Raw genomic sequence first — 144,179 nt, 5'->3', positions numbered from 1 at the left:
TTTAGATTAGACAATTATAAGGTTAAGAGAAAATAAGCTTAAAGATTCATTCAATGGGCTTATTCAAAGTATTTTGGCCAAGTTAGATTTTAAGGAGACTACATATTCAACAAGTGATGTTCAGACTTGGTCAATTTAACATATGTATAAGAGAGGTCTGATCCATCTATTTCATGGGCTAATTAACTTTGGCATCTATAGACTTATTTGTTTTTATGTGTTGCATGAATTCCAAGTTATAGGAGGATTCCTTATTGTGTGTGGAAACATAGGAGACCAATAATTATTTTCTTGTTTGTTTTGGATTCCAAAGGAAGGCATCATGGTCTATTCGGCCAAGGGTCCTTTTTAAGCAAAGATTTTACTTAATATGTATTTAATTAATTACTAGAGTGCGGCAACATAGTAATAATTCTCAGAATTATTATTTATATTATTTTGCATGTTTGGGCCTTATTTTAATTTGAGTTAAAGTTAGCCTATTATTTTTTTCCAAGTATAAATATTATTTTGTAAGACATTATTTTTTTAAGAAGTTAAATACAATATTGTTGCATATTGTATGTGTTTTTATGAGAGGATTATCTTGTTTTGGTTCTTCATTGAACTACTCTAATTTATTGAAGAATTAACCAAGTTTTGTGGTGTCTTTCATACTTATCGTTCATATCTCTTCATAGGTGTTGGGTGAGGGTTTGATTTCTATAGTGTTGGTACCTCAGTACAAGTTATCATTGTGTCAAGTTTAATCACAAGCCTGAATTTAGATTTTTTAGGAATGGTCGATTTGAGTGTGAATTTTTATATTCACAAGGTTCGCAACATCCACCCTTTCCCCCACTCTTTATAGAGAGTTACTTGTTTGTATATCCATGCTATGCTATGAGGGATCCAAATTTTCTTAAACATAAAAAGTTTTTCTAGATCTCATGAAAATCTTTGGCATTGTCATTAAAACTGAAAATATAGTCGGTTTGAAGTTTTTTTCATAAATATAAATTTTTCTATCAACATATTTCTTATTTATCTTAGCCAAAATGATTTTTTTTTTACTAAAAGCATTGTTTAATTTTTCTTTTTTAATTATGATTGTTAAAGCAAGTTAAAAAAAAAATCAAAATAGTATGTTCATATTTTGTGATTGTAAACTAAATAATCATAAATATGATAAAATCAATTCAAAATCTATTTAAACATTTTAATAATAAGCAACAGATTTCAATTGAGTTTTCATAAATAATTTATTATTAGTATTATTATTTTCAAATCAAATGCATAATAATTGAAAAAAATATTATTTAAAAATTCAAATAAAAATTTATAATAATATTTAAAAATCATGTTAAAACTGAAGAGGAAGTGAATCTAGTAAAAGTTTTTAAGAGTATAAGAGAAAAAAAACAAAAAAAAAAAGGCAAAAGAGGACTAGGCCGGCACGCACGCCCAACCCTAATTTTCATGACTTCAATCTCTTAATTCCTTGTCCTCTAGGCTACAACTTTGATTTACTGTAAAATAATTAAAAAATATATTAAAATTATTTGCAATTTATATAAATACTAAAACACTATAAAAAACCTCAATTGTTTTAGTGTTGTAGGTTTATATATATATATACAAGCCCACGCCCACGCTAACACAGAAACACACATCGATGATTTAAAAAATAGTAGTAGGAAATTAGCAATAAAAAAGAGAAAAAAGAAAAGGAAGAAGAAGAAGCTAGTTTCATATCTTTAATTAGGAAGAAAGGACAAGATAAGAATTCTAGTTGAGTTAAGAACATGACTAGAGTAGGTCAAGCTTGACGCGGCTACTAAATTTCCAGACTTTCTTCCCCAAACGGAGGTCAAACCTAGCAACATAACCTTTTAAGCTTGACCGAGCGAGTATCAAATTGTGGGCTATATTGAAATTTAAGGAGATCGGGACAGAGAATAGAAATCCTGCTCGAACGGAGGATTTTGAATGGCTAATCGACTTTAAAGATAGGTGAGTGGGTCTTCGAGAGCACAAGGTCTGCTATTAGGTGGCCATACTTCATAATTAATTCGATCTCCAAGATTGGTTGACATGTTCTTCAAAGAAATGTCACCAAGGACCATCTTGATTTAGCATATCATCGAAAGAAAGTTCCAAACACCTCTTGCTTCAGCATGCTCTCTTGTACTTTTCCAATCTGACTTGCAAGCACGAAGCTTCGACAAATAAAATGACTAGAAAAAGCACTTAGATCGGATCAACTCTCTCTCTTTTTTATGCATAAAAAAATACACAACTGGTGTCAGTGTTTTTTAGAGCAACGAAAATCATGATTGTGAATTCTAAACTTGAATTGTATATTTAATAAAATTTAGCCAGGTTCCTATGAGTCAATAAATGTCAGTATTATTATAATGCTATTTTTTTAATTAAATATATTTAAGAGATAGATATAGATTACTCATTCATAAGAAGCCATACAAGTTTTTGTTTTAATTTATTTATATATCATTATTTTTTTTATATAAAAAGAGCAATAATTTAAATTTTATTGAAATAAAATAATTTACTAGTATAACTCCTCTTTCTTTTATTAATATCTATTACCTCAATAAAAAAATATAATTTTTTTTGTTGTTCTATGCATTCATTTAATAAAAATAAAAAAAAACAATCACCACTAACATTAAAAAAAAAATGAAATAGATTAATACCCTAATCCCTATAACCTAGCTAGGACTCTCTCCCCTCCCCAGAAAAAAATCTACTAAAAACTCACTGTTTCTCATTCAAACAGTGTAGTGTTGTTGAACTGTCTCAATGTCAAGTCCCTTGAGTTTCACCAATGATTCCACATGACCCTTGAGTGTGTGAAGCTCCCTCAGCCTGGAACAAAAACAGACCTCGAGTGGAATTAATAAATACAGATATAGATAGGAAAGAAATTGTTAATGGTGAAAATCTAAAGCTTCGGAGATTATTACAGAGCGACCTCAGCGCGCATCTTCGCCTATTCAGCAATATCAGATTACTCTCTGTAGTTGCTCTTATCATGGAAGAGTTCCGAGCCTTCAGGAGGATGCATTCCATGAATGGTGCCTGACTAACAATACTCACTTGTAGCTGTAGGTATACAGCTGATGCATGCTGGTAATGGTTGTTCCTGATTGACCTAACACCAAATTTACCCTGCAAATATTGACAGTGTGCTATCAATATTTGTACTACAGAATACGACAAACTGGCAGAAGGAATAAACATTGCAGGTTCTTATAAGTGATGGGTTACAAAATTCAAGATAATTAACAACAAGATTGATGTATTTGATAATTAATTAATTTTTTAATTTAAATAATTTGATTTATTTTTTTTAGTCACGGTATCTGATAATTTAATATGAAAACTCTTGAAAGGTAGTAGCTAATAGCAAGTGGTGCTGGTAAGCTAAGGTGACCGATATTTATGGTAGCAGCAGGTGGTGCCTGATAAGTCGGGTTATCGGTAGCTATGGTAGTAATAGGTGGTGTCTGGTAAGTCAAGTAACTGGTAGCTGGTACCTGTAAAATATCTCCTTTAATGGATGTGGAGATTTTTTGATGGTAAAGTTAGTAACTTTGTAAAGAGAAAAAATGTAATAATATTTTAGAGAGATATGGTCTGAAAATATGAATGATGAAAATGTTGAGAATGAAGAGATTGTGAACATTTGACTTGAAGAATTTATGGTATATTTATAGCTCATGAATTTTGTTATTTTACAAAGAAAGAGCTGGAGTGTAATTTTATTTTTGTAATATTTTAAGTTGTATTTTACTCAAAATAATACGTATTAGATAAATATTAAATATTAAAGAACTCACATGATGTCCTAAAAAAATTCTCTGATGAGTGCTTGGCTCGGGGTGTATACCCAAGCCTATGGAGTATTTTTGGACCTGTTTGGATTTTTTTTTTATCTATTTTATTTGTATCCGTCAATGTGATTTACAAAATATAAATGTGCTAGTTGTAAGGTTTATTGTAATTCTTACAGAGAAGAAGTCAGAACTGTGAACATTCCAGAAGAATACAACAGTCATTAAAGCTAAGTAGGTGCCTAGATTGACACCAGTAGCAAAGATCTCCTTATGCTTCCAGGAATCAGGAAGTGGAGATGGTTTCACTCTGTCTTTGGAAATAGTCATGATTGTCCCATCATTAAGTATGGCAATGATCAAAACCATGAAAGGAGAAAAGTCAAATTTCCAAATTAGAGCAAGGATCAGAAAACCCAGCACAATACGGATGGTTATAGACACTGCATAGATGGTGTAATTCTTCATTCTCTGGAAAATGGCTCTGCTTGTTAACACAGAACTCACTATCACGCTCAATCCTGGCTCTGCCAGGACAATGTCAGATGCACCACGGGCTACATCAGTACCCTTGGCCGCTGCAATTCCGATGTCTGCCTTCTTCAGAGCAGGCGCGTCCTTTACTCCTTCTCCAGTCATCCCGCAAACATGCTTCCTAGCTTCCAGCCTCTTCACAATCTCATACTTATGCTCTGAATATTTGTTCATTAATTAAATTCATTGATATGTTGTTTATGCATAAAATGTAAAAAACTAGTATTATTTTCTTCTTCAGGGAGAAAAGGCAAGATGAAAAATTAAATCCATGTAATGGATGCTCATAAAGGATTTAATTTGTAAGAGATCTAGTTTTTTTGTTTATTAAAAGAAAATAAACTTGGATGCTTCGATAACGAGGGAAGCATCAAGATGCATGTAAACAACATTAATCACATTGAAAGAGTAGAATTTAGTCCGATTACCAGGGAAGACACCAGCAAAGCCATCAGCCTTTTCAATAAGCTTATCAACGGGAAAAATAATAAAAAAAAGAAATCTAGGGAGTGAAAATGGAGAACAGAGATGACAGAGGACCAAAACAGAGATGACAGAGGACCAAAAAATATGGAGGACCATATGAGGAAAAAATAAATAAATGGAAAACCAAGTTGGGATTGGAAAATTCAGAAGGATCTTAATTCCATAAAGAAAAATAAAAATCGCTAATTAAATATGGAACAAAATAAAATCTTCCCTAAAATCTTTGTCAATGGCGGATGACACTGCCCAGGTAAGAAAGAAGAGGAGGAGGAGGAGCTATCCCATCGATTCACGCGCCTCCTCCCTTCACCGGTGTGTGAAACCACGTGACATATACCCGTAACCCCTACCAACCCAAATTCTAGCAGCGTCCAGTCGACTTCCAACAACTCCCAAAGGTCCTTTCTAACCTTTAATGCATTGAATTATTTATTTTCACTGGTTTTTAGTTATGTTGGGTAGATGCGAGAATTATTTATTTGGCTTGAATTTTTTTTTATATTGTCCTTTTGAATTGGGTTGAATTTTGATTTGGCTGGTTTGAATTTTGGATTGGTTGGATTGATGTTTAAATTATTTATATTGATTGATTTTTGGATATTGTATTTTTGAATTGCAATGAATTTGGGTTTTGTTGGATTGATGTATGAATTTGTTATTTTTTATGTGTTTAAGTAAATCGATTGATTGATAATTTTTGCAATTTAAAATTGACTTACCATTGTAAATCCTAATAGGTGTTATTCCTCGAAGTTGTATTAATTGTAAATGTTTTAAAAGTTCTAAATATTAGTATCATATTTTTTTTTATTCTCATCATTTATCATATTTTACGATGTCATCATCGCTTAAAGTTGGACTATGAGATAAAATCCTATTTAGATTTCTCTTTGGATATCATACTAAGAGTAATTGAATTTGTATCATAAATATTAACGGGATGTATATTTGTATATGACTTTTTTTCCCATGAATTTTTATTTGTCTCATAACTTAAAATTGATCTATGAATTATAAATCTTAATTAGGTTTTTCTTTGGAAATCTTATTAAAAATAAGAGAGCTGAATTTTTGTTTGAATATTGATATTCCATTAATTTGTATGGTTTGGATTTCTTTTGTAACTTAAAAATCAGCATGAAAATTATAAATCACAATAAGATTATTCCTTGAATATCGCATTAAGGGTAGATCAGTCGTGCAGGTGAACCAGTTTGTATTGTTGACAAATTTAGCCTGGATCCCATGATCCAACATATGCCCATTATGTGTAAGTGGAGGTTTTCAGGTTTATTTGGGACATCACACAAGAAATTAGATCAAAGCTTAATAAGCCATAACCATCATCTCGAGTCCAACACCCATATTTGAAAGGTAAGGATTGTGTTTTGTTGTTAGGTTTAGGATCCAAATCATTGTCTTAGAATTTAAAAGTTACGATAATTAAAAACGGTTTATCTATTTGGTAGAAAAAGGGTGTTAAAGGTTTGTTCTTTAATTTCATCACAAAGACCCATCCAACTTGAGTTGTCTACATATGGTAAGAGGCTTTATCTTCATTTTATTTCATTGTTAGTAATTGAAATCGAAGTTGAAATGGATATCTCTTGGATGTTGTACTTTTTAGAAATGTTATGTATTAGTCTTAACTGATGATGAAAACATTAGTTTGATTGAGTTCTTATTCACTTTGTTCTAGGAATTATACAATTATGAGGCAATTTGGTGTAGTGGAGGCTACCCATGAATCTCAAATCTATGGATGGCTGGCCATGGTGGTGGTTAGTGAGCCAAAAGCTCATGCCACCATAGTTTTTAATTAGGGCATGATGTGATGTTAATTTTATGGCATGATGATGAATTGTATGTAGAATTTCAAATTGATTTGTGATGTGTTAAACCATGATTGATGTGTTATGGATGAATTGTGTATGTATTTTCTTCGTGTAAAGGATGGTTTGGTTTAAATGCACACTATGTGTTTGATAAATTATGAGAATAATTGTATATTGATTTATGATGAGTTAAAACATGGTTGTTATGTTTTAGAGAGGTTGTGTATGTATAATTTTTTATGTAAGGGATGATTTAGTTTAAATGCACACTAGATGTTGGATGAATCGTGTGAAGGAAAATAAACCTATTAAATGAAAGCTTGTCCATCTTGATGATGATTGACTAAATGTCATAAAAGGACCCATGCATTAGCTACTAAACCTTCAATCATGGATTAACAAGAAATGATGTGGGATATTGATTTACTTAAGAGTATAATAAATATACAAAAGTAGCATGTTATTATATTGTATTACAAAAATGGGTGATGATAAGATTGGTCATTAAATTGTATTATGAAAATGGGTGACAATACGATTCGTCATTTAATTGTATCATGAAAGTGGGTGATAATATGTTTGAGTAGAAGTGATAAATGAACCAAAGAAAAATTGGGTACTAATTTGGGATAATCTTTTGAAAATTCAGAGAGGACTTCAGAAGTGAAACTCTTAGTAAGAGGAGCACACTCAACAAAAGCTATAAGTATGTGTTCATCACCTTACTTCTTTTTACTTAAAAAGTGTTTTGCATAATTATTTGGTGTGTGAATGACGCATGATATGGTGATGCTTAAGTTATGTGAAATTAAGTCATTCGTAGTGGAAAAGGCTATGATAGGAAATTAAGCTGACCGTAATGGTGAGGGCTCTATGATTTGAAAACTAAGTTGGCAGCAATGAAAGGGACTATGATGAGAAATTAAGTCATCCGTAATGGCAGAGGCTATGATAGTAAATTAAACCGGCCGTAATGGCAGGGGATTTGATGTGAAATTGAGTTGACCACAATGATGGAGGTAAAAGAACATCTTAAAGCATAAGTTATGATTATTGAAATGGATGAATGGATATATAGTTGATGGAATATTAATTTATACATGAAAGTGGTAGAATAATAAATGTAATAAAAGAAGGGAAGGCTTATTACTTTGTGAGGAGGATTAAATAAATTGAAAATATAGCATAGTTTAAATATGCTAGTGAAAGGACCATTAATGTTGTGTTTAATCCTAGATTGTGGTAAAGTTATTAGTTTATACTTATATGCTTAATATATATTCTATATTTCTATGTGTTTTATAGGTACATCTCATCCATCACCTTAACCTTGATAACATACTCCATATTTTCTTAATTGTTCTATTTTAGATAGAATTTTGTAAAATTAATCAATGTTATGTTAATAATTCATTATATGTACTTAAGCTAATAATACCACATGGATCGTAAGAACAACCAAAATAAAAGATGTCTTTTTTTTTAGAATGTTTGAATATGTTCAACGAAATGTTGTGATTTTGCTATTTTATATGAATATTGTGAATAATCATGCTTTTTGATGGATGATGATCCTGAAGCCACCTTTGTGTTGATAATTTGTGACTTGAGCTTGTTTGGGTAGGGTTTCCATATAGGAAAAACTCTTCTGAAATTAAAAAAAAATAAAAAATAAAATTACAATCTATTTTGCTATAATAATTACACTTGAAAGATAAAATTGCTTTATAAAATTCTAGTCCGTTACATTTTTTGTTTTGTTGATTTTTTTTATAGGTGTTTTTAGGGTGTTTTAAGGTTGTTTGGTGATTTGGGATAGTTTATATGATTTTCTATGAACTAGGGATATTTTTTGGTTTTCTATTTTTCAAAGCACAATGTAATGACCCAATCTCTCTTAGAATTAAAACTCTCAAAGCATGACTACAGGGGCTTTTCATAATTATTGTTTGGGCTTAGAGGTAATGTGGTAATTTGATAAAAAAAATAATAATAAAAAAGCCTTTTGGAGGCGTGTACGGCTGGCTACAGTGATAAAAACCACTGTTTCACCATTATATTCAATTTGACTTGATGTCCTCTTCCTTCTTACATTATACATGCATTGTGATTCCATCGAGTTTGGTGGCTATTCAATTTACTTTTTTCCCTTTATTTATCTCTTCTCCACCTCGATTTGTGTGTCACCCTTAAAATATCACAGTAGCCCTACAATTTCTTTTCCTTTCAGATTTAGTCATTGTTTTTTATTGCAATTAAAAAAAAAACAATCTCAAATTGGAAAATATTTCAATTTCATCATCCTTTAATTTTTCAATTCTTAGATTTGGTTCCCATTTTTTTTTATTTGAGATAATTTGTAAAATTGATTTTTTTTACCGACTTCATCCTCATACATTTTATTTATAATTTTTTTCCTTAACAAGTTTTTTATATTGATTTTTTATCCTCAAATATTAAATTAGTTGAGAATTGAACTTGATTTAATCCGAGTCTGAGATTTCACGGGTTATGATTATAAAAAATTAATCTGGATTTATGAGATTTATTGGGTCTCCTTTGTTTTTGCATGTTATGAAATTAAAGTTTTCCTTTTTATATATAATTAAATTAATAGAATTTATTAAATTTAGTAGACTCAATCACGTGAGTCTCAAGTTTCTTTTATTTCTTTGGAAATCCTAGTGTTACCTTTACTTTATTCTTCATGATTCTAAAAAAAAAGTTACCCTAGCGCTCAGTATTTTGCCATTGTTTTTTTTATCTAAATCTTAAAAAACAAATCTACTGCTTAGCACAGATAAAAACAACTAGTGGCTTGTAAGTTGCATACATAACTTTTCAAATAACTTTTCGTGTTAAAATATAAGTTAATAATATTTTTTTAAAAAAAAAAATTATTTTTGACATCAGCACATCAAAACGATCCAAAACATATAAACTATATTAAATTTTAATAAAAAATTTTTTTTAAATTTTTTAAAAACACAGGTTAAATCTATTCCCAAACGCTTGAAGAACAAAAATTAGCGAATTCCTTTTAGTCATATATCGAGTAATTGAATCAACGACGTGACATTTTCATCATAGTACAATGCTGGTACCAATAGCTTTCTGGTGAAAGTACCCATTCAATTTTTTCGATCTTTCGAGGCAGTATCATTTATAGCTTGCAGACCAAGTTAGCAAGCATTTACAATCATTAGACTAGTCAAGGTTCGGCCTATTTAAGCTGTGAACTCTAATCTTATTTAAACCTAGATTAAGAAAAAAAAAATGAATTTTTTTTAATATATTAAATGAATTTTTTTTTGAAATAATGTCTCTAGATGTAAATTATAAAAAGAAAAATATAAAGTGTAGTATAGTTATATTGAAAAACTAAAAAATAATTCATGTGTAGACTACATAAAAAAAATGAAGTATAAAATATTTATCTCAGATCAAAGACTTAAGAAATAATTTATGTGAATGTTGGCTATATATATAATTATCTCATATCAAAAAATTAAAAAACAATTCATATGGATATAAACTATATATTCTTATCTCACATCGAAAAATTAAGAAATAATTCATGTGGATGTAGGCTATAAAAACATATGTGAGCCTAAGTATCAACAAATTAATTTTATATTTTTTTGACTTATTAAAAAATGTAAAACAAAAAAAATTGGGTCTCACCTGGGTTATGATGGGTGGTTTCAGGTTGACCCAGCGGATCACCCTGATTTGATTGAGTCAATTGCAAACCTGAGTTTTGTAACTTGTAACCCAGCCAAGGACTTGGGTCACTCGGGTCGAGTCAAGTTTCATGACTATGATTGTGATAACTTTTTGTATTTACAGTTTTAAAAAAATATGTTTAAGAAATTTTTTTTAGGTGCTATTTATACAAAAAGTAAGTTTAAAAAGATATGTTTTTTTATTAAAAATACTACGAGATGAATTTTTGCATGTAAAATAAATAAAAAACAGGTTTGTGTAAATAAAAAATATATATGTCATTTTAGCTTCTAAAAAACTAAAATTCAAAATACAATTATATGTGGAGCCAAATACAAAAAGTAGAATATATTTTGTTAACCAAATAATTATTCTATGTGATTGGGTAAAATTATTAAATTTAATGAGATATATGATCAAAGTATTTTTTTAATAATCCAAGTTACTGGTTTGAATAACCAAAAAGAGAATATCACACAATCTCCTAATACATTAGCTGGGGGGTATTTTTCAATTTCTACTTTCATTGTCCTTCTAAACTGACTTTTATTTTATTTTTTACTTTTTACTTTTTACTTTTTACTTTTTTCTTATTCCGATTGAATGCCTTTTGATTTAAAAACCTGAGGCTTGTCCCACCTCATTCATTATTAACTAATACTCTAAAATGTGTGTGAAGAATAATGTAGCTTTTCCCACGTTTTTTTTTGGTTATTTTGTTTTTTTTTTTCATTCCCTGCATGTTTTTTTTTTTCGTTTTTTTGTTTTTTTTTTGTTTTTTTGTTTTTTCCCCACGCGGAAATTAATTAAACTATCTGTCTGGGAATTTATTCCCCACAACTGGTTTTTTTGTTTTTTCCCAAAATTAACTTCTTTTTTTTAATTTTTTTTATTTTTGTGGTTTTTTTTCAAAATTATCTTTGTTGATTTTATTTTTTTACTATTGAACTGACTGAGAATTTAGCTTTATAGTTTTTTTCTTTGAAACATTGACGATTGCTACAGTGTTTCCCCACATAGTTTTTGTTTTGCTACAGTGTTTCCCACATATTTTTTTTCCTAAAATTATCTTTGTCGAATTTATTTTTTTAATATTGAGATGGTTAAGAATTTAGCTTTGTAGTTTTTTTCTTTAAAAAATTATGGATTGCTACAGTGTTTCCCCACATGATTTTTATGTTTTTCTATGATTTGTTTTCAAAATTATCTTTGTCGATTTTATTTTTTTAATATTGAACTGGTTGAGAATTACATTGTGGATTGCAACAGTCATTTCCCACATGGTTTTTTTTGTTATGATTTTTTTCAAAATTATCTTTGTCAATTATTGAGCTGGTTGAGAATTACAACTGTATATTTCATCGCAAAACACTATAGATTGCTACAGTGTTTTCCTACATGATTTTTTTTTCTTTCAGTTTTTTTTTTTATGTTTTTGTTCTAAAATTATCTTTGTAATTTGTTTCTTTAAAACATTGTAGATTGTAACAATCTTTCTTCATATAATTTTTTTTTTTTTTATGTTTTTTCATAAGTCCACACAACGCACAGACATGCCACAAGCCCGCGGCAGCGCGCGGGCATGACATCTAGTTCATATATAAACACTGAAAGTGGTGTTATGATGTTTTTCCCATTTTCTTTTATTTTGAAATTTTAACTTCTATTTTTTTTATTCTTCCGATTGAATGCTTTTTTTTTTTCCTTTCAATCTTACCCTTTAATATTTTATTAATTTTAAATTAGTTGTCATAATTTATTTCAGTTTGTTTTTTATAAGCTTATCATAGTCTCAAACAAAAGTCATGACATTTATTCGATGTTTAATTTTGCAAGCGTCTATTTTTGTTATCATATCTATAATAAAAAATAGTTTTTTTTAAAAAATATATAAAAACTTAGTGGAGTCCATGATTCGGGTTACGGGTTTAACAAGTTAAGTTGTGAAACTCAGATCGATCCAATATGTCACTATCTCAATATATATATAAAAAGAATCATGTCATCTTGTTTTTTTAAGTTAAACCATGCTTTTACTAATCATCTAGGTTGTCCTTGAACTCGTTAAGTTAGTTGGGTCATGTAGGAGCAACTCCCATGCGAGTTGATTTTAAACTCGGGCTAGACAATAAGTTGGGTTAAGAGGTTTGAAGGTTAACCTACTGGGTTGAGTTTAATAACAATATCAAATAGTTCCTTTAAAAAAACAAAATTCCATCTTCCATTCTTTCTCTTTCATTGAATCCTTTGTTGTTATTTTTTTAAAAATTTCATTCTTCAATATTTGTTTGATTTTAGATTGATATTCATAATTTGTTTCATTATACTTTCTATGAAGTTATTACAGTCTCAAACAAATATCTTGATATTTGATTAGTACTGAATTTTGCAAGTATTTATTTTTGTTATTATATCATCATGTAAAAAATAGTTTAAAAAATACAAAGTTGTTAAACCCAATAGAATACATGATCAGAATCACAGGTTTGACCACGAAACCTAGTCAATTTGATATATTATTGTCTTAATATTAAAAAATGTTATTTTGAATTATTTACTATGAAATGCATTTTCATTGGGTTTAAGAATTTAGTATATATGCTACATTTTCCCCGACAAAACACTACCAACAATTATCACTGAAATGCATTTTCATTGGGTTTGGTTCCTGATGGCAGTTTAATTTAGTCCAAGGTTTTCTTACTTTCTTCTCGCTACCTTTGTCATTTAAATATTGATTTTTTGTCTTTTGCACTTGTACATAACAATTGTTAAATATTCCCTTCATTCTCTTCTTATGATCATCATTGCAACTAATCATAATAATTTTGTCATGTATAGCAATGATAGCATTATTGAAATGACAAAATGGAAAAGAATATAGTACCTTGTTGCAAGGGACCAAATTGATATGTTAGGGGACAGTAATGATAGCATTATTTGGTTTTATCTGGCTAAATTTTCCAAAGCTCCTGGATAGTGGCAGTGACCTCAGGCTGACTAGTTATTTCCTCTATTTGCAGGGGATAGTGAACTGGGTGGTCGATCTCCTTCAGGTTGCAGAGATGATTCAGATTCTAGCAAGTGGATGAGAGCACAGGTTGAGCCTACCTTACAAATATTTCTCAAGGTAACAAAATGATGCATGGAAGAGTTAATATGTAATCCCTCAAGGTAAGCTAGTCTTCAAACTTTAATTTTTGCAGCTCCTGCGGGATGTCAAATTCAACGTTGGGGCATAGGGTGTTAAGAAATCTAAAGAACACAAGCACAAACTTTATAGAATCAGTGGCTCAGTGCAGCCAGGAGAGGCTCTTGCTTCTCAGAGGAAGGACGAAACCTAACGGTGGAACCATCATTTAATTTATAATGAACAAAAATATAACAATTCCCTAAAGAGGAGGTACATTAATTTGGCATACTGTTTGCGATTCTTTTGTACCTGCCTTAATTAAAAGGATTTAAACGTTAAAGTAACACTAAAAAATAATCACTTGATGAAGTTTTACACTTTAACTAATAATTCAAGAAATATAATCCATCTGAAATTTTAACACTTAAATATTGACAATAAGAGATTCATAAAATTCAATAACGATAAAATTTATTGCAAAAAATATATATTTATAATCATGGAATTATTCCCAAGTATCATCTTTTTTATTATAGCTTACTAGTTATAAGCGTACAAGTAACATATAGATTCTTTTTTGTCTTCAAATTACCTACATTCATCCATTTCTTATTTTTTTATTTTAAGAATCTTGCATCATATATATAAACTTTTTTTATCGTCTAATTATTTACATTGATTGTGTCAAAGAACCATCTCAATTCAATAACTTAAATTGTTAGATAAGATTATATGATATAATTTATATTATTTTCTAATAGATTACTGCTCACATTTTATCTTCACTACAATTGAACTTCTCACGTAACCTTTTATCCATACAAATATGAATAGCCCAATATTATATAAGTCTAGACTTCTACCAAGTTTGATTTCATAATCAAGTTTGGTCCATTCTTCCTCTCCCAACTTCATCTTTTTCTTAATTAATTTTTATGTATAACACATACACTATGAAAAAAGATAGAGTGAAATGGCGTTGAAAGTTTATTTCTATAATAAAATGGGTGAAACAGGATTGGTTTTGTGAAGCAGGATGGTGTTGCATTAATCACCCACCTTACAGTTAAGAAAACTCTAACTTATGCTGGATCACTTCGTCTTCCCAATGAGTTAACCAGGCAACAAAAGAAAGAAAGGGTTGTAGATGTTATTCATGAGCTAGGCCTTGAAACATGATTTCCTGGTGGATCACTACCTTTTATGCCTTAAATTGACGATCGACTTGTACCTCTGTTGCTATCAGTGTTATAAATTTTTTTTTAGTGATCTGAATAAAAATCTTAATATTAATTTAGATTAATTGTTTATTTAGTTCAACTACAAGGTAAAGCATATAAATTGATGTAGATGGGTTTGAAATTTTTTAAGATTCTAATTAGTTAGATGAAGATCTTTTATCAATGGATTATGCCAAAAACTCAGCAAACTCTTTTATGGGCATGTGGGATAGAATTAAATCCAGAAGGAAGCCTGATTATTCCAGACTAATAATTTAATATAAAATAACTATAATTTTCAATTGGATTATTAGATCGAGCTTAAATTTTATCGGATTATTTTACATGCCTAGTTTTATAAGAGACTTAGCTTGAAGTAACTAGCCAAGTTTCAAAACACCCTCAAATTAGGCCATGAAAATGTTGTTTGAGATAATTTTGTTATTATCCCTTAATTTTTTCAGATTTTATATTAATTTTGGATTTTTTTTCTCTTTTTTTTTAGGATTTTGATTTTTTTACCTTTTAGAGGTTGAATTCTTACCTATTTAAGAAGTTGTATACCTCTTATAATAGAGATAGAATATATTAGAATTATATTTTAAAATAAAACCACAAGTCAATGTTCTTAATGTGGAAACCTTATTTGGTCAAAACCTTGTCTTTCTTGCTTGCTGTTTTTCTTTATTTTTGCTTCCTTCTGCATCATATATACTATACACATAGGATCATAGTAATAAAAAAATCATGCTTGAATGACATTGTATAAATTTAAACTAGGTTATTTATTAGCACTTACTTGTTGAAGTATTAGAATCTGATTTGGATGATGATCATTTGATTTCAAGGATCACGTTTCTATCCTTAAGGTTTTATTTCTCATCTCTTGGTGTTAATGAAATGGTTGTAATCAATGCCCTAGGGTTCCAACAATATTACCTTATTTGGTTCCACTACCAAACAAGGCCAACAAACTTTAGAAAATACTAGTTTCTTGACCTGCGTTACGTAGTTGCTAGATATTTTCTTAACATTTAAAAAATTATAAAAATATTAGGAAGTAAGAAATTCAATACATGTTGGTTGAAACACTTTTTAAATACTTAATTGGTGACACGTTTGACAAAATATTTTTTTTAAAAAAATATTGACATCTCGACACATCAGGTTGACCCGGACCAACCATGGTTAACTTGCGAAACCCATGATATAAGATATTAGATAGTGATAAAACTATGGAACCCATAATGAAACAAATTAGATGGTCCAATTATAATGGATCATATATTAAAGGCTGAAAGAGAATAAAAACATATAATTTAAAAAAACATAAAAAAGGGTGACTCTAGTAAAACTACATCTATGGCTGACATAACAATGGGGCTGGGATAAATTTTAAGAAGAAGAAAAATGATAAGGCGAAGCTAGGATAATATTCCAAAATAACATGAAAGAAGTAAAAGAAAAGTTCGGTTAATTTAATAGTATAAAAAAGGCAGCCCTAATTTAACAACATGAAAAACAATGAAAACCTAGGTGAATCTCATAAATTTGAGTTAATATTATAAAATTATAACCCATGAAATCTCATATCCGAGCTTAATGAAGAAGGTCAATTTCTAACAAATTTAATAGTGAAGGATAAAATTGAAAAAAAATCAATCTAAAAACTCGTCATAGCATAAAATTAGCAATTAAAAGAATAATGATCTAACCTGATAGGAAAAAAAATTAAAGGATGAAATCAAAAAAATAAATCTATTTTATAAATCACTTAAAATAAAAAATAGCAATCAAGAGAATAGGAACCAAATCTGAAAGATAAAAAACAATAAAGAATGATAAAATTTGAAATACTTTTCAAATTAAAATAATTTTTTCAAATTTAAAACATGTAATTAAGAGAAGCAGGACTAAATTGGAAGAGGAAAAAAAATTGAAGGGCTGATGTGATTTTTTCAAGAAACTGTGCGCAAATCGAGGTAAAAAAAGAGAAAAAAAAAGGGAAAAAGAAAAGCAAATATGCGCCAAACCGGACCAAACCACCATACATGCTCTAGCTAGGAAGGAAAAAGACACTAAGACAAATCAAATAATATAGTGGAATCACGACTAAGACTACCACAATTAGTCGCACTTGTCATTCAAAGATTGCGGAGCGACTAACGCGTGCTTTGCATGTGTCAAAAGATTTTTTCTTATTTTATTTTATTTTTAAAAATAATAAAATGCTCCTAGGACTAAATAATAATAATAATAATAAACTATTATGAAATTAGTACCAAGCCCCTAAAGTCAATGTTAAAATATTTGGATGGTAAGGGTAATAGAGTAATTTTATTCATTGTGGAACGAAATTTCTATAAAGCCTCAAGACCAAAGGTTCTAATTTTTAAATTTTTAAGGTTAATACAATAATTTTATTGTTATTAAAAAAATGGAAAAGACAGTGTTTCAGCCAAGCAAATAAAGAATGCCATATTAACCTTACAAAAATATCATTTTACCACTCAAGGTCAACTCATCTAATTTTTCAGTCAAGGGAAAAATCATAATTTTAGTACTAAAATCCACAATAATCTAAGATGTATCTACATAGTTTCGCAAACAGAAGAACATAAAACATTCTGATTTTGATCGATTAGAAAAAATGGCTAAGGCCATGAATATGTATTGAAATTTAGATCTAAAAAATGCCTGGGAAGCTAATGTTTTTCCCACGGGGTTTAGGTACTATTAATAATTCAAAATATCTCAATAATATATCAAAAATTAAGCTCTAGAGTAGAGTAGAGAGAGAGAGAGAGAGAGCTCTTAAAAATAAGAAGGTAATATGAGAAATTGAGGTGAAGAAGACTAAAAATGTCTATAAAACACTCTTTCTTGTGTCCTTTTTTATATTCAATTTTGGAACCAAAGCTTATGTAGAATTAATTCTGATAATTCCCGCCATTTATCATTCTTAATTACATACCATAAAATAAAATTAACATGATAATTTTTGGCTTTAAAATCTAATTTTATTCGATTTAATAAAAAATTGTTGAAGTTAAGGAAGAAGATTGTTCAAACTCTTTATTCATGAGTTGAAAATAAATGGGTTGGTAAAAATAATTATTTATGGGTTAAAGAATTATTTTAAAACAACCCCAAACTCAAGTCTAAAATAAGATGGTAAAAAGCAAACCTAGGCCTTGGCTTAGAGCCCAAAACCAGTTGTTGTTTAAGGATTAAAACAACTATAACATTTAAAAGGAGGATGAATTAGGTATATACTAATATTGACAAATAATACCCATGTAAAAAGAGATAAGAGAGAGAATCTGCAAACTCGTTTTTAATATGGTTCAACAAGCTTATATTCACACCTCAAGTAAAAAAAATGTACTTAAGTATTATATTCCTTTACTAATCAAAGTTCAAGAGTACAATAGCCACTTGATGAACCCACATCAAGATTTTTACACCACTTGATGAATTCATACAAATATTTTTCACCATTTGATGAATCCACCCCGAGATTCTTCACTACTTGAAGATAATCTCTCTTAAAGATTTTTTTCACAACTTGATGAATCCATACCAAGATTTTTCCCATTTGAAGATATGTTATTTTTAAGATTTTTTCATTTGAAGATATACCCTCATCAATATTTTTTTTTTAGTGAAATTACATCACCAATACTAAGAGTTTTACCTATCTCTTAAAAGCTTACAAGAGTAATTTTGTTATCATAATTATCTCTTTTGGTAGAGTGAATAATACAATCGATAGTTTTAATATCTTTATATCTTATAAGATAGCTCTTATAGGATTTGAAGGTGTTTAAGTGTAGTGAGAATGAGATTGAATACTCTTGTTCTATATTATAAAGGTTTAATAGCACAAATTAGAGTATAATCAAAGATTGATGATTTTGAACTGTATTTACTCTTAGAATAACTTGTATATGATAAATGTTTGGATTTCTTTTTTAATTTTATGGTTAAACAAGCTATGTATATGTTTCTAGCAAAAACTAGTCGTTTATAGTCGTTACAGCCCCACTAACAACTTAAACGAATGACTAGTTCAGATTGGTCAAGCCAATCGGTCGATCATAATTTCTGTTGAATTCTCAGGTGTTCATCATTGATAAATAAGCGATCAACTGATTTATTTGGTCACACCAAAAAGTCAACCGATTCATGTAGAATTCTAGTTTTGACAGATTAACTAATGTGAATTCTTAGAATTTATCATATGATTTATTAATCATTTAAATGTATGCATAGTGAGGTATGTGAGTTCATTTTAATTGTGCTATCGAGTAGGATATAAAGATTTACATGAGCACTAAAATGAATACTTAATCTAAATCTTCATTTTTGCTTCATTCTTGGACTTCTTTATACTTATTGATATGTTCTTTAAATAAACATGTTTAAAACTTATTTTCAACAAAAACATATTATTAATTCGTTTTTTATTTTATTGTTATCATCAAAATATATAAAATATAAATATTTGATGTAAAGATCAACACCAGTGCCCATGCCAAAGCCGAGTGAGCACATGGCTTAAGACTAAACTTATTGTGTTTAGGCTCATCTATGACTTTTTGACTTTATGAATATATATGAAAATCTTATATATATTTTTTTGAAGTGAGATAGAGTTTTTTGAGTTTTACAAAAGATAAAAACTAGGTTTTTTGGTATAAAGTTTTTATTAACCTATCATTTATTTTAATTTTATTAATATTTTATATTAAAGAACTTTAATAGAAGAATAAATTACAAATTAGCTTGTTAAACTGTGAGGGATTATTATCTCATTGTTGCCGTAAATTATCAAATCGTAACTTGTAATATTTGTATGCAGAAGGTGCCATCATTCATGCCATGGAATTGCTACATGCATCTTGCTGAACTATCATATATATATATATATATATATATATATATATATATATATATATATATATATATGCTGAAGATATAATACAACTATCCTCAGATGGATTTGAATATGAGATATTTTCATTCACAAAATCTCAACCTTAAATAACGATAAAATTGTTTTTAGTTTATATGCAATGTATACACAAGTAAACGATAATATTAAATTAAACAAAAGAGCTGCCAATAAATAAAGTTTGTGACTTAAGAAAATTAATCTCACTTTATATGACACGTACAGACTTCAAATATATAATAAAAACATTCCATCCTACAACCTTGATATGTAAATCATGTCCTTGGAAATTATTACAACATATCCTTGGCTGGAGGGCATCTTTTATTCAAGCACCAAACTTATATATTGTTACAGTAGATAGACCTTTGAAATTATCATTTACTAGTTAATTATATCCTCCACGACCAGTTGGATCCTCATTATAGCCTCCACGGCCATTAGGATTCTCGTTGTAGCCTCCTCGACCATTAGGATTCTCGTTGTAGCCTCCTCGACCGGTGGTTTCAGCTAGGAGAGCCCTTCGTCCTAAGATGAGAAATGGGAAAATAGTAAACATAACAAGAAGAATAATAATAGAAAACAAGAATACATGTTGACCAGTAACATTTCCTTTTGTTTTTCATTAGTTGTAATGAATTGTAGCTAATGGAATTGAAGTTACGAGGCAACCAAGTTATTAATTAACAACTACTTGCAAATGAATATGCTCGACATGGAATGGAATTGAAGTTGAGAAGTAAATTCATGAAAGAATCTATGAGGATCCTATTGTGCTAGTAACTAGAAAATTAATGACCCTTTCGACAAAATAAAATGCACAGGAGATTCTATACAAACCAAGTGTAAGTGCTGCAGCTCCATCGTAATTTAGCGTAGCATTTGCCACCTCAGAAGACATGAGCAACAAAGTTGCAACAAGAAGTGTCATCACCGTGACAGGCATGGGCCTAGAGAAGGCTGATTTTGCCATGCTAAATTTACACTACACGCAAAAAGGTTTATGATAGATTGTGAGTACAAGGAAATGCAGAGCAATTTTCGCAATGTGGAGCTTCAGTTGGGATTGAGTATTTATAATGGAAAGTTGAGAAAATGTTAGCATCGTTGAATAATATGTAGAACCCCATTATCATTTTAATATTGCAAACTCTGGTTAATTGAGATGGACACGAAAGAGGACACTTGACGCCGGTCAATTTGATTCTCCAAGGTGCTACTTAATAATACAAGTAAAATAAATTAAGATAAAAAGAAATCACTCTTATCGCCGTATACTATCAAATTGATTCTCAAGGTTACCTTCTAGATCACTTTTATGTCGTCATGTTTGATAATATGATAATTGATATTTTCTAAAGTGTTTTTCACTTAAAAATATATTAAAATAATATTTTTTTTATTTTTTTAAATTATTTTTAACATTAACACATCAAAATGATATGAAAATACTAAAAACATATTAATTTTAAATAAAAAAATAAAATAAATTCAAATTAAAAAACAAAACATTTTTAAAACATAAAAATAAATAAAACCTATGAATTGATTCTCGTTTTCTTGCAAGAACCTCAAGGTTCAAGCTTATTTTGACTCAGCAAGCACATTTACAGTCAGCATTTAAGCGAGAGTATAACCATTTTAATTTCTTCCACTTTTTAAACGCAAAAATAAATAAAACCTATGAATTGAAGCGGTCAAAGGTGGAGTTCTTGTTTTCTTGCAAGAACCTCAAGGCTCAAGCTTATTTTGACTCAGCAAGCACATTTACAGTCAGCATTTAAGCGAGAGTATAACCATTTTAATTTCTTCCCTTTTTTTTAATACAGGTTTAGGTAATCTGTCATTTTCTCCCTTTCTTCTTTGCCCCATTTCGTGTCTATATTCCAGCTTTGGCTCGTTGTTCATTAAGTGGGAGTAAAAAATAAAGGGAAAACCCATCCATGTCCAAATAAGAAAATGCTCCATATACCAACCTTTTACCTCCAAGTGTTTTGTTGATAAATTAGTAACATTTGGTTATTGGTTAATATTAGATGTTTGTGGTAATCTTACGAACCAGGAAAATCTTTCATGGTCATGACAAAAATATTACACCTTTAACATCATGTGATGAGATCGGCTTATATGATTACCATCTTTTCTAAACCTCTCCCAAAGATTAATATGCATAAACCACTCCAAACTTAGTAAAAGGATGTTGTTAGTGTTAGATACCGAATGGTTTACCAAGAATTTCTTGGAATTAAGCTATCAGACCCCCAGAAGAATTATAATAAGCAACTGGGTCTGGCTCCGAGATGTTTATGATGTCGTGAGGATCCAGGAACTGTAAACACCCAATAATTAGGATCTTTATCACGATGGCATACAAATTAATTGATCTCTCTCTCCCGTAAAACTTACACGAGATAAAAATCCAATTTGAGAAAGAGGTAGTTCTTTTTCTGGGTTCATCTGAAGGGCCATGGGCCTCAGGCTATGATCCCAGTCCACATTTTCAGAGTTTAATTTACCATTTTTCTTGCTCTTTCCCCCATCTTGTTTGAATGTTTTGTCAAATACTAATGCGATTACATGTTAGAGCGACAAAACTGCTAATCTCATCCGTCCACGAACTGTAGCAACTATTTGCGGTTTATGGAAACAAATCTTTGGACAAAACTTCCATATTTCCCGATTTCAAGAGCAACCAGTTTCCACTACTAATTTCATATGACGCCGTGTACGAAATCATGGGTCCCAATAAACCGTCATAAACCGGGACCTATACACCGTATATTATGTCAAGCGACACCATGCCACGCCCATGTCTTTTATTTTCCTAGACCTTGTTATTTGGCAACACGCTGGACATGAGGTTTATAGTGCTATACAGCCACACATTGAACATTCTGGGATAAATAACAAAAACCAGAAGAAAATGAGTCGTGGAAGCTTGCTGAAAGTCAATTTATTAACCCTCCTATAAATTATTTCTGCAACTTTCTTATGGATAACATGAAAGTGATGCAAAACCTCCCACGTGATTTGAATTATGATCTCTCGATATCAGACCCTACGGGGGATAGTTGATAGTTGCCCATAACCGATTGATGGATATTCCTTTGATTTGTTTCTGCAACTAGTGATGACGTTTTCTTGTTGTTGTGGGTAATTTTGGAGGAAAACGGAATACGGTAAGGGGTGCTCGCGTCCACATAGTTTAGGCTTTGTTTTAATGCAAGTGCAAAAAATATCGTCGGGGTGTGTGTCGGTACTGAATCGCTGTCGAGGGAGAAATGAGACATTATTGTTCAGAAAATGACCTCTCGGTAAAGCTAAAACCACATACATTGTAGCACGAGTTTTTTTATTCGAAGAATGGTGTTGATAGAAGTCTATACATGGTGGGAGAAGTAGGCGTAGGTCTCGAACAGTATGGTAAAGAGAGAAGACCTCCTACTCTCTCCCCCTTCGTTTTCATCATGATACTCAATAAATACATGTGTAGCTGTTTATGTTTTCTTTGTCCAGTTAGCTGAATTCAATAAATGAAGAATTTCTCTTCCTTTTATTAACACCTCCCACAGTTATGAGCAAATTCAATTAGATATTTGCTCATAACATGCATGTAACCCACGCTTGCCGATTTTTTTTTTCCTTTAAAATTAATTTTAAGCATGGAAAGCTCATCAATCACATAGTAATGTAAAAAAATTCTGAGAGAATCTAAGAATTTATTTATAATTAGAATAAATAATGAAAAACAGAAGTATGTTAACTAGATATTTTTTAACTGTTTGGATTTTACAACTCAAAACCTGTGTAGAATCCTTTTTAATTTTTTTTTTTAATTTGAAGATAATAGCACATTTTCTTCATCGATCTAGTCCATTGAAAATAATTCAATTTCTCTAGATATTGGATTTAAATAAAAAGTTAGTGAAAAAAATATACCTTCTGATAATATTTATCAGGTTAATCTCAAAGATTTTAGTATTGAATCTTCTGGAACTAAGTAATACTAATTGTTAAAAAAAAACCTCTATAATATTAAAGAGAAATTTATGAACACTCAAACTTCTTGACTAATTACAAAAGCTTTTATATATATATATATATATATATATATATATATATATATATATATATATATATATATATATATATATATAAAAGGTCAAAGGGTAAGTTAATACTATTTATTCCATTCATGTTTCATTGCGGGTCAGATAATTTTTTAACAAAAAAAATATGCAAACTTTTAAAATGTGTTTTTTTAATCTAATTTTAAATAAAAAAATCTATGCATATATTTAATTAAATACATCGAGAACTATTTGTACTAATAAATATAAAAAATAAAGTGTTAACACGTCTATTTAACTCGTCTCGCTGTAGGTTGAATAATGTTTTTTTAACATGAAAGAATTAATGTGTAGGTGTTATTAACGCATTTTATGATATCGAGTAAAAAGTATATATAACCATTTAAAAATTGATGCTTATATATAATAAAATATAGTAAAGATCATATATGTTAATAAAAATATGTAAGATCTCAAGCTAATTTTTAACATAGTATAAGAATAGAACAATGTTGTAATTGCTACAATGAAACATCATTTCCGTCGTCTTTGTATAATAATTTTTCAAAAAAAAAGTGTAAAGAAAAAATATAACAAAAATAACAAAAAAATATGGATAAAAACAAAAAAGAATGGTATAAATAGGTTATGTATAAAGTGATAAATATTCAAAGTGTAACAAATAAAAAATAATATTTTTTTCCAATAAAAAAGTGTAAAGAAAAAAAAACTAAGAAAATATTAAAAAAATAAAGATAAGAAAATACAATGATGATAAATAAACCAAGTGTATATAAATGCCAAGTATAAAGAGAGAAATATATATATAAAAAAAACTAATAATTATAGTTTTATCACCTCTATGGTAAAACTAATTGGTAAAACTTATAATTATACAATTTTTACAAGAAAATTTCATTTCTTTTTAGTACATATATAATATCAATCAAGAGTAGCTCAATTGATAACCAAGCAACCATACGCAAGATTTTATTTTGTATCCATAAAACTGCTCGTGTCTCCTCAAAATTCCAATCGAAATTAAGCATAAAAAAAAAAAGGTTCAATTCTCCCTCGCAATTCTGCAACTAGCTCGTTCCATGAATGATCATGCATTGTACCTGATTGCTTGTTCTTAGTGTTAAGACTTCGGAAACCCAAGAGATGCATTGACCACGAAATTGAGGGATTTATGAACGAAGATCGAGGATTGACGTGTGGCAATCATCACCCGCAACCTGAGATCTAGACCATGATTATCGATTAATTTGGTTGTTTTCTTACGTTAAGGAAAGTAATAAAGTAGAAACCCTAACCATGGAATTGTTAGGGAGGAAGGCATGCCACGTTACAGTATTATGCACGTAGGCAACAAACATGGCCTAGCTAGAGGGAATGGGGATGTTTTCACCTTTTGTTCGTGACCTGTGGATTGTATCTATATATTTTTTGAATTGTGAGTAACATTATTTATATTTATAATTAATGCGACAAGTGATTTTCAATTTATGTGACTAATTAAACTGGTTAGATGATCAGTAACCAATATGAAGTGTTGGCTATATAAAAAAAAATAAAAAAATTGTGCATATGAGGTTGAAGCGTTGGTTACCTTTTTGAAATGTTGGCTACGTGTATAAAGGTGAAAATGATTTTTATTTTAGAAAAGAACACGTTATAAATAAAATAAAATAAATAAATAAAAATATATTAGTCGAAATAATAATAAAAAAATAAGATAACAATAAAAAAATATATCAATATATTTACTAACAGTGATTGAAATTAATTAAAAAATAGTTGTTAACTTAAATTCATTAAATTAGTTTTTTAAATATTAACTAAAGGTGTATTTGTTAAGAAAAAAAATATTTTCTTCTAATTTTTTAATTGAGTCATTTTCCATTTTCTAATATGTTAAAAAATTCATAAAAAAATAAAACAATTATTTTTTATTGTAAAGTTATGGTAATTAGATGAGAAAAATGATAATGTTAGTGATAGTGATGAAAATGTTGATGGTGAGTGTTAAGGAGTTATTATAAAATTAAATTATTAATGAGGCATCCTTTAATAGTTTAATTTTTTAAGTTAAGATGATTTTTTAATATGATATTAGAGTTTAGACACCAAATAGTCAAGAATTCAAATTTTTTTTAATTAAAATTATAATTCCAACACAAGATAGTGTTGACCCGTGTAAATTTTAGATTTAAAGAGTTTTAACTTGAGAGAATGTATTAAAGAATTAATATAAAATTATTAATAAGATTTCATCTAACAGCTTAAATTATAGATTAAGATGATTTTTTAATAATGAGAGTAGCGGAGCAGTGGTAGTGACAGGAAAGAAACAATAATATTAGTAATTATGATAATAATATTGATGGTGAAAATAATGAGGTATGCAATATATCAGTGATGAAAATATAAAAAAAATATAATTGTTCAAACCCAATATAAATTTATAAAATTAAAAAACTAATACTTTGATTAAGTTTAATTGCGTTTTGCAAATTTGTGATCCAATTAATCAATTTTCTTTAGATTAGAAAACACTATTTCATAAACAATTAATAAGAGGACAAAATATGGACCATCATCATATAAATTTAATAAAGATATCAAGCTATATATAAATTATGTATTTAAAACAAAATAACACATTATGTGACAAAATCTAATTATTATTTTTTTTTATCATAATCCAATTCATACTCTTAAAGTAGAGTTTCTATGATCATCTAACCCAGAGGAAGAAAAAGACAACGACAAGTTATAAGATGCTTTGACTTATCAACCTCAATCACCATGAAGAAATGCCACGTGAAGCAATAGAACCCACACTAGTACAGGTATGAACACCCAGCCTTTCTTAGCCCAAACGGCTCGCAACCGACCTCGTTTATATCAATCAAAATCATGCTACAAGCCCCATATTTCTAGTCCCCACACACATGCCCTTGCACTAACTATCACACAAAATCACACCAGTACACTTCCTGTTCTATCACCCCAGATCTCTCGTTTTTCTCTCCGTATCTCTCCTCAAACAAAAGAAGTGATATATAGCACTGCCTGCGAACATGTACTCTGCAACTGACCAAATGATGTTTCAATGCCCTCCTAGGCCATTGCCAAAGGAGAAGAAATGGAAATCCAAAGTCGAAGCTGCTCCAAATTGCCCTCGTTGTGCTTCTCCCAACACGAAATTCTGCTACTACAATAACTATAGCTTGTCACAGCCTAGGTATTTTTGCAAGGGTTGCAGAAGGTACTGGACTAAAGGAGGGTCAATAAGAAATGTTCCCGTAGGTGGTGGTTGTCGCAAGTATCGCAGAGCCAAGTCCTCTAAGGTCTCCCAGAATGAACGTGCTGCGGTTTCGGTGAATTATTCTAGGACTAACGAGACGACATTAGCTTGTTCCACGAATAAGGACTCAATGGCTCAACAAGGTGGAGCTAATGGGTCTGATATTGATCTAGCTGTTGTTTTCGCTAAGTTCTTGAATCAAGACTTGAGTTATGAGCCCGATTTTACTGGTGAAGAATTGCTTAATGAGGGCGGTGATCAGATGGTGGATGTATCGAATTCTTCAAATCCATCTGACAGCTTCCAAAATGATTCAATGATGGAAAGCCTGAAGCGGTCTGATCTGATCCAAGAATCCAATTTACTTGAGGGGCAATCTCAGGTGCTTGTAGGAGAGAAGCAACGACTTGAAGAAGAGAGAATTCAAGAACTCATAGAAAGTCAAGACCTGAATGCATTTGGGTTGCAAGATTTATTGAGCGATGAAATTGTACAAGATGCTTTGTGGTCTGATGATGCAACCTTGCCTAATTTTCCTAATTGGCAGCCCATGCTACAATTGCAAGATTTTGATTCATTTTCAGTGGATGATCGACTAAAGATTTCATCCAATTTTATCAGTGATAATAGTTGGAGTTCTTTGGATCTCTCGGGATTTGAGGTTTTTTCAAGACCTTGATATATACTTTATTATATTTGAACTTTTTTATTAGTTTTTATGTGATGATTTATTCACATGTTTTTCTCTTTCTTAAAGAATCATAATTGTTGTGTTGTTGGAAATTTGTTTAAAAAACATGATTAATTGAAATATTTAAGGTTAAATTAAGACTAGTGTCCATTCATTTTTTGAGTTAAAACTTTATTAAAATTTAATCTCTAATATTTATTCTTTAGCATGAAATATTAACATGATTTAAAAAAATTATAGATGAATAAGAAATTGATCTCAAAGAATCTTTTGTTGGCATGTTTTGGTGAAACTCAAAACTTTTTAAAAAACTTTATCCTATATTAGAAAGAAATAAAAATTTCTCAGTGTTTATAAAGTGGGTAGTTAAAAAGTTAAAACTAGACTCAAATATCACATAAGCTTAATTTTAAAAGAGAGAGAGGTCTTGGGCAAAATGGACTTTGGATTTAAATTCATACACGCGAGTCGGCTTGAGCTAGGCTTGGGTATGGATTTATTGTAAAATGATATTTTAGGCTATGAAATATTATTTTTTGCTAACTAAAATTTAAACTTAGACTTGGTCCATGAAAAATTATTTTTTTTCATCTTATTATTTATCCATTTCAACCTATGAATGTTAGCAGTCTTTTCTAGAAGCTTTTAATTTAAGTATAGTTATTTTTATTAATAGTATCCATGCTAAGACTTTATTTTTGTATCAATTACAAGTTTGAATAGATGCTTAATATGCATGCTAATATTCTTTTAATATATTTATGTTGTGAGCATGTTTGACATGAGTTTTTATTTTATTTTTAGATTCAAAATTGTATGCACTCTAGGCTTTCTTTGAATATTTTTTATGTAAATAAATTAAATAACATTACTTACTAGTCTACTATATTTATAACTTTTGAGAAACAAGTGTTACATAACATACCTATAAGAATGAAAGATCATGGCATAAACATCATTATAGATGGACTACGTGAATAAAATTAAATAAAATATACTATCCATGCCTTGTTTTCTCTTTGTTATTGATTTGGTTATAATAGATGACAAAAAGAATAACCATTGATGGGGAAAAAGAAATAGGCCAACTAAACCTAGGAATAAGAAAGGAAAAAAAGAGAAATAAAGGAGAGAGAGAAATGAAGGGTTTAACCAAGCCCAATAAAAAAATAGATAAGTGAAAAGAAAGAAAAAAAAAGTGAAAGAAGAAGGGCCCAACCAAATCCAAGAAGAATAAGAGAGGGGGGAAGAGAGAGAGAGAGAGAGAGAGAGAGAGAGAGAGGGCCCAACCCAGCCCAATGAGAAGGAGAGAAGGAGAAGAAGGAAAAAAAAAAGGAGGAGAGGAGAGAGAAGGGAGGCCTAACCTAGCTCAACAAAGTTCAGCATATTCGAGCCTAAAAAGAAAGAGACAGAAGAGAGAAGAAAAAAGAAAGAAGGAGAAGAGAGAACAGAAGGGTCCAATTAAGACCAAGAAGAATGAGAGAAAATAATAAGATTTTAACCGATCCTAACAAGGCTCGACCTAATCGATCCCAAAGGGTAAAAAAGAATAAAAAAAAAGAAAAAAAAAAGAGGAAAAAAAGGAAAGAATGTGTAGAAATTAATGGAGAGAAGGAAAGGAAAAAAGAAAAGAAAAGAAAAAACAGGTTACTATAACATCACTAGAGCTACTCTACCAAAACATCCTAGACCACGAAGAGCACCTTGCTGATAAAAATCCAATGACACCATGGAAAACCATCATCAAAGGTTAGAAGGACTTGCATGTATCACCTAAAGGAGCAAGCTTAAACACACTTCAATATGAGGTTTACATATGTTAGACACACTTCCTTTTTATTTTCTATTTCAATCATTGATTCTTTAAGAACTTTTTATTCCAGTCCTCAACTCAACCCAACGTAGCCCAATAAAGGAGAGGAGAAGAAAAGGAAGATTAAAATTTCCCAAATAGGCTTAACAACACCCACCAAGAAAAGTGAGGGAGAAAATGAAAAAAAAAAAGAGAAAGAGAGAGAAAGGTGGCCAACCCAAATCAGCAAACATACTATTCTTTTTGTGTTGTTAAATCTCATATTAGACTTGACACGAGGGTTAAGGAACTCTCAGTATATTGCCACCGTCCTAATTTCTCTGCTCTATAAGTTATTAGTGTGAGCACACACCTGAATTCCATGTTTTACAAGTTATCAGTGAGGCGTCTGTTTAAATGTCTTGTTTCATAGAGTGGGACTCTATGTGAAAAATTCATTTCATAGGTTATATACGGTGATGATCATAATAATGCAATTATTTTTCATGACTACTCTTACAAGTAAGATACACAATATGTCTATAACCCTACTCTCTATAAAAAAGATACATGAGATTTAAAGGTATATAAATACCAAAGACCACTATATATGGAAGAACAATAGATAAATACATACATAGACCACAACATACATTCTTGTATTTTTTTTTTCAATTTCTATATATTATTTTTCTCTTATGCTTTACTAACTTAGACATTGAAGGGTTCCTTGTTCTGCAAAGAGAACTTATTTTGCAGGAAAATGTATATTATCAACCCAAGCCCAATTAAAAAAAAAAGTCTTCAAAGTTCATTTAACAACCATGAAAAGACCTAAATTCATTTAAAGTTTTTCTTACTTTGTCAAGTAGTTATCTCCTTAATGGCAATTTTTAAATGCAAGTTAAAGAAATAAAGCATTTTCCAATTAAACTAATAATGGGTCATATCTAGAGGAATCATTTATACGTGGCTTACAGAGAATTATATATATTATAAAGTAATTACTTATTAAGTGGAGTGGGAGTAATAACTAGTACAAGAAAAACTAAAAAGTGTGGAAAAAAAATTGTGCACTCACACTCAAAACACTATGGCTTGCAATAATATTTTCTTTGTTTTTTATCCTTATGTGTTTTTCTAGTCCTATCACCAAACTTTTTTTATATATAATTATATCCTTCTATATTGTGTTGGTTGAGAATTAAGCTTCATAATATATTTTGATTTTTTTGTTATGGGATTCTCAATGCTTTAAAAAGACATCCTAACATTATGTTAAAGCTTGATATGGTAAAATAGAGTTTAATTTTATTGCTTATAAAAATTAATACTTAGGGAACTAAATTGACATTGAAGAAAAAATGAAGGCTATTTTTTTAATTTTTTGTCTCTTTAGTTTGAAACTTTTATATTTTGGTCCAAAATTTTATTTTGTTCACATTTCAATACCAAATTTAAGAGATTAGATAAAAAGTCACTAGCAAAAGAGAAATGAGAGGGAGAGTTGTTGGTAGTCTGTCTTTCGACAACCAGCAAAACTAAACGTTGTGTTAATGAGTTTTATTTGACAATAAGAATTCCATCAAGATGTTTCGACCTCTTATATTGCAGAAAAGATGAATCGGGACTGGAGAATGTTTTGTCTTTCAAGTTTATTTTTTATTTTTTGATCTATTAAAGATTGTTTTGATATTAGATATGAGTTTATTGAGGTTTATTAAAAAAAATTTAATTTTCAAGTTTAAAATTAAAGAGGTTGAAAATGGTTTTTTGTATGCAAAGACATGGAGCCCAATGGATGAAGAAAAATCAGAGGATGCATGTCGTCTACCTATTTGAGAATTAGAAAGAGCTTCTGAGCTGTGGCATCCACCTAGATGCCAAAGCAGTTGCAGTATTCTCGTCATCCTTGCTTTGCTCTAGTCAGTAACATTAATCTTGAAACGAGTACCAGGCCCCATTGCCTTCATTAACTTGCGAAGGAATTGCATGGCGTTCTGTACATGGTCAATATTGTATACGTTCTGCTAACATTCAGGGATATTGTGATATACTTGCATTAAATTTGTACAATCAAGCTTGGACGAGAGTATACATTTCAGCTATGAGGTCAAGATCTTAGTACAATATTTTCACATAAAAAGGAAACAAACAATTAATTGGAGAAAAGATGGAGCTGAAAGCTACAAACCTGTTCTCCAATAACTGGAGTTCGAAAATTGAGGTCCTGAAAATTGCAGTCATGTGAGAGAACATCCTCCAATAATTGTACTTCGCTTCTCGGATTGAAGGCAAGGAATAACTTTCGGATAAGGATGCCAATATCATTAGCAGCGATATCCGATGATAAACCAGGAGCATCATAACTGCACCACACTAATTTCCTTTGGTCCTTTTTGTTCTTTGCTGCAACATTTAGTTGCCTTTGTGTTGCTAATGATAGTTGAGGAAAGGTGGACTTGGGGATAGGAGAATGGACATTAATGTTGACTACTGGGTTGTTCAAATACCTTCGCACTGACATTATTTGGTTGGACTAATGGCAATTTGTGATTGAGGTTTTTTCTCAAACTCATGCAGGCAGGCTCCTAGACAATAAGGACTCATTGATGCCATGGCTCAGTGTAAGAGTGGAAATATCATTTTTACTTAATCGTTTGATGGAGGGTCTAGGCATCCAGCAAGCAGAATTTCAAGACTTTTAGTGAGGCAAAGGAGCCGATATTCCTTTGTTTTTGGCGTGAGAAAATAGGTGTGAAAGCTAATGCAAATGGAGAGAGTCAAGACTAGCATGTATGATCATGTGTACTTCTTGGGCTCGTTTGGTCATGAGTATGTGTGATGGGGCAGGTCTGACTGGCCCAATGACGGAGGTGGAGCTTAAATTTAGACATGAGACGAAATTAAAATTGCTTTTTATATATCATCTTCCACATGCATTTCAAACATTATAAGTGTAGTTACTCTGCCTTGTTCTATATACCAAAAGCAATTACTCAACCTCATGCATGTGTATTGGGGGACTAGATGTTGGTCAGAATCTCTTATTACAACTTGTGAAACCACATTTTGACTTGGCCAATGTTGCATCCATTAGGCGATTTTACCTTTGACAAATACCAAATATGCTTACGCAAAGCTTCCGGCAACAAGGAACGACTACAATTTCAACCAAACTATGCATTCGATTTCGAATAGGTGATTTTTTTAGATGATTCTCTGTTGATAGATCAATAGATAGAGTATAAATATTGTTAAATTTAACTAAACTTTATATATATATATATATAGTAATCTAATTTTGACTTTTTAAAAAAATATTTTTCCAAAAAATTCTAAAACATGTGAAAAACATCAAAAATTCCAAAAACAAAATAGTATTTTCAGACATTCACACACAATTTTTCAATTTTAAATTTATTTTCTTTTTAATGTCTTTAAAAAAAAATCAAAATTCAAATAAATATGTTTTCAATGCATTCGCATCCATTTCGTATTTCGTGAATACTTTTCTTATCAAATTAATATTTATGTTGTTTTTAAAAAATATCAAAATAAAAAAAAGGGTGAAAAAAGTCTTAGGCCATAAATAAAGGAGAAGAAAAAAGAGAGATGAGGGCTGAAAATTTGGAGAGAGAAAAAACCTTGCCACCACACTTTATGTCTCCAACCAAAAAACCCTAACTTCATATTTCCTACCAAAAACCCTAGCCACCATAAGATTTTGGGAGAAAGTGAGCTCAAATTTAACAAAGAAACCACACAAAAAAAACCCTAGCATTTTCTCTTCCACCAATAACCCAAAACCAAACCAAGAAACCTAACCACCCCTCCACCTCCTTCACTGAATTCCGATCACCCACACCACTATTCCAACAACCAAAATCTTCCCCATAACATCCATGGCAGCATCGAAACTCGTGGTAGCCATAAATCCAAGAGAAAACACCAAAAAAAAAACTACTAGTAGAAAAGACAACAAGCCAACTGAAAACTTTCCAACCATGGATCTCTCTCTCTGAAGGGAGATGAACAACACCTCCACTACCAGGAGAACTATAAGGAAGTGGTGCAGCGTGCGGATATAGCCACTCTCCCCTCCAGTAAGCTCAACAATGCCTTGCAAGGTAGACTGTCTAGAAAAAAAACTGTATCGATGACAAAAAAAGATGAACTTGGAACGACTGAATATCTCTCAACGGATGGAGGTGATGTACACCTCCACCACCATTGCAAAAAAGACTAAGTGGTTCTTTTTGTGGACTAGGCCATTCTCGTCCACTACCTACAGTTTAGCCAAATTAAGTGATGCAATCTGAGCCGCCACAACCAAATTTTCTAGCACTATTTTATAACTTTCACCTACTATTTCAGCCTCTTCTAGTCCGTCTCGTCCACTCTAGAAGGTTAATTTTAAACCCTAAATATATTATGAATGATTATTGTGGTTTGTATTGATTTGGATGAATATTGTGATAAAAGTTTTGTGTTTGACCAATGTTGAGATTGATTGTGTATGTTTGTAGACATTTGAATTTTTGCATGTTCAATTTCTCAACATGATGTGTTTTATGATGATATTTTGAGATTGATTCATCTATATGAAATTAATTTTGTGTTGGAATAATCTTAGGTTTGTGATTTTATTTTAGGGATAAAATTTTAGAAGTAACATATATTTTCAAACTCTTGAGTTTTGGTCGTGATTTTATTATCCATGGGTTAACATAGGATAGGTAACCCCTTAATGGTATTTATCCTTAGAATTTGACCCAAAAATAATAATGAAATTATATAAAATATATATTTTCTATACTAAATTTTGGTTGTAGTTTTATTGTCCATGGATAGTCACAGGATAAATAACCCTTTAATGGGATTTATCCTAAGAAGTTGACCCAAAAGTGATACTACGCGACACACTAAATTTTAATTATGGTTTTATTATTCATGGATCAACATAGGATAAATGACCCCTTAGTGTGATTTATCCTTAGAAGTTGACTTAAAAGCGATAATAAAATCATTTTGAAAAATATATTTTCTATATATAAATTTTGATCATAATTTTATTATCCATGGACTAACATATGATAAATAACCCCTTAATGAGATTTATCACTAAAAGTTTACCTAAAAGCAATAATAAAATCATTTCAAAAAATATATTTTCAATACATAAATTTTGGTTGTAATTTTATTATCCATTGACCAACATGGGATAGATAACCCTTTAATTGGATTTATACTTAGAAGTTGACCTAAAAGTGATAATAAAAATATTTTTAAAAAAATATTTTTCAAGGCACATTAGACATTTTTTTTCGTTAAAAACAAACAACAATGCAGCTTATTTTAGATAGGATGTATAAGGTGATGCTTATTTTTTCTATTACATAATCAGCTCCTTATCCAAAACCTTTGAAAGATCACTCAAGGTTCTTAATTACCATAAAATTAGTTGGAAACTCCTTTTCCATTTTTACCCCTTCTCACACCAATAACTCGTCTCGGTGTTAGGTGGCGACAATATAAATACATATAGAACATTTATATTTCTTTTAAAATACAATATAATATATGCATATCTTATTATTCACACACACACACACACACACACACATATACACACCTTAAATATTTATATTACTACTTCATTTTATGTTAAATAATAAATAATACTAAAATAAATATGGACGTTTAGATAATATATAAATATCTAAGTTTTGTACTTGTTGGATAATAAATAAGGTATGGATACAATAAAACCCAATATGTGGATATACATTGTTATCCTTGTATACAAAGGGCTTTTGTTTCTGTAAATATTGAAAATAATAAATTTGTTTTTTCTAATAGATTCACTTGGGCTTTTATTATACTATTGTTGGAAAAAATCTATAAGGTGGCCTATATTATACTAAATTTTGTTGATTGGAAGGAAAATATTCATTTTGCATTGGGGTGTGTGGATTTGAATTTGGCCTTACATATAGATGAACCACTCATAGGAAATGCTTAGGAAAAGACTAATTATGAGTGGTGGGAGTGATCTAATCACTTAACTTTAATGATCATAAAATCTTGCATAAGTAAGAGTATTAGGGGTTTCATCTCTCAATGTTCCAAGACAAAAGATTTCCTGAAGGTCATAAAGGAACAATTTGATTATTGTGATAAGACATTAAAAACTTAATAAAGAGGCTTTCAAAGATGTTATTTGACTATGATACGAATGTTCACGAACACATTATGAAAACTAGGGACATTATTGCTCAATTGAAGTCTTTAGAGCTTGAGATTTCCATGTCATTTTTCATTCATTTCATCTTGAACTCTCCCACCGTGGAATAAGGTTCATTTAAGATTTCTTATAACATACATATGAAAAACTGGTCAAATAATGAATTATTTACCATATGTGTTCAATAAGAAAGGAGATTGAAACATGAGAAACTTAAAAGTGCTTATTTGGTTTCTTAAGAAAATGTCAAGAATGGTAAAATGACCTTTAATGTGAATAAGCATAATAATATGCTAATAAAGCAACACGGTAAAAATAACTAACATTTCTTCTACAAGAAATATGGACATGTTAAGAAAGATTGCTCTAAGTATGAAATGGCTCATAAAGAAAAGTAAATTCATCTCTTTAGTATGGATTGATTCTAGTTCTATAATTTATATTGTTAATACCATACAGAGCTTTCTGTGTCTAATAAAGCCGAAGGGAAATGAAGGAGGCATCTGTTCAAGAAATCAAATAAGCTACAAAGTTAAAGTTGTGAGGACTTTTAGTTTAGTTTTAAAATTTAGACTTGCTTTGAATTTGAAAATTTTCTTCTATGTTCCATTATTTTCTAAAACTTTTATTTTAGTTTCTAGACTCTATAATGATGGATATGGATTTTTATATAATGGAAACATTTTTAGCATTTTAAAAAATAAATTTTCTATTAGTGGTGGAGCATTAATTAATGGTTTATATAAAATTGATCTAGACCCTTCTTTTGAGCTTAACTATTTATCAATGCATGCTTATTATGGTATTAAAAAGAGCAAGATTGATGAGAATTTGTTTATATTACGACATAAGAGATTAGCTTACATCTCCATTGAAAGAATTAAAAGAATAGCGAATGATAAAGTTTTAAACGCTCTTGATTTTACTAATTTTTGTACTTATGTAGATTGCCTAAAGGCAAAGCAAACTAACAAGACCACTAAAAAGGCCTCAAAGAGCTTAGAAATTTTAGAAATCATACATGTTGACATATGTGGACCATTAACACTCCATGCTTAAATGGTCAAAGATATTTTATCATATTTATTGATGACCATTCTAGATTAATATGTCTTTATCTTTTATTTGATAAGGCTGAAGCATTTGATGCTTTTAAGACTTATAAGGCTGAGGTAGAGAAACAAAAGGAAAAGACCATAAAAATTGTAAAATCAGATAGAAGTGAAGAGTATTATGGTGCGTACACAGAAAAAGGATAAATGCTAGGTCTATTTGCAAAGTTTTTTTTTTTTAAGAAAATGATATTATTGCATAATATACAATGTTTGGCACACCATAACAAAATCATGTGGCCAAAAAAAAAAATCGTACACTTAGACATGGTAAGGAGTATGATTAGTAATTTTAATGTACCATTATCATTATGGTGTAAAGCACTAATGACTGTTATGTATATTTTAAATAGGGTTTCATAAAAAGCTACGTATAAAAAACCTTATGAATTATAGAATGGATGAAGGTTTAGTTTAAATCATACACATTTATGGGGTAGTCTTGTTGAGGTAAAGATTTATAATCCTCAACTAAAGAAATTCAATCCAACAAAAACCAAAGGATAGTTCATTGGTTATGCAGTGAACTCTAAAGGATATAAGTTTTATTTTCTTTCTTATAGTATAAGAATAATAGAGGCAATAAATGTGAAATTCCCTGAGGATCTCATTTTTAGTGGGAGTGATTTTCCTAGAAATATAGAATTTGAGGAAACACAAGATTCAATTAAGTTACATAAATATAAAAGACAACTGGTTATTTTTCAAGAAAATCATTTAGATGATTTTGAACAACAACCAATTTAAGGGCAATCAGTTCAAGAGAAACTAGTTCTTGATGAAGTAAGCTCACATGAGAAAATTAAATTAAAGATATCTTCAAGAACAAGGAGACCAATAATTTTTAATGACTATATTGTGTACCTTCAAGAGTTTAACTTTGATGTTGGACCTAAAGATGATCTAAATTTGTTTCATAGCTATAAATAGAGAAAATTCTTTTTTTAGTATAATATCATGAAAAACAAAATGGAGTCTACGTCTAAAATTCAAGTTTGGGACATCATCCAATTACCATAAGGATCCAAAGTCATTGGTTATAAGAGATGCTCCTGGTAATATCGAATAATATAAAGCTAGACTTGTAGCTAAGGATTATACTAAAAAGAGAGGGATATACTACCATGAAACCTTCTCTCCAATTCTTAAGAATGATTTATTTAGAATAATAATGGCATTAGTAGCTCATTTTGATTTTGAGCTACATCGTATGAATGTTAAAACAACATTTTTAAATAAAAATTTGGATGAAGAGGTATATATGAATTAGCTCGAAGGTTTTTAAGATGATACAAATAGCCACTTATTTTATATATATATATATATGTGTGTGTGTGTGTGTGTGTGTGAACTAAAACATACCTCTCGACAGTGGTATATTAAATTTCATAATGTTATAGTCTTATACAATTTTATTAAAAACATTATTGATCAATGTATATACCTTAAGGTTAAGGGGAACAAATATATCTTTCTTATCCTATATGTAGATGATATTTTACTTACAAGTAATGACTTGGGTTTGCTACATGAGACAAACAATTTCTTTCTCAAAACTTTGATATGAAGGATTTGGGTGAAGCCTTTTATGTCATTGGTACAAAGATTAAAAAAAAACAGGTCTCAAAGGATATTAGAATTGTCTTAAAAAGCCTATATTGAATTTTTTTTTTTGAAAGATTCAGAATGTCAAATCGTGCACCTTCAGTAGCACTCATTGTCAAAGGGGATAAATTCAATCAGAATCATTGCCTACAAAATGCATTGGAAAATGAGCAAATGAGAAACATGTTGTATATATATGCAGTTGACAGTTTGATGTATGCACAAGTTCGTATAAAACCTGACTTGGCATTTGCTGTAAGAATGATGTGAAGGTTCCTAAGCAATCCTAAAATGGACTATTGAAAAGTTGCTAAGAAAGTTATTAGGTACCTCCAAGAAACCAATAATTACAAGTTAACTTACAAGAGATTAACTTTTTTTTAGTTAATTATCTAAATATTTTTTTATGTTATCCTTAGAGATTAAAGAGATGTTTTATACATATAAAGTATTATTTTATATATTTTTGGGATATATAAAGTTAGACCCGAATGATTTATTGGAAGTTCATTCATAAAGTTTTTTTTGCTCATTAAATGCTTATTTTGAGGATATAATAAATTGTAATACACGGAAGGAAGTACTTGATTATAAAATGTGACCACTATGATTTATATATTGTATTTTTTTTTATTTAAGAGTGAGTGTTTCCACTTGCTAGATTTTTTGAACTCTATAAATATATTATCACTTTTTAGGTGATGTCAAGTGAAAGAATGATGGAAAATATTTTTAAGGTGGCCCATATGTCATGTATATTTTTTAAATTAAGTGTCAATTATGGCTTAGAGCCCATTGGACTTTAGTATTGTGATTCCAGCATTTTACCAAGAGAAATATTATTTCCTCATTTTAAACAAAACAATTCTAAAAAAAATATAAATGTTTTAAAATAAGATCTGAAATAATTAATATATTATATATACAATGAGATTTCTTGAATATATTATGGTTGATATTTCTACTTTTCCTTTCTTTAAATATCGCTGATATATATACAAGGCTAACATTTCTGTTACATGCCCTGATAATTGTGGATTGAGGGAGGATAGAGATTTTAGTTTCTAGATGAATTCTGAATTAATTTGGTGTTTGATATTAGTCTAAAATTATAAGAGGATAAGGATTTTAGTTTTTAGGTTTTCATGGTTGTACTTGACGGTGTCAAGGGTTATGGTTTGGTTAAGATTGTGTTTATGGATGAATTGTTGTAGAGGGAATTGATGAAGAGTGTGACTTAGATTGGATTTTTTATGGTTTCCATGGTGGAGAAAACTGTGATTATTAGTTGTGTGTTGTTAAAGGTTTTTTTGATACTAAAAAAAAGATGGTTTATGTGTTTATCAGGTAGTCATAAGGTTTATAGGTTTTTAATTGGTTGATAAGTAGATTTTTCTGGTCTTATATGACTAGTTTTCTAGGCATATTTTAGACAATGTTTTGCTTGCCTAATATTTGATAACTTTGAATTAGATTTTGGTGTGAGTTTAGAAAAATTGGTAATGGTGATTGAAAGCTAGTTTAACTTACAAAGGTTGTTGCCTAATCTTTGATATCACTAGTGTAAGTGATATTGCAGTATAGTTTTGTGATTGCTGGCTATAGTTTTTATGATCTCTTTTAGGTTTAATCACGTGATTAATTAATAAACAAAAAGCTATGAAAAAAAAATATACATTAAACCATAAAGACTTAGCTATTTTATCTCTAAACAAATTGAATTAAACCATTACTAAGAATTTACAGCAACAAACCCAGGATTGAATGAACTTGTAGAATAACATGAATAAGAAATTGATAGTGGCTTGAGAGAGATTAAATAAAATCATGAATTTGATATTAATTTGAAATAACCCATAGACCTGTAAATCCTATAATTATTAGAAACAAGAAATTGATAGTGACTTGATGAAATCATGGTTTTGACATTAACTTGAAATAATCTCACGATCCTACAAATACTACAACTAGTATGAATAAGAAATTGATAGTAACTTTGAAACAGATTGCAAACAAAACTAAAAAAGAAATGCAATTAAAATCATTATAGAAAATTTGCAGCATCAAAACTATGATTTAATAAACTTCATACACCCACAAATCATATAGTTAGCATGAATCAGAATTTGATAATTGAATGAACTCTTGGACTTCCTAACATATAACTTACATGAACTAGTAACTTTAGATAGATTGCCAACAAGATTCAAACCATAAATTCAACTAAACTTGGGATGAACATATCAAGGATTCAATTTCAATGAGGATTCTACATCTTTTAGATTCAAAACTTATAGTATGACCTTATTCATTTCATAGAAACCTAACAGTAACATGAACTACTATAATCATAAAAAATAAAGGGTCATGATAATGCCTTCATAAGAAATTTCAAAGCATCATTATAATAACAAAACATGTGATATAATCATAATATGATCTTGGTAGAACTAGATCATACATGAAATTAGATGTCATGATAATCTTTGATTTTTTTCACCATTGATAACCTCTAGAACAAGCCTTTTCTCCTTATTTTTCCACAATCCATCTAAACTTTTTTTTTACCAAATAAGTTTCTCTTCTGTTACTTTTCTCTTTATATTTCTTCTTAGAATTTTCTCTCTATGTTTGTGTGTCTCTTTCTAAAAAGAGAAAGGGTATTTATAGGTGAGAATTCGAGGGTTGTTGGGGTGATGAGCTAGGATGGAAAAGCTTAAAATCTAGGATTGAAAAGGGACTAAATTTATAGGATTAGGGTTGACTATAAGCATGTATTTGGCTCAGATCTTGGTATCAACTCAAAAGATAAAAACAAGATTTTTTTATATCTTAATCATAACCAATATGTTAGTGAAATAAAATCACATGTTTTTATGTTATTAGAAGATCAATCATGATCTGAAATTGAAGTTGAAGATCGAAGTTCATGTTAAGATCATAGGATTCAAATATATTTCTAAAAAAAAGAACGATAATTTAACGACGTGTCATTCCATTTAAAGTGGAATGACATGTCGGTTTGGGTTCTCTATGACGCGTCATTTCATTTAAAGCGGAATAACATGTTGTTTAAAGCGGAATAACATGTTGTTTACAACTGCAATCACGATTATATGATTACCAAAATAATGTTATTTCAGAAATGTTAGAAGTCAATTTATTCTCTCAATTTAGGCATTATTTTAGTTTTAATCATTGGTTCTATATACTTTCAATTTAGCACAATTTGACCTTTTTCTTCATGTTTTCTTTCAATTAAGCGCTCAACTAATCCACTTTTAAATTCTATATTTGGTCGCTTTTTACAGTTTGGTTTTAGTTTTCAAAATTGTGTGTTTTTGACCAATTTGACTCCCAATTTTGATTTCTTCTTCAATTAAGCTTCTAATTGAGTTTTTTTATTTGGCCATTTGTTTCAAATTAATCTTTAGTTCTTTAATTTTTCAAATCTTAGCAAATTAAGCTCTTTTCTTCAATTTCTCTTCAACCGAGTCCGTAATTGCAATCCAAACTATTCCGGGATCTTTTTTACAAACTTCCTAACTTAATTGACTTGTGAAACTCAATTATTTTTCTAATTTTTCCTAGCTGTATATTTGTTCCTCACTTTTTATATTTATATTTATATTATTTATTTATTGGATGATTTTCTAACTATTTATAACTTAGCTTGGTGCACAATATTAAAAATGATGAAAAATAATAAAATAATTAAAAATTAACTGAATTTATTGGAAAAACATTTCTTATTTGAAAATTACCAAAAAGGGTGACCCGCGGCCCAATGAAGTGCGAGCAAACTATCGAAGTATATCCTATAACTATTATTTTTTTATTTTATTTTCAAAAACATTCTTCTATATTGACAACAAATAAAGTATATTAGAAATATGTTTTAAGAACATGGTTAATAAATATATTTGAAGTCAAATTAAAAGTGAGATCCACTTACTTTTCAAGTTGAGATTTTATTAGAAATTATTCCTCAGCAAAAATACTTTAACATGGAACATTAATTTGTTTGAGAAAATTATAGATGAACAAGAAATTGTTCTCAATCAACCATTGGTTAACATGTTTTTTAGACCTAAGTACTCCCAGTCCTATATTGAATAATTACAATATTTTCTTGTAAGTTATATAGTGGAAAGTTGAAGAGTTAAAATTAGACTCTAGGTCATCGATATAGCATGATTTGCAGAGATTGTGGTTTCTGAGTGGTTATATAGGGATTTACCCTAAATATCTATGTTAATTGCCTAACAAATATTTTCATAGACCAGTGGAACAAGTCTAGACCCAAAGAAAGGCTTGGTTACACTAGACTAGGATAATGGCTTAAAATAGCGATACTAAGATATTCAATTGTTGGATCAGACTTAGATTTTTACAAGAGATTATAAAAAAAAACAATTTTTCTATGGAAACCCATAAAGTTGGTTATTGGACCATTAAATCTCTTGAAATTAGGCTTAAAAGTTGTTGTTTGGGTCAATTTTGCTAGATTTATTGTTTGTTTTTTTATTTTATATTATTTCCTTTATGTTTTAGGATTTTGATTTTGATTTCTTGTTTAGGTTGATTTTTCTAGCCTATAAAAGGCATTCTAAACCTCTTTAAGAGGTAGAATTGGTCATATTAATATTTAAGAAATAAAATAAAGTTTTTCATATTCTTTGAGTTTTAATCTTATTTCAGTCTATCTTCTATCTTTTTATACTTGTCATTATCTTGTTGTGCTTCATCTACATTAGTCACCTAAGCTTTAGAAAATAGAAGCCCCAAGCTAACTGAGCTTTGGGTTTAAGCCACACACACTTTCTTGGAATGGCATGAGGCTTGGATCTAAGTTTGAGTTTACATTAAAATAATTTTAATGGGAAAATATGTATTTTTAAAAAGCAAGAATTAATTCTGATAATTAACATAATTAATTTTGCTTGCATAACCTCTTTTATCTTATCTTCCTATGTTTTTTCAACTTATTTGCCTATAGTTTTACTTAGTTTTTGCACTTTTTCGCTTTTGTTTAGGTTCTTATACTTCATTAAGAGATATTGAGTCAAATTATTCTATTGGTTCTTAAACTTTTAAAGAAGATGCATTCTTTAAAGTTAATTGTTAAAATTTTAGGAGGTTATTTTTAATAAGATTGTTTGCACCAAACGACGAGTATTTTAATCTTAAATATAAAGGGTTTAATCATTGACAATTTATTATAATACACTTGTTTTAATTCAATATTTTATGTTTTAAATATATTGATATGTTTTGTATGGGTTAAAAAATTTATTTTAATATATTTTTTATTAAAAAATACTCTTAAAATTTTTTATGAATTACAATACCAAACATGCATCCACAAAGAATAAATAAAAATTATAGTTTGAGTGGCAATTCTTTTAATTAGAGGGTCAATTAATGTCACGGTCTCACTCATTAAAGTTTGCTATTAAGGTGTGCAAGTTGAATGTGATCATATTATAATTATTGATTGTCTCATCATAATTATGTGATTATGGTGTAAATATGTGGAAACATACCATAATATGGAATTTATGAAATTATCTCTTTTTTGGGCCACAGGTTGCTAACTACAGAAATTGCATTCTTACTCTCCTTAGTGCCTTTTACATATGTGTCAAGTCTTTGTCTGCTCGACAATGACATTGTCCCCTTGAACACTAGAGTAGTAGTGGCCGTGTTAGACTTACATGGAATATTTTATAGATTGTATTGTTTATTTTAAATTTAATTTTTTAAATTAATATATATGGTAATAATTAAAAGTATGATAATTAAATTAGATTGTATGCATGTTTATGAATTTGAAGTAAAATACTTAATCTTGTAATTGAATTCAAAATAATTTTCAAATAAGCACATTGTAAATATTTTAAATTTTGATTGAATTAAACAAGTTACTAACATGTAAAATGGAGGGTGAAACATTATATCCAAGATTAAAGAACATTTGTCAGCACAAAAGCATTAAAACTATATATTAAAGTTAAAATTATACATATACTAAAAGAAAATAATGTTTTCCTAATTGTAAATTTTTCTAAGTTTTTATTTTAATGGATATTGTTGCGATGACAAACCTATAATTGTTTTTTTGGTTTTTTTTTATAAAAATGTTTTGCTTAGATTTTTTTTTACTTAATATATTTATCACTTTACACTTAGTTTATTTATCACCTTTTTTTTTTGTTTTTATTTTCGTTATTTTGTAATTGTTTTTAGTTTTTCCTTTCCTTTTTTTATATTGTTTTTTGAAAAAAAAAATATTTTTTTATTTTTTATATTTGGAATATTTATTACTCTACACTTGACCTATTTATACCATTTTTTTTTTGTTATCTTCATTCTTTCGTTTGTTTTTGTAATTGTTTTTTTTTCTTTACACTTTTTTTTTTTTAAATCTATACAAAGACTAAAAGAAAATAGTATTTCAATATAACAATTGCAATATTGTCCCATTTTCTACTATAAAATAAATTAACTTGAAATCTTACACGTTTTTATTAATGTATAAGATCTTCAATTCATTATATTATATGTAACTATTAACGTTTTGATTCACGGTTGTTTTTTTTACTCGGTGTTAAATTAAAAACACGTTGATAACACCTGCATATTTATTATTTTACGTTAGAAAAAAAAATATTTGACCCACAACAAAGTGAGTCGAATAGATGCGTTAATTAATACTTTTTTTTTGTAATTATTAGCACAATTAGTTCTTAATTTATTAATTAAATGCATGTATAGGATTTTCAATTTATAATTAGGATTTATTTTGTAAAAAATATTAAAAAAACTTATATATTCATTTGTTTTGCCAAAAAATCAATTATACAACCTGCGGTTCGGGTTAAATTACTAGTTAAAAACTAATTAACGAACGAGGGAGGAATAAAGTTGCCAATATTGTACTAACAAAGGAGGGTACAAAAAAAAAAGGAGGACATTAAAGTTGTGTTACTTTTTCATTGTTTCCATGAGTAGGTTCATGCATGGAGGAGACATAGGTTCTCTCTATACGAGGCAAGGATCTTTCCTATTATCTCTTTGGAGAAAGATCATTTGCTAGCATGATAGAGAAACACCTTTTCTTTTCTTTTCTTTTCTTTCAATCCCATACAAACTGATTAGGAGAGCTTACCTCGATTATATTTCAGAGCAGGTTGTGGTGTCCACCTCCTTTTTGGTGCTTGTCCTTTTCAAACTCTGGATTGTAGGGCATCTTAACTCAAAAGGATGAACAATCATTGTATGGTATTAGACATTTATCCTGCACGTAAAAAGAAATATTAACAGACATCACAACGTAACAATTCTTTTTGAAATATGAACCTCATCCCATGGCCTACGTCTGGATCATAATCGGTCCCGATGCATTAACATTTTGGTTCGTGCAAGCAAGATGATCTGCCGCGCTACTGTTATGCAGTCTTAATCATAAAAAAATGTCATATTTAACTTATAGGTTATTTTCACAATAATTTCTGACAGAAACTTGAGAGAATATGAGTGCATATATAATACAATAACATCATTTTCACTACTGAAATTTATATGTTTAGCATGTTTCGATAGAGATTTCTTTTTTAGCGTCTTCTTGTCATATAGCTAGCTAGCTAGAATCATGGAACCAAATTACCACAATCTTACAAAAGAAAACATGAACAGTCTCAAATCCAATCTTGTTCCCAAGTTTTTCACACATTTCACTGCTAATTGGTGTTTCAGATTTCAATCTATGAAAGCGTTTGCATATCAATGGACATCCATTTAAACTCAAAAACTTACAGCAGTAGTATCACATCAATACTAAATATACTGCAGCATGACAAGTAAATCTGTCAACGTTACCATCGGTTTGGCCCGAGAAACAGCACACAAACTCATATGCACATCAGAAAGAAGGGTCACATAATAAAATTTTGAAGGAAGACAAGTATCAAAGCCCAAAAAATCTCTATATGCAAGCTAGAATTGTACTGTATCGGTACCCATCTAGCTACTCCAATACAAAATTACAAACAAGTGGAGTTATCCACAGAACAGTAGAGGATTTCTAGTCTGCAGATAGTAGTCTATTACGTCAGTAAATGTGGAATAAAGTAGGGGCATTTCAATATTCGACTGTCATAAAAGAACACAAACAGAAATTTGAGAGACTGGTGTGCTATAATTAAATGAGATAGCACAGTAGTAGAGAGAACCGACCGCATGATGTCAAGCAATGCTATCACAATTTTTCTCTTGTTTCTCAACATCTCTATCTTTCCAGCCATCTCTGCCTTGAACCAAGAAGGCCACTCTCTGCTTTCATGGCTTTCAACCTTTAACTCTTCTTTTTCATCTACTTTCTTCTCAACATGGGATCCAAGCCACCAAAATCCATGCAAATGGGATTATGTAAGATGTTCTAGCAATGGTTTTGTCTCAGAAATAATAATCACCTCCATCAACCTTCCTACCGGCTTCCCTACCCAGCTTCTCTCCTTTAACCATCTCACAACCCTCGTCCTTTCAAATGGAAATCTTACTGGAGAAATTCCTCGGTCGATAGGAAACCTGTCCTCACTGAGCACCTTAGATCTCAGTTTCAATTCTTTGACTGGAAACATCCCAGCAGAAATTGGCAGACTATCTCAATTGCAGTTACTTGCACTAAATACAAATTCATTGCATGGTGAGATTCCAAAAGAAATAGGAAATTGTTCAAGGCTTAGACAGCTGGAACTCTTTGACAACCAGCTCTCCGGAAAGATTCCTGCAGAAATAGGACAGTTGTTAGCTTTGGAGACCTTTCGTGCGGGCGGTAACCCAGGAATTTATGGACAAATTCCAATGCAGATATCCAACTGCAAAGGACTACTCTTTTTGGGTCTTGCAGATACTGGGATTTCAGGAGAGATTCCAAGTAGTTTAGGGGAATTGAAGCATCTTGAGACTCTTTCGGTCTACACAGCTAATCTTACAGGCAGCATTCCAGCAGAAATTGGCAACTGCTCAGCGTTAGAGCATCTTTATCTGTACGAAAACCAACTTTCAGGCAGAGTTCCTGATGAATTGGCTTCGTTGACAAATCTCAAGAAGTTGTTGTTATGGCAGAACAATCTAACTGGGAGCATTCCAGATGCTCTAGGCAATTGTTTGTCTTTAGAAGTAATTGATCTCTCGATGAATTTTCTAAGTGGTCAGATTCCTGGGTCTCTTGCCAATTTGGTTGCATTGGAGGAGCTTCTTTTATCAGAGAATTACCTTTCAGGAGAAATCCCGCCTTTTGTTGGCAACTATTTTGGCCTGAAGCAGCTTGAGCTGGATAACAACAGATTCACCGGTGAGATTCCACCAGCCATCGGGCAACTGAAGGAGCTTTCGCTGTTTTTTGCATGGCAGAACCAGCTCCATGGAAGCATACCTGCTGAACTAGCCAGATGTGAGAAACTTCAAGCATTGGATCTTTCGCACAATTTCCTTACTGGTTCAATTCCACCCTCTCTGTTCCATCTCAAGAACTTAACTCAATTACTGCTGATATCAAATGGATTTTCAGGTGAAATTCCTCCAGATATTGGTAATTGCATTGGTTTGATCCGTTTACGGTTAGGATCAAACTACTTTTCTGGTCAAATTCCCTCGGAAATAGGTCTCTTACATAGCTTGAGCTTCCTTGAATTGTCAGATAATCAATTTACTGGAGAAATCCCTGCAGAGATTGGCAACTGCACTCAACTAGAAATGGTTGATTTGCACAACAATAGGCTCCATGGAACCATTCCCACATCTGTCGAGTTTCTTGTTAGTCTAAACGTTTTAGACCTTTCCAAGAACTCTATAGCAGGCTCAGTACCTGAGAACTTGGGTATGCTTACATCCTTGAACAAATTGGTAATTAACGAAAACTACATTACTGGTTCTATTCCGAAGTCCCTTGGCCTGTGTAGGGATCTGCAGTTGTTAGATATGAGCAGCAACAGGCTCACTGGTTCAATCCCAGATGAGATAGGTCGATTGCAAGGACTAGACATCCTCTTGAATTTGAGTAGGAATTCTCTAACGGGCCCTATTCCTGAAAGCTTCGCAAGTCTTTCGAAACTTTCCAACCTGGATCTTTCGTACAACATGCTCACAGGAACACTGACAGTGCTAGGCAGTCTTGACAATCTTGTTTCTCTCAATGTCTCGTACAACAACTTTTCAGGGCTGCTTCCTGATACCAAGTTCTTCCATGATCTCCCTGCCTCTGTATATGCTGGCAATCAAGAGCTCTGCATTAACAGAAACAAGTGTCACATGGATGGAAGTCACCATGGCAAGAACACCAAAAACCTAGTCGCGTGCACTCTTCTCAGTGTAACTGTTACCTTGTTGATTGTGCTTCTTGGGGGACTTCTGTTTATCAGAACCCGTGGAGCTTCTTTTGGAAGGAAAGATGAAGACATCTTGGAGTGGGATTTCACCCCATTTCAAAAGCTTAACTTCTCGGTAAATGATATTTTGACAAAGCTCTCAGATTCAAACATTGTTGGGAAAGGTGTTTCAGGCATTGTTTATCGTGTCGAGACTCCAATGAAACAGGTCATTGCAGTGAAAAGGTTGTGGCCGCTGAAGAATGGGGAAGTTCCAGAAAGAGACCTGTTTTCTGCCGAGGTTAGAGCTCTTGGATCAATAAGGCATAAAAATATAGTGAGGCTTCTTGGATGCTGTAACAATGGAAAAACCAGGTTGCTCTTATTTGACTACATCAGCAATGGGAGTTTGGCTGAATTGCTCCATGAGAAGAATGTATTCTTGGATTGGGATACAAGATACAACATAATACTGGGGGCAGCTCATGGCTTGGCTTATCTTCATCATGATTGTATTCCTCCAATCGTACATCGTGACATCAAGGCTAATAACATCTTGATTGGACCTCAGTTTGAAGCTTTTCTTGCAGATTTCGGGCTGGCAAAGCTCGTTGATTCTGCAGAATGTTCAAGAGTTTCTAATACAGTTGCAGGTTCTTATGGGTACATTGCCCCAGGTAAGTAGAACAAGCACTTGCAGATTTTAGTAATTTAGTTGATTGACATTTTCAACATTTCTTCACAGAACAATTCAAACACCGCTAGTAACATCTGAAACCTTCATATTATTTTTTTCCTAAACAAAGAAAAACTAACGATTTCGTTAGAAGAATTCTTGAATCAATTTGGAAAATGGTTTTCTTTTGAACTGTGAAAATATAATTGGGACCATCCACTCGGCTCATATTTGCTAGGGCTCATATGTTAAATCAGTTCTGAATTTGCACTGCATTCAATAACTCTGACCGCTAGTTGATTTCAAGTCCCAAACATAACCATCCCTCAATATTACAATGCAGAATATGGATACAGTTTCAGAATAACAGAGAAAAGTGATGTGTACAGCTATGGTGTAGTGCTCCTAGAGGTCTTAACAGGGAAAGAACCTACTGATAACCGGATCCCTGAAGGTGTCCACATTGTCACATGGGTTAGCAAGGCACTTCGAGAAAGAAGAACAGAATTGACATCAATTATAGATCCACAACTACTTTTGCGATCAGGTACACAACTCCAAGAAATGCTTCAGGTGATTGGGGTGGCCCTCCTGTGTGTGAACCCTTCCCCAGAAGAACGGCCCACCATGAAAGATGTAATAGCAATGCTGAAGGAGATTAAACATGAAAATGAATATTCAGAGAAACCAAAATATCGTGGCAAGGAAGCAGCTACCAATCCAAAAGCAGCAGTTCACTCTTCTAGTTTCTCTAGATCATCTGAACCTCTAATTAGATCACCTTCCTAAATCCTTACTTCTATAAAATCTTGCATTTAGTTCATTGATTATTTTTCGAAAAAAACAAAATAATTTGTATAGATTGATATATGGAATAGCACCAGGGCTACAGATCCTGTTTCTTTTACCTTGTTTAAGTTTGGGTTCGGACCTTCGGTCAACTAGTGGGTGCAATCCTCGTTCTTATCGTTCTCTCTCTAAAGCAAATACAAGGCAATGAGTTAGTTTACAGTGCAGAGGATAATGTTTCCCATTTTGGCAGCTCTGCTGCCATCCTGTAGTTAAAAATGAAAGAAAAAATGACACTGATACATCCTTTCAAGAAGCTAAAAAATTTCAGACAGGCATTTCATATTCAAACATCTATTCTTTATTCCACTTTCCTCCCAGTCGGAACATTCGAAACTGCTAAGATATGCATATGCCCCACCACCAAGGAAACCAAAATGCCAAGAGGGTAGTGGCCTAGATTCCACTCAAGCGAACAATAAACAAAATTATCTGGATCAACCAGACCTTAATCCTACCCAAAATGGTGCAGTCTATCTTATTCTTTTTTCCCTAATACGTTTTAAGAAACTAAAATGCCCCCAGACTGTCTATCTTAGTACCAGAAAGCCGTTTCCATGGACAACAGGTCACAGAAAGCAAACAATAATTCAAAGTGCTACAGTCCAAATAAATCAATCAGCATGGCCTTGTTATCAAAGGCAGCTTTCAAATTGGGACCAACGTAAAAGGACATTTAGCTTTTGATCCTATTGGGTTGTCTGTAGGGAGCTGGCCACGGAAAAGCCATTGCAGTGACAAAATCTTGGTTGGCATTTGTTAAAATAAATCTTGAAATTATGGAGACGCGGAAGGACCACCACTCCCTATAAGACCATCCAACATCAATCCTAGTAAAGATAAAGAGATCTCATGCTCCATGTTCTGGAAAGGATACATTGCTTCTAGTCATGTGATATCAAACCATCTCAGGCCCACAAATAGCTTTAAGAACCCTATCAAGCTCTAATGGCTAAGAATGCAAGCAAGCAACCAACTTATAAATCGAATGAAAGGTGTAGTTTGCCACACAGCAACTGCAATAATACTGTTAAAGAAACAAAAGCCGTATTTATTTATTTGCATACTGTCAGCTATATCTTTTCCCAACAATCATACGAGCAAGCAATATCTTAACCTGCTGCAATATCTGTTCGCGTTAATATATTTAATTTTAATAAAGGTTTTATTTATATTTAATATTTATTAAATATTTAATTAATAAATTTAATATTTGATTAATGAATCTAGAGTAAAGATAAAGTTCTTAAGATAAAAATACTTTACAAACAAAATTATAAAGCTTTTATAATTATAGGATTCATATTGTATCAAAACATTGTTCTTGGTCAATGCTCTATTAAGATTGAATATTAATTAAAGGTATTGACACTGATACATATTATGTTTTTCATTTTATGAAAGAAAGTAGTTGTTCTCATAAAATTTAAATCCTTTATTTTTTTTTTCAATTTCATCCTTTAAAATTTAATTTGATTTGATTTTTATATCAACTTTGATCCTTATTTTGTTTTGTTATTTATTTTTCTCTTATTCTTTTCTTAGTTTAATTTTTTTTATTTATCAAATTTGGTTCCTATTATTTTGATTGTTATTTATTTTATTTAAAATAATTTATGAAATTAAAGTTGTTTTTTTTTTCAATTCCATCTTCTTTCAATTTTTTTATATGTTGGATTTATTCCTCATTTTTTACTGCTATTTATTTTATCTCTAATGCTATATTTGCTAAATTTTTCCCACCATAAGGTGAACTCCACTGAACATGCATAATTGTAAAGGAAAGTTAATGAGTTACTACAAAAGGGATTTATACGAGAAATTCTTATTTATAGCAAAACAAAGTAGCAATAATTTGATAAACTTATTAAAGTTTACACTGCCATAAAAAGGGAAAGCTTGTTTACGAAGATCTTAAATGTTCACTGAGTGATTTTCTTAGGGTTTATAATATCTTATGAAGGAATATCTTTTGATCCTCATATAGTTCAAGTGATTATAGATTGGTCTGGGTTGGTCCGAGCTTAAGAATATTCATGAAGTCCATAACTTTCATGGGCTTGTTACTTTTTATCGTTGTTCTATTAAAGGATTTAGTATTATCATCTCTTATCACAAATTATTTGAAGCAAGGTGAATTTAGATGGAGCAAAATAACAAGTGAAGCATTCGAAGAGGCCAAGGAAAAGGATGATGCCCCAGTGATATAACTCCCTAACTTTACTAAAGTATTTGAAGTAGAATGTGATGTATTAAGAATTCAAATAAGGTAGAGTACTTAGTCAGGAACGTCATCCTCTAACTTATTTTAGTGAGAAACTTGATGAGGCCAAACAAAAATACTCAACTTATGATAAGGAATTTTATGCGATATTTCAATTCCTAAAAAAAGCTTAACTATAGGCATGATAGTTAGGTTAAGTATTTACAAGCATATTTATTTGTTATGAAACATAAATGTGGAGTTGAGAACACTGTTGTAGATGTTTTGGGTCGCCAAATTATGTTTTTATTTATGATGATTGTTCAAGTTACTAGTTTTGATAGACTCAAAGAAGAATATGAATCATGTCCGGAGTTTAAATAGACATACATAGCCTTGAGAGATGGACATCTCCTTATCATAAATGGCTATTACCTCCAAGAAAGGTATTTGTTTCAGGATAACAAGTTTTGTATTTCGCAAACATTAGTGCATGATTTTTTTATTAGGGAGATCCATGTGAGAGGTCTTTTGGGATATCTTGGGAGAAATAAGGCCATAAAAAAGATGGAACACCATTTTTTAGGCTCAATTTAAGGAGAGATGTAGCCAAATTGGTTGGTTAATATGGAACATGTCAACTAGCCAAACATATAAAACAAAACATTGTTTTACTCCTTTATTCCTATACTCATTTATCCTTTACAAGATGTAAGTATAAATAGTTTATGCTTAGGCTTCCACGAAGCACGATTATATATTTGTGGTTATTGATAGTTTTTCCAAGATGGCCCACTTCATTCCTTGTACTAAGACGACAAATGTCTCAATAGTTTCTAAGCTTTATTTTGATGAGATTGCTGAAGTTGTAGGGCCTTTCTAAAGTTATAGTTTTGAATAAGGATGTGCAGTTTATGAGTTTTTTTTTTAAAACCCTTTGGCATACGATTAGTACTATGTTAAAATTCTCTAGTTCTTATCACCTCTAAGAAAATGGCTAAACTAAGGTGGCTGATCAAAACTTTGGTAACTTTTTGAGATGTTTAGTGAGTGACCATAATAGTAATTGTGATTTGTTTCTTTTTATAGCCTAGTATGACTACAACAGTTCTGTTGATAGGCATGAGTCCATTTAAAGTTGTCCATAATTAAAACCTACCAAACCTATAGATTTATTCTAATATCTCTTCATGCTAGGGTGTCTGAGTGCTAAGTCATTTGCACATAAAATTCAGGATTTGCATAATGAGATCAATAAACAGATTCCAGCAAGTAATGTACAATATAAACATGAAGCTAATTTACATAGATGTCATAATAAGTTTAATGATGAAGATTATGTCATGATATTAGACATGAACAATATCATCCTATATCTAATAAACAATTATAAGCACTTAGTGTCGAACTATTCAAAGTGTTATAAAAGGTTGGATCAAATGTTTATGTCATTGATCTACTAGCTAACTTTGATATTAACTTTACTTTTAATATTGAAAATCTAGTTGCATATAAGAGACAATAACCCATCTCAAATGACCCTTTTAAAAGTCCTTCCAAAATCCATTCCTGGTGATTTTTTAAAATCTTATCACTGACACCAATGGATATATTGATGCTATTTTAGATGAACAAGTTATTTTTACCAAGGATAATGAGGTTCAACGATTCCTAGTTTGTTAGGTAAGATGACTAAATTCAAATTGTTCCTGGATCACTAAAATAACATTCCAATAACTTAATTCTAATATTTAAAAGTATTATCGGAGCCATTTAGAGTTATATTCGACGTGGTCGAGTTTCTCCAAACTTGAGAGAGTTGGTATGAACATCAAACCCGCACTACAGATTACACATGTATATGGACAAATGATAGTCCAATCTGTCACTCTTTGGTAGATTGAGCACATTTATGTCTGCTTATTGAAATGTTATTTAGTTTTATTATTGACTTATTCTTATGTTAATTTTGGACATGTTATTTTAACATGTCTTTAACCCTAATTATTGGTATTGACTAGGGTAGGGGCAGAGCCACATGAGGCAAGAGAGGGCAATTGCCCCTTTTAACCATAATGTTTTTTCAAAATATTGTTTTATATGAAAATATTAATATAACAACCTAACATGTCATATCTTGCAAAAAAAAAAAAAACAAAAAACAAAAAACAAGAAGAAGAAAAGAAAGTAGAAAATGATGTGGCTAGAGAAAGACCACAACTTGTAGGTTTATATCTAAACAATTTCTACGTTATTATTATTTTCTTCTTGTCAATTTCTTTCTTTATTTATTTATTTATATTGACTGGATATATGCCATACCTACTTTTTGGAATTTCAAGATTGCTATGATTCTTGAATTTTTAATATTAATTTCTTTTCCAATTCTCTAAATAACAAATTTAGTTAGGGTTATTTCATTTTTTTTCTCTTTCAAGAAAATTTGAGAATTTTGGATCTAAGTTCTAATGGGTAGCTAACAAAAATCAAATTTTTAAGGTTTATATTTTTTTAGCTAAGAGACTAAATAGTTTGCCAAACAAAATTTGTATGGATGACTTGTTATTTTTAAGATGCAGATGTAGAATGCTTCAATATGTTCTGTTAGCAATTCTAAGATTACTTAATCACTTGTTATTTTATTATTCATTAATTAGGGACTGAAAAGTAATTGTCAAGTTTATAAACATAATTCAATAACTTGGATCTTGAAAAAATTAATTAATCTCTAGTTTTTGCATATTATCGCTACTAATTATTTATATAAGAAAGCTACTAATTTGAAAATATAATTGTTTAACAAGGATTACAAACCTACACTATTTATGTTATGAATTGTTTAACAATATCATTAACATGTAGCTTAATGAGTTGGATGATCGTTTCACTAAGACGGGTATGAATTATTTCTTTTTGTGGCATGTTTAAACTCAAGTAACTCTTTCTCTGCTTTCAACAAAGAAAAGCTTATTGGCATTGCTTGTTTTTATCCCAATGAATTTTCTATAGTAGATCTTATGGTACTTGGTGACCAACTTAATACATATATTATTGATCTATGTAGTAATGACGAGTTCTCTAATATTGAAAGTATTGCTAGTCTTGAGTAGAAAATGGTTAAAACAAAGAGGAATTTGATATTTTCATTGATATATATTCTTATTAAATTGTCATTACTTCTACCAGTTGCAACTGCTAAAGTGAAAAAAGTTTTTTCTACTATGCATATTGTAAAGAGTAGATTGCGGAATAGGATAAGAGATAAGTGAATGAATGACATTTTGGTTACATTAAGAAATATATCTTCGATGAGATTGATAATGAAGTTATTATGTAGTGGTTTTAAAATATAAAAACTCGAAAAGAACAATTATAATATAAGTTTTCTCATTTTAAAAGTATTTTTAAATTAATTTTGCTTGATATAAATTAATACATATGTTTCAAATTGATTTCTCTATATAACACATATTTATATAATATTAAGTATTTGTTAATAATTTGTTTTTTCATCTAAAAAATCCTGGTTTGGCCACTGAACCAAGGGTTTACTTACATTATTTATATGTAACGTTTTTACATGTTAGACAATTATGGCTGAACAAGAAAAGAACTTGCTGACAAGTTTTTCCTCTCTCCCTACTGTCTTTCTTTCTAGCTTCCTCTTTCTTTTCCTTCGTTTCTTCTCTTCTCTTCTCTCTTTTTTCTCTTCAATTACTTGTTGTCTCCAATAAATATACATCATCTTCTTCTTTTTTTCATTTCTATTTTTTAAACAATAAACAGATAATACAAGAATGTAAAACCTACATAACTCGTGATATCATATTACATATACATATCCCAATACAATAACTCACATGTTAACTAAACCTTGCCCTCTGCACTTGGAAGACTCCACCGATGAATTAGAACACCAGATGCAAACAAAGAAACAGCAATTGTAACAAAAAAAAAATTCCATGAAGCCGTAGAAAAATCGATAATAGGCTATGAATATCACAGTGATCATGAATTGTCAGAAAGGAGACAGCATCCCAGAGAACAAAATTTAAGATTGTGAATTATGATCATGGAACCAAACATTGAAGGTGCCCCAGGATGCCACTTTATGCTGCATCGAGCACTGTTGGCAACAGGAATCAATGACTTGGGCATTCAATTACAGAAAGAGAACTTGAAGGGACATAACAACGAAGAAAAACAAGATACCATATACCTGTGTTTCTTAACTGATGATACTGGTTGGCCACTAAGAACACAGTCATTTGCCAGACTTTGGTCCCTAAAATTATTAACAACTGGTTAATATATTTGTTCCAAAACAATAATGTGACTTGTTTACATCCTATGTGCTGGCTTTCATCCATCATCAACAGCCAATGAATGCGATAAATAACCAAAAAGAAAAGCTCCGTCGCATCCTTGAGTAGGTATTAAGTAATAAATTTGCCACTCTTATGATTGCAAATGTCTAAAACACCTCATGTAATTGCACGTTCATTTTTTCTCCTGTCTCCCTTGAGAGGAGAAGAACACTTCAGTAGTGTGAATCAGGTTGAGGCAAGCATTAGCATAACTCATAGTATAAATAAAGGAAACGGTAATTAAGTGTTCTGGCATCCTCTGCCATCAATTCTAGCCCATCCTGTGAAGAACAACTCCATTTTGGGTAAATCAGACTACAACTTCAAAACAGCTCTAATCTAAATGAATGGGGCTTATTAGGACCTGTGGCCTGTGGGCGAGTAGCTACAGAGTTTGAAGATACAGCAACAACCGCAAGTCCTTTTCTGTAGCAGAAAACAGGAGTTCAGTATCCTTCTTCATGTGTTTAACGAATGGGCAGTGATTGCAGAAGAACACAACCTGCGCCACCAGATCCTTACAACATATCTAAAATAACTGCATGTATTTTAAGTGAGATGAAACAATGTCAGAATCTCTCTTTCAAAGAGATTCGTTTGCCAAGTTGGGACCATCAACTACAGCTTGATAAGCCAAGGTTTTCACATCCCAAACTATGACAGTAGGAAGGCCTCCAACGATTCTGGTCAACCTCATTTTCTTCTGCATTGTATTAAAATTTTACAGTTCCAACAGCAAACACAACGATCTTGCATTTTTCGAGTCTAAGCAGCATATAATTTCCAGAAATGCTTCACAATGATTAAGATTCCATTCTATAATCCGGTGAGCCAACCTTAACTAGTTTCTTCCCTGGCAACCTTCCATACTTAGTATCACATTCTTCATGGCTGCAATCACGTCTTTTGATCACTAAAATCTAAAAATAAATCTTGATAATTATTTGTCTAGTTTATAAGCCTTAAGAATCCATCCACTGATTGTTGAAAAAACCTCACGACTTGCAACTTCCCAACAACATTACATTGCACTTACTAGTTTACTTCACCAAACATCTAATATCATTAATAAGATAAACCAATTTAAGCAGCTTCAAAATAAAAACCTACAATATCAAGAAAACAAAACAAAAGGTTTCGAATCATAATTTTGTTTCCCTTTCCCTCTATTTTACACATCATAAATTACCCCACAAATTTCTACACGAACAACAAAGTAAAAGATGTGGTTTGCTCAAAAAATTGCAGAATTACCAGTAAAGCAGGATATGGTTCAAAATCTCCAAGTTTTCCCTGTTAGAGGCTCTGGCAACTACATGTATAATCATTAACACTGCCCCATAATTATTTGACGTCGTTCCTATGACGAATCAGATTTATAAACATGAATGATATCTCGAAAATTGGTTCAAAATCAATTTAATTTGCCATAGAATTTCATCAATGTTCCCCTCTAACCTTATAATTTAAAATTACCCTTCTAGTTTTCTAAAAAATTTAATGTTACTCCTAACCATTAATTAAATAGTCTACTTTTAAATTTGTTTTTTGAGTTATTTTTTGTTTTAGGTTTCTAATTTTTTTTATAACATACATGTGGACTTGAGAGAAAGTAAATGAGAGAAAGTAAGAAAAAATAAAATAAAAATATAGAAAAAAGTTAGTTTTTTTTGTTATAAATTAGTTAGTAGTAAAGGGAGATTTTGAAACTTTTTAAAAACTATGGGGGTACCATTGAAAAATCTTAAACCATAAGAGTAGAAATGGAACATTTCTATATATATATATATATATATGAATTTGGGTTTGTCAGCTTAATTGCAACCATCAAATAATTTATGAGAGAGAGAGATAAAAATATGAAATTATAATGGAACAATCTTACAAACTTGTACAAATTAAATAAACTTTCTCATTTAAAATTAAATGGATTTTTATCTCTATGGAACTAGCTAGAGGTCTCTTTCCATGTGATAAAAAAATAAAATAAAAAAATAGAGAGATCCCGCGAGAGTATATTCTGTATTGCATTTACACCTTGTACAATGCCACATTGCTGTCTAGTCTCCTGATCACTAATTATTAGTTTAATTTATCAATGTTTGATCCAGATTGTTCCAAGGCTGTCGTCGTCCATATGTTACTTACAGAGGTTTATTTTATTTATAAAAAGAGTTTGAGTGCTTCACAATGAAAAATGCCCGTGCCCTTCCTTCCATATTTTTATAATTATTAGTTATAATTCTCGACGAGGAATCCGTTGTGTTCACACTGTCCTTTCTCTCTTATCCATGGATAGTTTTGTGAAGTTTTTTAATCCATTTTAAGTATTAGGAAGTTCATATCACTGTCAGTGTGTCACTTACTCCACTGGATGAGGAGCGGCAGGCGAGCTGGGGACACAGTGCAACCAGCCAGCATGCCATAGCTAGAAAGAAACTCCCGTAGAAATTTGGTCGATTACCCAGTTCACAAGTTATACAGAGTTTTTCCTTCTTAATTATCCAAGATTAGACCGGTTCTTGAGCTTATGAGAAATAAATCTTGAATTGTATAAATGGTGTACTGTTAAAATCAACACAACAAGAAGCAAAAATGAATGTCAACGCTGTACAAATCAATGACATCATCTAACAAAGAAATAAAGCTCTAAGAAAGTCTCTTTATCCACTCATACTTGATAAATATTTTTTTTGAGATAGCATAATCAGCAACAAACAACAAAAAAGCAATGCAATCGAAAGAGAGATTCATTAGAAAAACGACACAATAAAAGCAATTAAGAACATAAATCATAGAAAGCAAATGTTGGGAGAATAGTTACTGAACTAGGAATGAGATTCCTTGCTTTTCTAGCTGTGAATTCCAGCACCAAGCACAGTTCCAAGGAGCCAAGAACTTTAACCTTAAAAGTTGTCTCTGATCAAATAAATGAAAAAGAAAAGATAGAAAAAGAAAGCTAAAAACAAGAAACGCTCTGCAATAAGATACCTTTTTTCTCTTAACATGTTGCTCAACCGAAGCATAATTTGAAGAACAAAAGAAACCTAAATACCTAAAGATATCCCTAATCAAACAACAAAAGAAGATGACGAAGAAAAGATAAAAGAAAAAAAAAAAAACAGAAACAACATTAGCTTTTTTAAAGAGGAACCACCCAGCCCATAAGAAGCAAAAAAAAATAAAATTACCTATTTGTTCTTCCAAATATAAGAATTAACACTGATGGGTTTGAAAAAGGAACTCCCAAGTTTTCACTCCCAAATTTCTATTACAATGCACAGAAATCAAAAAGAAAAAAAATTAAACAAAAATAAAAAGACAACACCCAAATATAGTTGTAAATGACCAACACCTAACAGCTTATAATTCCTAGTTATCACAAACAGAAGTATATTATATATTTTGGTTCCTGCAAAAAAACACAGTGATTATCGAATTTCTAAAGGATTGTTGGGTTTGGATGGCTAGATTTGATGAATGACAGTGGTGGCTAGATTTTTTTATATATTTAATGATAAAATCTTAATATTTAATATAAGGGTATTTATAGTAATTAAATAAAAAATAATAACAAACTTGTAAATAATCAAAGAACTTTTATAAATGTTAATTTCAGAATGAAAACTATAATTTTTCAAAACTCAGCTGACAAATAAAATATTGACTAAACTATAAGATTTTGAGGGCTAATTTCCCAAATATTTTTATGATGGTATTATAGATTGTTTTAATTACGGATAATTATATATTAGTATAATATGTGGAATTTTGATAATAATTTGCTTATTAATTAATATTAACTGAGAATAAAATGACTATATTTATTTTAATTCTTTTTTTGTTTTTTTATCAAATTAAGAACCCATGAAAAAAAATTAAAGTTTTTTTTTGAAAAAAATTATATATTAATAAAAAGGAGGATTTTCAGTGGAGTATAAATTATTATTTTTAATGAGAAACAATTTTACTGTCTTATAATTAAAGATAAAAAATTGAAGAGTTTCCCACAAATATGATATTTTAACATGTTTCTTTATCTTCATATAATTTTTAATTTATTTTATTCAATACACAAATCAATTATTCAGTTTGCAAATATATATATATATATATATGGGTCATGATTAGCTTAAGCTGGGTAGCGTTAAGGGATCCCGAGATTTCAACGAAACAGCCTCTGTTGTTGTTGTTGTTAGGAGTAATATTTAATTACCTGCTTCTTCTTCTTGTTGCTGTTGTAATCCGTAGACTTAGTTGGTATTCTAATTAAATCAATTTTTAAATGGTGATCTATATCTAATGTTAAATCACTGTCTTACCCAAAGAATCCTACGGCCAGGATTGGTTATTGTTGGAAAAATAAATAATTTTTTAATATCGAATGAAATCTCCTGATTCATGAATGTAAACTAACATTGAGAGATTTGCTTATCACCCGGCGTGGTTTATGTCTCTACAACTACCGATGAACAACATGCATGAAAAAAAAATAATCTATCTGCAAATAGGATCGAATTGCTGCGTGTGAACCTTCTTTTTTATTGCATGCAAATCTTTTATGACTCGCGGAGTCTAGTAAAAGAGTTCGTGGATTAAAGTAAATAATGAAAAATTACTTTGATTCTCTCGAGATAGAAAAAAAATTACAGCCCGTCAGTCACTCTTACCTTCGCCGGTTTGGCATTAAAATATTCCTAAGCTATACGTTTTTATTGGTCTATACCACATTCCATCAAACTACTATTTTCTCTAGCCAATAAGGAATATTTCCTTCGAAGATCAGCTACTTGCTTCAGAAGATAAGTACGACACTACCGTTACAGGATTAGCTGTATCTTGTCTTTACAAGTAAAGTCAATGGATGAGGTGTTTAAATACCTCTACTGCCCAGCAATATAGGCAGGATGACCCAACTCTTTGATACATACAAACACATGATTTTGTTTACAATTTCTATTTAAACTCTTTGCTACAACTACTTAAGCATAGAAGACTAGTATAAAATACATCGAGGACTTTATTTTGCGAGTCTCGAATAACCCATACCAGCATTGGTCGTGGAAAGTCCAGGAAAGCCTTTGAAGTTTTTATGTAACTTCATTCATTACTAGAAATTAAACAAAAGCTAGTTCATTTTCTTATCTCATAAATCTGTTCTAAGGTTTTTCATAGCATACAACATAGAAACTCCTAGAGAGAGAGAGAGACTGATATCCCACCATCTCCATCAATTTGCTCAACAAATGAGAGCACTAAATGAAATTGTTTTGGTCACTCAGCAACAACTTAGAGCTTTTCCCTTTTCTGTCACGAACCATACAGCCAGTCGTTACTCCCACTATGTATAAAGAACTTCACTTTTTAATATGGACTACCCACAATAACATGCAAGAAAGTTGACGAGAGTATCTTCGCACCTCTACCATGCTAGGAAATCGATCGCAACATGAGCATTCACGAACATAACCCTTTAGGCATATCTATATAAGTCAAAAGATAAGGCCACAACCAATCATGACCACACTCATCACCATTACAATCGCTCCTCTATATAGTCCAACTCGAGTGGTTTTGAATGTAAAAGACAATGACGAGAAGATAACAAAAAGGTTGCTTACCAACCAGATGATTCTCCATTATGCTAGAATGTATTAAATACTCTTCTTCTCAAATATTTTGTCACCGTGAAGATGAATCCAAACAACCATGATGGTTTCACTAACCCTAGAAAGCATGTGTAGAATGTTAGAAGCAGTCTTAAATTGATGATACAAAACAACTATTTAATGTGCAAGATTCTCCGTACGATATTTCTTAGGTTTACATTAGCCTAATAGCACAATGTAGAACCCGATTACATATTCAGTTTCTTTGATTTATATAGCAAGATGGTTACTCATTTTAGGATTAGAGTTCTTGTTAAAAAGAGTTCAACTAAGCTCTTTGTCATTACTAATAAAGAAAGAGAAAACACTAGAGCCTACCTGAAGAGATTTAACACACACAAAAATGCTCAAAATGGAAGGCTTGCTTAAACTTGTAGCTATAAAGGCATATATTAGTAGAGTACATAATTACTCTGTGTAGGAGGGCCTATAAAAAGTCTTTTTAATGTCAAACAGGACATAAAAAATCATATACATGTAGAGAAAATAAGTATGGTAAAGTAAGATCACCCACACTTTCACAAGTAAAAAAAAATCTTCAAAACACAAGCAGCCACTAGTCAACTCCCATGCACTCAAAAGTAACCCTAGAGGTATAATGTGAAAAAGATTAGTATATCCAGAGCTAATAGCCGCTCATTTGAACACTATTAGAGTAGAAGTGCAAACAACCATCAAATGGAAAGATTTCATAGAGTATACACCACTTATAAAATGAGATAATGATAGGCACAATCTAAATAAATATTTTATTTTCCCAAAGACAAGGAGCATGATACAAAATAATGTTATGCTCTCAAGAATAAAATAGAAAGACTCATTGCTAAGGGTATCTTCAATAATTTATTAAAAAAAAAGTAGATCATGGAAAACAATGATAAGAAATTGATGCTCCATATAAGTCATTACTAGAGATCAATATGATCTTAAAAGGAATATCAACAGGAGGAGATTCTAGTTGGAAATGAAAATCCTATAGAAAACAAGTATTCTTCTCATGATTTCTAAACCCTTTGTTTGAGCCAAATATATTTACACTAGAAGATGAAAAAGGAGTGACGTTTTCCTATAAAAATACCTTAGCAATTACCATAGTTTTATCCAACCATAATGTGCAAAGGGTGTTAATGAATTATGGAAGTACAATCAACATACTCTTTAAAGATGTCATGAAAGCAAAAGGCATGCCAATAAAAGGTGCATTAGACCTTTTTTATTACCATTAGCACTTACCCTAAGTGTCACACTCTCCAAAAAAAATTTATTGTGATCAAGATGAATTTGGCCGCTAACATCATGCTAGGAAAACATCTACTGCATGAGATCAATATAATAATTAGTATGAAATATTTAGAAATGATTAAGATATGATGCATCCAGAGTTGTTGGCTAACATAGTATTGGTTAAGAAGTTAAATGAAAAGTGGCTTATATGTGTAGACTTCACTGTACTTAACAAGGCATGTCCTAAAAATAGCTTTTCACTACCAAAAAGTAACAAGTTATTAGATTCAACAACTAGATTTGAGTACGTGAGTTCCTTAGATGCTGACTCAGGGTATCACTAGATAGCTATACATCTAGATGATAAAAAGAAAATAACATCTATAATAAACAAAGGGGCTTTTTGCTATTGGGCTAAACCTTTTGTCCCAAAGAATGTCGAGGACACTTATATTAGTGAACATAGTTTTAAAAGTCAGCTAGGCAAAAATATTGAGTCCTATATTGATGACATGTTGTACAAGAGTATGATCTTTAAGTAGCACTTTTAGGACTTTCATAAAGTCTTTTATGTCCTACATATGTACCAAATAAAGTTGAACCTTGAAAATATGTTTTTGCAATAAAATAAGAAAACTTCTTGGGGGTTTTTGGTCAGCAGTATAGAAATTAAGCATAATATTGAGAAGATTCAAGCCATCTCGAACATAACTCTAACTCAATACGTCAAAGACGTATAAAGACTTACAAATAAGTAGCAATTTTAAACATATTTAGTTCACGTGTAAGAGAGTATTGTTTGCCTTTCTTCAACATTTTTAAGAACATCTTTAATTTTGAGTGCACTATAGAATGCTAGAAATCTTTTAAAGAGTTAAAGTCTCATTTTTCCTCTCTAAATGTCCTCTCATTATCCAAAAGAATAAGAGGATATTTTCCTAACCTAAGAGTATCAAACCTAGAAGTGCATACATTACTGATATAAAAAGAGGAAAAAAAATTAAAAACTAGTTTACTATACTAGTATAGCCATTCATAATGCTAAGACTAGGTATTTAAAGATTGAGAATGTGGCTTTAACGCTAACTAGTGTAACAAGAAATATGAAGTCCTACTTTCAAGCACACTAAGTAATTGTGATGATTGACCAACCTCTAAGACAGATTCTCCATTATCTTGACTTGTATAGATGATTAGTGAAATGAGAAATAGAATTAAGGGAGTTTGGAATCAGATATCAACCCAGATTAGTTATCAAAGAGCATGCACTGACGGATTTCATTGCTGAATGTTCATTCACAAGATCTCCTATGTTAGAATAGTATAAGATATCATATTCTCAGTTTGCCTCAAACTTATAGGTATTATATATTGCTGGATATTTAAACACTAGTGGGAGTGGAGTAGGAGTTATATTGACTAGAACTATAGCAAGATTTTTTAGTGTGGTATTCATTTTGAGTTCTTTTCCTCCAATAATGCAGTAAAGGATGAGGCCTTCTTAACTTGTCTGATATTGGTAGAAAATATTTATACATACCTTCTCTATATATTTAGTGACTCTCAACTTGTTGTGGGACAATACAAAGAATAATTTGAAGCTAAAGAACCCTCCACGATTAAGTACTAAAAAAAGGTTTTAGTGCAAATCCATTTAAAAAGAAAAGGGGAAAGTCAATCTCTATCCTTAAAATTATATTAGAAGAAAATGGAAAGGTCAACCCCCTTTAAAAGCTTGTGAGTAACAATCTAAAAATTTCCCTATAATGTATAAATTGAGGTACTAGAAAAAATCAATGTAGAAGAAAGAATAGATATGGTGGTCACCATACAAACAAAGTTAGAGAAGGATTAAAGGACACCACTAAAATAACACCTTCTCATATAAAAGCTATCACTCGACAAAGTAAAAGATGTTAGGGTGACAAGACATGTATTTGGATATAATCTTCTAGGTGACGAGCTGTGCAGAGGTTTAACCACTGAATCTTTACTAAAATGTTTATCTCTAAGTTCATGTATTGAAGTCATAGGAAATTTCTACAGTCATACATAGAGAAATTAATATCATCTATATATAAAGAAAATTTAATACGCATCATATGCATAATTGTCACTCTAAGAATGCATCCTTTGTGTGGAATAAGGTATGTTATTTTTCACCCTACATAAATTCTATAAAGTTAGATTTCAACTTAAACATGTGAAAAATTAACATAAGGGGCAAAAGACAATACACTTTTTTTAAAAATATTTTCTAGCCATTTGGGCTAGGCCTAAATAGTTAGGGATCCAAAACAATAAATACATACAGACACCACCCTTATACATTGAGCTACTTGCTTAAAAAGTTAAATATGTAGACACCACCTTTATAAGATGAGATATGCTAGCATTGCCACCCTACTATGGTGAGCTACACTTCGTCTCTCCAAGTAAATTAGGGGATGATATGTTTAAATACCTCATACTACCCAACAATATAGGCAAGAAGACCTAATACTTTACTACACACAAACACTTGATTTTGTTTACAATTTATATTTTTTTCATCATTAAACTCCTTCGCTAAACTAACTTCAGCATTGTAAGATCCCTTAAAACATACAAGGGACTTTGTTTTACAAGTTACAATGCATTGTCAGTCATGGAAAGCCTAAAAAATCCTTTGCAGTTTTTTTTCTTTTTTGTAACTTCATCAGTTAGTATCTCATAATTTCACTACACAATTAAAACTTTAAAGATCAATCTCTTCAAAAATCCCAAAACATGTTTCCAAACTTTAAATTTTAAACTATCTTTATCAACCCTACTTACAATAACAAGAACAAAACAAACAACCACAACAAGTTTTTTTACAACAACAACACTATTTGTTTGTCCATTTCAACAACAACAATAAAGCTATTGACAAGACACACCTTAGTACCCATCATTATTCACTATGAATTTCAAGTTGGGATGTAATGTAGATAATAGCAATAAAAAGGTTAGTGCTTTAAATAATCAAGATGAAGTTGCTCTACTGCTGGTACATTCTTGATGGAAGTGTGATGCAGACTTCTTAATCACGTAGTCAAAGAATCCACAACGAAGATGATATAACTCTTGAAAAGCCAAGAAATCAGGTTTGATAAGAGTGTGATATAATATAAACATGTCTCAAGGCACCAACACTATTGGAATAAAAAAAAACCCACCCAACAAATATTAATTTGCTAACAAGAAGTATAAGGAAGATGTCACAAGGTCAGTTATACCTTGATAAGTCAATTTATTTTTTTTCCCAATAAAGAAAATATGTTGCATCATGCAAAGCATAAGTTTATTTCATAAATCCATGGTTACAATAAACCCAAAGTATGTTAAATAAGCCCAAATATTAAAAAACAAGTAATAAAAATAACAAATCTAACACATAAACTAAAGTTGTTGTATCTAATTAAAAAAAAACTAATATAGATAATTTTTCTAGTTTAAATAATGTCATGAATGAAATTCTTATTGTAGAAACACTAAGATATTTGTTGCCACCTTTAGATATCCAAAAAGTACTTAGGAAATTGATTGTTGAAGTTGTCTTCCCTTTAATTACCTTATTTGTCAAGGATAATTAATTGTAACTTTAAAGAATCCTCTTAAAACATGGAAACTCTTATTGCCTTCCTTTAACCTTTCTTGTAAAATTAAGAAACTCTCCAACATAAGCTAACCAATCTTTCATTAAATATCACCAACTCTTCTTTCTTTGTGTATCTAGGATGAATAAGGAATCCTTGTAAAAAAAAATTTGAAACATTAACGAATCATTGCCACACTTAGAGATTATGTTACAACTCATTAAATATCCTTGTAGAACTAAGAAAATCTCAAAACAAGATGTCATATCCTTGTAGGAAAAGGATCCTTGCCAAATAAGAAGTCCACAAATCAAAACAAAGTAAATAATAAAATTCATACATTTTGTTTTGACGTATATCGCAATGCCTTCCTGAAATGCAATTGACCTAAAATTCTACCCCAAGATAGAAGAATATTCCAGGCAACTCTGGGTAAATTTTTGGCTTATTTCAATGGTCGGATTGAGAATTATAATTATTGTCGTAAAGCTAGAAAGTAAGCACAATTATACTAAAATCTGAATTTCCTTATTCAATCTTTTTCTTGGATTGTATCATTTCATTGGATGAAGCTGAAAATTTTATCCAGAGTTGCCCAGAATATTGTTTTATTTTGGGGTAAAATTTCAGTTCAATCCAACAATCGAATTGAAAATTATTGTTATTATCGTAAAACTGGATAATAGACATAATTATGCTAGAATCCAATTTTTTTTATTCAAGTCTTTCCTGTATGGTATCAAAGTGGGCATAGTAATCCATCATTCTTGGAGTCCTTGGATCGTATCAAAGTGGGCACAAAGTACAAACACATGCCACATTAATGTCTCCGTTTTGGAATCCTCGGAAAGATTTTACCACTATCACAGAACTTTTTTGGTAATTTATTGATAAACATTTAATAATCACATTGCTTTTGTTTATTTTAAAGAAGTTTTTTATAGGTAGGATTGATGAGCCAATTGTTGTTGATGATGGTTGACACGGCTAGGGGCTGGTGGTACTCTTGGTTAGTGGCAACATATATATATGGCTTGAGACATGGAGGTTATGGCTGGTGGTGCAGATGTTGTTGGCTAGGGAAACAAGAAAAAGAAAGAGAGAGCGGAAATCTCATGTGTTTTTTTTAGGTAACTCAGATTTGCAGGCTTTGGTAGTGGGATTCTATCCTATGGAAAAAGGAAATTATTGTGAATGTCTGGGCTATATATCTTGGGATGGTAAGAGAGGAGGCTTTTAGAGTTTCTTGTCTATTTTGGCATTTTGACAAGTAAATGGTGAGTAAGCATTTGGGTCGTTTATGTTAATTATATTTGACTTTATATGTTTGGAAGTAGAAGAAATATTGTATGTGTTGTAAAGTCCAATTTTGTTGAAAGAATGTCCAACGTAGAATCCATTTCCTTTATGTTATATATTTTTATTGAGGGATTGTCACTAAAATAAGATTGGTGAAGACAAAGATGCAAAAATTGTATTGTTAGGATACTTTAGACATCAAATCAATTATAACGACAGACTTATAATAATATTGTTGAACTTTTTCATTTATTGATTTTGTGCATTTCTAATTCTTTAGGTAAAATGTTATTAATTATATAAACAATAAGATATAAAATGTAATTTTTAAAAAGATGATGATAAAGTGTTGCTATGCTCAAATCTTGAGAGAGTTAAAGTAATTTTCTCAATTAAAAAAATAAATAAACTTGTTGCAACCTGTTTGTTTTTGCGTTTCAAAAACGTTTTTGAAAAAATTTGAATTTATTTTATTTTTTTCTTTGCTTCAAATTAATATTTTTTTTGGTGTTTTTAGATCATTTTGATGTGCTGATATCAAAAATGATTTAAAAAAATATTATTTTGATATATTTCTAAATGAAAAACACTTTGAAAAGCAATCGTAACCACACTCTCACTCATCCATGACTTTTGATGTTCTTTTTACTGTGTTTTCAATGTCAAAATCCTATTTTAAAATAAAATTTCAATAAGATTTCCCTGCCAGAAACATTCCTTCTGTATCTACTTTATTTTTGGATAATAAAAATTCTTTTTTTTTCATAAGTAAACACATTTCTCTATTTATCTGATTCTATCCGGATGAGAAACAAACTAAACCCTTCAAAGAAGAAAAAAAAAGAAAATAAGGAAATTGTGAAAACTCATAACAATATTATTTTTACGTTTCACAATTAAGAATTTGCATGTTGTGTTATGTGCTCTACAATTACGTTTCACAATGTACTGTAGCAAGGTGAAAATGACAACGAAAGACATGGCAGTAATCAATATTTTCTGCATGCTTTTCTAGAATAAAAATATTCGAGTGAGGAGAAGAAAATTGTAATTTTAGTGTGAAATAATTTTTTTTTTATTTGAGTGCATCATTGAAACTATAGTTATCAAACCCCTGATTTGAGAGTTGATCCGGTCAAGAAGTTGGGTTCCAGGTTACACGGGTTTGACCTGGAATATTTTAATAAAAAAATATTTGAAATTTTATTATTTCATATGAAAAAATTAAGAAACAATTTATATGAATATAAGCTATACATATTGTAAATAATTAAGTTTAAAATATTATTTCAAAAAAAAATTATTCCACATTAAAAAGATATATGTTATCCTTTTAATTTAAAGTATTTAAACTAAAAAGATTTGTTATCCCACATTAAAAACACATAACTTTTTTCTTGTGAATATAGAATATATATACTAAAAGGTTTAAATTAATCTCACATTGAAAAAATAACTTTTTTTCTTGTGAATATAGAGAATATATAGTAAAGGGTTTCAAATTTCATATTGAAAAAATAAAACATTCTTCTAATATTTATATAGTGAACTTTGAAAATGGTTAATAATCAACTAAAAAATATTAAAAAAAAAGGTCCCTGGTTAGGAAAAAAAACACATTTGAAAAAAAAAACAGGTATCTACCGAGTTTTGTCAGGTCGTCCGGGTCACGGGTCAACCTAGCGGGTCGACCAAGTTTGACTATTTTTTTGCTCTTGCTGGTCTTTTACCTTACCCAGACTATTCTAGCCACCAGATCGACCTGTCGAGCCGATCAAAGTTTAATCACTATGCTAGAAACTGTTAAACGATTATGCAATTGATCGTACTACCATGTATCAAAAAATGGGTTTCACTTAAAATTATTAAGAAAAAAATAAAATAAAAACATAAAAATTATGGAATAATCAATCAAAAAGTTAGTGTATTATATGTTAACTTGAAAAGTCTTGGGAATGTTGTTAAACCTTGCTGAAAGAAAGTGATATCATTTTTTAGTTTTTTATTATTATCACAAAACCAAATAAATGATGAAAAATGTATTCAGATAAAAATATTATATCATAGAATTTCTTTTTTGTAATTATATCTTTTTATAGACACTTTTATTTTTATATATTCTGTCAGCATGATCCCTCCAGTAATTTTTTCATCAAGCTCATTGTATATTCCATTATCATTAAGAGTGTAGTTCCTCCATGTTCAATTAATTTAGAACTTGTGTCCTAATAATAAATGTTTTTTTTTTTAATTTTTGTTCATGTAAATGATACGTGGTCTAAACTTATAGATAATAACACTTTTAATAATAGAAGAATTGCATTTTTAACAATCTTGTTATGGCATACAAGGATGAACTTAGCATGAAAACTAGCAAACTAATGACATTTGTTTGTTTGCTAGAAAATAGTTTTTTTTTAAAAAGTGAATTCCAGGAAAGTATTTTCCGATGTTTGGTAGTGTAATGGAAAATAAGTTGGAAAACATCTTCCAGTGTTTGGTTATGTCATGGAAAATGAGCTAGAAAATAACTTATTAATATTTTATTTTTCTCAAATTTATTAAAATAACGAGGAACAAATCTTACAAATTAAAAAGTTGAATGAGAATAAAATTAAAAAATATATAATTTCATAAATTATCTCAAATAAAATAAATAATAATCAAAATAATAGAGATCAAATCTAAAAAAAAAATTGAAAGATGAAGAAATTAAAATAATAATAATTAACATTTCATAAATTATTTCAAATAAAATAAGTAAAAATCAAAAGAATGAGGACCAAATTTGATAGATAAAAAACTTCAATTAAAAAATAATAAGGAAAAATCAAATAACAATTATAAAAATAAGGACTAAAATTAATATAAAAATTAAATTCTAAGGGATGAAATCGAAAAACAAATATTCAAAACAAAATATATATAGCAATCAAAAGTTTGAGGACCAAATTTGATATAATCAGCAAATAATTGATATTTTTAAATTTTTCACAACTTCCGGAAAGTGTTTTCCGTTCAAAACAAAATGAAAATACTTTCCTGGAAATCAATCTAAATTTTTCTTTGACTGGAACGTGTTTTCCGTTGACCGGAAAGTGTTTTCCGTTGACCAACTTTTCTAATGGCAAACAAATACAGGAAAGTTTGGAAAGTGGTTTTCCGAAAACCACTTTCTGGAAAACAAACACACCATGAGTAAATACTAAAAGTAGATGAAATATTACATTAACCGATATAAGCAAGATTATTGACATGTACAGTAAAGGTTTAGTGGATATGGTGCCCCAATGCTCATAACATCACTCACCAAAATTGAATTTTTTTTTTATTATTCAATAGTATAAGGTGTTTGAGAGTATGAAAGAGATTATTTTTCAAGGTATTTTTTGTTTAGAAATGCATTAAAATAATAATTTTTATTTTAAAAAATTATTTATAACATCATTATATCAAAACAATTTGAAAATACCAAAAATATTTAATTTAAAATAAAAAATAAATTTCTACAAAAATATTTTTAAAACATAAAAAAACAGATTATAAATCGCAAATTGCAAACACGGCCAGGACTTTGTTGAAAATCTGTTTAACTTCTGTAGATGAAAACCAGTCAGTCCTGCTCCTGCTGCCCTTGCAACATGGCAAGATTCTGATATTCCCTGACTGGTGATGAAGGGAAAATTATCCTTTGTTCTGATGCAATCATGCAAAGGACCCACCTCTGTATACTTTGTTAAAAAAAAGAAAATCAGTACACTGATTTCAGAACTCTGACGAATGATATGGTAGGACGGACGGTTGGGATTGAATGTATAAACACAAGATTATATTAATATGAAAATAGTAAATAGGATAAGCAGATAGATAACACCAAGGTCAAATACAATGTCACCATCAACATCTTATAGTAGAATAAATGAATCTATGTATAAAAATTATCTGAAGCACCATAAAAAATACTTTGAGTTCAGGCAGAACAAGTTACCACTGCTATATAGCTCTCAACGTCTCAAGCAAGCTACAATACATTGGTCTTTCAGAATATCATTGACAAGCAACCGCCATTGAGACCAAACTCTAAAACAAAACCTTCCATTTCTCTGTTATATTGGAGAAACCCTTTTGTTGCCTAGACCCAGTAGTGAAAGAAGAGGCAAGAATCATCTTGAAGATGAAAAGGACGAGAGAAATGGAGAAAGGATCAGAGATACAGTCTGCAATTGAAGAACTGTCGATGCTGATCGAACTCAAGCCCACAGGTGACAATCTTGATAGGACTACTACTGTTCATATACCCACAAGGCCCTTTTTAAACGTCTGCAACCTTGTTATTCAGGTTCTTGGTAATTAGTTTCTTTTCTTTTCTCCTTCTAATTCTATCTCTAGTTAATTGTTCATTCAAGACCTGCAATCACCTTGACTTGCTCTCTGTTGTTCTGTTTTTGTCTTTTATGAAGATAAGATAGGCCCAACAATGGCAGTTTTGAGACAAGATATCAATCAGAATATTCAGGTAAGTAAAGAATAGTGAAGCACTGCTCAAGCGTGTTTCTTCATTTGCAATAATTACCCTCCATATGCCTTGACTTTCTATCATTTCAACAAACTCGCTCTTCTGGGCTTCATTTTTTAACCAGACCCAGGTTATTCCTGTCCATGTCCAACATTTGTCATTTTTCTTGCTGAATGCTTGTAGAGCAATGGCTTTCTATTCTTTCTATTTATCTTATACATATATTCCTCTCATGTTTCTTTCGTAGAGATTGGAGATGCTATGTAATTCTGATCCTTCAATATACTCCAATTTGGTCGCGATTTTAAAGAAAGAGGCCGATGAAGGCAATGCAAGAAAGGGTGCCAGCTGCAGTAAAGCCTTTGTGTGGCTTGCCAGGTATAAACACTTGTCAGTTGTAAAGTAATGCAAATCTAATCTCTGCAGCCCCATCCACGTGGTTTGTTTTATACATATATCAGAGCCACACCGGCATCAACATAGTTATGGTACTTGTTTAATCAACAATTACAGCTTGCAACTTAGTGCGTTGTGCCTGTGACATTGATATCAACGAGTTTAACTTGGCGATTCTGTGCATTATACCCAGTCTTTAGCTAACTTAATGGCCAACAAATCGAAATCATGCAACCTTTTTAATTGCGGGTTTTTTACAATGTCAATTTGTCTCTTTCTGCAAAAGGCGGACACATGCTGCTATGCTTTCTCGTTTCATAACTTTAGACCATCCAAAACTGAAAACTACTCAACACAACTTGGTCCTAACCTACCATAAACTGGACTGACGCACTTGATTCCATCCATGCTTTACCATTTGTTTTGAGGTATAAATTATTTAAACCTGATAGTCTCATCACCAGCTTATGATTGCATCAGATGCTGAGTAATGATTTGGATAAAAATGAAACTCGTTTTCCTATCCAGATCCTTGGATTTTACGGGTGCTTTGTTACAAAGATTAGTGGCGGATCCTGGTCAGAAAATGGAGCAACTCGTGGAGGAATCTTACAGCATCACTTTAAAGCCTTGGCATGGTTGGATTTCAACAGCTGCTTATAAAGTAATTGTATAAGCCTTATTACTTCCATTGATTATTTCACAGAACTTAAACATTGCTTCTAAAACATATGGGATGTATGTCTGATATTAACTGCTTAAAACCAATCTTGAATTGACAAATAGTGTTTTGCAGGTTTCTCTTAAATTACTGCCTGATAATAAAACGTTCATTAATCTGCTCATGCCGAAAGATGAAACCTACGACAACCTAAATGAGCATGTGCAAACATTCATCTCATTACTTGTACCTTTTCTAGAAGAGATCCACTCTATTCTGGTAGGCCTCCAAATGAACGTTTTCTGACTTTTCTATACAGTGTTTCTCTTATTTATCTGGATACTTGGAACTTCTCTTTTCCTTTTTACCGATTTTTCAGATACTATATGGATTGGATAGGCTGAAGTCTACTTAGGGTGAAGACGCACAAAGATGGGAAAAAAAACTCACAAAGAAAGCATAGCAAATGTACAGAGTTTTGTCTTTTACATAACCTCAAGTTCTCTACTTAGTTTCTTTCGTGTAACTATGAATTTTGTAAATAACTGGACAAGTTATATGGAAACTATGCTGTAACACTAACTTACTGTAATGTCCACATATGGCCGCAAAGGCTTCTTGTTTAGATTTCTCCTACTTGGTCATAGTAGGAACGGGTCTTTTGAATGAACATCAGGCAGTGTTCTTAATCCCAAAAGTTGTAGCCATAACAATCTCGAAAAAAGTTGCTCTGGCCTCTTCCTCCTCTGCCACTCTCATTAGTGCTTCAGCGGTTTGTATCAGAGCTTGGGCTGAGCTTCTAGCAACATTCTAAGAAAAAATGCCTCCAACCAAAGGTATCTTTGTATGAGAGCTAGTGAATTTTTTCTTTGGTTCGTCATTCTACCTTACCATAGAACAAGCAAGGAACTTCCTATCCTACGCAACAAACTGATAATTGGCAGAAGTGCTGTAAACCCATAAGAAACAGAAAATTTTTTGGAAGAAAATTCCTTGATGCACCACCCATGGTACGAAATGCAGGCTAATTCAACACGTTGGAACGTTGAACGGAAAAATTTACATCACCTTCCTTCCTCTTATTACTTGGACAAGTACGGTTACAAGTATGGTAGGCGAAGACAACTGAGATTTATCCTCAAGTGCATTTCTTCAAACTCTCATCTTATTCAAGTAACTATCAGCTATCATGACTTTTCCTTTTATCTTCCTCGTTGCCTTCATTCTTCTATGAAAGTTAGTGACCAATTGTGATGCTTTCAAGTACCTGGTGGAACTAATTGAAGGTTTTTAAAGATACCAGTCAGGTCAATTCCCAGATTAGTGCCATTTGAATCAGAAGACTTGTATGGTGGATCATGAAGCGCTATAAGTGCTGCAACTAGACCTGCATTACTCGCTATGGTTGGCTCGGTGAACCATGGCTTGTCCCTGTCATCCAAAAAATTGTCAAACTTGTCTGGCCCTGCAACCATGGCTCCATAAAGAATATTTGGATTTGGATCCGTAGAGTATAACCATCTATCTCCCTCTGGACAAGAGTAATGCTGATCATCCCAAGGGATTGATGCAGCCCTGTGATGGACATGGGTTGGATATTTGTTTCCAAAGCCAACCATGTAGCTCATCTTCATTGGATTATCTCCTAGTATGTAATTAACCTGAGAAAATAAGGATCAGTGAGAATTTGAAAGGCCTGATTTTACAAAATTCAACACTGGCACTATAAATGCTTGCCTGAGAGATGGAGAATTCTCGCAACATCTCCACAGAGTAAAACTTACTGCTGCAACTTACACCTGATCTACGTAGAAGTTCAAGGTAGTCACTGTATAATTTTCCGAGGAAAGATGCTGTCGCAGCAAACTGGAGTGGTTCACCATGATCTGGCCTCAGGAGTATCAACCCACCTATATCAAGAAAAGGTTTGGGATATCATGAACTATGAGATGGCTAGGTTGCTATGCATTTGTGCTATGCATTTGCACATCTATCCACCGAAAAGCACATATATTTTAGAAACTGTGTTTGATCATGACTTCACCTGGTGTTCTGCTGTAGATTTCGCGAGAAAGATAAGAACAAATGAGCAGATCAATCTTATTCGAAGAAGATCCTAAACCAACTTCGTAGGGATAGCCAAGGTCATGAAAGTATCGAAGTCTTGTCAGCAAGACCTGCCAACATTACATGAAAGTTATTATAGCAACAAAAAGTGAAGTACACAAGTAGCACACCTCATGGAAAGTCTGATCAAAATTACCGCATTAGCAGTAAGCTTGTTGTTCCAATAGAAAACACCTAGCTCTGACGCTGTTTCTTCTCCCTCTGCTGCACTAAAATTACTAGTAGCATATCCAAGATAAGAAGTATTTCCAGTAGCAAAGAACAACCAAGTTCCTCCCCATATCAATTCATCTTGGTAACCAGATGAATCATAATACATTCTTGCCTCTCCTCCACAATCTTCAACCGCAGTGTAAGTGCCTTGATGGTGACCCGTGTCATTCTTCGTCGCAACCTCAAATAACTTCTCTGCTGACTGGATTAGTTTTATCGAGTAACCAGTGTCATCTTTGAAAACTATTGATGCTGCCGATAATGCTGCCATAATTTCTCCTGCTAGATCTGAAGCTGTTTCATTGCAAACTGAAACAGGTCTCGTATAGTTCATGTCTTCTGGTCTTTGCCAGCAGGTTACATCATTATAACCGTTTGTATGATTACTTCCAACCTAAAATCAGGAAAAAAAGAGAGATTATTTACTTGGTTTTTCATTCGAGACTGGGAACATGGATCATGTTCCAAAGTTTTATAGAATGCCTGCCTGAGAATATATTATTATGGGAGCTGTAGTTGAATTTGGAGGATCAAAGATTTTTAGCAAGTAATCACTGCCCCATCTGATAATGTCCTTGACATGATCAAGCTCACCTATGCTGTCATATTTATCATGATATTCAATGACAGTCCAGCTCAAGAGGGTAATGGTATAGGCTGTGGGGAAACTGAACTTTATATTTTTTCCGGAATCATAAAAGCCGCCCTTGAGGTCTGCAGGTGGATTACTCGTATTCCCATCTTGCAACCCTGAACTTCCTCGAAATTTGACAGGACTATTGCTTGGATAATTCCCAGCTGAAAAAATAATCTCTTCACTGAATTATACAAGTAATAATATCATACAATCACTTGCAGAAAATAGTTTAGTCTGACAAAAAAGAAACAAAATATTACACTTTTGAGCATCGAAGAACATCAAAGCTTGGTTTAATGCGAGCGTGATATTCTTTGATTTTCCATGGTGCTTGTGCTTATGAGGCAGAAATTGCACTAGTAGAACAATTGCTAGGACAACAAAAACTATGAGGATGGAGACATAAACAAAGCGCTTGAAGTATTTCTTATCTGTTATAACAAGTTCGTAGTCGAAGGATTTAGAGTATCGAGAAGGAAGTGAATCATAGGTAGTGTTTGATTGCGGAGCAAGATGAAAATCAAGTTCAATTGAGTTCCATTGGCTTGCTGAAGGTAGAAGCCTGCCTGCCTCTGAAATTGTATGAACAAACCTCACAGGTTGATGATCTATATCAGATGCATAGTTACGATCTTCGTGCGACGCAGAGGTATGAGTAGGCGAGCCTATAGAATTAATCATACTCGGGTTAGTTGATGTAGATGTCGGTTTCAAAAAGTGTTTCGGAGGACGGAGGAGAGCAAGGAAGCTAAAATGGTTAAGCTCAGCCTAGAAAAACATTTCCAAAGCATAAATATGGCAGGCCTCCAAGAGATACGCATAAATATGATTGATGTCTGTTTTTCCAAGTCCTTGTCCTGTCCTGGCTATTTCATTAATGCTAACCCTTAATTTAAATGCATGTAAATAAACTGTTTAACTAGTAAGCTTCCCTTTTTAATTGCTCAAACAGTATATAAATAAATGAATTTTCTTAACAAATAGACATAGGCTGAACCATTTTCTGGCCTGTGAACATGGTACACTATTTCCTTGCTTCCAATTAGAGGACACCATGGTTTTCTTGTGATGAACTTTCCCTACATCCATACATTTTAGGTGAATTAACAACAAGTGCCTATCATCTGCAGAAGTTAAATTCACAGCAATATCCTGCTGTAAGCAGAAACACTAAGAGGTGGTAAGAAGTGTTGGGTAATTGTACTGGAAGTCCATGAGCTGGTTACTCACTTTATTAGAAGCTGAAAAGAATAATAATAACAATAATAATAAAGGGTTCCAAAGAAAGAATTGATTGACTAAAGTCGGTACGCAGGTCGCAGGATTAGAAACACCGAAGGAGTGCCTGTTTAGCGGCTATTCCAAAGCATGGCTTGTCTCTACTGCTAGCTCTAGTAACAGACAGCGACAGAGAAACCCTCTTCCAACTCCGAAGCATGCCGTCCTATCATAGTCGGGAAAAAAAATGCCTATAAGAAACAATAAGAGGAATCACTCTGAATGCAATCACAAAAGTTGTCATATTATAAATTTTAAGTGCTGGTATCCGCTTTGAGGATCTATATAGTAACAGTAGCTATTCAAAGTATAAAATTAAATACGCTAAAATTTCAAAGAGATTGAATTTCTAAGCTTGCATTTAGATTTTGACTAGCCAGACCAGCCGTGCTTTGCTGCAGGTGTATTAAAAAAACCTTTAACGCAAAAAAAAAAAAAGTTTAGACATTGTGAAAATATTTTCTAGCATAAAAAAATTAATTGGGAACTAAAAATTTAAAATGTATATTTAATAAAAATAAATTAAGAATTATATGTTCTAATAAATATTATAAAAAATTATTAATACTAATTAAAGATTAAGATGTCAAATTGAAATATAGATGCAAATTAAAATATTTGATCTTGTATAACAGAGAATCTTTCAATTTTTTTATTTAATTATATGACAATAAATGTTTTTAAGAGAAAAATAATAATTTAAATTCCATCAAAATAATTAATTTGCCAGTATAATTTTTTTTATTATTATTGTTTATTGTTATTTTTTTACAAAAAAAAATATATAACATTTTTGTTCTATGTTTTTTATTTAATAAAAATAAAACTTCATAAGAAAAAATATAAAAAATGGACAATCTAAAATAAGGATAAAAAACATTGTACATCCCTAATAGAAAAACATTGTACCATTATCGACTCTTCTAAATAGCATCTCTAAGGGGAGATGCTCTTGGAGAGAGAGAAAAAACTTTGTAAATATACGGTGCATTATACCTTGATACATAGGTTTTTCATAATATAGTTAGTTTTTTTATAATAATTATAATTTTAAGAAGAATATTCCAGCCCCTCTTAACTACTGGGCTTTTGACTTTTAAATGGGTTTTAGTTAAGTAATCAATCAAAAATATATTCATGAAATAGGCTTTTCCAAACAAAAAAATTGTTTTATGATTTGATTTCTCCTTTACCATCTTTCTAAACAAAATAAGCAAATAAACTGTTCAAAATATGAATTTTAGAGGGTGTTAGGGATAATAATAGAGATTGCTTCTATTTTTTTTTCAGAAATGTATTGAAATGGTAAATTTTTATTTTTTAATATTTATTTTTAACATTAACATATCAAAACAATTAAAAAAAATTAAAAAAAAAATAAAAATTAATAAAACAATGGTGAACCGTGCGCCAAACATTCCCTTAGTTTAATCATGTCGTTACACAATTTAAAAAATTTCAAGCTCGAGAACTCTCTAAAATCTAGGGTTGGATTTCCTCTATATTAAAAACTAATGAGTTAACTCTTTGATTAAGATTTTTATAAATAAAAATCATCTTAAATAAAATGAGTTTGGCGAACATATCAAACCCAAAGAACTTGGGCTTGATAGTCAGTCAAGCTCAAGGTAACATTGGTCTTGCGAGCATGTCAGACCCAAAGTACTTAGGCTTAGCAATCAACCAAGCTCAAGGTAACGTGGGTGTAGTAAATATGTCAGATCCAAAGAATTTGAACATTACTAAATTCTAAGGCTATATGTCTAATCGTGAACGATCCTCTATAATAAAAGTATTGAAGACATGATAAATTGTCATGCTTATATTCATAGGTATATACAAGGCCTCTTAAGGGATCTGTCATACTTATTAATTATCTCGTTAATTATATGTAAGAGATATTTGTCTCCCATTAATATTGTCAAAGCAGAAGACTTTCCAGTCTTTTCCTTCTCTGAAAATGACCTCAACCATCCAGGTAAAAGTTTTTTCTCTCTCTCCAAGAGCATCTCCGCTTAGAGATGATAAATTGCCATGCTAGTGTCCGTATATGATTACATTATCTAGAAGAATGCAAACAAAATGATCTAGTAGAGGGTCTCCAACCTCAGGGGTCATCGAGCTATTCGAATAAGCGTACACGCCCTAATGACGCTCGAGGATGAAGTGGTTTTTCTAGGCGTTCATCTGGACAACGTAAGAAAAAGGTTGTCCATCTATCACGCCATCCTACTTCAGAGACATCAAGTTCTCTAGAGCCTAATAGGTGTAAGAGTGGCAAACATTTGCAAAAAAAAAATTCATTTATGAGGACACTCCTTATTAGATCAAAGATTCTCATTTATCCACACATGTGTTGAACACCCGCATGCTCAGAGATTACATTATCACCAAAATGACCCTGGATAATTATGATAAGCTTACAGATTCCAAAAAATATGTACAAAATATATGCAACAGTCTAGAGCTAGTCATTTAGGACAATCATGTCATGTGCAAGATCCTCCCTAAAACCTTTAAAGGTTTGGTAAGAGCGTGGTACAACAAACTGAAACCAGGTTTAGTCACCAGCTTTAATGACCTTTGTGTCAAGCTAGTGGCATATTTTAGTACAAGTATTCCAGCCAAAAAAATTTCAACTAAAAGATTCAACGAGGAAATGCTTAAAGTTGAAGACTTAATCGAACCAGTAGCTTCAAAATCCCTTATCAATGGGGTAAGGGAAAAAAACATTATGGAGGGAGTTGTACTATCTACCAGATAGAATATTACTGAAGGTGAAGCAAACCATGAAGAGCCATATTCGAGTAAAGAAGGCAAGTATGTTATGTTATGGTCCTTTTTATTTTACCAAGGACAAATAACCAGAAAAGTCCCCCAAACGAGGTCGCTCGCACAAGCAAGACCTCTCTCCTAGAAGAGATAACAATCCCAAGAGGACTCAGAAGAAATCGTTTAAGGTACGTCTGGGTTATCCTAAAGCACACGCTTCTCCATTGAACTCCCTCTCACTGAAGTCCTTATCGCCATCCAATGCAAATAGTTTGTCAGATATGTTTGTGTTTGAATTATATAACTCCCAAGCATGTAATGTGCTAATTATAATAAAACATTCATGTAGCTAAAATGACAACTTCATTCAATAAGTCTACTCTATTCCAATCACCCAAAATTGCAGAGCACATATTTTTCACACTAGATTTTGAAAATTTCAAATCTATTCTGGTTTACTTATCTTCCCATATACTTAATATTAGGATCGGCAAACTCTTTTCATGATTTTCCTAGCAAATCACAAGTAGAGCTATTGCAATATAAATATTACCTATATACTTAAAACATTTAGGATTTTTTATGATGCTTCACATATTCATATGAATATGAATAGTGAAGCGCCTGTATTTTTTCTCATTTTTAAACTTTTCTTTCTTTCAATTGAATCTTTATATGGTCTAATTAAATGAAATTAGGTGTGAAATTGTTGTAAATGTACCAAATTAAAAGACTAAAATATAAAACATAGAAAAAAGATATAGTCAATCTCAAATTCGCTATAAATTTTATTTTGATCCAAAAGTTCATTTTATTTATTTTTCAGTTTATAGGTTGGAAAGAGGAGAGAGAAACTCACTCAAAACCAACAATGAGAGAGAAAGTTGTCGATTAGGCCATTTTTCTGTGAAGAAACTTGTTGTTCTTGGTTTCAATGAGTTCTATTTGATGAATGGATTCGATTGTGTTTGTTTTGATTCGAGTGTGTTTGGTATTGCGGTAGCTGTTGTGGTTGTAGTTTCAAAACAGTTGTTTTATAAAAAGTACTTTTAGTTGAGGTTGGTTTGAAAAAATATATGTTTGATTAAAACTGTGGTTGAAATTGAGGTTGAACAAAAAGTAGTTTAATGTGTTTGGTTAAGAATGCTTTTGAAATTGAGGTTATAAAATAATTTAAAAAATATATATATTAATATTTATGGTTTTTAATTTAAATATTGTAGATTTAACTATTGTTATTACATTATGAAATAAATCATACTTTATATAAAAAAAATTATTGTTCCATTAAACTATCTACAATTTCATTACATACAAAATTCATCCGACAAGAACTACAGTTTTCATGATTTTTTGAGCGTGCAATAAAATTAGGTAAAATATTATCAGGAATAAAATAGAAATCACAATACGAGTAAATTTAATTCACCTTAAACTAATTTTTTTAAAAAAAAAATTATTGTTCACATTCACGTGAACAGTGCGAGTGAAATCAATTAACTGCACTGGTTTTTCAAAGAAAAAAAAAACTGTTCACTTTAATGAACAGTGCGACAGTGGAGGCATGCTGCATTGTTCACTGAACAGTGCAGCATGGTGCAGCGTTGTTACCCGCGCAAGAAGCAGCTCCTACCTGCTTTCCTTTTCCATGCGTTTCAAATGCAAAATTTCATGGGACCCATGAACAGTAACCTATGTTTTTTTTGTTACCAAACATTGTTGCATCTATGTTTTGCTTAAAACGCAGACGCAACTTCTTAGACAAACACTATCTTTATCTTACCTGAAAAGGTAGATCGAGCTCGATTTAGATATTTTTCATCGTGCTGATTTTTTTTGTTGGGTTGTTTTGGGGAGCTTTGCGGTTATTAGGTAACCGTTCAGGGAGGTTTTTATTTTTATTTTTTTGTGAAAATTGGTTTAAAATGTATTTTCAACCCAAAAATCCCTATCCCCCTATTTTTTCAGCAACCATAGTGGTGGTTGAATTTTGGGTTGGTGCCTAGTTTATTACGTATCATTTGTTTCTTATTTAAAAAAAAAATAAAAATAAAGGGTGAATGATAGGTCATCTGCTGCTTAAAAAAGAAAAAAAAATTAAGAATGGCCCAAATGCGCGTGCTTGCCTAAGGCCCAAGTGCTTAACTCGGCCTTCTTGTTTTTTTTTATTCAATTTCATCTTTCAATATTAGATTGATTTTGAATTGATCATCATATTTTGTTATCATATCATTAAATTAAAAAAAAATATTATTGAACCCAATAGAATTCATGATCCTGGTTACGAGTTTGGTGAGTTAACCTAGTTCAATTTAATGTCCTTGTCTCAATGTGATTTTTTTTAATCTAAATTTTACTGATCATTTGGTTGTCTTTGAAATCTATGTTAGGTAAGAAATCAAGTTGAGAGTTTTTAAGTTTGATTTAATAGACTAAATTTAATAATAATATCAAAAAAATTACTTGGAGATTTTTTAAGTTAAATAAAATTTCCACATAGCGAGAGTAGTCATCTAAGTCATATACTAATTAGCGTGACACGGAATGAAAGTGATGGGCACATGGAAATTTCTGTAAACCTGCTGATTATACATGGGCAGTGTGTAACAGCTCAGGGGAATCCCATACAAAAGATTAATAAAGCATGCGTTCATGCACCTAGTCTGTGATGTGCACACTTTAATGCCATGAGCTACTGATTAGCTCATCCTTCTGAATTTCGTTCTATTATCCTTGGGAAGAGAATTGCAAAACTAACTTTCCTTGTTTATTCAATAGTAAAACTGTTTGCTTTTCTGAGAAGTAAAATTTTATTTTTCATCATGCATTTGGATGGAACAGCCTATCACACATTAACACTGCTGAGAATCTATTACAGAGAGAAAAAGGGAGTGACATCTCAAAAGGTTTGTGCTTATATTATAGAGGAAACTAGAGTGCCGCATCCGGGAAACCATCGTAGTCATTCATTTTTATCACCACTGCAATCGTTTGGCTACCCTGTGCCCCTCAAGAAAGGGCAGGTTGAAGCTGCCTCTGCTGTTGAGCCGTCCAAGGTAGCACCTTTCATAAGACCTCCAAGCAGTTCTCCACGGTCAATAAAGAACTCTACCTTCACAACCTTCATGTGTTCATCCACCTGGTTTGCCAGGAAAAACAAACTAGTTTCACGTAGAAAAACCAGAAAATGAATAAAGAATACGGCCAAGATGAGAGTCAGATGTACCTCAAAAATAGACATTCCATAGAGTTCTACTATTTCCCCAGTTGCAGCATGGCCCTTGAACGGACCTTCCATGTAACCCCAGTGCCTGAACTTGTACACAATCACCGGTGGCCCTGAATAAACTTGGAGAACCTCCAAAGCAAGCCCACGAGGGAATGCTGTTGTAAAAGCCACATGAGATGAATCCACAGTTTCTTCAGCAGGGTTATAAGCCCGGAACTTCTCCGGTAAGGTAGTCTGCAAAAAGGTGTTGTAGCCTCCGCCAAGTTTGCGCTTTTCTTCCAAAGTTACAGGTTTCCTTCCTGAACTCATATAATTAATTGCATGAGTTTATAATTAATTGCGATTTTGCAGCAAGGAAAGAAGACTTGATTGTTATTACCATTTAGGCTAAAAGTATAGTTCTTGGGATCAACTGATTTATAATCATCAAAGCATGTCTTATGGAACATCTCCATCTCCCATGTCTTTACTAGGTTCTGCACTTTTTCTTCGAGTGATCCAGATGGCCATACCTTACATCAGCAAGTTAACAGAATAGAAATTAACAGCGGATATATATATGATTGCTATGATCAGTCACACAAACAGTTTTAATACCTTAGTCCTGCCTTCTTCAAAGAGTTTGTTGACAATATCATAGTTTGGAGGTGAACCAAACCTCCATTTGGTGTTCTTCTCTCCTTCTCCATACAAGAAAGTACGGTATTTGTCTTCTCTAACGCCTGAAGTTGCCATTAATTTTCAGTGAAGAATATCAGTTGTTGATTAGTCTGAATTTTCGTGGCAAAGAAGGGACCTTATATAGGCCATGACGACCTAAATGCACAGAGAAAAGTCCAGGAGGACGTCGTAGATTTTTTATCTCTATATTCAAGAGATCATGGTGGAATATTTGAACATGTGGAGCACTAAGCAAGCTTGGATGAATTGGTAGGTATCAAACAAAATTAACCTATAAAATTATTATATTAATATTTTAATATAAAAAAATATTAAAAAAAAAGATTAAGGAGATAATTGTCTTCTCCTGCCACTATATGGCCACTGGTCAAGGTTCATGTAACCTACCATATATATGATATCTACATAGTATCATAAAAGACGTGGGGAAACTATTGTAGCTTCCCCACGCCTTTCACTTATTAATATATTATATTATTATATTATATTATATTATATTATAGAATTGTTTTTTTTTTTGTTTTTTTTTAATTTGTTAGTGTTAAATTTTTTTTATTTAGTTATTATATTTTCATGATACGGATCCTGGGTTTGATGGGTTAACCTGGTTTGATGAGTTAACCCGGATTTTTTTTATTTTTAATTAATTGTTTTCGTTTAGTTTAGTTTGTTAATGTTAAATTTCTTTCTATTTAATTATTTGACTTTCATGACACGTATCTTGGGCATGACAAGTTAACTTGGTTTGATGGGTTAACCCAGTTAATTCTGGTAAACTCGTCATTTTTTTTTTCTATTTAGTTATCAAACTTTCATGACGCGAATCTCAGGTTTTACGGGTTAACCTAATTTGAAGGGTTAACCCAATTAATTCTTACTTTTTTTCTTTTTCTTCATTAGTTTTTTTTTCCTGTTGGTTTTTTTCTTTTTAATTAATCTATTTAATTATCACACTTTTATGACACGACCTTATAGCCAGACCCACATCCAATATTCTCGGGTCCGGTGTTACAGTCAGGCTCACTTAAACTTGGGTCATGCAAGTTTAATGTTATTATTAATATTATAAATATTACTTTTAGGTCAGGCGTTGCAGCTAAACTCAAAATTCTTAGGCATAACTTTGTAGAAAAACCTAATACTTTTAAATCTAAGTTTTTTTTATATATTTTTTATGCAAAAAAAAAGACCCGCAACATCGCTAGATAATGTAACTATATATATAAAAGACCGTAGACACCACTTTAGCCCGTGGAGATTTTTCTCACTATTTTTCTCAGCGACTCCTACTTGGCGGCATAAAACATTTTTTCAAAATTAATTCTCACGTTTCAACAATTAAATACAAACTTTTTTATTTAAATATTAATTGTGATGTTTTAAATCAATAATACCTCACATTCTAAAAAATTAAAACCCAAAAACAATTTGGGCATGACTGATCAATCATACTCAATGAATCAACAAAAAAATAAATTTCTATTAATCCAAACCCAAATCGAACTTTAGTCCATACATGTGATTTAAGCTTAAAATTCATTTTCTTTTAAAAAATTTGATATCCTATTAGCCTAATTTAAATTTCTTAATGCATTACTATATAAACCAGTAGAAAGCTTTGTAATCTTCAATGTGGGTATAAGAATTTTTTGGTTTTATAATTTTTTAATCGATAATTATTTGAAATTAATTTTTTATTCATTTATAATTAATTTTAGACATATTAAAGTTTTATATTAAAATACTTGTATTGAAGAAATTTTTTTAATAAAACCTTAACCCTAAACACGAGTATATTTTATTTTTAATTTGACCTCAAGTGTATTTATTAATTATTTTTTAAACTAATTTCAAAAAAAAAACAAAATCGTGCACCAGTGCATATTTGAACTTGTTAAAATGTGCTGCCAAAAAAGAGCTTGGGGTGTACTAATTTTCTTGCTGCTCCTCACAAAATAGAGAATCTTAGACTTGAATGTTTTGAATGTCTCTCATTTTTTTTTATGGGAAAACGTTTCACGAGCTCGACTAAACATTTAATATTTGTAAAATTCCTTGCTACGTACACCAAGGAAATTTATAGGAAATTTCCTTGCAACTTCAGTGGTATTTTTCTTCGCCAAAGAACTTCATTCAACTTCTTATAGCTGTCAAATCATGTAGAGGAGCAGAGAAGATTAAAAGCAGCTTGATAGATAACACAAGTCGTTTTTAATGTAAAGATTACGATTGATTAATATTAAATTAAATTTTTTTATTTATAAATATATTAAAATAATATTATTATTTTTTTATATTATCACATCAAAACAATCCAAAAAATAATTTAAAAAATATTAATTTTTTTTATCTAGAAGTGTTTGGGCTGTATTCAAAACCTACCATTTTATGTAATTCCCAGATATGTAATGTAATAATTATAATAATCCATTAAGTAGCTAAAATAGCAGGTTCATTCAATAAGTCTACTCTAATCCGATCATCCAAACTTGTAGAGCGCACATTTTCCATACTAGATTTTTGAACTTCAAAATCTAGTATGGTTGACTTTTCTTCCTTATACTTGATTAATCTTGGGGGTGGTCAAATATTCTGCGATTTTCCCAGCATGTTTTAACTTGTTAAAGTGTGCTGCCAAAAAGGACTTATTGAGTGTACTAATTTTCTTGCTGCTGCTCACAATATAAATATCGGATTTTCTAATAATATGAGGTTTAGTAAAATACGAGTTAGTCATTGAGAATCTTAGACTTGAATGTTTTGATGTGTCTTTAGTTGTCATAACTTATTTTTAACCTATAATTTTTCTATTTAATTTTATTTTTATGATGATATAATAATAAAAAATAATAATAATTTAGAGAGTGAAATAAGAAAGATAGAACAATGGACTAAGGTGATCATGGACTAATTAAGAATAATAAGTGGACAATAAGCAATAGAGGAAAATAAAAATAAATAAGAGAATCGAGCAAAATTATAAAATTATAGAAAATAGATCTTGCTACACATTAAGAAGATGAAATTTAATTAATTAAGAATTCATAATCAAGAAAAAAACAATATAATTATCTAACATTAGTTTTTTCAATTTAGTTTCGCATGTTTTATCAAGGATTCCAGACAAATAAATACTAGATATATATTCAGATAAAAAAAGATGGGAGAACATACATAGAAAATAAAGAGAAGAGACTCTTGTAAAGAAAAACCTAAACTAACAACAAAAGGATATAAAGGAATAACAAAAAAAAAAAAAAACATAGCCTTCCAAGTTTTTAGGAAGATAGCCCAGAAAATTCAGCAATAGTAGCAACTTTCCCAACCTTCTATCTCTCATATTTGATGGAGGTGCTTGACAATGCTCATACCAACAAGAAGAGGAAGGATTCATGCATATGAAGGACATATTCACCCGCACACCTGCCTTGTTGGCATGTGAAACGAAGCTTTGAAAGTAAACTTGTCGTATGAATCATACAATACAAGCGCCGATATTATTTTTTTTTCCAACATTGTTTCTCCTCATTCTAGCCTCTTCGATCTAGTTCTAGAAGATTCTCACGACTCTTAAAGGTCAATTTTGAACCCACAATGTATGATTTACTTGTTTTTAGAACTATTTGTGGTATATTTGTTTAGTTTTAATTCATGACTACATAGTTGAATATTGTCGTTATTTATTTTGTTTTGAGTAATTTGTGAGGCTTGAATTAGTTTTTTTTTTTTTTTGTTTTATTACATTTGTTTACATTAATTGAGTTGTATTCAATAATTTTTAATGTGTGAACGAATTTCATTTTTTTACGTGTGAACATATTTATGGGATTGTGCTGAGACTTGTGTTTAATAACAAAGTGTTCATTTTCTTTTATTCAAGAACCCAACCTAAGATTAAGCTACCTATTATTGTCTTCTATCTTTGGGTGTTGACTATCGAGTAATAGAATTTGTAGGTACACATTCGTGTTTCTTTGTATATTATTTTGGTATTTTTATTCATTGTGGCGTATTGATCATTATGTAAATAAAAAGCTTCACCCAAGATTAGATGATCCATTCTCAACTACTATCATTGAAGGTTGATTGTCAAATATTTGAATTAGCAAATACACATTCACTTTGGTTGAGCAAAAGGTTTTTCGACTTAGAATTGATACTTGAGTGATTTTCTATATAATGGTCACACATAATATTAATATAAGCAAGTTCAAAAACTTCATGTCTTTCTTTGCAGTACTCTCTCCATATGTCATTGATAGTTATTGGATGTCAATTCTTACAATATTTCATAAGCTACTTTATGACTTTTACTTATTAAAGCTCTTGTAGTTGCTACATCAATCATGGATCTATTTATGGCTCCCAAACCATTATAGAATGTTTAGACTTTAAGCCATGTCAGAAGTTCATGATAAGGACACTTTTGTAATAACTCTTTGTATCTCTCACATGCTTCATGCAAATATTCATTCTCAAATTGAGTAAACGTAGTAATATCATTCCTTAGTTTTGTTGTCTTAGATGAAGGGAATAATTTCCCGAAACATCTTATGTTAACTCATCCCAAGTAGTAATGGCACTAGGTGGTAGAGAATTTAGCCAAACTTTTGCATTTTTTAAGTGAAAAAAAGGAAAAGTCTCAAATTAATAGCATCATTAGTCACTCCATTGTGCTTGAAGAAGTTGCAAGTCTTTAGAAAAATTATGATATGAACATTAGGATCTTCTTGCAACGACCCCCTAAATCGAACAGTTTGTTATATCATTTGAATTATCATCGGCTTAATCTCAAAATTATTAGCTTGTATAGTCAGCCTCCTTATGCTAGATGCAGCCCTATTAACCACAAGCATAGAGTAGTCCCTCAAAACCCTATCCACCTCTTCGTGTTTCTAATCTATCATCATAGTGATGGCAGATGTTGTGACTTTTTGCTTCTTCTTTTTATTAATCTAACATAAAGTTCTCTCAATCTTAGGATCAAAAAATATAGGCTCTAATGGTTTAGATCGGTGTATACACTTTTAAATCCTGAAATGAAAATAAAAGAAAAGCAAAACTAAAATCGAATAAAAAAATATAGGCTATAATGGTTTAGATCAGTGTCTACCCTTCTTTTTAATCTATGATATCTCTACACGAGTTTAAAAGCACATAAACACATTAATCTAAAATATTTCATGAAAACAATCGCACAAATCACATTAGGGCATCTCTATCTTTCATTCAATTTGTGGCATACTTCATAAAAAAGCAAATAACATACATAATTTCTTGATATCAACATGTAAAACAATTTATTCAATTAATGAATAATCTTTCAAAAGCATTAGATAAAATGATGCACACTCAACAATGTTTGATAAAAACTTCAATAACATAAAAAAGAAATTCAAGAATGTCATTGAGAGGCTACATCGAAGCCTTATCAATAATATTAGTTCATAATCAGATTATTAAAAATCAAAATATCTATAGAATTCATGGTGATATATATAATAAGATTCTTTGGTTAAATTGAATTTCTCAATCATTGACAAAGTTTAATTCAATATTATTCTTTCTCCCCTTGCATCCAAGGCTTTTGGTGGTAGAAAACCCTTCTTCTATAAGCTATGATCAAGTTAAATTCCTTTGTCTCCCTCTTATTTTGGTCAAAAATCTCCTTTAACTTGTTTCTTGATTATTATTTTTTTCAAAAATTGACAGATTCTTCTGACCTCCTAAAGTTTTAGGTCTTTGTTTTAAATTTTTTTTGAAACTATGATAGCTTAATTTGGATATGTGTAGAGAAAGCCATGCCTAGTTTACCAAAATTTGCTTCTAAAGTTTCTAATAAGGAAATTTTTGTATTCTGAAATTTTACTTTTCTCATTCCTTTCTTTTCCAAAAAGTAAACAATCAATCAGACCTTTTCAAGATAAATTTATTCATTTAATTGGCTTTTAAATAGGCTACATCAATATCATGAGTCTCAATTTAAATCTATAATTCAAAGATTGAATATCGAGATTTCACTTCAAAATGAATGATTATATGAATTTATTTCTTCCCCCATAAATAAACTAGCATAAAATTAAAAGTAAAAGTAGGTTAAGAAATCATAGAAAAATCAAGCATATCAATTTCCTTTACTTTTTATTCAAAAAACATGCTGCTAATGAAAAACAAATGTGTTTTTCAAACAAAATATTGCATGAGTAATAAAAGAATAATTTGTCTAGCAAAACATGTATTTTTTTCTCTATTATTTAATGGGAAAAAAAAACCTCGTAACCATCACTTGTTCAGTAATAGAGAACCCAAAAGATGATCCATGAACGAAAAAGTTGAAGCTTTATTAACATGACTCTTCGGAAAAACATTTGAGGCTTTTTTCTACCTTTAATTTGAATCTTGGTCTTGTTAATTCGGATGTTTTATTGTTAATGGTTTCTTCCTAACTGAAATGTTAAAAATTGGGCAATATTATGTCTTTAATTGCAGATCTCCAAGAGGGAAAGGGATCAAGCCTCGTACTCATTCGACTATGTCCTTACTCTCTGTAAATTTATAGACATCTTCAAGGTACTTTATCAATGCCAGTACTGTACCATACTTTAAATTAATGAAAACATGCAAATTTACTTGTTGATTTTACTCGTTTAGAGAGGTTGTCCAAGGTGATTATAAAAGGTCTTGCTAGCAAATTTTATGCGCATGTACCAATAAACCTCAAGCTAATTTTATCATAAAATCAAACCTTCTATATAGTTTTATCCAGACCAACTAATCCAAAGTTTTCCATAAAAATATCATTTGAAGAAATGTGGAACATTGAAAGGTATATTGCCGTGGTAAATTCCATGTAATTAATTAATACCTTGAAGAGCATGTAAGGAGTTCGTGTAAGGAAACTCAAAGATATCGGCATGTCATGGCTCCAAATATATAGCAAAAGCACCTTGACACAACAAAAATGTTGGCAAATCATTTGAAGAAGTGGGTGATCAACGGTATTTTTTTAATATTATTTTTAGTGTTAATTTTAAGATGAATTGATTTGTAAATCAAATGGTTTCTTTCTAATTTGCTTTTACCTATTTTTTATGATTTTAATTTTATTTAAGATTTAAATCAATACCCTAAAAACATTTCATAAACATGAATTGATTTATCTCTTGGAATCGAATTCAATTAAAATTCTAAAAGAAAACAAAACGATGATATTCCCCACTACTATAAGTGATCTCATATTAAAATTATATTGCTATATTCTTCTCGAGAAACAAAAATGTGAAAATCATTAAAAGTAGAACTCATTATCATATTACAACTGATATCTTTTTGAAAATAGGTAGGAAATTATTATTTCGATCCTTGTATTACTAATAGTAACTTAGTTTTTTTTTTAATTTAAAACTTGAAATTTCTAATCCTAAGTAAGGTTACCATGACGACACTTCATATTTAAAGATTTGAAGCTCATTGCCTCGACAAACTATATACCCATGCTTTCTTACTAAACCTTTGATAAGTGAATCCCATATATTTTAATTTAATCTTATATAATAAACATTTTATTACCATCACGACACTTCATCTTTAAAGGTTTCAAGACAAACAAATTACTGTATCCAGTTTGAGAAGGAGTTATACTAAGAAAAGACAATCTATTAAAAAATGGTCATTATTACTCTGAAAAATTAAAAATAACTTAAAGAGTGGTTAAATTGGATAGTAGAATAAGTTACATTTTGGGCTGTAAGAAAAATGAGTCTCGGCTTCCAGTTAATAACAGATGGAGTCCATGAGCGGTAAAGCATTTATCGACAACAGCGCTGTTAATTTAAATTCAAAGCGATTTTTATTTAAAGATATATTAAGATAATATTTTTTTTATTTTTTTATTTTTATCATTTAATATTAAAACTATTTAAAAACAAAAAAAATTTAAATAAAAAAAATTAAAAAAGTCATTTTCATCTTGAAGACAAAAATTTACTAAGAGTACATTTATATTTGTATTTTAAAAGTATTTTTAAAAATATTCTAAAAATACATTAAAAAATTTACTTTAATATATTTCAAAATCAAAAATATTTTAAAAAACATCTAATATCAAGTATGCTAAAGTTAAAATTAATGAAAAAAATAATTTACTCCTTCATAGAGATTGTTCTAGGTGATTATAAAAGGTCTTGTTTGCAATTTTTCAAGGATAATACCAAAAATCGAGAATCCTTTTATTGGAATTTTGGGGAAAGCATCTTGCAAGACAAAATCAACTTCGTAAAATTGAAAACTGAAAATAATAATTATTATCTAGAAAATAATAAGCTATACTTAAATCTTAAGAAACTATATCATTAAGAATTACAAAACAACTTCGTTACAGGAGGGAAAAAAAAAAAGCAATACGAGTAAAACGGTGAAAAAGAAACCATCATAGTGTATTTTTAAGTTTATAGGTTAAAAAGAGAAGAGAGAAACTCACTATAAAACAACAATAAGAGAAAAAGTTGTGAGCCATTTTCTATTAAGAAACTTGTTGTTCTTGGTGTCAATGAGTTCTATTCGATAAATGGATTCGATTGTGTTTGTTTTGAACCTTTATCTTACCTAAAAAAGTAGATCATGCTCGGTTTAGAGATTTTTTATTCTGCTGATTTTTTGTTTTTTGTTGGGTTGTTTTAGGGAGCTTCGAGGTTATTAGGTAACCTTTGAGGGAGGTTTTTGTTGTTTTTTAAAAAAAATTGTTGAACCCAAAAAACCTTTTGTCCTTATTTTTCAGCAACTATAGTGGTGGTTGAATTCTGAGCTAGTGCCTAGCATGTCGTTTGTTTCTTATTTTTTAAAAAAAAAAATAAAGGGCGAATGATAAGTCATCTGCTCCTTAAGAAAGAAAAAAAATTAATAATGGCCCAAGCATGCGGGCTTGCCCAAGGCCCAAGTGCTTGGCTCGGCCTTTTTGTTGTTTTTTTTGTTTTTTTTTCAATTTTATCCTTCAATATTAGATTGATTTTGAATTGGTCATCATATTTTGTTATCATATCATTAAATTAAAAAATTATAGAACCCAATAGAATTCATGATCAGGGTTACGAGTTTGGTGAGTTAACCCAGGTCAATATAATGTCACCGTCTTAATGAAATTTTTTTTAATCTAAATTTTACTGATCATTCAGTTGCCTTTGAAATCTATGTTAGATAAGAAATCAAGCCTAGAGTATTTAAATTTAATTCGATAGATTAAGTTTAATAACAATATCAAAAAATTCTTAACCACTTATAGATTTTTTTAAAGTTAAATAAAATTGAGCTTCGATATGCAGCATATCGCATAACGCGATATTATTATTATTATTATTATTATTATTATTATTATAAATTGCTCATTTTTTTTTTCCGTTCTTTTTCCTTTTTTATGCCTTTATGGCTTTTTTTTTGCTTTTTTCTTTGTGTTTTTTCCTTTTAATGAATTTTTTTTGTTTTAATTTAGTTTGTTAATGTTAAATTTTATTTTATTTAGTTATCAGACTTTCATGACACGGATCCCGAGTTTGACGGGTTAAACTGGTTTGACGAGTTAACTCGAAATGTTTTTTCTCACTTTTTAATTAATTTTTTTGTGTAGTTAGTTTGTTAATGTTAAATTTCTTTCTATTTAATTATCAGACTTTCATGACACGTCTCCCGGGCTTGACAGGTTAACCCAGTTAATTCTGGGTTAACCAGTAATTTTTTTTTTTATTTAGTTATCAAACTTTCATGACGTGAATCTCAGGTTTGACGAGTTAACCTGATTTGAAAGGTTAACCTAGTTAATTCAGATTTTGTTTTCTTCATTAGTTTTTTCTTCATGTTGGTTTTTTTTCTTTGTTTTTTTCTTTTTAATTAATCTATTTAATTATCACACTTTTATGACACGACCTTGCAGCCAGACCCACATTCAAAGCTCTTGGTTCCGCTGTTGCAACTAGACTCAATTAAACTTGAGTCATGTAAGTTTAATATTATTATTAATATTATAAATATTACTCTTGGGTCAAGCGTTGCAGCTAGACCAAAGACTCTCGGGTATATCTTTGCTGAAAGACCTAACACTCTTAAATCTTAGCATTTTTTGATGTTATTTATGCAAGGAAAAAAAATAACCCGTGGCGTATGCCTTTGTTTTTTTTTTCTTTTTCTTTTTAAGCCCTTTACTGTGGACTGCACAGTGCAGTCCACGGTGAAAAAGCTGATGTCTTTAGTTTTTTTTTTGTCTTTTTGTCTTTTTTAATTATTTTTTTAATTTAGTTTTTTAATATTAAATTTTTTATGTTTAATTATCAGACTTTCATGACATGAATCCTAGGTTTGACGGGTTAACCCAGTTGATTCAGATTTTTTTTCTTTTTCTTCATTAATTTTTTTCTTCCTGTAGGTTTTTTTTCTCTTTGCTTTGTCCTTTTTAATTAATCTTTTTTTTTACTTATATAATAATAATAATAATAATAATAATAATAAATTATTATTATTATTATTATTATTATTATTATTATTATTATTATAACATATACTAAAAGTGCTCAGGGTTTCACTATGCACTGCACAGTGAAACGCTGAGCTGTCTTTTTTTTTGTTTTTAATTTTTTTTTGTTTTTTTTCCTATTTTTATTTAAATCTTTTTCTATTTAGCTATCACACTTTCATGACATGAATCCCAGGTGTGACGGGTTAACCTGATTTGGTGAGTTAACCTAGTTGATTCAGATTGTTTTTCTTTTTCCTCATTATTTTTGTTCTTCCGATTTCATCTTTTTATATTGTATGCGGTCCACGGTGAAAAGGCTGATGCTTTTATTTTTATTTTTATTTTTGATTTTTTTTTCTTTTTATGCCTTTCACGGTGGACTGCACAGTGCAGTCCACGGTGAAAAGGCTGATGCCTTCTTCTTTTTCTTTTTAATTAATTTTTTTATTTAGTTTGTTGATATTAAATTTTTTTCTATTTAGTTATCAGACTTTCATGACACGGATCTCAGGTTTGACGGGTTAACCCAGTTAATTCATATTTTTTTTTCTTCATTAGTTTTTTTCTTCCTGTTGGTTTTTTTTCTTTGTTTTTTTTATTTTTAATTAATCTATTTAATTATTACACTTTTATGACACGACCTTGCAGTCAGACCCACATCCAAGACTATTGGGTTTAGTATTGCGGCTAGACCCATTTAAACTTGGGTCATGTAAGTTTAATGTTATTATTAATATTATAAATATCACTCTTAGATCAGGCGTTGCAGCCAAACCCGAGACTATTGAGTATAGCTTTGTAAAAAAACCTAACACATTTAAATCTTAGCATTTTTTTAATATTTTTATGTAAAAAAATTGACTCGCGACATCGCGCAAGTCATATAGCTAGTCATATACTAATTAGCGTGACACGGAATGGAAGTGATGGGCACATGGGAATTTCTGTAAACCTGCTGATGATTATATATGCATGGGCAATGTGTAACAGCTTAGGGAATCCAATACAAAAGATTAACAAAGCATGCATTAAAGCACCTAGGCCCTATTTGTTTGCTGGAAAGTAATTTTTTTAAAAAAAAGTGAATTTCAGGAAAGTGAATTCCGAGAAAGTGAATTATTTTCTGATGTTTGGTAGTGTAATAGAAAATAAGTTGGAAAACATTTTCTAGTATTTGGTTATGTCATGGAAAATGAGTTGGAAAATAACTTATTAATGTTTTATTTTTCTCAAGTTTATTAAAATAATGAGGAACAAATCTTACAAATTAAGAAGTTGAATGAGGATGAAATTGAAAAAAAGAATATAATTTCATAAATTATTTCAAATAAAATAAATAATAATCAAAATAATAGAGATCAAATCTAAAAAATAAAAAAAATGAAAGATGAAGAAATTAAAATAATAATAATAAACATTTTATAAATTATTTCAAAAAAAATAAGTAACAATCAAAAGAATGAGGACCAAATTTGATAGATAAAAAATTTCAATAAAACAATGATAACAAAAAAGCAAATAACAATTATATATAAAAATGAAGACCAAAGTTAATATAAAAATTAAATTTTAAGAGATGAAATTGAAAAATAAATATTCAAAACAAAATATATATAGCAATCAAAAGTTTGAGGACCAAATTTGATATAATCAGCAAATAATATGACATTTTTAAATTTTTCACAACTTCCGGAAAGTGTTTTTCACCCAAATTTTTCAGGAAAATATTTTTCTGGAAACCAAGCCATATTTTCCTTTGACTGAAAAATGTTTTTCGTTGACCAACTTTTCTAATGTCAAACAAACACAGAAAATTTTAGAAAGTGATTTCCTGAAAAGTGAATTTCGAGAAACAAACATAACCCTATGTGATGTGCACACTTTAATGCCATGAACTACTGATTAGCTCATCCTTCTGAATTTCGTTCTATTATCCTTGAGAAGAGAATTGCAAAACTAATTGAAAGCATTTTCCTGTACTTAAGAGAAATGCCAAGTTTAATGAGGAGTTCACTTTGAATGCTTAAGCATGTAATATCACTGATGTTATTGTTCCAGGTATCAGATTGAAGACTGGATATATTCAAGCACGCATGTATCTATTGTTTCACAGGCATGATCTTGTGTTTTGGGTTGGCTGATTGAATACTCTTTCCTTGTTTATTCAATAGTACTGTTTGCTTTTCTGAGAAGTAAAATTTTATTTTCATCATCCATTTGGATGGAACAGCCTATCACACATTAACACTACTGAGAATCTATTACAGAGAGAAAAAGGGAGTGACATCTCAAAAGGTTTGTGCTTATATTATAGAGGAAACTAGAGTGCCGCATCCGGGAAACCATCGTAGTCATTCATTTTTATCACCACTGCAATCGTTTGGCTACCCTGTGCCCCTCAAGAAAGGGCAGGTTGAAGCTGCCTCTGCTGTTGAGCCGTCCAAGGTAGCACCTTTCATAAGACCTCCAAGCAGTTCTCCACGGTCAATAAAGAACTCTACCTTCACAACCTTCATGTGTTCATCCACCTGGTTTGCCAGGAAAAACAAACTACTTTCACGTAGAAAAACCAGAAAATGAATAAGGAATACGGCCACAGCTGAGAGTCAGATGTACCTCAAAAATAGACATTCCATAGAGTTCTACTAATTCCCCAGTTGCAGCATGGCCCTTGAACGGACCTTCCATGTAACCCCAGTGCCTGAACTTGTACACAATCACCGGTGGCCCTGAATAAACTTGGAGAACCTCCAAAGCAAACCCACGAGGGAATACTGTTGTAAAAGCCACCTGAGCTGAATCCACAGTTTCTTCATCAGGGTTATAGGCCCGGAACTTCTCCGGTAAGGTAGTCTGCAAAAAGGTGTTGTAGCCTCCGCCAAGTTTGCGCGTTTCTTCCAAAGTTACAGGTTTCCTTCCTGAACTCATATAATTAATTGCATGAGTTTATAATTAATTGCGATTTTGCAGCAAGGAAAGAAGACTTGAGTATTATTACCATTTAGGCTAAAAGTATAGTTCTTGGGATCAACTGATTTATAATCATCAAAGCATGTCTTATGGAACATCTCCATCTCCCATGTCTTTACTAGGTTCTGCACTTTTTCTTCGAGTGATCCAGATGGCCATACCTTACATCAGCAAGTTAACAGAATAGAAATTAACAGCGGATATATATATATATATATATATATGATTGCTATGATCAGTCACACAAACAGTTTTAATACCTTAGTCCTGCCTTCTTCAAAGAGTTTGTTGACATCATCATAGTTTGGAGGTGAACCATACCTCCATTTGGTGTTCTTCTCTCCTTCTCCATACAAGAAAGTACGGTATTTGTCTTCTCTAACGCCTGAAGTTGCCATTAATTTTCAGTGAAGAATATCAGTTGTTGATTAGTCTGAATTTTCGTGGCAAAGAAGGGACCTTATATAGGCCATGACGACCTAAATGCACAGAGAAAAGTCAAGGAGGACGTCGTAGATTTTTTATCTCTAGATTCAAGAGATCATGTTGGAATATTTGAACATGTGGAGCACTAAGCGAGCTTGGATGAATTGGTAGCTATCAAACAAAATTAACCTATAAAATTATTATATTAATATTTTAATATAAAAAAATATTAAAAAAACGATTAAGGAGATAATTGTCTTCTCCTGCCACTTTATGGCCACTGGTCAAGGTTCATGTAACCTACCATATATATGATATCTACATCGTATCAATCTAACTAGCTTTGATATCCGCGCGATGTCACGAGTCATTTTTTTTACATATAAAATATTAAAAAACAATAAAAATTTAAAAATTTTGGGTTTTTCTGCAAAGTTATACCCAAAAAGTTTAAGTGAGTCTGGCTGTAACACCGGACCCAAGAATACTAGATGTGGGTCTGGCTATAAGATCGTGTCATAAAAGTATGATAATTAAATAGATTAATTAAAAAAAATCAACAGGAAGTAAAAAACTAATGAAAAAAAAGAAAAAAAAAACATTGAATTAATTGGGTCAACCTTTTATACCAGGTTATTCCTTAAAACCTGGGATTTGCGTCATGAAAGTTTGATAATTAAATAGAAAAAAAATGACGGGTTTACCTAGAATTAACCGGGTTAACCCATCAAACCAAGTTAACCCGTCAAGCCCAGGATACGTGTCATGAAAGTATGAAAGTCTGATAATTAAATAGAAAGAAAATTAACTTTAACAAACTAACCTAAATGAAAAAAATAACTTGTCAAATCAGGTTAACCCATCAAACCCGAGATTCGTATCATGAAAATCTGATAACTAAATAAAAAAAATTAACATTAACAAACTAAATCAAACAAAAAATATTCATTAAAAAAAATAAAAAGAAAAAAAAAAGAAAAAAACAGTTATGTAATATAATACAATACAATAATAATTATTATTATAATTATAATGAAAAAAAGTGGGGAAAATTTAAAAAAAAAAGTAGGGAAAGCTAAAGCTAAAGCTAAATTCTCAACCAACTCAATATTGAAAAAATAAATTTAACAAAGATAATTTAAAAAAAAAACATGTGGGGGAAACATTGTAACTAAACAAAAACCATGTAAGGGAAATACTGTAGTAATCCATAGTATGATAACTAAATAGAAAAAAAATTAATTAAAAATAATAAAAAAACAAAAACAAACAAAAGACATAAGCCTGTTACTAATGAGGAAAAAGAAAAAAAATCTGAATCAACTGAGTTAACCCGTCAAATCAGGTTAACCCGTCAAACCTGGGATTCGCATCATGAAAGTTTGATAACTAAATAGAAAAAAAAATCGATGGGTCAAACGAAAAAAAATTAACAAACTAAACAAAACGAAAAAAAATGATTAAAAAGGAAAAAAACAAAAAAAAAATTCAGGTCAACTCATTAAATCAGGTTAGCCCGTCAAACCCGAGATCCATGTCATGAAAGTATGATAACTAAATAAAATTTTTTTTTCACATTAACAAACTAAATTAAAAAAAAATTCATTAAAAGAAATAGAAAAAAAAGTGAACATTAACAACCTAAACTAAACGAAAAAAATTAATTAAAAAAAACAAAAACAAACAAAAGACATAAGCATATTACCAATGAGAAAAAAGAAAAAAAATCTGAATCAACTGAGTTAGCCCGTCAAACCAGGTTAACCCGTCAAACCTGAGATTCGCGTCATGAAAGTTTGATAACTAAATAGAAAAAAAAATCGATTGGTCAAACGAAAAAAATTGATTAAAAAGAAAAACATCAAAAAATTTCAAACTAAATTAAACCAAAAACAATTCATTAAAGAAAAATACAAAAAAAAAACCATAGGCGGAAAAAAAAAGGAAAACAAAAACGAAAAAAAAAAAAGAAAAAGTCAAGTGTATCACTGTGTGCACAGTGATACATTTCACTGTGCACACAAAAAACAGAAGCAACAAAAGCGAAAAAAAAAAAAACTGCGGGTTATTTTTTTTATAAAAAATATTTTAAAAAATAAAAATTAAAAAATCTTGGATTTTTCTGCAAAGTTATACCCAAGAATCTTGGGTGGCTGCAACGTCTGACCTAAGAGTAATATTTATAATATTAATAATAAAATTAAACTTACATGACCCAGTAACACCAGACCCAAGAATATTGGATGTGGGTCTGGCTATAAGGTCGTGTAATAAAAGTGTGATAATTAAATAGAGTAATTAAAAAAAACAAAGAAAAAAAATCAACAGAAAGAAAAAAACTAATGAAGAAAAAAAAATTGAATTAATTGGGTTAACCCTTTAAACCAGGTTACCCCGTAAAACCTGAGATTTGCGTCATGAAAGTTTGATAACTAAATAGAAAAAAAAATGACGGGTTTACCCAGAATTAACCGGGTTAACCCATCAAACCAAGTTAACCCGTCAAGCCCAGGATACATGTCATGAAAATCTGATAATTAAATAGAAAGAAAATTAACTTTAACAAACTAAACTAAATGAAAAAAAAATAACTCGTTAAATCAGGTTAACCTATCAAACCCGAGATTCGTATCATGAAAATATGATAATTAAATAAAAAAAAATTAACATTAACAATATAAATCAAACAAAAAAAATTCATTAAAAAAAATTAAAAAGAAAAAACAAAAGAAAAAAACAGTCATATAATATAATACAATATAATAATAATTATAATGAAAAAACGTGGGGAAAGCTAAAGCTAAAGCTAAATTTTCAACCAACTCAATATTAAAAAAATAAATTTAACAAAGATAATTTAAAAAATAAACATTTGGGGGAAACACTGCAGTCAAACAAAAATCATGCAAGGAAAACACTGTAGTAATCCATAGTATTTTTTTTTCTTTTTGAAAAAAGCTACAAAGTTAAGTTCTCAACCAACTTAATATAGAAAAAAAACCGAGATCTGTGTAATAAAAGTATGATAACTAAATTAAAAAAAAATTCACATTAACAAACTAAATTAAACAAAAAAAATTCATTAAAAGAAAAAAAAACACAAAGAAAAAAGCAAAAAAAAAAAACCCCATAGGCAAAACGAAAAAAAAATAAAGAAAAAAATAAAAAAATCAAGTGTTTCACTGTGTGCACAGCGACACATTATATGTAAACAATAGAAGAAACAAAAGCGAGGAAAAAAAAATAAAACTGCTATAGTGAAAAACCCACGCGTTAAAAAAAAACATGTAAAAAAAACAAAAACAAAAAAAAAGAAAAACTGCTACAGAAAAACAAAACCAAAAACGAAAAAAAAAATGCAATAGAAAAAAAAAACGAAAAAAAAAATTGCAAAAAAAAAATGAAAAAAAAATAAAAAAATAAACATGTCGGGGAAACATTGCAACCAAACAAAAATCATGCAAGGGAAAGACTGTAGTAATCCATAATATTTTTTTTTTCTTTTTGAAAAAAGCTACAAAGTTAAGTTTTCAACCAGCTTAATATAGAAAAAAAAACTGAGATTCGTGTAATGAAAATATGATAACTAAATTAAATTTTTTTTTTTACATTAACAAACTAAATTAAACAAAAAAAAATTCATTGAAAGAAAAAAAAACACAAAGAAAAAGGCAAAAAAAAAAAACTCATGGGGAAAATGAAAAAAAAGAAAAAAAAACACAACAAAAAAATCAAGTGTTTCACTGTGTGCACAACGATACATTATATGTAAAAAAACAAAAGAAACAAAAACGAGGAAAAAAAAACAAAACTGCTACTATGAAAAACCTATGCGTTAAAAAAAATATAAAAAAAACAAAAAGAAAAAAACTGCTATAGAAAAACAAAACCAAAAACAAAAAAAAAGTAAGAAAAAAAACGAAAAAACACTGTCCCTAAAAAAAAAAAAAACAAAAGCTTTAGCTACAGTGAATTTCCTACGCATTTTAGTATATTACTTAATAATAGGCATGAAAGCTATATATATATATATATATATATATATATATATATATATATATATATATAAAAGACCGTAGACACCACTTTAGGCAGTGGAGATTTTTCACACTATTTTTCTCAGCCACCCCTTACTCCTACCTGGCGGCATAAAACATTTTTTCAAAATTAATTCTAACGTTTCAACAATTAAATACAAACTTTTTTATTTAAATATAATTAATTGTGATGTCTAAAATCAATAATACCTCACATTCTAAAAAAATTAAAACCCAAAAACAATATGACTGATCAATCATACTCAATGAATCTAGATAGGTATTGTTCATGGATCAACAAAAAAATAAATTTCAATTAATTCAAATCCAAATCGAACTTTAGTCCATACATGTGATTTAAGCTTAAAATTCATTTTCTTTTAAAAATTTTGATATCCTATTAGCCTAATTTAAATTTCTCAATGCATTACTATATAAATCAGTAGAAAGCTTTGTAATCTTTAATGTGGGTATAAGAATTTTTTGGTTTTATAATTTTTTAATCGATAATTATTTGAAATTAATTTTTTATTCATTTATAACTAATTTTAGACATATTAAAGTTTTATATTAAAATACTTGTATTGAAGAAATTTTTTTAATAAAACCTTAACCCTAAATACGAGTATATTTTATTTTTAATTTGACCTCAAGTGTATTTATTAATTATTTTTTAAACTAATTTCAAAAAAACAAAATCGTGCACCAGTACTGCATATTTGAACTTGTTAAAATGTGCTGCCAAAAAAGAGCTTGGGGTGTACTAATTTTCTTGCTGCTCCTCACAAAATAGAGAATCTTAGACTTGAATGTTTTGAATGTCTCTCATTTTGTTTTATGGGAAAACGTTCACGAGCTCGACTAAACATTTAATATTTGTAAAATTCATTGCTACGTACTCCAAGGAAATTTACCATAGGAAATTTCCTCGCAACTTCAGTGGTATTTTTCTTCGCCGAAGAACTTCATTCAACTTCTTAAAGCTGTCAAATCATGTAGAGGAGCAGAGAAGATTGAAAGCAGCTTGATAGATGACACAAGTCGTTTTTAATGTAAAGATAAGGATTGATTAATATTAAATTAAATTTTTTTATTTATAAATATATTAAAATAATATTTCTTTTATTTTTAATTTTATCACATTAAAACAATCTAAAAAATAATTTAAAAAATATCAATTTTTTTTTGTCTTGCAGTGTTCAAAACCTACCATCTTATGTAATTTACTAATTATAATAATCCATTTAAGTTGCTAATTATCCCTAATCCAATCATCCAAACTTGTAGAACGCACATTTTCCATACTAGATTTTTTAACTTTCAAATCTAGTATGTTGACTTTTCTTCTTTATATTTAATTAATCTTGCGAATGGTTAAATATTCTGCGATTTTCCCAGCAAATTACAAGTAGAGCTCTTGCAAGATGAGCATAATATGCTAATTAGACTAATTTCGAAGATGGTATCATACGCAAATGACGTTTTTGGCATCTGCGATTTGAAAGAAAAATGAAAAAACAAAAGAAAGTCGGGATTTTCTTGCTGCTGGTATCATAATTTCGAAGATGGTGCATGTTTTAACTTGTTAAAGTGTGCTGCCAAAAAAGCCTTGTTGAAGTGTACTAATTTTCTTGCTGCTGCTCACAATATAAATATCGGATTTTCTAATAATATGAGGTTAGTCATCGAGAATCTTAGACTTGAATGTTTTGGATGTGTCTTTAGTTGTCACAACTTATTTTTAACCTATAATTTTTCTATTTAATTTTATTTTTATGATGATAAAATAATAATAATTTAGAGTGTAAAATAAGAAGAAAGATAGAACATTCAAGTCTATATAGGACAATAAGCAAAATAAGCAATAATAATAAGTGGACAATATTTTTATTATTAAGATGATCATGGACTAATAATAATAAGTGGACAATAAGCAAAAGAGGAAAATAAAAATAATTAAGAGAATCAAGCAAAATTTTTATTATTAAGATGATCATGGACTAATAATAATAAGTGGACAATAAGCAAAAGAGGAAAATAAAAATAATTAAGAGAATCAAGCAAAATTATTAAAATAATGGAAAATAGATCTTGCTACACATTAAGAAGATGAAATTTAATTAACTAGGAATTCATAATCAAGAAAAAAACAATATAATTATCTAACATTAGTTTTTTCAATTTAGTTTCTCATGTTTTATCAAGGATTCCAGACAAATAAATAATAAACATTCAGATAAAAAAAAATAGAAGACATACATAGAAAATAAAGAGAAAAGACTCTTGTAAAGAAAAATCTAAACTAACAACAAAATGATATATAGTACTAACAAAAACACAAAAAAAAAATATAGCCTTCCAAAGTTGTAAGAAGATAGCCTAGAAAATTCAGCAATAGTAGCAACATTCCCAGCCTTCTATCTCCCATATTTGGTGGAGGTGGTTGACAATACCCATACCAACAAGAGGAGGGAGGATTCATGCACATGGCGGACATATTCACCCGCACACCTGCCTTGTTGGCATGTGAAACGAAACTTTGAAAGTAAACTTGTCGAATGAATCGTTCAATACACGCGCCAATATTATTTGTTTTTCCAACATTGTTTCTCCTTGTTCTACCTTCTTCGATCTAGTTCTAGAAGATTCTCACGATTCATAAAGGTCAATTTTGAACCCACAATGTATGATTTTCTTGTTTTTAGAACTATTTGTGGCATGTTTGTTTGGTTTTAATTCATGACTGTATAATTGAATATTGTCGTTATTTATTTTGTTTTAAGTAATTTGTGAGGCTTGAATTAGTTTTTTTTTTAGTTTTATTACATTTGTTTACATTAATTGAGTTGTATTGAACAATTTTTAATGTGTGAACGGATTTTATTTTTTTACATGTGAACATATTTATGGAATTGTGTTGAGACTTGTGTTAAATAACAATGTGTTCATTGTCTTTTATTCAAGAACTCAACCTAAGATTAAGCTACCTATTATTGTCTTCTATCTTTGGATGTTGACTATTGAGTAATAGAATTGGTGGGTACACATTCATGTTTCTTTGTATATTATTTTGGTATTTTTATTTGTTGTGACGTATTGATCGTCATGTATATCAAAAGCTTAACCCAATATTAGATGATCCATTCTCAACTACTATCATTGAAGGTTGATTGTTGAATATTTGAATTAGCAAATACACCTTCACTTTGGTTGAGCAAAAGGCTTTTCGACTTGGAATTGATACTTGAGTGATTTTCTACATAATGGTCACACATAATATTAGTTTGAATATAATTAAAATTCATCTTACCTAGATTTTTAGATAAAGTTGTCATTTATGCTACCAAAGTGGTAATATAAGCAAGTTCAAAAACTTCATTTGCCTTTCTTTGCATTACTCTCTCCATATATCATTGATAGTTATTTGATGCCAATTCTTCGAATATTTCATAAGCTACTTTATGAGTTTTACTCATTAAAGCTCTTGTAGTTGCTACATCTATCATGGATCTATTTATGGCTGGATCTATTTATGGCTCCCAAACCATTATAGAAAGTTTAGACTTTAAGCCATGTCAGAAGTTCATGATGATGACACTTTTGTAATAAATCTTTGTATCTCTCATATGCTTCATGCAAATATTCATTCTCAAATTGAGTAAACATAGTAATATCATTCCTTAGCTTTGTTGTCTTAGATAAAGGGAATAATTTCCCGAAACATCTTATGTTAACTCATCCCAAGTAGTAATGGCACTAGGTGGTAGAGAATTTAGCCAAACTTTTGTTTTTTTAAATGAAAAAAAAAAAAAACAAAAGTCTCAAATGAATAGCATCATTAGTCACTCCATTGTGCTTGAAGAAGTTGCAAGTCTCTAGAAAAATTATGATATGAACATTAGGATCCTCTTGCGACAGCCCCCTAAATCGAATAGTTTGTTGTATCATTTGAATTATCATCAGCTTAATCTCAAAATTATTAGCTTGTATAGTCAGTCTCCTTATGGTAGATGCAGCCCTATTAACCACAAGCATAGAGTAGTCCCTCAAAACCCTATCCACCTCTTCGTCCCTCTAATCTATCATAGTGATGGCAGATGTGGTGACTTTTTACTTCTTTTTTTTATTGATCTAACACAAAGTTCTCTCAATCTTAGGATAAAAAAATATAAGATCTAATGGCTTAGATCGGTGTATACACTTCTAAATCCTGAAATGAAAATGAAAGAAAAGCAAAACTAAGATCGAATCAAAAAATATAGGCTATAATTATTTAGATCAGTGTCTACCTTTCTTTTTAACCTGTGATATCTCTACACGAGTTTAAAAGCACATTAATCTAAAATATTTCATGACAAAAATCGCACAAATCACATTGGGGCATCTCTATCTTTCATTCAATTCGTGGCATACTTCATAAAAAGCAAATAACATACATAATTTCTTGATATCAACATGTAAAACAATTTACTCAAATAATGAACAATCATTCAAAAGCATTAGATAATATGATGCACACTCAACAATGATTGATAAAAACTTCAATAACATAAATAAAAAATTCACGAATGTCATCAAGAGGCTACATCGAAGCCTTATCAATAATATTAGTTCATAATCAGATTATTAAAAATCAAAATATCTATAGAATTCATGGTGATATATATATATATATATATATATATATATATATAATAATAATAATAATAAGATTCTTTGCTTAAATTGAATTTCTCAATCATTGACAAAGTTTGATTCAATATTATTCTTTCTCCCCTTACATCCAAGGCTTTTGATGATAGAAAACCCTTCTTCTATAAGCTATGGTCAAGTTATATTCCTATGTCTCCCTTTTATTTTGGTCAAAAATCTCCTTTTACTTGTTTCTTGATTTTTTTTAAAAAAAAAAAACTGACAGATTCTGACCTCCTAAAGTTTAGAGGTCTTCCTCTTAGATTTTTTTTTTTTTGAAACTATGATCATTTAATTTGGATATCTGTAGAGAAAGTCATGCCTAGTTTACCAAGATCTGCTTCTAAAGTTTATAGTAAAGAAATTTTTGTATTCTTACATGAAATTTTCCTTCTCATTCCTTTCTTTTCCAAAAAGTAAGCAATCAATCAGACCTTTTCAAGATAAATTTATTTATTTAATTGGCTTTTAAATAGGCTACATCAATATCATGAGTCTCAATTTAAATCTATAATTTAAAGATTGAATATCAAGATTTCACTTCAAAATGCATGATTATATGAATTTATTTCTTCCCCCATAAATAAACTAGCATAAAATTAAAAGTAAGAGTAGGTTAAGAAATCATAGAAAAATCAAGCATATCAATTTCCTTTACTTTTTATTCAAAAAACATGCTAGTAATGAAAAACAAATGTGTTTTTCAAACAAAATATTGCACGAGTAATAAAAAGAATAATTTATCTAGCAAAACATGTATTTTTTTTCTCTAGAATTTAATAGAAAAAACAAACCTCGTAACCATCACTTGGTTCAGTAATAGAGTACCCAAAAGATGATCCATAAACGAACAAGTTGAAGCTTTATTAGCATGAATCTTCAGAAAAACATCTGAGGCTTTTTTCTACCTTTAATTTGAATCTTGATCTTGTTAATTCGGATGTTTTATTGTTAATGGTTTCTTCCTAACTGAAATGTTAAAAATTGGGCAATATTATGTCTTTAATTGCAGATCTCCAAGAGGAAAAGGGATCAAGCCTCGTACTCATTCCTGAAAGATAATGGTGACTATGTCCTTACTCTCTGTAAATTTATAGACATCTTCAACTTCAAGGTACTTTATCAATGCCAGTGCTGTACCATACTTTAAATTAATGAAAACATGCAAATTTACTTGTTGATTTTACTCGTTTAGAGAGGTTGTCCAAGGTGACTATAAAAGGTCTTGCTAGCAAATTTTATGCGCAAGTACCAATAAACCTCAAGCTAATTTTATCATAAAATCAAACCTTCTATATAGTTTTATCCAGACCAGCTAATCCAGAAGTTTTCCATAAAAATATCATTTGAAGAAATGTGGAACATTGAAATGCATATAGCCATGGAATTGTAAATTCCATGTAATTAATACCTTGAAGAGCATGTAAGCAGTTCATGTAAGGAAACTCAAGGGATATCGGCATGCCATGGCTCCAAATATATAGCATAAGCAACTAGACACAAGAAAAAGATTGGCAAATCAGAAAATCATGTTTGTAATTAAATTCAATTCAGAAAATTGAAGTCTTTTAAAATTTTAAAAGAACAAAAAATCATATTCCATCTGTTATTAACTGGAAGCCGAGGCTCATTTTAAATAAAAAGTCATTTTCAGTTGAAAACAAAAATTTACTAAGAGTACATTTATATTTTTATTTTAAAAAAATTAAAAAAAATTACTTCAATATATTTTTAAATAAAAAATATTTTAAAAAACATATGAATTTACTCCTTCATCGAGATTGTTCTAGCTGGTTATAAAAGGTCTTGTTTGCAATTTTTCAAGGCAAATACCAGAAATCGAGAATCCTTTTATTGGAATTTTGGGAAAAGCATCTTGCAAGACAAAATCAACTTTGTAAAATTGAAAACTGAAAATAATAATTATTATATAGAAAATAATAAGCTATACTTAAATCTTGAGAAACTATATCAATAAGAATTACGAAACAACCTCGTTACAGGAGGGGAAAAAGAGGAGCAATACGAGTAAAACGATTAAAAAGGAACCATCAGAAACCGAAAGTTATCACCAGAAGCAACAGAAAGTTGCTGTGCGGTCCGCATCATGGTTTCGGGTCATCTGATTAAAGAGACCCGCATCACTTGGATCCTTAATTATCCTCCTATTTTAGGAATAATTATTACCACTGCATTTCCGTAAAAGATAAACCAATTATTGGAATCAAAATAAAACAATAATTAGATTATATGAGAAGAGAAGAGGGCTCAGAAACATATGGGTATGAGAGATTTATCAGCACAGATAATATCAGAGTGGTGCATGACTTTCTCAAAATCCTCATCACTGCCCCCCCTACGAATCTCCCTTTCTTTCTTTCAGAACAAAAATATCACAAGTTCAGTAAATACAGCATACCAAGTAAGAAATTACAGATACAGACGGAGTGAGAGAGAGATCTAGAAGAAGAGGAAAGGACTGCCTGTTATTAACAGAACTTACCAAAAAGTCTTTGCTAATGGTTGTATATATAGTGACGGCCAGTTAAACCCTAATCGAGCTCTCTCTGCTTTTAATGACATTATTACCCTCCATATCCTGTAGTATTTGTTATGTTCTTTTATTCTTGGGTCGTCGGTTCCCATGGCTCACGGGTTAAGATCTAGGTGGTGTTTGATATATTAGATATTATTAATCGGACTAATTTAACTTGATAGAACTAGATAAATAACTGTATTGTTCTATGTTCGGTGAGCTATGGATTAAATTGGATAATCTTTTTTTTTTTTGTATTTGGTAAACACTAGATGGGACTCAGTCGGTTCGAGATCTGGAACGGTTCGGGCTTAAAAAAATATAGAGTAAAGATTGATCTGACTTGACTCGATCAAAAACTCAAGTCAATCTGCGACTCCGTCAGCTCAAAATAAAACACAATTCAAAAATACATTGACTTTTTTATATATATTTTTTTGGTCAAAACAAGGTTACTTTAATTTTTTTTATTTGGTTAACCTAGGTTGACTCTCTCGACCTGTAACTCGAGTCTTATCTCAGGTCGTCTCCTGAATCAAGTTTTAAAATTATAATAATAACTATTTTTAATCTTACATTACTTTAAGTCAACTCGGGTTGATCATCCCGACCCATGACCTGGACCTTATCCCGGGTCAACCTCTTAGTTTAGTTTTAAAACTATGATAATAACCATTTTTATCCTTACATTGACTTAGGTCTATGGTCAACCTGACCCATGACCCAAGCCTGGACTCGGATCGACCCCTTAGTTGGGTTTTAAAATTATGGTAATAACGATTTTTATTCCTATGTTAACTGAGGTTAATGGCAACCTGGCCCGTAACCTAAGCCTGGCCCCAAATTGACTCCCAAGTCGGGTTTTAAAACTATAATAATTATCATTTTTATCTTTACGTTGATCCAAGTCAATGGTCAACCCGACCAGTGACCTAGACTTGACCCAAGGTAGACTTCCAAGTTGAGTTTTAAAACTATAATAATAACTAATTTTATCCTTACGTTGACTAGAGTCAATGATCAACCCAACCTGTGACTTGGGTTTGTCATGGGCTGAGTTTTTAAACTATAATAATAATTTTTGGGTTTCACAGTGAAAAAAAAAGAAAAGCAAATAATGATTTGGGTTTCTTGTTTTTAAAATTGGATTTTGTTGATTTAGCACCTAGATTTGGATTAGCATGGAAACATTGGGTTTTGTTGATTCTTATGCAAAGCTTCAACCAAATTTTGTTGGGCTTAGGTGGCTGGATTGGGCTTGGGTGGCTGGATTCTAGCAGTGAGGGTGGTGGCTAGAGTTTTTGTTTTTTAAACTTTATAGCAATTTCTTAATTTTAATAACGCAATAATTCTTTAGTCATTAATTAAAATATAATAGCAATCATGTAAATAATTCAAAAAACTTTATTGATTTTTTTTTTTTGCACTCGTTAGTGAGGATGTAAAGTGTTATCAACTTATAAACTATGGAGAAAAAGTGAAAAAATAATATTTTCAAGAAACTATAAGAGAGTCAAGGTAACTTTTCTTAATTATAATATTATAATATTTTCAAGAAATATCATCTCAAACTACATGATGCATGAGGAGTTTTTGGAGAATTAATTTGTTTCCTTAGTTATTTTTATTCCTATTAAGTTTAAGAAATATTTTCTTTTATGTTATTTTTATTCTTCCTATTTAGTTTAGAAATTTAATTTTTTTTCTTATTTAGTTTAGGTTTAGGACTAGGATAAATAAAGATGTTTAGTTTGTATTTCATCAGAATACTTTAAGAGAAAATATTTAGTAACAAAACTTTGAATTGGAGTTTTTGAGTGGTCTTATTCGATTGAATTACACGTTATTTGTGTTTACTATCTTTCTTGTGTTAATTTTGTCTATGTTAGTTGGCATCAGAGCTTTGTGTTAATTGGTATTAGAGCTCTCCATCAATTGGTATCAAAGTTCAACAATTCCCAATGGTTAGTTGTTGTGTATTTTTGAATAATCATGGCTGGAAAAGATGGTCGCGGAACAAGACGTACTCGTTTAGAAGAGGATGATAAGGTTCTTCCCTGGGAAAATGATGTTAAGAAATTGATGATAGAAGACATGCAATGATAAATTACAGAATTAACCTGATAACTGGCAGTGATAAAGTTACAGAGGCAAGTTGAAGAGTTATCTCGTTGATTGACAAAGATTAAGAAGAAAAAATTAGAGGAGAGTGATCACGAATCCATATCTAATTTTGAAAACTCATTTCAGAAATATAATTAGAGAAGGCAACTTCTTGACCAGGATAACTATCATAGAGATGTTGGTGATCCTATTTATAATGAGATCGTTGTAGATTGGTACTCTCCACTATTTTATGATGTTTATTTTGATTATGGTTATGTTAATGATGATAGCATAAATAATGACAATGGTGATATGATCAATAATATTTTTATTCATAAATTAAAAGTTGAGTGCGAAGATAACAAGGAAGGTGCTAAACAAAAAAAAAAGTTTATTTAGGCTATATTAATCATTTTGAATATAAATCTATTATTATAACAAAGATAGATTTGTTCAAGAGTTATATAGATACAACACATGTTATTGAAGCAAGTTTGAGGCTTGCAATTCATTACTCTAGAAATCAGTTGAAAAGAAATAATGTTGATTGATGTTTTTTATGCAAAATTTAATATGAAGGGGTTGAAGTTTATATTTAAAATTGTTATACACTTAAAGCATAGAAAAAAAAGAGATTAGAGAGTCTTCATTAAAAATCCATGTGATCAAGAACAATTTGAATATGAGGACAAGTTACTTTCAATCCGAGAAGACTGATGCAAGTGGATTTTTAGGATAAGTTATATATTTCCTTGGTTATTTTTATTTTTATTTAGTTTTGAAAAATATTTTTTTTATGGTATTTTTATTCTTCCAATTTAGTCCTTGTGTAAATAAGAATGTTTAGTTTGTAAATTATTTGAAAAAAATATTTAATAATAAAATTTTAAATTAGAGTTTTTATATAGCAATCCTATTCGATAAAATTTTATTTTATTCTTTTTGTCCTATATATATATATATATATATCTATATAAGTTAGTATCATAGCTTTGTAATACTACGTAAAGCCCAACCATCAGGAAACTGAGTAGATGTTTTTCACATAAAGCTAGTTGGCTAAAATTATTGATGCCTCCTCGTTCTAGTGTTGGCACTAAGAAAATCTGCTTCTGTTTTGGATTTTAACAATTCATGTGAACTTGGCTGAGCAAAAGGTCGAAGAGTAGAATCTCATTGTGTGATTCCAAACATATAATTGTTGAACTAGTGAATAGCCATCATCATACGCAGTAATTTACTATTTTTATCAATATGTTTGGGTTTTCACACTGAGATTTTCAAAAATCCAAAGCTTTGCGCGTTTTAGGGGCTCCGCAACAATAACTTTAACGAGTTTCTATCAATGGTAGTAGTTTCTGTAGAATGGTCTTTGTACATTTCAGAGTTAGAAAATCACGAGGTTTGGCCCAAGTTATTTCCCCGAGAAATAAAGCATCATCAAAATATTGCCTTATTTCTGGAAAAATGGGCCGCCAGTAAATTTTTTATTTTGACATACCAAGAACAATGATGCAGTCAAAAAAGCCCTCGTGAACTCAGAATGCCATTTGAATTTTTACTCCGTGATGTATAGCTTCTAATATTATCTCCCTGCTCTCGTTCTAAATGCGGAGCCTTTGGGTTGATGCGGCGGTCTCTTTCCATTAGACAAACCACTATCACTGACACTCCCTTCAAGAAGGTTGTCGTGTGCTTCAGAAAATTCCCCCGTCCATGTATTCAGGGGAACAAGATAATTGTCATCCTTAGAGCTCCTCCTTCGTTCCTCGTGGCGTTTCACATTTTCAGAAATCTCATGGAAGGTTTTATTAATCTTTGCAATTCCCCTTTCAACCGGTTCCACAACATGAGAAACTGTATACTTCATGTCGTCAACAATCTGAGAGAAAAGATGTAAAGAGTCAGCAACATAGGAAGATAGAATGAAAGTACAGCAAGGAATTCAGTGGCGGTGACAAGAAAAGGCGTTAAAGGTTAATGATTGCGCTGTATAACAAAAGAAATGATTCAAATCATTACAGAAAAAGCAAATTATCTCACAATTTCACCGCTACCAAGGACCACATCACGAACACTCTGGGGGAAATTCAACCGCTTTTCTCTCTCATCATGCCGACCTTGACGTACCCTAGTTGACCTCTCACAATCCTGAACCTCTTTTGAATCTGGAGGTGTTCCTAAAGAGGCATAGTCGGTCATAACAGCCACATTACGAACACATCTCTCTCCTCGCTTGTAAGGTACAGCAGGGAAGACATAAAGATGCACAATAGCTGCAATACCCATCTGTATCACAAATTTGATATCAGAAAACAAGAACCATCCCCTTGAACTTGAAGAAACTGAGAGGAACAATTACTATGAGTGAAGACAGCATTGTGTTAAGAATTAATACATCACTACTTTGTCCTCCCACATAAAGGTTGTTAGGGTACTCGGCGTCATATAGTGTAACACCAGACTCTGATGAGGTACTTCATTCATTCAGATCCACATATAAGCAAAGAATAGCTTTCATCAATGAATTAGGATTTCTCATTCCACCTACAGAATTACTCGCATAGAGAGAGTGCCCCTAAAAGACACTTATCACTTGTAGTTGTGGAGCCGTGTCATATTGATCAGCACAACAAACTTCTCAATCCTTGCATGCAGTTTAACATGGTTCTACGGTAGGGGACACCACAATGAATTCAAAAGGACTGGTACTAAATTAATATCTACTTTAATGTCACTTCCTAATCAAGTTTCATGCTTATCAATTTCACTAATAAACCAAATTAGCTATATAAGTGAATGCATCCACACAAATAAATAAGTTATCTATCTGTTATCAATAAATGGTAATAAATCAATCACACCTCTATGCAGATAATGTAGTCTTGTATTCGTGTTTTTAGCTCCTGGGCTAAAGTCCCTTTAAAGGCTCCCATGGAGTTTAGAAATGCGACCACAACACCTTGCCACCATGTGAGGAAAACAATTGACTTGAATGTCAGAAACTTGGCCAGCGGTTTGATTGGGGCCAACTTGTCCTTAATCACAGAATAGAACTGTACAAGGCAATATAGGGCCCAGGTCTGACTGAAATTTAGAATAACTGCCAAGTATGGATACCTGCAAAAAAAAAAAAAACATTCTCACTCGGATCACAAGTAGATCAAGAAAATGAACTGTGTTAGTTTTTCTAATAAATATCATGTTACATATAAGTAGCTAGACACAATGAACAGAAAATTACCAAGTAAACATGATTTTATTAGTATTGAAAGAACTGTTTATGTCCGCTCCATGTAGGTACACGGCATTTGTGGTTAGATAAAAGATAAAACAAAACATTATTAATGCAAGCTTGAAGATGCTAAAAATGCTGGTACAATGAAGAAAATCTCTTACCCATATCTCCATTCAAATTTCCCTTCTCCATAAACCCCGAAAGCTTGAAGAATCATTGCTAAAAGTGCACAGATCAACTTCAGTATCATCTGCACAGTAAATGTTTCAGTGAGTGCCTCGAGGTTGCAATAGTCATTCTAGGGGAAAGTTTTAAGTATAAAATCAAGTACATACATATTGAACAACGCCAATCTTCACAGCATGATAGAAATCAGCACCAAGATTCCAGTCCCTCAGAAAGCAATTTAAAGGAAAAGGATGCTCTACAACTCCATAAGCATATGACTCCTCCAAAAGAGGAGAGCTGGAGGTGATTAAGGTCTGACTTTCCATGAATTGAATCGTATTCTCTTCCCCGCCTTAAAGCAGCAAAATCTTATCAAAATAAACTAAGGGAATGCAAATATATATATATATATATATATATATATATATATATATGCTATCAAGGATATTGCGGAATATAGTAAAATCCCAAATTGCAATACCTAAGCAGGCTATCAGATATCTCTCAAAGCAATACAAGGCAAAAGCTTCATAACAGTCCCGGATTGCTTCACAGTTGAATGCAGCACTGGAATCCAACAAAGATAAGAACTGCCCAAGAAAACATTATAGGTAAAAAGTTCATGGATCGTCCACACCTAAAACAAAAATTAACAAATTTTCACAACATGGGTGCTTCATTTTTTAGTAACTGCTATCAAACAGATGCCAAGTCAAGGTGCTAATCTTTTGCAGCAAACCAGTGCTAGTCAACTCAAGCTCATAGGATTTGACCTTTCAAAATGGAAAAAATGGTAAGTACAACTCAAAGAGATCAAGTAAAGCAGCATTAAGCAGCCCCAATGTTTAATTAGAATGAAATAATGATGTTACTAGTTTATGCTAAAATGGTGTCTGCCCTTTTAGGGAATGTGTAAGTGTGGTGATATAGTATCCTTCCCAGGATGATAAGGTACATCGACTCTATGGGTTGAATTTCGGATAGAGTGCAGACAAAGCAGAGTTTAGCATACTTAACTTGTCCAATAGATTTTAGGATATGCTAGAAAAGTAGGCTAACACTTCCTAAACTTTTGTCCAGTTATCTCCCCGATACTACAAGGATTAACAGCAGAGGAGCAACTTCCAAATTAGAAGTTTTTCAATAAATAAATAGTCAGTGCAAATACATTACTTTCAAGCATTCAAGTTAACATCTGTAAATTGAAGAAGAAGACAATGGTAGGTTCTTCTTTCATACCGATTCTAGAGAATAAACAGGAACCATGAGGATGAGTCCAATGAGAAACTTTTGCTCCTGAAATTAAATAATCAAACTCTTACTATCAATTTTACTGGCCTGGACAAATTAACAAGGGAACAATCAACTGTCAAGAGCATGATGAAAGCACAAAGTTAATAATAACAACAACAACCACAACAACTTGTGAAAAAATATGAGAACAAACCTCTGGCTGATTATATGCAGCTAAGTGCTCAAAAATAAGGTACATTGAGAGGATAAGAGCAAGAAGCACAAATATGCCCGCACTGAAGATAGGCCAGCTGACATTTACAACAGACTCAGCTCCCAGATATAATGCCCAAACTTTCCCTGATTGGCTTGTGGACTTGACCAGCTCGAAAAGAAAAAACAAACAGCAAAAAGTCCCTCGCCATTCCATCGAGCAGGACCATATAACATGCTATTTAACAAGTCCGTGTATGATTGAAGGCTTTATGACACCTAAGCACCCGCAGCTAAATGCTCTCTAACCATCAACTGTAATACATCTACCACTTTGCAGACATTTTAGAACTAGAAGGACAAAAACCCACACTTGTTTATCACAACGCCTTGCGACTGTTGATCGCAACCCAAACAGCATATACCATCGTATCAGAAAGAAGCCCTGCGACCACGACAAGCCACAAAAATCACCAAGAATTATCACACCAAATATCAGTCCAATAGTTAAGACTCGATTAAAATGCACCAGAGACCCCATTATCTATATCCAAGAGGTTCTCGTGAGATTTATCAAGTGCTATGAATTGAGTTCATTGAATTATCTTCTTAATTAGCCTATAAAACCATTATATTATACTAATTACTTTTGATTAAAAAAACTCAAATATAAAGAAAAGGGAAAAGAAAAACATAATGTTTAAGAAAACTAAACAGGAACTAGGTTTCTAATTTGAATCACACAAAACAAATTGAAGCCTCAATATCATAACAGAATCGAGAAAACCGAAACCCTAGAATACACACACATTAATAAAAACAAAACCTACGTTGGCAGACACAAAAATCAAGAACGAAATCCCAAGTTCCGTCAGATAAGAGAGAAAGTTCAGTTCGCGTGTGATTAAGAATTAGGGTTCCAAACCTAATAGTGGAGATTTTCCCGGGAAAATGGATAGAATTTTCGTGAGAAAATATTTTTTTTTCTTTCTATGGGATTTTGTGTTGTTGTGTCAATGAGTAAACTGATTTTTCCCTAGGCGGTTAGGAACTTCTGTTTCCTTCTGGGATTCAAAGAGTCTACTGTTACCGTATCGTACACGTTTTCATATCACAGGCAAGATCTGAACCGTTATTTTAAGATTAGATTTGGATCCCCTCATCAACGGTTTTAGATTAGGTTTTGTCTTTTACGCCGCTGTTTGTCGGGAAATAATTTTTTTGTTAAAAGTGATTTAAAAAAATATATATATATATATATTTATGAAAAGTTAATTAATTTCTTATATATTTACTAATGTCATTTGCAAAATAATTTTAGTTATTTTTTTATATAATAAAAAATAAATTGAAAAATCACTTATTAATTTTTTTATTTTTTTAAGTTATCCAGCATATATAAAATATTAAATGTAACTATTTGATCACTTACAAAAAAATATATATAAAAAGTTTAATAATAAAAAAAAGTTATTATATCATATATTATGTTGCATGTATGTGACATCGCGATGATCATTCTCCTGAAGTGAGATCTTTGTGGTGATAGGTGAAAAGAACAATGAATTCTTATTTTTTATCAGTAAAAAAAGATGGAGTCGTCACCTTATATTTGATCACTGGAAATTCTAATTGGTATCAAAGTCTAGATAAGCGGATTGGTAGACAGATTGTGTATAGGAAAGACATATCACCCCTAGTACACTTAACTAAAGTTGTATTGTTTGTTTGTCTGATATAAAATAAAGTATGTCATGTTTTCTAACCGTTGGTCTGTCTAATGTTTAAAAAAAATCATCCTCGGTAAGAAGATTCTTATCTTATCAACTTAAAACCTAATTGTTCTAATGTCAAAATATATTTTTGCATTTTTCTTTTAATATCAGGAATTGTCCTATATATAAGTTGGTAATCCTTCATATTCAAACAAATAAAAAAAAATTGTATTTTTTAAAATGTTGACCAAGTTCTCATGGATTTCATAAACTAGTTATTAAATCCAAAAATACATGCAAAGATAAAACTATTTTTCTTGAGTTTTTGTATTTAAAGATGCTAAATCATACCTTGTATTTTTTTTATGCAACTTTTTTTTTTAGAGACTTGACTATATGCAATTTAAAATAAAATTGTATTTTTGAAAGAAAAATTTTTTTGTTTTTTTTTTGTGAAAGGAAATTGATTTACTTAATACCGAAAAAGCATCTCGCATATATGTTACAATTCTAAATATTAAATAAGAGTGGATAAAAATTGTAGGGAACGCAAAATTAACGGCAAGATGATTTTCCAAAAAAAATTGAAAAATTATTTAATTTAGACTAACGCCATGTTTGACAACAAAAAAAAAATTTTAAATCAAACTATTTTATTCAGGATATTATCTCAAGACAAATTATTGTGACCAAACAAAACCAAAAATCCACTCACATCTTGTTAATTTCACGAAATTCGTTTAAAATGCATACTAATTTAAATAAAATAATAGCAACCTAAACATGATTCTTGTATCAACATTTAATGTCCAAAAAGAAATCACAACCTATAAAAAAACTCATAATTAAACACAAATAATATAGTTATTTCAAAATCCAAACACACATCAAACCAAATTAATAGTGTCCAAACAGTCCAAGTATTATACAAAATAATAAGCATTTGGTCTTAAAATTTCACAATTTTAGCAATTTGTCAACAAAATGATTTAAGGTTATATATTGACCTTCCAAAGATGTGGAATTAATTGGAGAGACAATTGTAACCAAAGAAACAGTGTTGGAAGATTTTAGAAAGCGAAGGAACAGTGGTGGCACGTGTATCCACACACCCCCACCACTGGTGGCATGTGAGTTCACGAGCCATCGCTGGTGAAGATAAAAAATGGGTGGATCTGGACCGACTTTTACTATTCTTCCTCCTTGTGTCGACGATGTCACCAATAAAGACCTGAAAATCAGAAGATACACACAACAAGTTTCTGTTTCCTTTTTTTTCTCATTGGAAGATCTTTTTTGTAGCCCTTTTCTCGCCTTATTAATGGTGTTTGCTACAGTCAATGGCTAGTATAGAGTTATGTTGGCCAACAGTTGAGGTTGAGAGGGGCAGTGGTCATTGGTCGGGAACTGTGGTGGAGGCTATATAGTTGATGGATGGCGTTGGCAGGAGGGGCTGACTTCGGCCAAAAATAAGAAAAAGGTTGTCGCTACTGAGTCGTCTAGAGCTACAGCCGTTAGGAGATGGGCGTTGTTCGTCTTGAAGAGCAGCATTGATTGGAGAAGGTAGTGGGGGAGGCTTTGTTTTTAGTGTTTAGATAATACTGAAAATAATTTGTTTTTAAGGTATTCTAATTTTATAATATGATTTATATGATTTAAAATGTATAATTATTATATAATATAACATGTTTTTGTATTCGAATGTATTTTATAGCAACATTATCTGCATTTAAGTATTATATACATTAAAATATTAAATTAATACATTTTTTTATTGTATATTAACATATTCTAATATATTATTTCCTATATTAATATATTAATAATTTATTATTTCTAATAATATTATATTTTAAAGTATTTTATTAATATATTATTGATAATATATATAAGAATATTAAAGTATTGTACTACTTTAGTTTTTGGTCCTTCATGAAAAGTGTTTTCTAATATTTTAAACTGAAAAACTTTTTTCTCCATCTAATGCTTATGTTTTTCTTTTGACTGGAATGTGATTTTTTTAAAACTAGTTTTCTATAATGTAGCCAAACATGAGAAAGCTAAGAAAATGTTTTTCATGGAAACTTTTTTCAACAAACAAACAAGTCCTTAGATAACACTAGATCATTAGCCAACATCACACTACAAGTCAAATTAATTTTTTTACTTAAAAAAAATGTCCAGACACTATAAACATGCTTTTTAGTATAAAAAAATTTAAACCTTGTGGAGATTGACTCGATTGACTTAATGGATTCAAAAGCAACCCGAACTACCAATAAAAATATAGTTTGACTAAAAAAAATTCAAGATGATATTTTTGTTAATATTGAGATGATAACATATTGGATTGACCTGAGTCAATCCAAGTTAACTTGCCAAATTCATGACCCGAGTCAAGAGACCGTAATAACCTCATAAAAAACAAATTATAAGTTTAATTCAAAATCAACACAATGTTTAAGGATGGAATTGAAAAAAAAAATCAATTGAAAAAAGGAAAAACAAACAACTCAAGCCGAAGTTAATCTGTCAAACTCATGATCTAGGTCATGAGATTGGGATAACCCTATAGAAAAAAATCAAAATAAATCATGAAACCCAATTCTCAGTCAACCCAATGTTGAAGAGTGAAATTGAAAAAATAATTTAATTAAAAAATACATGAATCAACCCAAGTTAATTCGTCAAATATATGATTGAGTCATGATATCAGGATAATCTCGCAGAAAACAAAAACTAAAACAAATTATGAATCTCAATTCTTAATCAACCTAATGTTGAAGCATGAATTTGAAAAACAAAAGTCAATAAAAAAAAACTAAAAAAACAACTCAGGTTTACCTAACAAACATGTCACTAAGGTTATGAGATTAGAATAACTCCATATAATTATTTATTTAAATTTAATTTAATTAAAAAAAAGGAAAAAAAAAACATGATGGTCGGAGTTGGGCTGACCACACTTTCTCTCTCATCTCCTGTTTTTCGATGACCCCCTCTTTTTTCTCTAACTCAACAATTAAAATGCAAAGAAAATGAAATCATGTACCAAAATATTAATAATAAAATCTTATTAAGCTGGGATTAGAAATGAAAAGAATTGAAAAAAAAGAGACTTAGGGACTAGAAAATCTAAAATCGTGCCTCTGCTACAATATTAAAAAAAAAGTCTAGGAATTTGTTTCAGCATCAATCTGGTCCTTTGAGTTTTAGTTATGTTTAATCAAGACAATTGAATACGATTTAACCAAATCAAGCATGAACTTAATTTCATAACCTTTTTTCAACATTGCGAGAAATTATTTTGAAGTCAATCAAAATAAACTATCAATCCCAATCTTAAAAAAAATAATTTTCAAAGGATCATATTGAGAAAAAAATTTGATAACAGAAAAAAATGACCAACATTAAAAAAAAAAAAAAAAGGAAAACAACACTCTAATCCATAGTGTTTTTATGTATGGAAGAGCAATGTTTTCCCATATCTTTTTAGGTTTTTGTATATGGTGATGATGTACGAGTGTAATGAAGTTATTTGTAATGGATTTTAGTTTTAGTGTGTGTTATCAAAATGATATTGTTTTAGATTTGTTTTTTATTTTTGACATCAACACATCAAAATCATTGAAAAATACCTCAAAATGTATTAATTTGATGTTTTTTGGCGAAAATCATTTTAAAAAACAAGTTGAACAACATTACCAAACATAGCCTTAATATGGGAATATTTTGTTTTTCCACGTAATAAATATGGTTAGAAATTGAATGTCCTCGTCAACTAATGGATTGGTAGGTTTTTGTTGTTGAGATCCATTAGCAATGACAAAACTAGGTGGTTTTACCTAGTTTAGAGATTAGGCCTAAATGGTCCTTTCCAAACAAGAAACATGATATATATTATTATTAATATTAACATTAACAAATAAACTAAAATGTATCAAGATTTCACTATGCAGTTATAATTCATCCAATTTTATTTTATTATTCATAACATTATTTATCAGGGTTTCATTTATTGTTCATCCATTTTTACTTTAATATTCATAGCAATGTTTACTGGGCCAAGTTTTCTTCTTGATCCCTCAAGTTCTTAGTTATTTCCGCTTCGAACATTAAACTTTAATTTTTTTTATTTGGCCCTTATAAATTATGTTGTCATGGTTTTATATTTTGAAATTTGTTTAAATTTGCATTCTCTTGCTTGTGTGAGATGTCAGAGAATATTTGATGTTAAAAGAGAGATCAATTTCTAAAAATAGATTATTAGTTAATTGCTAAAAAAAATCGAAAGAGCAAGGATCAAAATTAACATAAAATTAACTCATGTCAATCCAATATGTTGTTGTCTCAATAATAAAAAACAAATGTCATCTTGAAGTTTTTTTAAAATCCAAATCACACTTTTTACATATCGTCCGAGTTTTTTTTAGACTTTTCAAGTTGAATGGATCACATCGAATCAACTTCTACGTAGTTTAATTTTAAACTCGATCTAGATATGGAATCAGAGTAGGAGGCTTTAAAATTGATCTACTAAGTCAAGTATAATAACAATGTCAAATAGTTCCTTGAGGCCTAAACATTTTTTTCATGTTTTTTTTTTAAATTGATCTACTAAGTCAAATATAATAACAATGTTAAATAGTTCCTTGAGGCCTAAACATTTCTTTCATGTTTTTTTTTTTAATTCAACTCACAGCTTAACGCAGACTAATAAACTAATATCTTCTAAATTATATATAGAATGTCATAGCATAATGGCCAAAGTAAATGAATTTTGTGTTAAGTGACCAAAGGATCCCTGATAAATTGAAAGATATGTTCTTAAAGAACAATGATGAGACTAGTCATATTATAAAGAAGGGAACAATGAGTATCTCTCTAATAACAAAAACATGAAATGGTTATAGATGTGGATGTGGATAAGGTGTAGATATGTACATATGTTAGGGTGCATATCCAATATATGAGAATGAACAAGATCAAAACTGATTACACTCACCAAAAAAGTTTACGTATCACATATCGAACATAAAATAAAAGAAAGGTAGCTAAACTGCGACGCAAACAGAACAAATATATAAAGGAGTTTGTTACATGTTAAAACCCTCAAAGACTAAAAACACCATAAACATAAAAAAGACTCTTAAAATATTTAATTTTATTCATTCATGTCTTCACTTGCCAAAAGACTATTACAACTCCTTATATAGAAAAAAAAATAAAAAAACTCTAATAATACTTAATAGGAAAAGCTAAACTATGAAAAATATTCCTTTAAAATTAAAAAAAAAAACACTAGGAAAGCATCATAATAAGAATAGAAAAATAAAAAAATAGGAAAGCATTTATTTTCTTGAACAAGCTCTTGCATCAGTCCCCTTCGAGTTGGAAGGAACTTGTCCTTGAGTTCAATATTTAGTTAAATAATTATCCTCTATCAAGAAAATCCTCTTTATGCTTAGGTTACCTCATCGTGGATCTTTAACACCTTTGTAAGAGTCGCCTCATCATAGGTCTTTAACACAACACTTTTATATGGGTTGCCCCATCGTAAATTCTTAACACAACATCTTTATGTAAACCACCTCATCGTAGGTCCTACTACTATAATTTCAAATGACAACAACTAACGCAAATGAAAACAACACTCTAATTTTTGGATTTTTTTTCTCGATAGGGGACCTCCTCATCCTTTCTTACACAAGCACGTTCTATTCTGCAACATCTTCCATCCATGGTTGTTTGCAGCACACAACAAAACAAAATAACCACCAAGGATCGTCAGGACCTGATACCAATTGACGCAAATATAAGTGAATGATAAAAGAGTTTGTTATATGCCAAAACTCTCAAAGACCAAAAACGCTATAAATATAGGAAGATTCTCAAAATATTTAATTTTATTTATTCATGTCTCCATTTGCCAAAAGGTTTTTACAACCCTTTAAATTTTTTAAAAAAACCTTAATAATACTGAATAGAAAAAAATAAGCTAGAAAAAAATATTTTGTTCAAATAAAAAAAACTAAAAAGGCAACATAATAAAAAACATAAAAATATTTATTTTCCTAAATAAATTCATGTATCAAAACGGTTTGGTCATAACCATGACATCTGATTCAAAGAAAAATATCGTTTAGTATTATGGTAGCTTTTGCTTTTTAAAATATTTTTTAAATTGTTTTTCTAAGATTTTGATGTGCTGATTTAAAAAATAAAATAAAAATATTCTAAAATAATATTATTTTAATATATTTTCAATTAAAAAATAATTTTAAAAAAATATATTATACCACAATATCAAACAAACACAAATTTGCAAGTTGAAAAAAAGTAGAGTTGAAAAAAAACTTCAGATAACATGAAACATGAAAGAGAGTGGTAATGAAAAATCTATATTTCTTTTTGAAAAATAAAATACTGCTAATCTTAAATAAAATATACACTTCTTTTTTTATTTTCCTCTCTGTATAAATGTATGTGTATATATTTTACTCTTCATTAATTATCCATCATGACACCAGCCGTCCCCATCTCTACTCCGATGGAAAAACTTTCTTTTCAGCTCCAGCTAGTTCATGGAAGTGCACAATCCATTCGAGAACGAACCGAATAGCAGAAGACCAAAATCTATTCGAGGCCTCGGCAATCCACACACACACATGACCATTTGGTTTGGGATATACTTACATGTTCGATGTTAAATGATAAAAAGAGACAACGGGAGACTTTCTTTTCACAGTGACGTCACCATTACTTGAATCACTTAAATGAAATAAGAACACAAGTTAAGAATCTACAATATCCATAGAAGCTTGTAACACAAACTTTAAACAATAGTTGACTTCCTCGGGTCTTTGATACACAGAAAGCTCATGTAAATCCTCCTGAGAAGAAACAGAAATATTGTTACAGATCACGATGGGTAGCCTTGGAGAGGAAGAGCTTGTCGAAATGGTCAGAGACTACATGGAATCAGATCAGTCAACTACTCCCGTTTCACTGAGAACTTCAAAGGCTCTCCCCAGAAAGTCTCAATCCAGTTTGCAGGTTTGTTTTTTCTTTCCTGTAGCTTCATTTTCTTTTATTGCAAAATGATTACATTTCTGTTTTGTTGGTGGTTTTAAGATCCTCGATGTCTGATTTTAGTTTCTCGGGACGTGATTGGTATTTGTTAGGATATTATTTTGGAGGCGAAAGATACTGAGACTCGGGTTCTTGACAAAGTCTTGATGTATGTTAGAGGTATGGGAGAACCCAGTAGTCTCAAGAAATGGGTGGTCATGAGATTGCAAATGGATGGTTATGAAGCTTCTCTATGTAAAACCTCTTGGGCTTCCACTTTTGGCCACAGAGGTGCATCTCTCTTTGCTTTAATCAATTTTTAAGACTGGCATGATCAGTGAATATTATGTTTCTTTTATTATCTTCTTACAAAATCTGTTTGGGGTTTCAGTTTTCCACTTTACAGGTGATTATGAGTACATAGATGTGATGATAATGGACACCAACATTAGCAACAAGGCAACAAGGCTGATACTGGATATGGATTTTAGGTCTCAGTTTGAGTTAGCAAGGCCTACACAGACATACAAAGAGCTTATTAACACGCTTCCTTCAGTCTTCATCGGCACCGAAGAGAGACTTGACAAGATAATCTCGCTGTTATGCTCAGCTGCTAAAGAATCATTTAAAGAAAAGGGTCTCCATACTCCTCCATGGAGGAAAGCCAAGTACATGCAGTCAAAATGGCTCTCCAAGAACTGCAAAAAAGTCGCAGTCATGCACAGCCCTGAGCTGGTAGACTTGGATGCAAGAGAAGAGGGAAACAGCACCGCATGTTGTTCCTCCATCTTTTAGCAGAGGAGCACAAACTTGGAGCAAATAATAAAAGCCGAGAGAAGAAAGAAACACAGGTGCATCATGGTGGGGTTTGGCCAAGTCCAAGCCAATTTGTCACTACATGTTAGTTTGGAGCTTTTTGTCTTTTGATCGAATATTTTTCAAAAGTAAAATTCGGGACTGTTTTCGAGGCAGACCTCAGCCTTGAATTTTGTACGTACGTTTCTGCAAACCATATTATTATTCGAACTGTACTAGCTTTGCCAATTTTGTTAGATGGCGATCATGAACTGGGGGAAATATTAACGCTACTATATAGAGTTTGTTACCCTTGTGATCTGCATTTGCCATAAAAATGTATATCGGGCAAGTTTTGTTGACGCAGACCAGAACATTTGATCTTACTTGTATGGCAATATCACAGGCTGTCTTCCTCTCTTGATCCATCACAAGCTGTCTTATTTATTAAAAACCAGTTTAATGTTGTGTCCTGTGTTTCTGCCACTTGATGGAGAACCCTATCGAACCTTTTTTTGGTCTGCTTTTAGTTTATTTTTTTATTATTAGAAACAGTCCTTGTGTAAGCAGACCGCCTTATAGATCAACTGAAATCCAAACCCACGAAAAATGACACGTAATTAGAATGTAATGATGACTCTCAAGACTTGGTCCATACTAAAGTTTTGAGACATGAAATTTGGAGCGTGAGCATAGTCCTACTTTTTGTGCACAACTAGCAATGCTCTAGTAGGGTTTGATGACAATTTATTGTAAAGACTACCCAGCAGGGAAAAAAAAACCCTAAACCTATAATGGGATTAGGTAGGCTTGTCCTCTACTGCGAGTAGGTTTTTCAATGTAAAAAACAATATCTAGACAATTATAGTATTTTTTAAAGAGTAAGTAAAATATAGAATTCAGGTTATTAGTTCACATGATTTTTTTTAAAAATCCAATATTATGAAAAAAAATCCTTTAAAAAAAATTAATAACTAATTACAAAAATAAAAGTTTATCAATATTATAAAAATATATATTCTAAATATTTTTAAAAAATCTCAATAATTTTATTTGATAACAAAAAAAAATTGAATGAGATCGGAAAAACTCATAAAGAAAAAAATGAAAGAATTCAAAGCCTAATTACCAGCAAAACAAATGTTGAAGGACAAACTAATTAGAAAAAAAAAGGACAAAAAAATAACTCTGAGTCAACATGTTAAATTCACAACCCGAACATGAGACTGAGATAACCTTACATAGAAAAAATTAAATAAAATAATGAGGGTCAACTTTCAAGCAAACTAAATGATAAAAGATAAAATTGAAAAAAAAATAATTTAAAAAAATCAGAAAAAAACCTGAGTCAACTCATGTTAACTTGACTAACATGCGATCAAGGATATGAGATAGGATAACCTTGCATAAAAAAACAAAAAAATCATGAAGCTCAAGATTCAATAATCTAATGTTGAATGATGAAATTAAAAAAAATCAATAAAAAAACAAACTTAAATCAGATTAATATTCAAAACTCGTGATCAGAGTTATGAGACTATGAGTATTCCATAGAAAGCAGATACAAAAAAAATCACGAAGCAAAATTCTTAATCATCCAAAATTAAAAAACAAAACAAATAATAATCAAAACAATAAGGATCAAATCTGGTATAAGAACTAAATGAAATAAAATAATGAGGTGCTACATTGAAAAATAAAAAAAATTAAGAAAAGGATAAAACAAAAAAAAATTACAATCAAAAGAATAATAATCTAATTGAATACAAAAATTATATGAAATAAAATGTTAAGGGTCAAAATTGAAAAAAAAATCAACTTAAAAAAACACAAAACACAAAAAACAAAACAAATAACAATCAAAATGATAAAAAACCAAAATTAATACAACTAAGAACCAAAAGGACACATTTTATTTTTAGAATGGTTGATGTGAAATTCAAGGCAAAGAGATAAAAAAAAAGAGGAAAAGAAAAACAAATTCACTAGAGTCCAACCGCTACTATAATGTGTGCACAGACCTAATCATCAGGAAGAGAACGGCGCGATGCTTTCAATGTCACTGTGGAAGGTGGTGTTTAACCATTGAAAGGCGGTGTGTGAACGTGGGTGTCTATTGGAGAAATTCTGATCTTATTTTAATGATTATTTTTTAATAATTTTTATATATTATTAAAAGGCTAAATTGCATCTCATTTACATTGATTAGAACCAAAAAATCATGATAAAAATTAAAAAAAAAACCTCAGGATATAATTTTTATTTTTTTTCTTTTATAAGCAATGTTGTCATCTCATTTGTAACCAAAGCATTAAATGATTGAAAATCCTTTGGATCATAATTTTTTTTTAAGGGTGTATTTTACCATGCATCTAAAATATAAAAAAGACCCCTAACTAATTAAATGATTTTATTTAAAAATAATAACATAATCATTTATTGATTCGTTCCACAGTATTTTATATTTGTATGCACAATCAAACATTGAGTGCTTTTAGTTTTTTTTGTTTTTTTTAATGGGGTAGCTATGGCTCAAAAATCAACCAGGCATGTTAGCTGCTTATAACTGATCGATGAGATAAAATTAAATTACAGTGTTGTAATTTTGATTTTTGTTTTGTTAGATTAGATTATAAAGGTCTAATCTAGACATCAAGAATAGAAGAGTTTTTTGTTTTTTTTTTTTAAGACGATCACATCCAAGTAATTGTTGATTGGAAAGTAGCTCGTAGACTTTTTGATTCAACGAACCATGTAAGAATTTGCACATTAATCAATAGAACCACTAGACTAGGGGGACCCAGATATCTGCCGATCAGATAAAAACAAGCACCCATATGAATAAATTAAATGGTTTTAAATTAATAAATGGAAATCCTGGAATTTTCTAGAGACGATTCTCGTCATCGTACACTAAACCTTACCACGTTTTGGTTAAATGGAAATACATATAGTTCATTACAATAAACTCACACTTAGCTTTTGAACTGAATAGCGAATTTACTATTAGGAAAAACCGAAGGAGATTTTGACAGGAATAATGATTATTATACAGATACGCTGGATACTGATATTACTGCTTTACAGAGACTGCAACTGAGACAGAATCTTTAAGTTGCGCTACAGTAGCCTACAAACAATTACCCAGCCACAATCACCAGGGACAGGAAGAAGGAGCAAATGTCGAGATAAACCCATTGGAAGGGACGAGTTCTTTAAAGTTGCCATTTATGGCGGTGGGGAGTGGGTACGTAGAGAGAGCCAATTCCTTGGCACCAATTGGAGGAGTTGTTACCTGTTATCAGACAAGTGTCTAGGGTTTCATGATTGTATTTGCAGAAGCACAGCTTACACCTAGGGGATTTTGCGGAGCTAAAGGCAGCCAGTTTCATGATAACCAATAGACACCGAAAGTGGCTAAAAGCATCGATCGAGGGTGTTTGGGAGTGTGGTTGTGGTTGTTTTTCAAAGTGTTTTTCACTCAGAAAAGTATGCCAACAATATTTTTTTATTTTTTAAAAATTATTTTTGAGATCAGCACATCAAGATAATTTGAAAACATCAAAAACATATTACTTCAAAGCAAAAAAAAAAAAAAAAAATTCAAATTTTTTGAAAAGTGCTTTCCAACAGCAATGCCAAACGCCCTAAATCGAGCAATAGTCCCTGTCGTGTCACAAATCGAAAGCTTGATTTGATTTCAAGAATTCGAAAGTTGCATTAGCAACTCTCATGCATATGAAATACACACATCCATCAATGGATCATCATCCAACATGCAACATACATCTGTATGGTGAGATGACTTGCCAATCATTTTATAGATAAGAAAGTCAATCCTTGGTTACATGCGATGCTGAGACTTCCCGGGGAAACAAAATGTCACATTAACAAAAATATAAAACACGTCGTTGTTTTCATGAACTCTTTACCGTGGACACAGACATTTTGACCATGGATTGCAGCAGTGTGTTGCCGGTTTTACCCTTAATGAATTCAGTAATTGGGTGTTGTTTAGCCAGGGGTTGCCTGAGTTTTTCATTGTTTTCTTTATTGGCTAGGTGTTATTGAGCATGGGCTGTTTGGGTTTTTTCTTTGCTTTCTTTCTTGGAGGCATGATTGGTTAGGGAAGCGTGTGCACCCAATTCTCACTGCTGTTAATCAGGGCTTCCTTTGGGCAAGCAAAGTTGGTGTTCGCGCCTCCTCGACTGTAAGTGGCTAGACATTCATGTTTGGATTCTTTGCTTTTCTCATGGTTTTTTTCTTTTTTGGGGGGTGCCTCACATCTCTTCTCGGTTTAAGTTCGCCTGCAGAGGGTGCACTGGTCTTGGAGTTGGGTTCCAAGAAGTCGTTGGTTTTCATCTGGCTTGGTGGACTGTTGAGCGTTGTGAGGTTTGTCTAGCAAAGAATGGCATGCATTCATGATCATTCATTATGCAAGGCGCAATTGTCTTTGTCATAGGAGCTGCATGGGAAGGGCCCTACGTGACATTTTCCTTATTGACGTTACAACATGACTATTCAGTTCAGAGGTGTGGTATCTGAGTCCCTTAGCTATACCTCCATTTCTTCTTGTGCAACTGAAGGCTCTATTTTATGATAATAGATGGGCTTGGCCGGCATTGAAGCTTGAATAATTTTAAAACTTCAAGGTCTCTAACAGTAACAGAGTTCACCATTGTGCTTTTTTATATTATAGGATTCTGGCTTCCGACACCCACTTCATGATCCTAATCTTGCACCTTGTAGCACCCGGCTTGAAATTCTCAAACCGTACCGAGTTCCTCTCCAACCAGATTGCCCATAAAATGTTGATAAAGCCAGCATTCCAGAGATCTTTTAGCAGAGAAGAAAGTCGCCTAAATTTCATTCTTCAGTGACTTTGAGGGGGCTGGTGATTGCTGTGCTAGATTGGACGTTGAATTGGGTGTTAGCGATTGGTTTGTTAGTTTTAGTTACTTTGCCTCTGGTTTTCCTTCAAATGCTGTTTAGATGTGTGTGGGTTGGTTCCATTAACAATTGTTCTGGTTTGGTTCCTTTATGAAAAAAAATAATTGGTCTTGCTAATGTTCTGTCACTTCATGTCTGGTTTCTTTAGCTTTTTGTTAGAGTAGCATGCTACTGTTTGATGTCTTCTTTTATAATAAAGAGCAGGTGGGGTGGTTTAGGTTTAACAGCCTTCATCGATTGCAGCTCCTCTTTAAAGTCTTCTTCTTCTTCTGGTTAATTTGGTGTTGTGACATTTTTTGTCTACTAGTAGTTTCTTCCAGCCTTCTGTTCTTTTTTTCTTTTTGGTTGGTTTCAGTTTTCTTATTTTCGACCATCATGTTAACTGGTTTTTTTTTTCTTTCATTTCCTCTTGATGGCTTCACAGGTTTGGGTTCTGCTCATTATGCTTGAGCTGACAAGATTCTTGTTTTATTGGTTGCCTTGCTGGTACTTCTATTAATGCGCTGCTATGCCAGTTTTTTCAAGTTTCTTATCGGTTTATGTTATATTGTCTTTAGACGGCATTCCATGGTGGCTGGTATTTTGAGTTAACATTTCTATGTTGTTGCACCAAGGATTGGTTTTTATATTCATGTTGTTGGTTTCTATTTTGTCTGTGTCTGTGATTTGTTGCTTTAAAGGTGTTTGTCGATGGTTTTTTTTTTGTTTTTATTTCTCCTTTTGCTTCTGAGGTAGATTCTGCTACTGCCTATATGGTGTGTGGCTTAGACTAAAAGCATGCTATTATCTGAGGGTCCAAATATGCCAGGGAATATGATGACAGCCATGATCTTGGGATTTCACGTCTATGGAGGGTGGGAAGCATGAATGAAAGTATCTTCCTGCAGCATTATTGGATGGTTTTATTGTGGATTTTCTTGTTGCTTTCATTTTCCTTGGGTGCTTGGTATGTTTAGAAAACACTTTTTTTGGAATTCATACTCTCTTCTCTTTCAAGCTTTGGTCTTTTTTTGTCACACTGTCATTTGGATGGGGTGCTCTGAACTAAACCTCTGTCAAGGATTTATAGTGTTGTGATGTGCAAGTTAAAGGCTTAGGTTTTATTTCAATCATGGTTAACTCTTTAATTGGTTTTGCCTTTGTCTTTTGATGCTGAATTTATTTGTTCATGTGTTCCACAGGGGCCCTTGATCGCCTCTGCTCAGACATCTTTTAAGCTTCAGGCTATTCTGCATTCTGTACCTTCATAAACATTGCCCTGGGCCTCTTTCATCCTTAAGGTCCTGCTCATTTTCTTACTCTGCTATGAATGTTGAGTTTGGAGGATCTTTTAAGCATAGTTTTTTCAATTCATAATTCAGCTCATTCATTCATTGAAGATGCTTCTTTTGGCATGGGGCAGCCACGGTCAATAACTTTTGTTTTTTGCAGGGAGAGGCTGTGCTGTCCTTGGGAGGTTGAGAATGAGAGGATTGATTTTTTATTCTTTCTATTCTATGATGTGCGAAGGTCAGCAGTGCTGTGGGAATAGAAAATAAATGGTGTTGTTGGATATTGATTTTTTTTTTTCCAAAATCATTTGTATTTTCAGCCCTTGCTTGCTGCAAACTACGATGTTTGATTTGTTAATTCCCATTGCTTGGTGTCACATAATTATTCTCCTGCAAAAGTAAGAATCAAAATTCTCCATTCATAGGCTGTTGCCTTTGCTACATTCGTTATGACCTTCGTTCATCACGCCACTTTCCCATCTAGCTTTACTTTATATATTCATCAACATATTCTTCTACCTTCGAATTACGTCAGCCCCTTTCCCATCTAGCTTGGAATGGATTGACCCTCACTTTTGGAAAGGCAATCTTGGTTTGTTGCTCGCCTCCACGCATCTTGTTGCTGTTCATTAGCTCTATATGTATTAGTCATTGCCTTACAATCACTTTGGTTCCTAGCCTTTCTTTAGTGATGATTTGCTGGACCAATGCTGGATTTGCAAAGAACGATTGGTATTAGCTGTTCCAAACGGGATAGCAACGGGTTTGAGATCTGTACAGCAGGGCATGATAACAAAGGGTTTGAGATCTGCACAGCAGGTCTCGAGTTCGAGTCAGGACGTGCACCTCTTGTAAAAGCCTGGGACAATCGGGGTTTTACTAGTTCACCTGAACTCACAAAGTGCGTTTTCTGAAGGTGGAGTTTCCTCGAATAAAAAAGAAAAGAAATGAAGATTGGCATCAGCTGCTTTGCATAGTTTAACTTAAAATTCTGCAACTATTTACTGTAACTCATGCTCATTAACAAAATCTTAGTAAAAAAAAAATTAGCATCTATTCTTAATTACTTTAATTTTTGTTCTGGGTTTCATTAATAATTATGCTTAATCGTTTCAAATTGACTAATATAGTTTCGTTACCTCCACGAAAGTAGCTCTTTAAGATATATCTTTCCTTTTTATGCAAACTTCCACTCATAACATGCACGCTTCGTCTTAGAACATCATCAATTCACATTTCGTGTGCATGCGGACAATATGACTGGTTTAAAAATAAAGCCGAAGTTTCATCAAAAGTCAAATATTAAGACTTTATTTGTAGATGCTTCAAAGAACTTGGAGAAGGGGCAGTCTGATAGATGTGTACAACAATTTTAATTTATTTTTCATTCGTTTAAACTGACACCAATGTAAGAAACTCTGAAGAAAAACATGGTTTCCTCTTTTCTTGTATGAAACTAAAAATCCAAGCACCAAGAGATCTGACTGTGGCTTGGTTAGCCGAAAATTGTGACGAAGCTGTCCGTTAGAGTTCGTGAAAGGTTAGGTGAGATAATACATGCATGAACATTAATTTAACAGTGTTACAGGCTTTTGAAACTCTTCACATTCCGACTGCCATGCAAGGGAGTGAAATACATCAATCCAACTCTTGCCCGTTGCAGGAACAACGCGGCGATACCTGTCATGAAGCTGCTGCTGCTGCAATCTACTGGACAACTTTTCCACTTCCAGTCATCAAAACACAATGACCTTCTAAAGCCGCAAACAAGTATATACATGGATCTCAAATAGCTACAGATGGGAATTGCACTTCAAACTACGTTGGTGCTGGATTTAGCTATTCTCTGAGCTTCTTCCAGGTCCTTCAGGAACCTGCACAAGAACATCTCATCAAGCGTGGGTACAGTAGTTCCTATCAGCTTTACTCCCTATATCTATCCTAAACAATTAACAAACACCTCCTGAATTAGTAATTGATTGGACCAAAGTTTCTTTTGGATGCAACAATATTCCGAGCTCCCACCAAAAGGCAAGTAGAAGCTGAGTGAACAATCCCAGCTCAGAGAGGTTTTCAAGCCAACTTGATATGAGCCTGACCTAAATATTACTTTTAGTAAATAGACCTCAAATAATTTCTCAGTCCTTCAGATGCATGGACAAATGTGTATGAAAATCAAGCAAACATATAATGCTAGAACTCCTGTAACCATGCGGGAAGCATAGGAGGAGGCTACATTAGCCAAAAGGTTACTATAATTCAAGGACGTGGTGTCCTGTTCTGAGTACCCATGAGAACAACAGAATGACGACAGATTTACCTCTTAGAATTGAGAACTACAGAACCACCAAGGATAAAACGAGTTCCAGAATTGCTGGCATTTTGGAGAGCAACAGAGCGTGACTCCTCATATGTTGTTCCACCAACAATGAAAATAACCACATCTTGCGGCCTGCACCAAGAATAAATATAAATCATTCACATAGAACGCAAATCATTGTGGTTTTCCATTTTCTAATATGTAGGCGGGTTTCGTACTACAACAAATCATCATGATCAGTTTGGCTTTTATTTACTGGGGGTCTAACCACAGCATCACATGAACTTGAGCTGTCTGCCATGCCCTTGGAACAATTCTGCAAATACAATTGAAAAATAACCATGATTTCTCCATGTTTACAATACTAACCTTCCCTGTTGAAAGTGATTTCCAACAAATGGGTAGTCCACATCTCTCAACCGCCCCTTGATTATGCTTTCCATAGTTTGGAACAGAAGAGGCTGGTGCTGGGTGTATACATTTTCAACCCCCTATCACAAAAATGCAAAGATAAAAGACTATAAGCATCTACTTACAGATATCTAAGGAAAAGAAAAAAGGAAACATAAAGGAAAAGAAAAAAAGAACATTTTTTTACTCAAACCTTAAGACCACGAGCCATGTTACGAGCAATGTTCAGAAGATCTCGGTTCCCATAAAGATCCCCGGCACGCTTATCCACACCTGCTTGCTTCAGGAGGAATTGGACAAGCTGCCATTTCATGATAATCAATATATCTAACCATTTAGCTTTCTTATCTAGCCACAGCAAAGGACAGAAGATATCTAAGTACAGTCAGACAGGGCTTCACAAAGAAGGTTAAATGTCAAAAAATAATCATAAAAGTTAAAGTAGTCTCAATTTTAAATGAGAAATGAGATTAAACATTTTTGGCCGGTAGTTCTTCTCATTGTCAGTTATGTAATATCATGCAAGAGTCTGAAAAGGATAGCAAGATCAATGATCTAATATATATCTTTCCACCAGTATTAAGCACCGTTTCTGAACATAAATGATGGCCCCTTTAACATGATTTTTCTTTACTTTTTTTTTTACAATTATTTTATGCATCACTAAACATGTTACTGATTTACCCCAGGTTTATACAGCAAGGCTTGAGACTAGTACAGCTATTTAGCAATATTCTGGTTAGATAAATTACCCCAGGTTTATACAGCAAGGCTTGAGACTAGTACAGCTATTTAGCAATATTCTGGTTAGATAAATTACCCCAGGCTTGTACTTGGGAGATTGAGAAGCCAGTTTGTTAAAAAGCTGCATTAATTGAACAGGGCTCTCCTTCTCATAGCGCAATGCATATAACATTACCAGGTGTAGTCGGTCAATATCAGAAACACTTTCATTGTTTAGAAGATTTGTCACTGCCTGCAAAAATATATGAAGAAGGGAGGTCAAGCTTTGAAAATTGCACCACATATTTCTGCATGTAGCATCAGATTGCCATTAGATCTTATCAGCTAATATTTTTGTGAAATCAGATATCACTAATTACAATGGGGATAAATCTAAGGCTTTCCAAAAATTACAAGGCAGGTGGCAAACAATATCAACTGATAAAAAAGTCCTAGAGACTAAAATGTTCTGTAAGAAGTAACATGGAATGCTAGTTTAACAGAATCATGTATCTCTTTTGACATGTGAAGAACCAATCAAGCTTGAAAATTCATATTCCTATTTCTAATTTACCATATAACTTATAATTAACAATAATTTCACTAGCGTTAATTTCATAATAATAATGCAACAACCCTTCAATCACCTAATTGGTGTAAAACAAATGTAATGCTGTACTCCATTAGGAACCTGATCCCCATCTCTTGCATTAAAAGGCAAAGCCACAAACATTTCTGGGTTCTGATTGCTACACAGATCCCAATATTTCTACCTGTCTTCCAATTCTCACTGGAACATCTGGGCTTGGCTAATTTTTCTTTTTTCTTCCGCTACATATTCATTTTGAACACATGTTACTACTATCTCCAACAAAAGTATCAATCTATAACAAAATCTTAAGGTACCAGCACAGTAGTTCCCTAATTGTTTTTTTCATGCAGTTTGGTCAGTTTGTTTAAATGCATCAGGCCTATCATATATTGTTGATTTTAGCTTAAAATTCATGCTCAGATCGAGCAAGAAAATAAGGAAAACCTGGAATATGTCAGAATACAAGCAATACCTCAAATGCAGCCACTTGCCCACCATTGCAAGCCAAATCCTGTTCCCTTTCTGAAACTAACATCAGCCTTCGCTCTCCAACTATCTTGCTCATTTCTGTGACCAATGTCACATGCTTTGAAACATTGCCGTGCATTTTTCTGTACTCAGGGTAACTGTCAACAAACTTGGCCATGTCTTCTGCAGTAATTCAAAATATTTTCTGTTTAAATTGAAAATCCTAGATGCGACCATAGAGATTAACTAAATTATCAAACATATGGATGTTCAATCTTGCCAAATACAAACCTATTGTTTGGATATTTTGGTTACTTTTTGCAACTTGCTGAAAGTCATCCACCATCCTCTTGATGCTCATTCCAATATCTCCAAAGTTCTCATACATATTAGCTTTGAAGAAGGCATCTTGCTCTGATGACAATACAACCTCCTAAAAGCAACGGGGCACAAATTTAAGACTTACGCAACTTTTTGAAATTTTATAAATTTACAGCAAGGGAAAAAAAGCAACTCAACCTGCTGGTCTTTGGGTAATTTTCCAGTACCACTCAAATCCACTTTGTTATCATGAATACCTATCAATTCATGAACCATAGCCTACAAAATAAATGAACATAATCAAAGAGCTGCCCAACTGTTACTCGGAAATAATTCACAAGGCATGCTTGACATTTGAAAAGCACAGAAATCACATATCATAGTCACAACTTGAACCTGATATGTCCATTGGTTTAATAATGGGGTAACAGGGTCATCCCTTCGATCAACTATAAGCAACAAAGGAGAAATCTCTGTACGTCTGAAATCAAAAAGGCCACTTTCCTGCTGGTACATCAGCTTCTGCATGCCCCAAAAGTTATTAACCAAAAAAATCATTTTTTCTATGACATTGATCTTCAAAGAACAAATAAAGGGCTCGCTGTCGACAATGTATAGTAAAATCAGACACTTCTTTAATACACAAAGGTATTGCAACACATGGAGTAACCTATGCACATGTAGTGCACATATCTTAACCTGAATGTAAGAAATGAAAGTGGAAAATAAAAAGGTTAAACTGTGACTCAACATAGGAGAGTTGTTTCCAGAGAAATGTTTAATTGTAAGGTATGTTACTCTAGTTTCATCAGTTCAAAGTATCACTCACTGATGTTTCCTGTGCTATCCTTTTTGCAATATCAGAGGTCCTTTGATATCGAATAACAGGTCTTCGTTTCAATGCCAAAAAGACTGTTGATATGCCATCAACAATTCTATCACAGAACTGTTGCAAACCAGGAGGATCTACAACCGCTGGAAGCATATACATGTGATTTGAAGGGATGTTCAAAGTGAAATGATAAGGATCAATTGCAACAAAGTCTGCATAATACTCCTGCATAATCAATAGAAGGAAAATGTATCTAAAGCATCTGAAATTAAAGACTGAGCAAGAAGGTGGATATGGAACAGATTGCTGGCAAAGACAATCACATATTGACAATTCACAAAACATATATCAAGTAAAGCCAGCTAGTTCACATGTCAAAAGAGTAGTACAATAAACATATCTGTCATTCAACCTACCACAAGAAACAATATTTGATCCAACACATCGAGTTTGGCATAATTTCGTTTATCCTTTAGTGTCAATGCAACATTCCAACAGCTTTTCATTGGTAGTCTCACATCAGGTCCTTAACATCAATTAACACATTAAAGCTCAAAGGCAATGCTCATTTGATCTTAATCACATCAAGTAACCACAACTTCCTGTTGGAGGAAGTTTCCCAATCATTGCAAATAGACCATGACTCATTAGTTAAAAAGGTCTTTTTTTCTATTTCCTCTGTTAGAGGCTTAAAATTCTCTAAATCTAATGAATTACAGTAATAATGTTTGACAACACCCACAATGCCACACCACGAGCACTCACATTACTTCTCTTCTCATTCACCAAGTAGAAGACGACCATTTTAATCAGATAAGTAAAGAGCATCTTATCTCCTATAGACAAGATATATGCAACTATACGCCAACATCAGACCATTAGTACAATGACCTAATTGTTTCTACATTGATCTGGACAGGTTCTAAAACAGAAGGATGTTAACCAATTCTTCTACGATGAAAGCAAAACCCTATGAGACACGACCTGCTCAAGACCCTTCCTCTCAGCAGTTTAGAATGAAATGACCGAAATCCGGGCAGTTGTGCTAGGCAACTTGAGAATTTCATCAGTTATACAATTCCACCAGGTGATACTTAATATGATTTTCTTGCAAGACAGTTGATCCAGTCACGTCAGACATTCAATTCACATGTGCATTATACTCTACATTTACTACAAGAAAACATGATATGTTATAAATGAGTTCATAGATAAAAGATCAAGAAAAATGATGTACCTGAACTTGCTGCACCACTTCCTGTTCATCCGAATCAGCTAATATATGAATCTGAGTATCCTTCAACATGTTGGAGAAAACTGCAAATACATCACGATCAAATAAAAAATTTAAATGAAAAAAAAAAATTATTACTGAACCTCCAAAACCCTTTGATAAGAACTTACATAAATGACTCTCTCCGAATCTAGGATTAGCCAGCTGACGCCGCAAATGCTGAATATTCTCCAATGTTGGGCGAAGGAAGTATACTGCTTTAAGATGCGACATTGATTCTTTCGACTTCGATATAGAATCTACCAATTCTACCAAAAATACCTCCTTTTGTAGTAATTCTGATTGTGAATACACAACACTTACAATACTAACCTGAAACACATTATTAACATAACTCACATTTCTCATCTTCTTTAGCTTAATACGAGCTAGGGTTTTCGATCCTAAAAAAATTGTTCTGTTTTTTTTTTTTGTGCCTAGCAATTGCTTTGATTAACGAGAAATCAGCAGTAATTATACAGATTTTGAGTGCATTAAACGAAATGATGGGAAAAATAAAGATATAATTCAGTGATTAAGTAAGAAAAAGAAATTACCGTTTGGGAATCGAGAATGAGAACCTTCATACCGGAGATGTCCTGCAACATCCGGTTTACGTAATCACGTGCAGCGGATACTAGCACCATTTTTTTTGTGAACGGCGAAGATTGACCGTCGAGATCTACTAGTGATGGAGATGGTGGAAATTGACGAGAGAATTTGGTGTGATTTTACTCAGATCCGCGTAGAATTGTAAAACGCACCGTTTTTTTCGTATTATATATGACAATATCGCGGCCTTTCATTTCACGTAGCTGCTGCGATCTATGATTCTCTTGAATTTTGGATACATGGTTTAAAAAATAATTTGATTAGTCTGATTTTAAGAATTGTTTTTAAAAAATAAAAAATATATATTATTTTGATATATTTTTTAATAAAAAATATTTTAAAAATAATTATTATTATACTTTCAAATACTTTCTATTATTTTAATATATTTTTAATTAAAAATATATTATTTTAAAAAAAATTAAAAATATAGAAAAATCACTGTATATATCTTTGTTTATTATGGATTATAATAATAAAATGACAACTTTTTCCTTAAAAACACTCTTAGAATGCTACTTTTTTAGGGGAAAATTGTATTTTCTTTTGGTTCAATATTTGAAAATTATTCTGGGATTTTTTGTCTTTTTATTATGTTTTTACATTCTGAAATGACTTTGTTATCCTTTCAAACAAAAAATCATTTAATTATGAACAATGGTCTTTTCAAGCACTTCAATGAGACTATTTGGAATTGTGGTAACAGTTGCGGTTCAAAGTATTTTTATTTAAAAATATATTAAAATAATTTTTTTATTTTTAAAAAATTATTTTTAAAATCAGTACATTAAAAGAAATTAAAAATATATATAAAAATATTTTAATAAAAAAAAATTAAAATTTAAAAAAACATGGTTTCAACCATAAAAGAACTGTACAACCCAGCTTGAGTGAACAACAAGTAATTGCGGTATGGTTTTTTTAATTGAACGGGGCTTAGAATAGGCCGTCTGAAAAATGTATTACGGGTTCTTCTGGGGCCCATTCCAAAGGTGTTTTGGATTTTTTTTTCTTTAATGATATAATGATTGTACGATTTTTTTTTCTAGTTAAAAAAATTCCAAAACAAATCGTGTTGGTGAATATCAAATCACACATCATTTTTTTACCGGAAAATTCATGAAAAAGTAACTATGCACTTTATCTATGCTCCATGCCATCATGACTGGGAGGCGGCTACAAGCCATCAATAATCAATTTTGATGATTGATCGATGAATGAGCTTAATAAGCTTTCATAATAGATTAACAATTTGTATCAAATTAATTATATATTTGGGATAAACGTGTGATTGAGGTGTGATTTTTTTTAACACCAAAAGCAAGAAAGCTCGCTTTTAGTTTTTTTTTTTCACTCCATTAGTTTTGTTTTCTTTTTCTCGCTTTATTCTTCAACAATTAATTTTTAAATTATTTAATCTGATTGGTAAATATGTACAATCCTTATATTCACAGGCGGAGGTATGTTAAGGGCTAGGGTGGGCTTTAGCCCAGGTTAAGATTTTATCAATATTGTTTTACTAGTTTTATATATAAAAAAATTCATAATTCTTGATTGAGTTCTCAAAAAATTCTGAAAATTTATGTGAAGCCTTCTAATATGATGCTTTAACTCGGGTTAAAATTTCAGAATTTTTTGAGAAATTCATAAATTTGATGAAAAATCACAATTTGACCAGTTTTACGTTATTAGGCGTAATTTTCAATTCGACTATCAGATTGAGCTGAAATTTTATGAGGGATCTTAAAATATATTGAATAAAACCTGGTTAAAATTTTAGGATGAATGGAGCTTGGTAGTACTAACAAAAAAAAAAACCGTTAAATAAAAGCAAAATGACTCATTAAGAGTAAAATGGTTATTTGCCATTAAAAAATAAAACAAATCAGCTCTTACTTCCTTTTATATGTTGCCGACTGGGTAGAAGCAGAATAGGAAAATAAAGAAAAGAAAAGGTTAGAGAGAAATAGAGAAAAGTAAGGCAAAAACATTAAAAAAAAATCCAAGAAAAAAAATAAGAAAAATGAAAGAATAACTTTGTAAACTTACAAAGTCCAACTTATAAAACACTAATATAAGAAAAAATCAAGTGAAGGAAAGAGGAATTGAGAGAGGAAAAAATTTAATTACTTTGTTTTCTAGTTGACATGAGATTGTTATTTTATCCCGGTTGAGAGGTTGTTACAATATCGATTTAGATTCGATTATAGATGAATTATATTCCATAAAATATCGAAGAATGTAACTTTAATAGTGAGTTTATTTTTACTTTCACTTTAATTTTATGTACTTTTAAATTTATTTTTTAATATTTTGGATAGTGTATTTGAATTAAAACTTTGCTGTTAATTTTAAAAATTTATATATATAAATTAATAATTAATATTAAAAAATATTTATATATTTATTTAATAGCCCAGGACAAGAAAAATTCGTGGCTCCGCCCTTGCTTATATTATTCATGTTTCTAATCTTTAGGGGACGTCAAAAAAAAAAATTCTTTAAAATTCATCAGTCCAATCAAAACACGAAAAGTGGTTGGAAAGTATCATTATTTTTTAATTCTTAAAACAATGGTTCACCAACTAAAAAGTTGGTAAGCGAGAATTTCTCATTAAAAAAAGGAAAATTGAATAGCACCGTTCATTGGTTTATTAAAAAAAAAAAAACTCAGGTACACAGTGCACTCACAAAATACATGCAGTATCTGCGTGGGGGCAATAACTTCAAGAATTAACGCAAAATTGCAAAAATATTACGATTACAATTATAAATAAACTAAAACAAAATATTCTACTATTAAGTATAAGTTTACCCCGATTATCGATATTTTCAAGCATAAATTTATATTTTAATTCATTCAAGGTTTTACATCAATTATTTTCACTACTAATCACAATTTTTTTAATTTTATTATTTTCCAGTTGAAATAATAATTATTTGAAACAAGAGAGTTAAAACCATTCATATATTGTACCAAATATACCTCTTTTCTAGTAACTTTACCACCTAACACTGTAATTGTTCAGCCTTTTCAGGGTTGAGCTTGTATGATGGTCTATTCAGTAATTGTTCGGCCTTTTCAGGGTTGAGCTTGTATGATGGTCTATTCAATAAGCTAGAACCAATGACCATGTTGATTTGGTACTAGATATTTTTTATGTAGTAATCCTTAAAGCAATTCTTTTAACATCATTTTGTAAATTATCTTAGGACTCCCTAAAATTTTATAAGACTATCTTTAGCCTCCTCCTTTACAACATTATTATCAGGGATTAAAATATATACCACCTTTCTTAGTCTTTTTATGAAATGTACGTTTATTTAAATCAATTTCAGTAATTAATTATTTTCTCATGGG

The 144,179-nt window shown here is 31.0% G+C and overlaps 10 protein-coding genes, 3 long non-coding RNA genes and 3 other non-coding genes across 23 annotated transcripts; 7 read left to right on the top strand and 9 right to left on the bottom strand.

Moving 5' to 3' along the window:
* Positions 1 to 2,771: 2,771 nt before the first annotated feature.
* On the bottom strand, positions 2,772 to 5,819 carry LOC7469207 (plasma membrane ATPase 2-like). Its single transcript, XM_052453223.1, has 4 exons — positions 4,799 to 5,819; positions 3,971 to 4,528; positions 2,975 to 3,206; positions 2,772 to 2,868 (listed from the first exon to the last, which is right to left on the bottom strand). Exons 1-4 carry the CDS (start codon positions 4,950 to 4,952, stop codon positions 2,772 to 2,774), a joined length of 1,041 nt encoding a protein of 346 aa, XP_052309183.1. The 5' UTR covers positions 4,953 to 5,819.
* Positions 5,820 to 19,892: 14,073 nt separating this feature from the next.
* LOC7492453 (uncharacterized) lies at positions 19,893 to 20,799 on the bottom strand. The gene is made up of 2 exons (XR_002981873.2): positions 20,568 to 20,799; positions 19,893 to 20,255 (listed from the first exon to the last, which is right to left on the bottom strand). It is a non-coding gene; the product is annotated as an uncharacterized LOC7492453 (long non-coding RNA).
* A 5,889-nt stretch (positions 20,800 to 26,688) lies between these two features.
* LOC112326029 (dof zinc finger protein DOF1.2) lies at positions 26,689 to 27,893 on the top strand. The gene has a single exon (XM_024593237.2). The coding sequence runs from the start codon at positions 26,884 to 26,886 to the stop codon at positions 27,787 to 27,789; it is 906 nt and encodes a 301-aa protein (XP_024449005.2). The 5' UTR covers positions 26,689 to 26,883; the 3' UTR covers positions 27,790 to 27,893.
* Positions 27,894 to 46,654: 18,761 nt separating this feature from the next.
* Positions 46,655 to 50,510, top strand: LOC7492451 (LRR receptor-like serine/threonine-protein kinase RGI2). Its single transcript, XM_002307447.4, has 2 exons — positions 46,655 to 49,604; positions 49,947 to 50,510. Exons 1-2 carry the CDS (start codon positions 46,799 to 46,801, stop codon positions 50,390 to 50,392), a joined length of 3,252 nt encoding a protein of 1,083 aa, XP_002307483.2. The 5' UTR covers positions 46,655 to 46,798; the 3' UTR covers positions 50,393 to 50,510.
* A 5,645-nt stretch (positions 50,511 to 56,155) lies between these two features.
* Positions 56,156 to 56,927, bottom strand: LOC112327439 (uncharacterized). The gene is made up of 2 exons (XR_002981639.2): positions 56,875 to 56,927; positions 56,156 to 56,781 (listed from the first exon to the last, which is right to left on the bottom strand). It is a non-coding gene; the product is annotated as an uncharacterized LOC112327439 (long non-coding RNA).
* A 15,849-nt stretch (positions 56,928 to 72,776) lies between these two features.
* Positions 72,777 to 75,032, top strand: LOC7469206 (glycolipid transfer protein 3). 2 transcript variants are annotated; one of them, XM_024600907.2, is made up of 6 exons: positions 72,777 to 73,180; positions 73,295 to 73,350; positions 73,598 to 73,728; positions 74,275 to 74,410; positions 74,543 to 74,686; positions 74,787 to 75,032. In XM_024600907.2, the coding sequence occupies exons 1-6, from the start codon at positions 73,009 to 73,011 to the stop codon at positions 74,820 to 74,822; spliced, it is 675 nt and encodes a 224-aa protein (XP_024456675.1). In that variant the 5' UTR covers positions 72,777 to 73,008; the 3' UTR covers positions 74,823 to 75,032. The 2 variants fall into 2 exon arrangements, with proteins under 2 accessions (XP_024456675.1, XP_024456676.1); XM_024600908.2 differs by having other exon boundaries at positions 72,778 to 73,173.
* A 199-nt stretch (positions 75,033 to 75,231) lies between these two features.
* Positions 75,232 to 78,305, bottom strand: LOC18099617 (endoglucanase 9). Its single transcript, XM_052452716.1, has 3 exons — positions 76,671 to 78,305; positions 76,452 to 76,584; positions 75,232 to 76,317 (listed from the first exon to the last, which is right to left on the bottom strand). Exons 1-3 carry the CDS (start codon positions 77,079 to 77,081, stop codon positions 76,064 to 76,066), a joined length of 798 nt encoding a protein of 265 aa, XP_052308676.1. The 5' UTR covers positions 77,082 to 78,305; the 3' UTR covers positions 75,232 to 76,063.
* On the bottom strand, positions 77,220 to 78,065 carry LOC127905365 (endoglucanase 12-like). The gene is made up of 2 exons (XM_052453222.1): positions 77,645 to 78,065; positions 77,220 to 77,545 (listed from the first exon to the last, which is right to left on the bottom strand). Exons 1-2 carry the CDS (start codon positions 78,063 to 78,065, stop codon positions 77,220 to 77,222), a joined length of 747 nt encoding a protein of 248 aa, XP_052309182.1.
* A 5,874-nt stretch (positions 78,306 to 84,179) lies between the features above and the next one.
* LOC7469204 (pathogen-related protein) lies at positions 84,180 to 99,311 on the bottom strand. 3 transcript variants are annotated; one of them, XM_052453425.1, is made up of 4 exons: positions 99,076 to 99,301; positions 85,043 to 85,175; positions 84,661 to 84,962; positions 84,180 to 84,573 (listed from the first exon to the last, which is right to left on the bottom strand). In XM_052453425.1, the coding sequence occupies exons 1-4, from the start codon at positions 99,211 to 99,213 to the stop codon at positions 84,430 to 84,432; spliced, it is 717 nt and encodes a 238-aa protein (XP_052309385.1). In that variant the 5' UTR covers positions 99,214 to 99,301; the 3' UTR covers positions 84,180 to 84,429. The 3 variants fall into 3 exon arrangements, with proteins under 3 accessions (XP_052309385.1, XP_002306682.3, XP_002306681.2); XM_002306646.4 differs by lacking the exon at positions 99,076 to 99,301 and adding an exon at positions 85,261 to 85,505; XM_002306645.4 differs by lacking the exons at positions 84,180 to 84,573; positions 84,661 to 84,962; positions 85,043 to 85,175 and adding exons at positions 98,022 to 98,373; positions 98,462 to 98,763; positions 98,844 to 98,976 and having other exon boundaries at positions 99,076 to 99,311.
* Positions 89,751 to 89,857, top strand: LOC112327747 (small nucleolar RNA R71). Its single transcript, XR_002982169.1, has one exon. It is a non-coding gene; the product is annotated as a small nucleolar RNA R71 (small nucleolar RNA).
* Positions 99,312 to 106,858: 7,547 nt separating the features above from the next.
* LOC112327749 (small nucleolar RNA R71) lies at positions 106,859 to 106,965 on the top strand. The gene has a single exon (XR_002982171.1). It is a non-coding gene; the product is annotated as a small nucleolar RNA R71 (small nucleolar RNA).
* A 3,269-nt stretch (positions 106,966 to 110,234) lies between these two features.
* On the bottom strand, positions 110,235 to 110,323 carry LOC112327672 (small nucleolar RNA Z221/R21b). The gene has a single exon (XR_002982096.1). It is a non-coding gene; the product is annotated as a small nucleolar RNA Z221/R21b (small nucleolar RNA).
* Positions 110,324 to 113,889: 3,566 nt separating this feature from the next.
* On the bottom strand, positions 113,890 to 118,574 carry LOC7492450 (protein LAZ1 homolog 1). 3 transcript variants are annotated; one of them, XM_002306644.4, is made up of 9 exons: positions 118,295 to 118,568; positions 117,466 to 117,909; positions 117,258 to 117,314; positions 116,500 to 116,608; positions 116,186 to 116,370; positions 116,012 to 116,100; positions 115,477 to 115,732; positions 114,656 to 114,901; positions 113,890 to 114,494 (listed from the first exon to the last, which is right to left on the bottom strand). In XM_002306644.4, the coding sequence occupies exons 2-9, from the start codon at positions 117,679 to 117,681 to the stop codon at positions 114,198 to 114,200; spliced, it is 1,455 nt and encodes a 484-aa protein (XP_002306680.1). In that variant the 5' UTR covers positions 117,682 to 117,909; positions 118,295 to 118,568; the 3' UTR covers positions 113,890 to 114,197. The 3 variants fall into 3 exon arrangements, with proteins under 3 accessions (XP_002306680.1, XP_024456105.1, XP_024456107.1); XM_024600337.2 differs by having other exon boundaries at positions 118,390 to 118,568; XM_024600339.2 differs by lacking the exon at positions 114,656 to 114,901 and having other exon boundaries at positions 118,295 to 118,574.
* A 7,189-nt stretch (positions 118,575 to 125,763) lies between these two features.
* LOC7469202 (uncharacterized) lies at positions 125,764 to 127,479 on the top strand. Its single transcript, XM_002307445.3, has 3 exons — positions 125,764 to 126,235; positions 126,364 to 126,541; positions 126,642 to 127,479. Exons 1-3 carry the CDS (start codon positions 126,107 to 126,109, stop codon positions 127,043 to 127,045), a joined length of 711 nt encoding a protein of 236 aa, XP_002307481.3. The 5' UTR covers positions 125,764 to 126,106; the 3' UTR covers positions 127,046 to 127,479.
* A 3,853-nt stretch (positions 127,480 to 131,332) lies between these two features.
* On the top strand, positions 131,333 to 133,709 carry LOC112327653 (uncharacterized). Of its 2 annotated transcripts, XR_002982055.2 has the most exons (3): positions 131,333 to 132,941; positions 133,177 to 133,275; positions 133,427 to 133,709. It is a non-coding gene; the product is annotated as an uncharacterized LOC112327653 (long non-coding RNA). The 2 variants fall into 2 exon arrangements; XR_008059341.1 differs by having other exon boundaries at positions 131,333 to 133,275.
* Positions 133,710 to 134,624: 915 nt separating this feature from the next.
* On the bottom strand, positions 134,625 to 140,983 carry LOC7492449 (vacuolar protein sorting-associated protein 45 homolog). Of its 2 annotated transcripts, XR_002982054.2 has the most exons (14): positions 140,764 to 140,983; positions 140,338 to 140,539; positions 140,171 to 140,250; positions 138,931 to 139,158; positions 138,498 to 138,623; positions 138,300 to 138,380; positions 138,072 to 138,213; positions 137,785 to 137,963; positions 136,818 to 136,973; positions 136,191 to 136,298; positions 135,956 to 136,077; positions 135,587 to 135,718; positions 134,968 to 135,140; positions 134,625 to 134,906 (listed from the first exon to the last, which is right to left on the bottom strand). XR_002982054.2 is itself a non-coding variant. In XM_002306643.4 (13 exons), exons 1-13 carry the CDS (start codon positions 140,851 to 140,853, stop codon positions 135,080 to 135,082), a joined length of 1,707 nt encoding a protein of 568 aa, XP_002306679.3. In that variant the 5' UTR covers positions 140,854 to 140,983; the 3' UTR covers positions 134,625 to 135,079. The 2 variants fall into 2 exon arrangements, 1 of the variants encoding a protein (XP_002306679.3); XM_002306643.4 differs by having other exon boundaries at positions 134,625 to 135,140.
* Between the last annotated feature and the right edge of the window lie 3,196 nt (positions 140,984 to 144,179).

The sequence above is a fragment of the Populus trichocarpa genome, chromosome 5 (assembly GCF_000002775.5).
Source record: "Populus trichocarpa isolate Nisqually-1 chromosome 5, P.trichocarpa_v4.1, whole genome shotgun sequence".
Lineage (NCBI taxonomy): Eukaryota > Viridiplantae > Streptophyta > Magnoliopsida > Malpighiales > Salicaceae > Populus > Populus trichocarpa.
The sequence above is the reverse complement of the archived record's forward strand: the minus strand, read 5'-3'. Positions and strand labels throughout refer to the sequence as shown.

Excerpts from the sequence above, each read along its gene's own strand:
- LOC7469207 (XM_052453223.1), bottom strand. The coding sequence starts at position 4,952 with ATGGTCCTCCATATTTTTTGGTCCTCTGTCATCTCTGTTTTGGTCCTC. Across the intron at positions 4,529-4,798 it reads CTTTGCTGGTGTCTTCCCTG|AGCATAAGTATGAGATTGTG; the intron begins GTAATCGGACTA and ends ACAAATATTCAG. Across the intron at positions 3,207-3,970 it reads AACTAGCACATTTATATTTT|TACAAATATTGATAGCACAC; the intron begins GTAAATCACATT and ends CGTATTCTGTAG.
- LOC112326029 (XM_024593237.2), top strand. The coding sequence starts at position 26,884 with ATGTACTCTGCAACTGACCAAATGATGTTTCAATGCCCTCCTAGGCCA.
- LOC7492451 (XM_002307447.4), top strand. The coding sequence starts at position 46,799 with ATGATGTCAAGCAATGCTATCACAATTTTTCTCTTGTTTCTCAACATC. Across the intron at positions 49,605-49,946 it reads TTATGGGTACATTGCCCCAG|AATATGGATACAGTTTCAGA; the intron begins GTAAGTAGAACA and ends ATTACAATGCAG.
- LOC7469206 (XM_024600907.2), top strand. The coding sequence starts at position 73,009 with ATGAAAAGGACGAGAGAAATGGAGAAAGGATCAGAGATACAGTCTGCA. Across the intron at positions 73,181-73,294 it reads CCTTGTTATTCAGGTTCTTG|ATAAGATAGGCCCAACAATG; the intron begins GTAATTAGTTTC and ends TCTTTTATGAAG. Across the intron at positions 74,411-74,542 it reads TTTCAACAGCTGCTTATAAA|GTTTCTCTTAAATTACTGCC; the intron begins GTAATTGTATAA and ends AGTGTTTTGCAG.
- LOC18099617 (XM_052452716.1), bottom strand. The coding sequence starts at position 77,081 with ATGAACTATACGAGACCTGTTTCAGTTTGCAATGAAACAGCTTCAGAT. Across the intron at positions 76,585-76,670 it reads ACAAGCTTACTGCTAATGCG|GTCTTGCTGACAAGACTTCG; the intron begins GTAATTTTGATC and ends TAATGTTGGCAG. Across the intron at positions 76,318-76,451 it reads AATCTACAGCAGAACACCAG|GTGGGTTGATACTCCTGAGG; the intron begins GTGAAGTCATGA and ends TTCTTGATATAG.
- LOC127905365 (XM_052453222.1), bottom strand. The coding sequence starts at position 78,065 with ATGATTAATTCTATAGGCTCGCCTACTCATACCTCTGCGTCGCACGAA. Across the intron at positions 77,546-77,644 it reads GTTCTTCGATGCTCAAAAGT|CTGGGAATTATCCAAGCAAT; the intron begins GTAATATTTTGT and ends TTATTTTTTCAG.
- LOC7469204 (XM_002306645.4), bottom strand. The coding sequence starts at position 99,213 with ATGGCAACTTCAGGCGTTAGAGAAGACAAATACCGTACTTTCTTGTAT. Across the intron at positions 98,764-98,843 it reads CTATACTTTTAGCCTAAATG|GAAGGAAACCTGTAACTTTG; the intron begins GTAATAATACTC and ends ATATGAGTTCAG. Across the intron at positions 98,374-98,461 it reads ATGGAATGTCTATTTTTGAG|GTGGATGAACACATGAAGGT; the intron begins GTACATCTGACT and ends CTGGCAAACCAG.
- LOC7492450 (XM_002306644.4), bottom strand. The coding sequence starts at position 117,681 with ATGGAATGGCGAGGGACTTTTTGCTGTTTGTTTTTTCTTTTCGAGCTG. Across the intron at positions 117,315-117,465 it reads CTGCATATAATCAGCCAGAG|GAGCAAAAGTTTCTCATTGG; the intron begins GTTTGTTCTCAT and ends ATTTAATTTCAG. Across the intron at positions 116,609-117,257 it reads CTGTTTATTCTCTAGAATCG|TTCTTATCTTTGTTGGATTC; the intron begins GTATGAAAGAAG and ends TTTCTTGGGCAG.
- LOC7469202 (XM_002307445.3), top strand. The coding sequence starts at position 126,107 with ATGGGTAGCCTTGGAGAGGAAGAGCTTGTCGAAATGGTCAGAGACTAC. Across the intron at positions 126,236-126,363 it reads AGTCTCAATCCAGTTTGCAG|GATATTATTTTGGAGGCGAA; the intron begins GTTTGTTTTTTC and ends GGTATTTGTTAG. Across the intron at positions 126,542-126,641 it reads TTCCACTTTTGGCCACAGAG|TTTTCCACTTTACAGGTGAT; the intron begins GTGCATCTCTCT and ends TTGGGGTTTCAG.
- LOC7492449 (XM_002306643.4), bottom strand. The coding sequence starts at position 140,853 with ATGGTGCTAGTATCCGCTGCACGTGATTACGTAAACCGGATGTTGCAG. Across the intron at positions 140,251-140,337 it reads ATTCGGAGAGAGTCATTTAT|TTTTCTCCAACATGTTGAAG; the intron begins GTAAGTTCTTAT and ends ATGTATTTGCAG. Across the intron at positions 135,141-135,586 it reads GTAGTTCTCAATTCTAAGAG|GTTCCTGAAGGACCTGGAAG; the intron begins GTAAATCTGTCG and ends GTTCTTGTGCAG.